Raw genomic sequence first — 113,455 nt, forward strand, 5'->3', positions numbered from 1 at the left:
GTTTTTAATTAAAAGAAAAACCACAGAATGTGTCCACATCACCCCAATACTGATTAGAGTCTAAAGAAAAATAACATTTAGCAGGACCATTTACTAGCACATGCCCAGCAGTAATATCATACTCTGCGATACAACTGTGGTTATACAAAAGACAGTAGCCATGAAACGTGGATTTGGTTGATGGCAACAGTAACCTCTGTTCAGGTCTGCCGCCCTCGTGTGGTTGGACGCGTGTTCATCGCTAACATTTTGTTGGTTCGAGGGATACCTGCTGGATCCTATTTCACACACACAGCTGTGGACCTCCGTAAGAAAACGGGGAGGGGACCGCTCTAAGGCACCGATTCACAGAGCCCTGAGGCCCGGTCACTGGGCGGTGGCGACGCCAGCCTGCGGGCATCACTTCTTGGGAGAGGGTGTCCGCCCCTGCACTCGCATCCACGCTGGGCGCCCGAAGGCATCCCCTCCCCAGGCAGCGGCGGGGCTCCCCCCGCCCCGCTCACCTCCCGGCATCCACCGGCATCCGCCCGCGCGCCCGGAAGAGCTGGAGCTCGGAGGTCCAAACAAAGCCCTCGGGTATTGTTGTCTCGTGCGCTCCGAAGGTCGCCTAGACTACCCGGCCCGGCCCCACCCACAGCGTCTGGCAATCTAGACCAGTCTGGTACCAGGCAGAAAATGGAAGAGCCTCCAGAAGGGGCTCCGGCGGAATCATCGGAAAACCGAAGTACAGCCAAGTCCCCAAATGACAGCCACACAGACAGCCAGGAAGACAACAGGCAGAACCAGGATGAAGTGGAAGCAGATGACCGGACTGATCACAGAGCAGCTGACCAGGCTGCCCAGATAGTGTCCGGCCTGCCTGAACCCAACGTAGTTAATCAAGCTGACCACAAAGCATATGAATCCATGGGAGAAAGAACATCTGATCAGGCTGACCTCAGAGCATCCAACCGTGCTAATGTCGCCGATCGTAGACCATCTGATCAGGTTAACCGAAGCATGTCAGAACAGACGGACAGCAAGGCATCTAGCCAAGCTGGGGGTGTGGAGTCTGAACAGACTGACAGCCAGATGTCTGCTCTGCCTGAACAAGGTACTTCTGAACAGACTGAACGAATGGCTTCTGAGCAGATTGACCACAGAATGTCCAGCCTGGCTGAGAGAAGAGCTTCTGAACAGATTGACCGTAAACCAGCTGCCCCATCTTTACAAAGACCCTCTGAGCAGAGTGATCACAGAATGTCCCGCCCGGCTGACCAAAGAACTTCTCAACAGATTGAAAGTAGATTGTCCGGCCTGGTTGAGCGAAAAACTTCTGAACAGATTGATCATAGATTGTCTGACCAAGTTGACCACAGAACATCTGTAAAGACGCACCGCAAAGTGTATGACCAAGCTACTAAACCAGCTGAACACCAGGCTGCTGACCCTGACAAGGCTGGCAGTGAATCTGACCAGGTTGACGACTTAGTGGAAGAAGAGGATGATTACACAGAAGACAACCTGTTTGACTATGGAGAACGTAGCCGGTCTGATGATAGATTATTCGACCAGCTTGGCTACAGCAAGGAAGACAAAGAGGCTGACTTCAGAGTACAACCCTGCAAATTTGAGCCTGGCCAGACAGATGGCAGCATATCCAAGGCTTCCCTTGAAACTGAAACGGAAAGTGTAGCTGATCTGCAAGCATTCATCCCATTTGATCACAGATTGACCAGTACTTTCCAAACAAAAGACCAAGCCTACTCCCAAAGATTTCCCTCCATCTCATCCAAATTGGACTATATCATCAGTCAAGAAAAAACTCAACCCGTGGAAACCAAGCCTGTAGGTTAAAGGGGCATTTGATACCCCCCTGGGAGGTTGGAGGTTAAGCCAGGGGCCTGGCAGAATGCAGGAAGAGGGCACATGTTGTGGTATGTGTGACCCATAGGATTCAGGAAGGGCAGGAGAAGGGTGGGAAATAAAGAGATGGATTGCCTTCTCTGCTACACTAAGTAAGGCCATTCAGGAAGGATCAATGTACCAGGATTCAGGAGACCTGGGTTTCAAGTCCTGGTTCTGCTGCTAACACTGGGACACTAAGTCATTCCCCATCTGGGCTTCTACCAAAGGAAAGGAATTTGGAGTCAGTTGGAAATCTCTGTGAAGGGAAAAGTATTTGAAGTAGATTGGAGATGTCTAAGGTACCTCCCAGGACTTAAGGTGCATTACATTGCCTGGAGAATCAGCCAGGTCTCTCATAATAATGTCTTTGCTCTTAATTCCTGGTGTTCAGATCCCATCAATACCAGATTCCACTGATAACAGCAACAATAGCAACAAAACTTCCTGGGGCTTTTCAATTCATTAAAGACTCTCTTGGGGGATATTTCCATTTTAGGCTGATATTTCAGAATACCAGGAAAGAAGGAGTTTTCAGGCATACAATCAACCTTCTAAGAAGCGGTTCCCTCCTATAGTATATGAAGATCCTTATCAAGTTTCACTGCAATACATGGAGAAACACCACATTCTGCAAATATTCCAGGTAAACCTCTCAACCTCTTTTTTAATTGTGAGTTTTAAAGTAATTATAATGTAAATGACAATCTTTGACCTGGCTTATAAGAGGTACAAGAAAGGGCGTTTGCTATAAAAGGGATATAATCTTAATGAGGAGTCAGTAAGTGCATTAAGACGTATTAACCAAAAGTAATAAATGATAAACACCAAATGAATAATTCTTACCATGATATGAAGCCCTTCAGAGGAATTAGAGATCTGATAGGTTGGTTGCTAGGGAAAAAATTTGGCCCAGGGTTAAAGTTTGAACCAGACTAGGAAGGAAGGACAAAATAATGGCAATTGAAAAGGAGAGAAAAAGACTTTCCAGGCAGGAGTATAATACTTTCAAAAGATGACCAACCTGTGACCATCTAAGAAACCACATTCTTCAGGAGAAAAATGGCATAGTTAAAAGTTGCTTCTAATTCTTGAAATTATAAATTTTATTGACCTCAGGATATGGGGCTGGAATGTTCTTTAAAGTATGACATTCCTTGGCTGATAGAGACCTGGCTTATAAGAGGTACAAGAAAGGGCGTTTGCTATAAAAGGGATATAATCTTAATGAGGAGTCAGTAAGTGCATTAAGACGTATTAACCAAAAGTAATAAATGATAAACACCAAATGAATAATTCTTACCATGATATGAAGCCCTTCAGAGGAATTAGAGATCTGATAGGTTGGTTGCTAGGGAAAAAATTTGGCCCAGGGTTAAAGTTTGAACCAGACTAGGAAGGAAGGACAAAATAATGGCAATTGAAAAGGAGAGAAAAAGACTTTCCAGGCAGGAGTATAATACTTTCAAAAGATGACCAACCTGTGACCATCTAAGAAACCACATTCTTCAGGAGAAAAATGGCATAGTTAAAAGTTGCTTCTAATTCTTGAAATTATAAATTTTATTGACCTCAGGATATGGGGCTGGAATGTTCTTTAAAGTATGACATTCCTTGGCTGATAGAGAATTATAAAATATTATCACATTTATAAAGTTTTTGCTGTTTTGTGGGTTGTTTTTGTTTCTGTTCTCCTGACATGTGTATTTTTATGTTAATATTATAATGCAGCAAGGTATATATACATATATAATGACGTATATACATGAAGTAACTTTGTGGTTAGAAAGTTGTAAGTAAGAATGGCCCACCCCAAATGAAAGCATTTAAACTGGAAGAATTTAAGTTTAAAGAAGTAGGAAATAGAGGAAAGTGCACAAATTTTAAAATCTGTTAGCCCAGGGCTCCAAGCTAACTTTGTCCCTTCTCATCTTTGTGATTTGGAGGAAATTACGTAACTTCTGTGAATCTCAGTTTCCTCATAAAATAGAGATAAGTGATATTTGCTTTATTAACACTGCTGTATGCCTTTTCTTTCTTTAAAATGTCATTTTGTGGGAGAATGCTAATGGCTGGATTTTCTGGCTTTAACCAAAGAAATACTAATTATTAAACTCAAGGATGAAAGCTGTAGAAAGTAGAATTCTAATCGTTCTGTAAGTAATTTTCTTTATCTGTCAAGAAAAGCAATGCTTATGCATTGAACATTGTTATCAGAAAAATTAGTTATAAATATGTGTTCAGTAGAAACATATATGAAATAATTAATTAGCGTGGGTACATTAAGCAGACCAGAATATTTTATACCAGAAATTTGCCCTATTGTTATTCTCTGCAAGTGAGAATTCTGCTTGCTTTATTATAATTTTTTGAGTTATTCAACAACAGCAAAACGTATGGAAGTGGGTCTCTGAAGTTTTTTATATTCTTTCTCATTTATTATTTCAAATGCTGAACATCATTTTCACCTTTTAGAATCAAATGCCTTAGAAGGAAGTTTCTATGTAAAAATCATACAGTGTTTTAAAATTTTTATTCAAAACTTTTTCTTTGACTATTCTTCAAAGCAAATAATTTATTGATTTCTCAGTCTAGCAAAATCACAATTCTCAAAATCTTTCTCGAAAACTCTTTGATCTTAGAAACTAGAAAAATATACATTGCTATTTATTCCTAAATTTTTAATCCCTCCACATTTTACCTTAATTTGCCCAAACTTATCAGCAGTAAGAAAGTAATTTGTCACTATGTAGAGATATACGAATTTCTTTAAAATGCTATGGTACATGTTAGGTTAATGTAAAAGATTGCTTCAGGTATAACCTGACCATATAGCTTTAGTTCAGAACCATAATGTGATGCCTTTCTCTCTCTCTTTCAGCATATCACTGAAAACCTAGTCTATGAAAAGCCAGAGGACCCCCTGAGTTTTATGCTGTGCCAGGTATGGAATAGGAAAAAAAGAACAAGCTTGTTATTCTGTTCATTATAAAATATAGCACACATACAAGTGTACAAAACATATACAACTCAGTGAATTATCATGAAGTGAGCACACCTGTAACTACCATTCAAGTTAAAAAAAAATTAAAACGTTGCCAGCATCCGAGAAGGCCCCTTTCTTTTCTTCATGGTAATCACTCCCCACAAAGGGACTATTTCTGAATTTTACAATAATGACATTCTCACTTTTCTTTATAATTCTACCATGAAACATGAATCATGAAACACTTTGGTTTAGACTTGTCAGCTATTTTTAAAATTTATTATTATTATTATTTTTTGGTGGTTAAGAGCACAACTTCTAGAGCCAAAAAGCTTTACTTTTTAGACTTTAAAAATGTTTTTTTAATTTTTTATGCAATTTTAAAAGGCTACTTTCCATTTACACTTATTACAAAATATTAGCTCTGCTCCCCATGTTGTACAATACATCCCTGAGCCTGTCTTACACCCAGTAGTTTGCCCACCACCACTGGTAACCACTAGCTTGTTCTCTATATCTGTGTAGGCTTGTCAACCTTTTAAACTTTATATAAAGGGAACCATGTAGTAGGGACTCATTGGTTCATTCTTCTTCTCAAAACTATGTCTGTGAGATTAATCCGTGCTGTTGTGTGTGGCTGTAGTTCATTCGTTTTCATTGCTGTATAGTACTCATTGTAGGAAATGCCACAATTTATCCGTTCTATGATAGATGTGGACCTTCAGGTTGTTTCCAGCTTGGAGCTATTACAAAAATTTTTCCTAGGAACTTTCATGTGCCTGTCTCTTGGTGCACATATACACACATTTCTCTTGGGTACATACCCACAAGAGAGAATGCTGGATTGTAAGGTATGTGTTTGATCAGCTCTAGTAGAGTATTTCAAACAATTTTCCAAAGCAATTGTACCAATTTACACTCCCAATAGCAGTGTATTTTAGAGTTCCAGTTGTCTTACATCCTTATCACTTACACCCAACACTTATATTTTCAGCATTAGCCTTTTTAATGGATGAACAGTAATAAATCATTGCAGGTTCAACTTGTGTTTCCTGAGTACTGAAGCAGTTGCATACCTTTTCTCTTGTTTATTGGCCATTTGGAAATATTTCTCTTCTATTGTATTGTCTTTTTTTAATCATTTGTAACAGTTTTCTATATATTCTGGTTATGAACTCTTTGTTGCAGGTATCTTCTCCTACTCTCTGCCTTCTATTTTATCTCTTAAAGGTATCTTTTGATGAACAGGAATTCTGAATTTTTACATAGTTAAGTTTAATAATCTTCTTATGACTTCTGGTGTACTATTTTAGAAGTCTCTCCTTAGCCCAAGCTCCTCATCAGTCCCTGTGTTATCTTGTAGAAGTTTGTTTATGGGTTTTTTTTTTGTTGGGGGGGAGCATTTGGTTTTATTTTGTTTTTAAATTTTGCTTGTTTTTTGCCTTTTACATTTATATCCAATCAATCTGGAATTGATTTTGTGTAGGATGTGAGGTGGGGTCAAGTTTTATTTTCTTCCAAGTAGACATCCAATTGACCAAGCACCTTATATGAAAAGACAGTACTTTCCTCACTGCTTTTTATTTGATTCCTATAGTATATTTGTTGATCCTTGCTCCACTACAAGAATCTCTTAATTAGAATGCCTCATGATAAGTCTTAGTATCTATCAGAGTAAGTCCTCACATCTTATTCTTCTTTTAAAATATCTTAGATGTTTTTAGGTCTGTGAATTTCCATTTCAGCATTTAGAATTATTTGTCAGGTTACACACACACACACACACACACACACACACACTAGCAAACGCTGATGGGATTTTGGGGGGATTGCATTGGCTCTGTTGATCAATTTGGGGAGAAGTACCAGCTTGAAACAAACTTTATCCTCTCCATCTATCTAGGTCTTTCATTTCTTCCAGTATAGTTATTATTTGCATAAAGGTTTTACATATCTTTTTTTTAAAATTTATTTATTTGATTTTTGTCTGTGTTGGGTTTTCGTTGTTGCACGCGGGCTTTTTCTAGTTGTGGTGAGCGGGGGCTACTCTTTGTTGCAGTGCGCAGGCTTCTCATTGTGGTGGCTTCTCTTGTTGCGGAGCACGGGCTCTGGGCGCATGGGCTTCAGTAGTTGTGGCACGCAGGCTCAGTAGCTGTGGCACACAGGCTTAGTTGCTCCGCGGCATATGGGATCTTCCGGGACCAGGGCTCGAACCTGTGTGGCCTACATTGGCAGGCGGATTCTTAACCACTGCGCCACCAGGGAAGTCCTGGGAAAACCAGGGAAGGTTTTACATATCTTTTGATAGGCATATCCATAGGTATTTTATCATTTTGATGCTATTATAAGTAGAAACTTTTAAAATTTCAGGTTCTAATTTCTGAGATATAGAAATTTAGCTCATTTTTGTTGATCTCATATGCAGCAACCTTATTAAACTCAATTTATTATAATCATGCATTTGTAGATACTTTGGGTATTCCTACATATACAATCATATCATTTACAAATAGTGACAGTTTTATTTGACCTTTCCAATCCTTATCCTTTTCTTTCTTTTTGTCTTATTGCATGCATTATTTATCTTCTCTTTGCCCCTTCAGATCTACCTTCCTCTCTTCTTTACCCTGCAGAGAAGCTAATCTATATGGACTAGATCAATAGGTTCTTATTCCTTCTGACTTCCAGTTGGGTTAAGCCAGTAGGAAACCATGGAGAGAGACTGGAAGGAGGAAAGAGGGTGAAGTTAGATTTATTCCCCTGTCCTTTTCCCCACAGTCTGTCTGTCCTGAGTTGTCTGGAAATCACTGCTTCTCTTAAGGTACCTTACTTTACATAACTCTTTGCTTCTGAATTATAGTAATGTTCCCTCCTCTTGACCTTCAGTCCTAAAGTTAGTTCAGTTTTTACTAGCTTTGGATTATTGCATTATCTCCTGTGACTACCTTATGCCTAATTCTTTTTAAATAGTCCCTTTTTGAATAAACTGTCTTTGAATTTCTCTATTTTTAAAGTGCTGTTCCTGTTGGAACACTGATATAGAACAGTGGTTACGGATCTCCAGTAGAACTAATGTTGAATAGAAATAGCTACAGTATCTGCCTGCTAATGCAGGGGACACCGGTTCGAGCCCTGGTCTGGGAAGATCCCACATGCCGCGGAGCAACTAGGCCCGTGAGCCACAACTACTGAGCCTGCGCGTCTGGAGCCTGTGCTCCACAACAAGAGAGGCCACGATAGTGAGAGGCCCGCGCACCGCAATGAAGAGTGGCCCCTGCTTGCCGCAACTAGAGAAAGCCCTCGCACAGAAACGAAGACCCAACACAGCCAAAATAAATAAATAAAAATAAATTAAAAAAAAAAAAAAAAGAAATAGCTACAGTGGTTCACATTGCTGGCTCTCAGTCTTAAAAAAAAAAAAAAAAAGTTCCCTATTTAACCATTAACTATGGTGTTTATTGTGTTTTATAAATACTACTAATCATATTAGGGCAGTTCCCTTATAGTCTGTTTTCTGAGAGTTTTTATCATTAATTATTAAATTTTATCAAATTATTTTTCTATATCTATTGAGATGATTGTATGATTTTTCTCCCTTCTGCTGTTAATGTGGTGAAATATATTTATTTGCATTTTTAAAACTTTTCAAGCACACATACAGAAAATTACAGAGATCAAAACTGTACAACTTGACTATCACTAATTAAATAGAGCTATGAAACCACCAAAAGATTTAAAGTTACCAGCTCCTCAGAATACCACATGGTACCTGTTTCCAATCACTACCCTTTCTATTCCAGAAAATAACCACTATTCTGACTTTTAGTTTGACTTTTTTTAGATTTTGTATAAATGGAATCAGATCACTGTACTATTTGGGGGCTGGCTTATTTTGAGCAGCAGTATGTTTGTGAGATTCTTTCATCTTGTGCATATTATTCATTCCTTTTCATTTCTATATTCTCTATTATGAGTTAGACATTTGGTTGTTTCCAGTTTTTTGGTTGTTATGAATAATGCTGCAGTGAACATTCACGTACTTGTCTCTTGGTGCACAAGTGCATGCATTTCTATTGGGTTCAGACCTAGAAATGTAATTGCTAAGTCACAGGTTATTGACATAAGTTCAGTGTTAAAAGATTGCTGCCCCAAAGTTTTCCAAAGTACTCAGACCAGTTTACACTCCTACTTAAAGTGGTATTGTTGTAGTTTTCTTCATGTTTCTTGTGTTGTGGTGCTTTGAACTTCTAAGAACTGTGGGCTTACAGTATTCAGCATATTTGGAAATTTGTTAGCCACTATTTCTTCAAACATTTTTTTATCCCAGCCCTCTCCTCTGGGAGCTCCAATTACACATATATTGGGACAGCTGAAGTTGTCTCAACTCCCTGATGCTCTGTTAATGTTTTTTAATTCTTTTTTTCCCCTCTATATCATTTTGGATATTTTCTATTGCTATGTCTTCAAGTTTACTGATCTTTTCTTCTGCAATGTCTACAGTACCATTAATAATAAAGTGCCAGTGTATTTTTCATTACATACATTATAATTTTTGTAGTTTTCACCCCCAGTTTATTTGTGTCTTTTCTATAGTGTCAGTATCTTTACTTAACTTTCTTGAACTTAAGAGAATATAGTTATAATAACTTTTTGCTGCTTGTTTTTATGCCTGGTAATTTTTTAATTGTGATATAATTGACATATAACATTGTAATAGGTGTATGCCTGGTAATTTTTGATTGGTGCAAGATATGAATTTTACCTTAGTAGGTGCTGGATTTTTTTGTATTCATGTATATTCTTGGGCTATATTTCAGGACCCAGCTAATTTACTTGGAAACAATCTGATCTTTTCCAATTTTGCTTTAAGATTTTTTTAGAGTGAAACAGAGCAGTGTTCATCTAGGGCTAAGTATTCCCCACTACTGAAGCAAAATCCTTCTGAGTACTCTACCCAGTGCCCCGTGAATCACAAGGTTTTCCAGTTTGACTGGTGATAATAGGCAGTATTCCTGGCTTGGTTCTTTCCATGGCCTCAGGTAGTTTCCTCACACACATGTACTGATCTATACACAGGGGATTACCTGAAGGGGACCTTCTGCAGATTTCCAGAGTTCTTTCTGTGCAGTTCTCTCCTCTCTGGCACTCTGTCCTGTGAACTATAGCTGCTTTGCTTTCCCCAGGATCTCAGCTCCATCTCCTCACCTCAGAGGTCTGCAGGGTTCCTCTCAGGTTCACTTTCCCTACTCTGAGGCTAGGAAATTTTCTGAAGACAGTAGGGTAGAGCAGTCATAAGGCTCACTTCATTTCTTTCCTGACTTTCACAGAGCACTATCCTTTGTTGCCTGATATCTTGAAAACCATTGCTTCTTATATGTTGTCCATTTTTAGTTGTTTCAAACAAGAGGGAAATCTGGTTTTAGAGGAAACAGAAGTTCCAGACCCTTGTGTTTTAATGTTTTTCATCTGTTTTGAAATTTTTTCAGCTAGCATTTTTTTCAAATATTGCTTCTATCCCTTTTTATCCTCTCTCTTCTCCTTCAAGCGACAGAATATTTGCTGGAGATTCCTTGTATGTTATTTATTTCTCAAAATTTTCTTCAACTATCAAACATTTCAAACATACACAAAAATAGAGAATAGTATATTACTCTCCATGTGCTCATTATTCCTATTTAATAACTATTACCACAAGCCTATCTTATTTGGTATATACCTTACTCCCTTTCCTCCCTCCCAGATTATCTTGAAGTAAATCCTAGTCATAATATAATGTCATTTGTAAATATTTCAGTACATATCTATAAAATGTAAGGACTTTAAAATCTAATCACGGGGCTTCCCTGGTGGTAAAATGGTTAAGAATCCACCTGCCAATGCAGGGGACACGGTTTCGAGCCCTGGTCCGGGAAGATCCCACATGCCATGGAACAACTAAGCCCGTGAGCCACAGCTGCTGAAGCCCGCACACCTAGACTCCATGCTCCACAGCAAGAGAGGCCACTGCAATGAGAAGTCTGCGCACCGCAGCGAGGAGTGGCCCCCGCTCGCCGCAACTAGAGAAAGCCTGCGCGCAGCAACCAACACTCAACACAGCCAAAATTAAATTAATTAATTTTTTAAAATCTAATCACAATACTATTATCACCTAAAATATTTTCAGTGATCCCTTAATATCAAATAACAAGTCACTGTCTGTATTTCACCAATTGTCTACTTTTTGTTGTTCTAACTCCATCAGAACAAGGTCCATAAATTTTGACTGATTGATAAATGTCCTGGATCTAATATGTATATATATATTAGATCCAGGACATTATAAAGGTTATATAAAGAGTCACCCTTCATTTCTCTCTCTATATATATATTTTATACAGTATTTTTTATTGAAGTAACCAGATTATTCATACTGAAGAGTTTCCTAGTCTGGATTTTGCTGATTATTTTCTAATGATGTCACTTATCATGTTCTTCGGAACCCTATATTTTCTGTAAACTGCTGATTATAGTTATATCTAATGTTTTCTTTAAATTCAGGTTCAATTTTTTTTGTCTTATAAAGACTACACCATAATGTTCTTGTCTATCTCCATAAGTCGGTGCATAATGATCCAGCCATTGATGATCTTTTTGCTGTAAGAAGTTATTGATGATCATTGCTTGACCCATTAATTCAATAGAGATTGAAAAATGGTGATGTTCTAATTTTATCATTCTTTTTTCATTTATTGGTCATAATACATCTCATCAACTATTTGGTTGCCCTAAGACACAGATTACGTAGGAAAACAGAGAAAATACTTAACTATTTCTCTTTATTTACCAGTTTTCAGAATAAAAATCTTTCATAGAATTGTCTAAAGGTAACCCATGTTTTTAGTATTATTATCCACTCATAGACTTAAATGTGTTTTGTGTATTTCAATCCCTTGCAGTTATTATTCTTGATGATGCTCAAATGTTACTGTTTGACGCCAATGGGAACATTCTGAGGATGACTCCTAGCACTTTTAACACTCCTCGTAATCTTGGATCTCTTCATTGCTTTGTGCTATAACAAGATGTTCTAGAAAGAAACTTATACTTTTCCTGCCCCAAATCTGAAAGCAGCCATTTCTTCTCATCAAATCTTGATCTGTCAGCCTTTCTTATTTTAGCCATTACACTAATATCTTATTGTAGCTTTAATGTGCCTTTCCCTAGCAGAAATATTGAACAGCTTTTCATGTACTTTTTGGCCATTTATATATCTCCTCTTGTGAACTGTACGTGCAAATCTTCAATCCATTTTAAAATTAGGTTGTTGTTTTCTTATTATTGAACTATAACAGTTTTTATATATTCTGGATATGCCAGTCTGTTATCAGATAAGTGTATGGCAAATATTTTCTCTCATTGTGTAGCTTTCCTTTGATTTTTCTTTACAATGTCTTTCAAAGAGCAAACATTTTTAGTTTTCATAAAATATGATTCATCAATCTTTCCTTTTAGAGTTTTTACTTTTTGAGTGCTATCTAAGAAATCTTTACCTAATCCAAATTTCAAAGATACTGTCCTATGTTTCCTTCTAGGAGATTTATCATCGTCACTTTAAAGCTTAGGTCTATGGTCCATGTGTAGTTATTTTTTGTGTATGGTATTGTATTAGTTTTCTTTTGATGCTGTAACAAATTATTACAAACTTAGTGGCTTCAATCAACACAAATTTCTAATGGTTCTGTAGATCAGAGGTCTGATACAGGTCTACCTATAATAAAATCAAGGTGTTGGCAGGCCAGGCTGTGTTCCTTTCTGGAAGCTCTAAGAGGAGAATCCATTTCCTGCTCATTTGGGTTATTGGCAGAATTCACTTCCTGTGTTTGTAGGACCAAGATCCCATTACCTGTTGGCTATAAGCTGAGGACCTTTCCCAATTTTTAGTGGCCACCACATTCTTTGACGTATGGTCCCCCTTCTGTATCTTCAAAGCCAAGGACAGTAGGTTGAATCCTTCTCATGTGAGTTGTGTTCTCTTAATCAATCTAGCTAGGGATTAATCACTTTTGTTGATCTTTTCAAAGAACCAGCTTTTGACTTTGTTGATTATTATCTTTTTATTTCCATTACTTTTTGTGCTTATCTTTATCATGTCCTTTCCTCTTAGTAATTCTGGTTTACTTTGCTCTTTTTTTCTAGCTTCTAAAGGTCAGACCTTAGATTGTTGATTTTACACCTTTCTTCTTTTCTCATATAGACATTTAAAAATGTTTCCCTCTAGGCACTGCTTTAGTTGCATCTCACAAATTTTGATATGTCATGTTTTTATTATCATTCAATTCAAAATATTTTCTAATTTGTCTTGTGATTTCTTCTTTGACCAGTTATTTACTTAGAATTCTGTTGTTTAATTTCCAAATATTTGAGAGAGTTCTAGATATGTCATTGTTATTGATTTCCAGTTTAGTTTTATTGTGCTCTGTACAATTTCAATATTTTTCAATTTACTGAAACTTTTTTTATGGCCCAGTATATGGTCAGTCTTGGTTAATGTACCATATTGACTTGAAAAGAATATGTATTTTGTTGTTGTTGATGTAGTGTTCTATAAATATCAAGTAGATCAAGGAGATTGATAATGTTATTCAGATCTTCCATGTATTCCCTGATTGTTTTGTTTAGTTTGTTTTTTATTTATAAAATTATTGACTCTTCAGTCAAGCAAGATAAATAAGCTCTAGAGATCTACTGCACTCATTGTACCTATAGTCAACAATAATGTGTTGTACACTTAAAATTTTCTTAAGAGGATAAATCTCATGTTAAATGTTCTTAACAAAGTTAAATTGACTTTTTCCCTCAGCTCTTGAAAAATGTGGTTTCACTACTTTCTGGCCTTCATAATTTATGATGAGAAGTCCACAGTCATCCAAATTGTCATTCCCCTCTATGTAATATGTCATTTTCCTCTGGCTGCCTTCATGATCTTCTCTTTTTCTTTAGTTTCCAGAGGTTTTTATCATCATGCTGATTGGAACTTACTTATTTGGGCATTAGCTGAGCTTTTTGAATCTATAAGCTTATGTCTTTCACCAAATTTTGTAAGTCATCTGCCAGAATTTCTTCAGATATTTTTCCTGCCCCATTCTCTTTCTCTCCTTCTCTTTTTGAGACTCAAATTAACCTTATATTGGATTTTTAAATATTATTTCACAGACCCCTAAAGTTCTCTTCATCTTTTTCAGGTTTTCTCTCCTTTCATCAAATAACTCCTTAACTCTGTTTTCAAGTTCAGTTACTAGTTGCTCTGTCATATATATTCCTGCTACTATAGGCACATCCAGTGAATTTTTTATTTTTTAGTTCTAAAATTTCTACTTGGTTCTTTTCTATATTTTCTATTTATCTTCTGGGATTTCCTATGTTTCCTTTTATTTCCAGTGTATTTTCCTTTACTTCAATGAGCATAGTTACAATAGCTGGTTTTAAATGCTTATCACATAATCTCAGCATTGAATAATCTTGGAGTTGACATCTGTTGATTGTCCTTTCCATGTATCATTAATATTTTGTTAACATCTTTATTGGAGTATAATTGCTTTACAATGGTGTGTTAGTTTCTGCTTTATAACAAAGTGAATCAGCTATACATATACATATATCCCCATATCTCCTCCCTCTTGCATCTCCCTCCCACCCTCCCTATCCCACCCCTCTAGGTGGTCACAAAGCACCGAGCTGATCTCCCTGTGCTATGGGTCTGCTTCCCACTAGCTATCTATTTTACATTTGGTAGTGTATATATATCCATGCCACTCTCTCACTTCATCCCAGCTTACCCTTCCCCCTCCCTGTGTCCTCAAGTCCATTCTCTACGTCTGCGTCTTTATTCCTGTCCTGCCCCTAGGTTCTTCAGAACTTTTTTCTTTTTTTTTTTACATTCCATATATATGTGTTAGCATACGGTATTAGTTTTTCTCTTTCTGACTTACTTCACTCTGTATGACAATCTCTAGGTCCATCCACCTCACTACAAATAACTCAATTTCGTTTCTTTTTATGACTGAGTAATATTCCATTGTATATATGTGCCACATCTTCTTTATCCATTCACCTGTTGACGGACACTTAGGTTACTTCCATGTCCTGGCTGTTGTAAATAGAGCTGCAATGAATATTGTGCTACATGTATCTTTTTGAATTATGGTTTTTTCAGGGTATATGCCCAGTAGTGGGATTGCTGGGTCGTATGGTAGTTCTATTTTTACCTTTTTAAGGAACCTCCATACTGTTCTCCATAGTGGCTGTATCAATTCACATTCCCACCAACAGTGCAAGAGGGTTCCCTTTTCTCCACACCCTCTCCAGCATTTATTGTTTGTAAATTTTTTGATGATGGCCTTTCTGACTGGTGTGAGGTGATACTTCATTGTAGTTTGATTTGCATTTCTCTAATGATCAGTGATGTCGAGCATCCTTTCATGTGTTTGTTGGCAATCTGTATATCTTCTTTGGAGAAATGTCTATTTATGTCTTCTGCCCATTTTTGGAATGGGTTGTTTGTTTTTTTGATATTGGGCTCCATGAGCTGCTTGTATATTTTGGAGATTAATCCTTTGTCTATTGCTTCATTTGCAAATATTTTCTCCCATTCTGAAGGTTGTCTTCTCATCTTCTTCATGGTTTCCTTTGCTGTGCAAAAGCGTTTAAATTTCATTAGGTCCCATTTGTTTATTTTTGTTTTTATTTCCATTTCTCTAGGAGGTGGGTCAAAAAGGATCTTGCTGTGATTTATGTCATAGAGTGTTCTGCCTATGTTTTCCTCTAAGAGTTTGATAGTGTCTGGCCTTACATTTAGGTCTTTAATCCATTTTGAGTTTATTTTTGTGTATGGTGTAAGCGAGTGTTCTAATTTCATTCTTTTACATGTAGCTGTCCAGTTTTCCCAGCACCACTTATTGAAGAGGCTGCCTTTTCTCCATTGTATATTCTTACCTCCTTTATCAAAGATAAGGTGACCATATGTGCATGGGTTTATCTCTGGGCTTTCTATCCTGTTCCATTGATCTATATTTCTGTTTCTGTGCCAGTACCATACTGTCTTGATTACTGTAGCTTTGTAGTATAGTCTGAAGTCTGGGAGCCTGATTCCTCCAGTTCCGTTTTTCTTTCTCAAGATTGTGTTGGCTATTCGGGGTCTTTTGTGTTTCCATACAAACTGTGAAATTTTTTGTTCTAGTTCTGTGAAAAATGCCATTGGTAGTTTTATAGGGATTGCATTGAATATGTAGATTGCTTTGGGTAGTAGAGTCATTTTCATAATATTGATTCTTCCAATCCAAGAACATGGTATATCTCTCCATCTGTTTGTTTCATCTTTAATTTCTTTCATCAGTGTCTTATAGTTTTCTGCATACAGGTCCTTTGTCTCCTTAGGTAGGTTTATTCCTAGGTATTTTATTTTTTTGTTGCAATGGTAAATGGGAGTGTTTCCTTAATTTCTCGTTCAGATTTTTCATCATTAGTGTATAGGAATGCAAGAGATTTCTGTGCATTAATTCTGTATCCTGCTACTTTACCAAATTCATTAATTAGCTCTAGTAGTTTTCTGGTAGCATCTTTAGGATTCTCTACGTATAGTATCATGTCATCTGCAAACAGTGACAGCTTTACTTCTTCTTTTCCTATATGGATTCCTTTTATTTCTTTTTCTTCTCTGATTGCTGTGGCTAAAACTTCCAAAACTATGTAGAATAATAGTGGTAAGAGTGGACAATCTTGTCTTGTTCCTGATCTTAGAGGAAATGGTTTCAGTTTTTCACCATTGAGAAGGTTTGCTGTAGGTTTGTCATATACGGCCTTTATTATGTTGAGGTAAGTTCCCTCTATGCCTACTCTCTGGAGGGTTTTTATCATATATCAGTGTTGAATTTTGTCGAAAGCTTTTTCTGCATCTATTGAGATGATCATATGGTTTTTCTCCTTCAGCTTGTTAATATGGTTTATCACATTGATTGATTTGCGTATATTGAAGAATCCTTGAATTCCTGGGATAAACCCCACTTGATCATGGTGTATGATCCTTTTAATGTGCTGTTGGATTCTGTTTGCTAGTATTTTGTTGAGGATTTTTGCATCTATGTTCATCAGTGATATTGGCCTATAGTTTTCTTTCTTTGTGACATCTTTGTCTGGTTTTGGTATCAGGGTGATGGTGGCCTCATAGAATGAGTTTGGGAGTGGTCCTCCCTCTGCTATATTTTGGAAGAGTTTGAGAAGGATAGGTGTTAGCTCTTCTCTAAATGTTTGATAGAATTGGCCATCGAAACCATCTGGTCCTGGGCTTTTGTTTGTTGGAAGATTTTTAATCACAGTCTCAATTTCAATGCTTGTGATTGGTCTGTTTATATTTTCTATTTCTTCCTGGTTCAGTCTGGGAAGGTTGTGCTTTTCTAAGAATTCATCCATTTCTTCCAGGTTGTCCATTTTGTTGGCATAGAGTTGCTTGTAGTAATCTCTCATAATCCTTTGTATTTCTGCAGTGTCAGTTGTTACTTCTTTTTCATTTCTAATCCTGTTGATTTGAGTGTTCTCCCTTTTTTTTCTTGATGAGTCTGGCTAACGGTTTATCAATTTTGTTTATCTTCTCAAAGAACAAGCTTTTAGTTTTATTGATCTTTGCTATTGTTTCCTTCATTTCTTTTTCATTTATTTATGATCTGATCTTTATGATTTCTTTCCTTCTGCTAACTTTGGGGGGGTTTTGTTCTTCTTTCTCTAATGGCTTTAGGTGTAAGGTTAGGTTGTTTATTTGAGATTTTTCTTGTTTCTTGAGGTAGGCTTGTATTGCTGCTATAAACTTCCCTTTTAGAACTGCTTTTGCTGCACCCCATAGGTTTTGGATCATCGTGTTTTCGTTGTAATTTATCTCTAGGTATTTTTTGATTTCCTCTTTGATTTTTTCAGTGATCTCTTGGTTATTTAGTAGTGTATTGTTTAGCCTCCTCTCCTGCGGCGGCAGAGGCCGGCATGATGTTGCACCAGCCTGAGGCGTGCCGTGTGTTCTCCTGAGGAAGTTGTCCCTGGATCATGGGACCCTGGCAGTGGCGGGCTGCACAGGCTCCTGGGAGGGGAGGTGCGGGTAGTGACCTGTGCTTGCACGTAGGCTTCTTGGTGGCTGCAGCAGCAGCGTTAGCATCTCATGCCCGTCTCTGGTGTCGGTGCTCATAGCCGCGGCTTGTGCCCGTCTCTGGAGCTTGTTTAGGCAGTGCTCTGAATTCCTTCTCCTCACGCACCTGAAACAATGGTCTCTTGCCTCTTAGGCAGTTCCAGACTTTTTCCTGGACTCCCTCCCAGCTAGCTGTGGTGCACTAGCCCCTTTCAGGCTGTATTCACGCGGCCAACCCCAGTCCTCTCTCTGGGGTCTGACCTCCGAAGCCCGAGCCTCAGCTCCCAGCCCCGACCCACCCCAACAGGTGAGCAGACAAGCCTCTCGGGCTGGTGAGTGCTGGTCGGCACCGATCCTCTGTGCAGGAATCTCTCTGCTTTGCCCTCTGCACCCCTGTTGCTGTGCTCTCCTCCGTGGCTCTGAAGCTTCCCCCCCACCACCCCCCTGTCTCTGCCAGTGAAGGGGCTTCCTAGTGTGTGGAAACTTTTCCTCCTTCACAGCTCCCTCCTCGAGGTGCAGGTCCTGTCCCTATTCTTTTGTCTCTGTTTTTTCTTTTTTCTTTTGCCCTACTCAGGTACCTAGGGAGTTTCTTGCCTTTTGGGAAGTCTGAGGTTTTCTGCCAGCATCCAGTAGTTGTTCTGTAGGAGTTGTTCCACATTTAGATGTATTTCTGATGTATTTGTTGGGAGGAAGGTGATCTCCACATCTTACTCCTCCGCCATCTTGAAGGTCCTCCTATCTTTAATATTTTAACATAGTAAGAATATTTAGCATGAGAGCTACCCTCTTAACAAGTTGTTGAGTGCACAACACATTATTATTAACTATAGGTACAATGAGTACAGTATATCTCTAGAGCTTATTCATCTTGCTTAACTGAAACTTTATGCCCATTATAACACCCCATTTTCCCCTCCCCCCTCCCCCCTGGCAACCAGCACTCCACTCTTTGATTCTATGAATTTACATATTAGATACCTCATAGAAGTAGAATGATGCAGTTTTTATCTGTGACTAGCTTATTTCACTTAGCATAATGTTCTCATTCATCCATGTTCTCACATGTTACAGAATTTCCTTCTTTTTAAGGTTGAATAATATTCCATTGTATGTGTATATCACATTGTCTTTATCCATTATCTGTTGATTGACATTTAGATTGTTTCCACATCTTGGCTGTTATGAATAGTGCTGCAATGGATATTAGAGTGCTAATATCTCTTCAAGATCCTGATTTTTATTCTTTTGGATAAATAGAGCAATTCCAGCAGGGGAATTGATGGATCATATGTACTTCTATTTTTAATTTTTTGAGGAACCTCCTTACTGTTTTCCATAGTGGTTAGACTACTTTGCATTCCTACCAACAATGTGCACAGGTTCCAATTTCTCCACGTCCTCACTTACATTTGTTGTCTTTTGTTGTTTTGGTGGTAGCCATCCCAACAGGTGTCAAGTGATATCTCATTGTGGTTTTGATTTGCATTTCCCTGATGATTAGCGACACTGAGTGTTTTTTCATACACCTGTTGACCATCTGTATGTCTTTTTTGGAAAAATGTCTATTACAAGTCTAGCCCATTTTAAAATTATTAGATTTATTATTTAAAATTTTAGATTATTAGATTATTAGTGTTTTTTCTTTTTACTACTGAGTTGTAGAAGTTCTTTATATATTGTAGAGATTAACTTCCTATCAAATTTATGTTTTGCAAATATTTTCTCCCATTCTGTAGGAGGGCCTATTTACTCTGTTGATTGTTTCTTTTGCTGTGCAGAAGCTGTTTTGTTTGATGTAGTCCCACTTGCTTATTTTTGTTTTTGTTGCCTGTGCATTTGGTGTTATATCTGTGAAATTATTGCCAAGACCAATGTCATGATTTTTTTCCCCTATGTTATTTTCTAGGAATTTTACAGTTTCAGGTCTTACACTTAAATCTTTAACCCATTTTGTTGATTTTTGTGTATGGCATAATATGAGTCCAGTTTCATTGTTTTGCAAGTAAATATCCAGTTCTCCTAGCACCATTTGTTGAGGAGACTGTCATTTCCCCCTTCTTGGCACCATTGTCAAAGATCACTTCCTATATGTATGGATTTATTTCTGGGCTCTGTGTTCTTTCCCTTGGTCTATTTGTCTTTATGCCAGTACCATACTGTTTTGATTACTGTAGCTTTGTAATACATTTTGAAATAAGGAAGTGTAATGCCTCCATCTTTGTTCTTCTTTTTCAAGCTTAATCTGGCTATTCATGGTCTTTTGTGGTTCCATATGAAGTTTAGAATATTTTTCTATTTCTGTAAAAAAAAAATGCCATTGGGATTTTGATAGGGATTGCATTGATTTTTGAGGGTAGTATGAACATTTTAACAATACTAATTCTTCAAATCCATGAACACAGGATGTCTTTACATTTGTTTGTTTCTTGTTTAATTTATTTCATTAATATTTTATAGCTTTCAGTATACAAGACTTTCACCTCCTTAGTTAAGTTTATTCCTAAGTATGTTATTCTTTTTGATGCTATGGTAAATGGGATTGTTTTCCTAATTTCCTTTTCAGATAGTGTGCTGTTAGTTTATAGAGGAGCAACTGATTTTTATACGTTGTTTTTGTATTCTACAACTGTATCTAATTCATTTATTAGTTCTACCAGTTTTTTTAGTGGAGTATTTAGAGCTTTTTATAAGACCATGTCATCTGCAAACAGGAACAATTTTACTTTTTCCTTTCTAATTTTGAACAACCATTGGGTCAAAGAAGAAATCAGAAAGGAAATTAGAAAATACCTCACATGCTGGGACTTACCTGGTGGCACAGTGGTTAAGAATCCGCCTGCCAATGCAGGGGAGACATGTTTGAGCCCTGGTCCAGGAAGATCCCACATGCTGCGGAGCAACTGAGACCGTGAGCCACAACTACTGAGCCCACCTGCCACAACTACTGAAGCCCACGCATCTAGAACCCTGCTCCGCAACAAGAGAAGCCACCGCAATGAGAAGCCTGTGCACTGCAGTGAGGAATAGCTCCCACTCACCACAACTAGAGAAAGCCTGCACACAGCAACAAAGACCCAATGCAGCCAAAAATAAATAAATAAAAATAAATAAATAAATTTATTTTTAAAAAGAAAGAAAGAAAGAAAATACCTCAAACGAAAAGACAACCAACTGCATGGGAGAAGATATTTGCAAATGATATGACCAATAAGGAGTTAATATCCAACATATATAAACAGCTCATACAACTCAACATCAAAAAAAGAAACAACCCAATTGAAAAATGGGCAGAAGAACTGAATAGACATTTTTCCAAAGAGGGAATGAAGATGGCCAACAGGCACATGAAAACATCACTAACCATCAGAGAAATGCAAATCAAAACTACAATGAGATATCACCTCACACCTGTCAGAATGGCTATCATCAAAAAGAAGACAAATAAATGTTGGCAAGGATGTGGAGAAAAGGGAATGCTTGTACACTGTTGGTGGGAATGTAAATTGGTGCAGCCAGTGGAAAACAGTATGGAGGTATCTCAAAAAACTAAAAATAGAACTACCATATGACCCAGCAATTCCACTCCTGGATATACATCCAAAAAAAACCAAAAACACTAATTTGAAAAGATACATGCACCCAATGTTCACAGTAGCATTATTTACAATTGCCAAGATATGGAAGCAAACTAAGTGTCCATCAACAGGTGAATGAATCTAGAAGATGTGGTATATATACAATGGAATACTACTCAGCCATAAAAAAAGAATGAAATCTTGCCCTTTGCAGCAATCTAGATGGACTTGGAGGGTATAATGCTAAGTGAAATAATTCAGACAGAGAAAGACTCTATGATATCACTTATATGTGGAATCTAAAAAATACAACAAACTAGTGAATAAAACAAAAAAGAAGCAGACTCATAGATATAGAGAATAAACTTGTGGTTACCAGTGGGGAGTGAGAAGTGGGGAGGGACAATACATGGGTGGGGGAGAAAGAGTTATTTTGGGATGATATGAAATCATGTGTGTGAAACTTTTGAAAATTGTAAAGCACTATAGAATTTAAAGAATCTTTCATTCAATTAAAAAAATAAAAAAGGAAATTAGAAAATACCTCAAGACAAATGAAAATGAGAACACAACATACCAAAATTTATTGAATGTAGCAAAAAGAGTTCTAAGAAGGAATTTCATAGCAATAAACACATTAAAAAAGAAATCTCTCAAATAACCTAATTTTACACCTCAAGGAGGTAGGAAAGGAAGAAAGAACTAAGCCCAAGGTCAGAAGAAGGAAGGAAATAACAAAGATTAGAGCAGAAATAAATGAAATAGAAAATAGGAAAACAATAGAAAAATGAAACCAAGAGGTTTTTTTTAAAAAAAGATAAACAAAATTGACAAACACTTAGCTAGACAAAAAAGGGAGGCAACTCAAATAAAATCAGAAGTGAAAGAAGAGACATTATAACTGATGCCACAGAAATAAAAAAGATTATGAGAATATTATGAACAATTCATTATATGCCAACAAACTGGATAACCTAGAAGAAATGGATAAATTACTAGAAACATACAACCGACCGAGACTAAGTCATAACATATATATGGAATCTAAAAAAAAAAAAAAAAATGGTTCTGAAGAACCTAGGGGCAGGACAGGAATAAAGACGCAGACGTAGAGAATGGACTTGAGGACACAGGGAGGGGAAGGGTAAGCTGGGATGAAGTGAGAGAGTGGCATGGACATATATACACTACCAAATGTAAAAAAGATAGCTAGTGGGAAGCAGCCGCATAGCACAGGGAGATCAGCTCAGTGCTTTGTGACCACCTAGAGGAGTGGGAAAGGGAGGGTGGGAGGGAGACGCAAGAGGGAGGAGATATGGGGATGTATGTATATGTATAGCTGATTCACTTTGTTATAAAGCAGAAACTAACACACCATTGTAGAGCAATTATACCAATAAAGATGTTAAAAAAAAAAAAAAGACTAAGTCATAAAGAAATAAAAAAGCTGAATAGACCTTTAACTAGCATGGAGGTTGAGTAACCAAAAACCTCCCAACAAAGAAAAAGCCCAGGACCAGATGGCTTCATGGTGAACTCTTATCAAACATTTAAAGAAGAATTTATATCAATTCTTCTCAAAATCTTCCCAAAAAAATTGAAGAGGAGGGAACACTTCAAATTCATTTTGTGAGGCCAGCACTACCTGATACCAGAGACAAAGACACAAGAAAAGAAAATTACAGGCCAAGATTCCTGTTGAATATAGATGCAAAAATCCTCAACAAAAATACTAGCAAACCAAATCCAACAGCACATTAAAAAGATCATACCACATGAGCAGGTTGGATTTATCCCTGGGATGCAAGGATCGTTCAACATATGAAAATCGGTTCATGTGATACACCACATTAACAGAATAAAGGATAAAAATTACATGATTGTCTCAAGAGATCTATAAAAAGCATTTGACAAAATTCAGCACCCTTTCATGATAAAAACTCAACAAACTAGGGAGAGAAGGAGGTTACCTCAACACAATAAAGGCCATATATGAAAAGCCCACAGCCAACATCACACTCAGTGGTAAAAACCTGAAAGCTTTATCTCTAAGGTCAGGAATAAGACAAAATGCCCACTCTTGCCACTTTTATTCAACATAGTACTGGAAGTCCTAGCCAGAGCAATTAGGCATAAATAAACAAACAGACAAATAAAATTTTTTAAATAAAAAATAAGAGGCTTCCAAATCAGAAAGGAAGAAGTTAAGGTTATCTTTTCTATTTAAAATGATTAGCATTCTCTTGGTTTTCTATAACTAGGATAATTTCAACTGTATCCTTAACATTGTGAATATTATGCTGTGTAGACTTGAGTTCTGTCATACTCCTCTGACAAGTGATGGTGTCGTTTTTGTTTTAGCTGGCAGCTAACATGGTTAGATTTGAATTGTAAGCTCTCTCTCTTGCCTTCTGTGGTCATAGCTCAGGTCAATTCCTTAAGCCTACTGCTACTTTGAATCTGTCCTATGAATGCATGATTCAGAAGTCAACCTCAGGCTTGTGCAGAGTTCATGCACAGAATTAAGGAATCTCCTTCCCTCTTCTAGGATTTCCCCTCACTCTTCAGCATCTAGCCATATTTGACTAGTCTACTTTCTGTAATTTTTCCATCCAGAAAGACAGTGGGCTTTCTGTCACAGTTTGAGGCATTCTTGTGCAGCCATAGCTATGTCTGTGAGTCATGACTGTCATTGGGTCAAAATTACAAAAAATGAGAAATTCGCTCCATTTGGTCACTTGCTCTAAGTTTAGACTCCTCTCCAAAATCTGCCTGTCTTTGCTTAGTCTCCAGAACCTTCAGGTAGCTGTGAGGTTTTTTGTTTTGTTTCGGTTTGTGGGGTTTTTCTTTTGTGGGGGAGGGGGTTGTATTTTATCCATGAATACATAGCTGTTATTTGCAGAATTCATTTTTTTTTTTATTGCTTACTCTTGCATATAGGAAGCAGATCTTCCTTTTTAATATATAATATATGCATACGGGTTTTATCACATAAATTTAAGTGTGTGATGTTTTTAGCTTATTTAATTCAAAATTGTCTCTAATTTTCATTATGATTTCTTCTTCAACTTATGGATTTTTTGACATTAGATTATATAAATTATCAAATATTAGATATCTAGTTGCCCTTTGGTTAATGATTTCTAAGTCAATTGCATTTTACTCAGAGAGCAAGATTTCAAATCTTTGAAATGTGTTGACTTGCTTTATGATGCAGCATATGGCTAATTGCCATGAATGAATTAATTGGGGTTGAAAAAATATTTATTCTGCAATTATTGGGAAGTGTCTAAATATATTCACTAGATCAGGTTTGCTAAACATGTTGTTCAAGTCGTCCAATATTATTGTGAATTTGCCTATCTCCTATAGTTCTGTCAATTTACGCTGTGTATATGTAATTGAGGCTATGTTATTAGGTGCGTATGAATTTAGAGTTCTTATATTTTTCTGGTAAATTGAATTTTTATCATTAAGAGGTATAACATGAACTCTACTCTTTTCAATATTGTTATAGCTATACCAGATTTATTTTAGTCAGTATTTAAATGGTATATATTTATTATTTTTAACTTTACTCTGTCCTTGTCTTTTAGATATCTTTCTTATATATAGCATGTATTATAACTTTTATAATTATTCAAATCTGATAAGCTTTTAATTGGAGCATTTAGTCCCTTTATATTTGATGTTATTAAAGATATATTTGGGTTTAAATCTATTGTCCTACCATATGCTATTTGTCCTGCCTGCTTTGTTTCTTTTCCTCTACTTTTTATCTTCTTTTATTGTTACATTTTTCTCTCTATTTAGAAGTTACACTCTCTTAATCTTTTTTTTTTCTTTTTTGGTTTCACATTGGGGTGATTTTTAAAAATTAATATACTTTATTTTTTAGAATGGTTTTAGGCTTACAGAAAATTTGAGCAGAAAGTACAGTGAGTTCCCATTTACTCCCGCTCCTTCCCCCATTTCCCCTATTATTAGCATCTTGCATTAGTGTGGTAGATTTGTTACAGTTGATCAGCCGGTTTGATATATTATTGTTAACTAAAGTCCATGGTTTACATAAAGTCTCTTTGTGTTGTACATTCTGAAGGTTTTGACAAATGTATATGATATGTATCTATAATTAAAGTATCATATAGAATAAGGTCACTGCCCTAATAACCTTCTTAATATTTTTAATGGTGTCCCTAGATATTACAACACATATTCGTGACTTATCAAAGTCTAACTTATTTGTACCAAGTCAGTACAAGGACTTCTGTATTTTATTTTATTTTATTTTTATTTTCATTTTTTTTACATGACAATCTGTTGAGCATCTTTAACAGTCAGGAAACCTGCAAATTAAATTTACAGTAAGATAATATGTAAAACCACAAGATAGCCAAAATTTAAAAGTACTTCAGTATTTTAAACGTCTATATATTTTAACCCTACAAGATAAGGTAACTCCAAGTAGACCGAAATTGCAAGTGGAAAAAATTCTTTTTCATTCTCCTCAGGTACAGGAAATGATACAAAACAGAAAGAAACGTGAAACCTACGAAGAATGAATCTCTCCTCAACATTGTTTACAACCATCAGTGTCAACCCTATGTTCTGTTTCCCACTCTGTAAATCATTTTTGAATGGTCACTAGTAGTGACTCTGCCTAAATGTGTTCTTATTTTTTAAGGAAAAATCTACTGAGTAGCTTCGTAAAATTCACGTAACAGTTACAGATACCTCTGGCTCATCATACAAAAACATAGGCACATATACTTATCCATGCATTGATATTTCAGTACTTATTCCTCCAAAGCACTGAACAGAAACATGTTCACAAATCCCAGAGAGGATCATGAAAAGAATATTAGCAATTTATACGCAGTTCCCAAAAGCATACACACCCATCATGTCTCAAAACTGTTTATAAAATTTTCAATTGGAAAATGTGCGGAAAATAATTCGTAACAGCACTTTTTTCTCTCTTAATGGAAGGTAACTGTTGTAAGATCTCTTTTCTTGTTTCTTAATACCTCCAACAAATTTTTACTATTTTCCTCTTTGACCCTGCCTGTTATATTCTGACATTAATGGAAGTGATTTAATCTATTCCGAGGGATAGTCCTCTTCTGACTTTTAACCTAAAGCAAAACTCAAACATGTTATACTACTCTGTATACACCTGTGGGAGAGGCAGAATGTCACTTCCTTATTACCTTTAGCCTCTGAAGAGTGTCTGCATCGTGTGGAATGTGTAGCCAGTTGAACTGGTATTTAAAAGCAAAAAGCCTCAACGTGGTCTGCCTGGTATGAGAGTATCTGCCCAGCCATCATAACTGAGATGATCATCTGATACTACTTTTGTGAGCTGAACCTTTCATTTAATTTCTATTTGAACATTATAGCAGACTTGATTCTTCATACTGTTTCCCTGGCGATTTGGTGTACTGCAATGAATTAAGCTTCTGTTTGAACAATCATGCACAAATCCCCTTTTTTATACCTGAATTTCATGTCTAATAATTATAGTTTTAAAATCTCTACTTACAACTTCAAAGCTTCTTTAGTTTTTCCTTCAATTGTCCACAAAATGTGCCAGTGCCCAGACTCAATAAGTGTTCTCCAGGCGGATAAGCAGCCTTTCTGTTGATTGTGGGCTGGCAAAACTAGGTAAAAGCTGATAAACTTACAGTGAACCTGTGAGAAAACTTTGAGTGACAGGGCTAAGGTTGTAATTAATCAGTTGATAGAACAAAATAACCCAAATATTGAAGGGTCAACAATATCATTAGTGAACAAAAACTTGGATGTTATCAATAACATCTGAAATTAAATACTGAATTTAGTTCACTGGTTTTCAGCCCTAACACTTTACTATGTTTCTTAAAGCAGAACACCTCAAACTAGTCCATCTCCGCCACTTCAGCCTTCTCATTGGCATTCTGCGATGCATTTCAGAGCTGTCATTTTGACCTTTCACAGTGAGGCAGTGGACCAGAGGGGATGGGCTTGGTATGGTCCAGTGATCCTGTCTGAACATGTTTGACTGAAAGGAGAAGGGAGAAAATAGAGATCAGGCCTCGCTCTCAGTGACTCAGGCTCTCTACTAAAAGATCTGTATAGTGCAGAAGATCAGTCAGCGAAAAGTATCTTCAGTTCTTAGTCCCTAAGTGGTAGGAAGTAGTCCCAGACCAGGAGTAAAGGTGAGACTCTAGGTGGAGCTGGCTGTCAACTAGAAGAGGAAGAGAAGTCCCAACCTATTCAGAGTAAAACTGACAGAGCACATGGATGGACACATGGAATATAAAGGTAATGGGAATAAAAGTTTCAATGTCAGAACAAGCAGAGATCAGAAGATATGATCTCCCTTGAAGGAATCCCCCAAGGATGCTTCTAAAAAAAGGAGTTATTCCTATAGATATGAGGTGTGAGTGTCTCACCTGTTATTAAATGAGATGACATGTAAAAGCACCTGCAAAAGTGCCTGGCACTGTAAGCTCTTATTATTTTAGTAGTAGTATTATCAACAGTATTGATATTAGATTTTACCTGAGCAATCCTGGTGACGCTCCCTCACTGCGTTCCCCAGCCACCCCAATCTCCTCACAGTAATAGAGAATGAAGCTACTAGAACAGTTTTCCTGGGCATATCCCTTCCTCTCTTCTGTTTAAAGAATAAACATGACATCATTTGTCATTAGGGAAATGTAAACCAAAACGACAATGAGATGCTACTTCACATCCACTAGGATGGCTATAATCAAAAAGACAGACACTAACAAGTGTTGACAAGGCTGTGGAGAAATTACAATACTTATACTGGTAGTGGAAATGTAAAATAGTGCAGCTGTTTTGGAAAACAGTTTGGCAATTCTTCAAAAAATTAAACATTATCATATCACTCAACAATTCCACAGCTAGGTATATACCTAAGACAACTGAAAATATATGGCCATATAAAAACTTGTAGGGGCTTCCCTGGTGGTGCAGTGGTTGAGAATCTGCCTGCCAATGCAGGGTACACGGGTTCGAGCCCTGGTCTGGGACGATCCCACATGCCGCGGAGCAACTAGGCCCGTGAGCCACAACTACTGAGCCTGCGCGTCTGGAGCTTGTGCTCTGCAACAGGAGAGGCCGCGACAGTGAGAGGCCCGCGCACCGCGATGAAGAGTGGCCCCTGCTCGCCGCAACTAGAGAAAGCCCTCGCACAGAAACGAAGACCCAACACAGCCAAAAATAAATAAATAAATAAACTTTTTTTAAAAATTAAGGACTGTTAAAAAAAACAAAAAAAACTTGTACAAGAGTGTTCATAGCAGTGTTCGTAATAACCCCAAAGTGGAAACAAATGCCCATTAAGTGATGAATGGATTTTTTAAGTGTGATGTTTGACAGATGAATGGATAAACAAAATGTGGTTTATATATAGAATTGAATATTACTCAGCCTTAGAAAGGAATGAAATTCTGACACATGCTACACCATGGATGAACCTTGAGGACATTATGCTAAGTGAAATAAGCTAGTCACAAAAGGACAAATACTGTGTGATTCTACTTATATGAGGTGTATAAAGTAGTCAAATTCAGGGACTTCCCTGGTGGTCCAGTAGTTAAGACTTTGCCTTCCAGTGCAGGGGGTGTAGGTTCCATCCCTGGTTGGGGAGCTAAGATCCCACATGCTTCACGGCTAAAGTAGTCAAATGTATAGAGACAAAGTAGAATGGTGGTTATCGGACTGGGGGAAGGGGAAAATGGGGAGCTGTTTAATAGGTATAGAATTTCATTTCTGCAGAATGGAAAAGGTCTGGAGATCTGTTGAACAGCAATGCGAATATACTTTACTGAACCATACACTTACAAATGGTTAAGATGGTAAATGGCATGTGTTTTCTACCACAATTTTTAAAAGTTAAAAATGAAAAAAGTTATGTATCCATACAGTGGAATATTGTTTGGTTACTAATAAAAAGGAATGAAGTACTGATATATGACTATGACTTGGGTGACCTTAAAAGCACTCTGTGAAGTGAAAGAAGCCAGTCACCAAAGACCACATAGTATATGATCCCATTTATGTGAAATATCCAGAAGAGGCAAACCCATAGAGATAGAGAGTAAATTAGTGGTTGCCAGGGGTAGGGGAGGGGGAGTAGTGGGGAGTGAATGCAATGAGAATGAGGTTTCTTTCGTGGGTGATGAAAATGTTCTAGAATTAGATAGTGGTAATGGTTGCACAACTCTGACTGTCCTAAAAGGCACTGAATTGTACATTTCAAAAGGGTGAAGTTTATGGTATATGAATTATATATCAATAAAGCTGTTTTAAAAAAATTAATGTGGAGATAAATATTTTTAAGTCCACTTTATGACAGAGGAGAATGAAGGAGAATAGCTATGAAACTCAGAAACAATAGAAACAGGAATACCCCAGCCTTCCAGAATTATCCCTCTACTTCCCCCATTCTTTACAAATCCCCTTGTTTTACTCTTCAGTCTCTTGCATACACTTTATTTTCTTTTTAATTGGCCTCCTGTTATTTCATGTTTGTGTGTATATGTATGTGAGTGTGTTTCCAGCTCATTGAGATATAATTGACATATAACATTGTGTGAGGTTAAGCTGTACAATGTAATGATTTGATATATATATATATATTGGGAGATGCTTTCCATGATAAAGCCTCCTATTATTTCTTGACCTATTTATTCTCAGTTTTACTCACCCCCTCTCCTCCACTTACCTTCTTTTGCTCTTAGGTCATCAGCCTTTATGTCAACACTATTCAAACCACCTATTTTTTTTTTCTATTTTTTTTTTTTTTGGCTGCATCGTGTGGCATGCAGAATCTTAGTTCCCCCACCAGGGATCGAACCCATGCCCCCTGCATTGGGATCACAGAAACTTAACCACTGGACCACCAGGGAAGTCCCATGCAAACCACCTATTCTTGTGAATAAGAAGTTGTGAGTGTATAATTATAATTATGTCTGCTGATGTTTTTGTGCTCACATTTGTCCAGATATATTTTTGTATAATAGGGGTGTGGACAGGTATGGTTCCAGATGGCTGTGTACCTATGCTTGAATCTTTATGCCAATTATTTGACTGGAAACATTATAAGGCTAAAACTCAGATAAAGAGAATAGTGTTGTTATGAGTGGTAAACAATATTAGTGTGCCAATGCCTTATTAGGCTCTCAAAAGGCTATTTCTTTTCCTGAAGTGTTGGCAGAATTTGCAACAAGTTGACACCAGATAGACCGTGGTAGTGTGGCTTATTCTACCACTAGGATTCCAATGGGTAGAGTTAAGTTGTCTGCCTAATTCTGTGTTTTAATTTTTTTAAAAAAGCCAAAGCAGTCCTCCTCAAACTCCGTTAAAATTACAGTAAATATTTACAAAAAGAAGTAAATCCATTTTAATACTCAAAGCAAAAGGGAGGGAAACCAGAGATTTTTATGATTTCTGTAAACGGAAAGCAGATGGGGCAACAATAATGGATAAATTAGGGCGGACAACCCACTTCAGAACCCACAGAAGCGGCTAAGTGCAGGATGTTTTCCAGGCAGACCTCAGACAGCTCCACAGTCAGCGTGGGCAGGTACGGGGGAGAGGAGTGAGCTGCGAGTAACAAAGGACTCCTCCTTTCTTGTGACCTTTAGACTCTATTTTAGTCACCCACCACTGGAGCCACACCTTGTCATCGCCAAAACTGTCCCACAATGAAATCACGCATATAGTCAAATTACACTTCCAGAAATGACACTGAACCTGGAGAATTTTATAGAGAAGATTTGTGTCACATTTTTAGAATGAGAGAAAAGTGGGGATAATTGTCCAACCTCAAAATCGACCAACCACAGATTGATCAAATAAATTGTGGCATATCCATGCAATGAAATTCTATGCATCCAATTAACATTGCTGTAATTATTGTTTAATTATTTGGATGAGTATAGTTGGATCTACCCCGTATCATATAACAACATACACTTACATACACAACAATATACATATTTACATATAAAGACTTAAACAGAGAAAGAGACAGACTGAAAGAGAGAAAAGAATAGGAAAATATGAAATCTTGAGTTGGAAAGCTCTTTTTAAACGTAATGCCAAAGGCAGAAATTATTAAGGACAATATATAGCTGACATGAAATATTTTTAAATGTATGAGAAAAAGTTAGCAAAAAGGCAAACAATTAATTGAGAGTAATAGATGCAATGAATATGTCAGGTCAATATCCTAAATATGTAACAAATTCCCAGAAATCAGTTTTTAAAACTGTAAATACCCCCAGTCAAAGAAGAGGGCCAAGAATATGAGTGGGAAACTTACTGAAGATAACATATAAATAGCCAAAGAAATATAAATTAAAACAAAAATTAGATACCAATTAAATATTTTTTATAAACAAAAAAAAAAAACTTTCATAGATGATACCTAACCTGGCTTAAAGTGCAGAGAAATGGGCACTTTCTTATACTCCTGTGGGGAGTATTATATTTTACAACCTCTCTGGAATGCAGTTTGATCCCATGAATCCAAAAACTTTAAAATGAATATACCCTTTAGCCAGAAATTCTAATTCTAGGAAAGAAAATAATGAAATGTGTTTAAAATTTTCCATAGCATTATTTATAATATTGAAAAATTGAAAATCTGAATTTTCAACCTGAGAGATTCAGTAAGTACATAATAGCATATTCATATGGTGAGATACAATACATCCACTAAAATTATGTTGTAGAATAAACTCATAGGGAAATGTCATATTGTAAGTAAAAATAACTGGTTTAGAAGACTGTAAATAAGTATGATCCCAATTATTTTGGGAGAAAATGTAAAGAAGAAAGGTTGAACGTGCCATGAAGGTAAGTGCCATGTTTTATTCCAGCTAGTACTGTACCTGACACGTAATAGTACCTCAAATAGTTTGTAAACGGATGATTCCACACCAAAATGTTCATTGTGTTTATCACTGAGTAAGGAAGTATAGTGATTTTTATTTTCTACAATGAACATTCATTCATTTTGTTATCACAATAGAATAATGAATTTTGTTTTTAAAGCAGAGAATAATTTAGGGCATACTTAAAGAAATGCAGATACAAAAAAAAACAAAAAAAGAAATGCAGATACCTCCATATAATTGGCACTTTGGTCCTGTGCTTGTGGCTCTACTCAAACACTATTTAATAAAATGATTTTTTTTTCCCCAGGACTGAGCAGATCTAACTCACCCTAAACCTCCTGGATCAGAAATTCATTCATTCATTTGAAACTTACTCTAGTTTTGGAGAAGCAACAAGGGCAGAGGAAAAAAGACAACAAATAAATTAACAAGATAATAATCGACTGTGATTATTTTTTGAAGGAAATAAAACATGATTATATGAGAAAAAGTCACTGGCATAGAGGAGGCAGGGTACTTTAGGTAGGGAGATAAGGAAAGGCTTCTCAGAGGAAGTGAGAGCTGAGCTGCACTTCAAGGTTGATGGGAACCACTAGGAGAAATGGATTTCCGCTAATGGGAATAGCAAGTGCAAAAACCCTGTGGTTGGAACATACATAGGGTGAAAGTAGTACCTAATGAAGCTGGAGAAGAGTACATGGGCAACTTGTAAGCCATGGTAAGGAGTTTGGATCTTATGCTGAGGGCAGAGAGAACTACTGGACTTTTTAAACAAAGGAATGACAAAATCTGATTTATTGTCTTAGAAGTTCTCAGAACAGTTCTGATTAAGAGGGTAGCTTTAAATTGCATTACAGAATCTTCTGCCCCCAAAATCTAATAAAATAAACAAAAACTTTTAAAAATCAAAAGTATGTATACTTAGTAAATACCAAATTCAGAGGCCAAAACCTATTCACTGTTCTTCAAAAGGTGGTGGCCAGGGAAAGAAAAAGAAGTTTCTGGGGGGAAAGCAGAGAAACACAGCTGTATTTGTAAGAAGACAAAGGTCTGCAATTCTTACTCTTACCCTTACATCCAGACAGCATTGCTTCATCTTTTTTGGACTCCTAACCAGGAAGTAATGGGAATGAGTGAGGGGGCCAACTGACTCCTGACGGAGGTGCCATTTCAGAGCTAGACTCCCATATGAGACTTGGACCCAAGCCCTGGAGTCTTCTAACATAATTGGTCAGGCCAAGAAGGAGACAGCTATGGGGACTGAGAAGGAACAACCAGAGAAATGGAAGCACAAAGAGAATATGGTATGATGGAAGCCAGAAGAGAAAAGCAGTATGAGAAAGATGGCGTCATCAGCTGTATCATCTGCTGCAGAGCGACTGAGTAAAATGAAGACAAAGGAGAGTCCACTGTTGTTTATAAAACAGAAGCAGACTCACAGACATAGAAAACAAACTTATGGTTACCAAAGAGGAAAGGGGGCTTAGGGATAAATTGGAAATTTGGGATTAGCGGATACACACTGCTGTATATAAACAAACAACAAGGGCCTACTGCGTAGCACAGGGAACAATACTCAGTACCTTGTAGTAACCTATAATGGAAAAGAATCTGAAAAAGTATATGCATATAACTGCATCACTTTGCTGTACACCTGAAACACTGTAAATAAACTGTATTTCAATAAAAATAAATAATAAATAAAAATTTTTATATTTAAAAAAAAAAAAAAGACGAGTCCTCTGAATTTGGCAAAATAGAGGTTGTTTGTAACTTGCCAAGCAGTTTCAATGGTGTGGTAAGAACGGAGGCAAGGTTGAATTTGGTTGAAGATTAACAGTGTCCAATAGATCAAAACAAACCAATTGATTAGGAGAAGTATACGCATTCCACATACTGAGACCAGAGATAAAGTTTTCCCTTGGGACCTCTCAGACCCAACATGTAAAACTGTACACAACATCCTCAATACCTCTGCAATAAACACAACAAGTTTCATAGACTTGCCTCCTAGTATCAGACATCAGAGATAATATAGAGGTTTTTCTTCATTGGGTGAAAAACTGGCCTAACTGGTTATTTTATTGGAATATGATTATTCCATATAATAATTCCTTATAATAACCATAAATGGTTATTGAAATGGGCTAAAGTCCCTTCCAGTTGCAAGAGTCTATTAATACTGGTATGTCCTTTTCCAGGGAAAGGGTTAGACTTGCTTTTCGAAGTCATTTTTTGGTGACCATCATCTAAAAAATATGAACAAAGTGAAGCATTCATCGTCTATAGGAGCCGAAGAGAAAACGAGAACGTCAATTAACTTGAACAAAAGGGTTGCTGAGTTAGAGAGAGGACCCATTAGAGGTCAGAAAGCCTGAATTTAAATATTTCAGTAAAATTTGCAAAGAGAGTCAAGACCTGCTGGAGAAAAAGCCATTTTTAGCAGCACTAGAGAATTGTGCAGACCTGGGCCTTGCAGGCTCACTGTTCTAAGGTTTGGCTCAGTTGTTTTTTAATGTAGACGCTGAGCTTTAATAACATTTAAAAAGTTACACTGATTGTCTAACTACACTCAAACAGTATATCCTAGTAGTTAAGAGTACAGGCTGTGAGGACAGACCAACCAGAGTCTTTCCCTCTAAACAGCTCTGTAACCATGGGCAAGTTATTCTCCCCTAACCTCCAGCTCCCTCATCTATAAAGCGGAGCTTAGTAATAGTATATACTTCACAGTGAAGAGGAAATATGACAATGCCTGGGACTTTTAGTAAGTACTGAAAACATGGCAGACAACATCATGGTTTGGAGAAGTCTTTCTTTCCCCTGAAATTGGTGATTAGAGCAAAAGGATTTATATAACCCACATTCTTATTTCAAAGAACTTCCAGATAGGGGGCCAGTCTCTTTCCCACCCAGTTTACACTACAGCTCCCCCCCTCCCCCATTAAAAAGTGGATTTTAAGTGAGGGCTCTGTTTAAGGAGTGCAGTGTTTGTGAATAGAAACATTCCAGTGGTTCTTTGTTCCAAAGATGGGAGAGAAGCCCCATGAGGGTTGGAAAATTTGAGGGTGTGTATAGGACCAACATCCGGCAGTCCAGTTAGAAATCACATTAGTCACCAGACTTGTTAAATTGCCTTGGAACTACCACAGAGAAGGAAAAGCAATGCAGGGTGATGGGGCAGTGGTGTGGCCAGGCAGAGACTGGGCACACATACCTCCCTTTAATTCCAGGTTCCTGAGGTGCACTGAAGATGGATCCAGTTTGAGAACTGGGGTCCTGGAGTATAGGTGAGACTGGCAACTGGCTGCAAACCAGTGAAGGGGGCAGAGCATCCTCTGGGCTTAGGGGAGCTGTTTAGGGTTGGGCGAGCATCGTCATCAGCTAGGCCTGTACAGCTCCCCCTGTCTACACTGAGGCTGCTGGCAGTGAGCCAGATGGTGGATGGTGGTAAGGACCAAGAGGAAGGGACCACAGCCTCTCCCAGTCCGGTCACTTAAGACAGCATCACTTCACTCTCAGAGGAGTGTATACGGGGAATCTGAAGGGGGATTACCTGGGAGATACCCCCCCATCTCCTCCCCATCCTCCCAAACCACTGGAGTCTCAAGTCTAAATTGGAATGATAGGAAGAAAATATCTAAGTCTTTCTAACTGAACTGAGATTTTTAGTAATGAGAATTCACTGATGAGCTTTGGAATGGGGTTGAATATAGTTAAGGGAGCCACCGAGCCAGAGGGAAGGAGAGATTAGCAGAACACAGTTAGAAAGCACTTAACAGTATTGGAAAAATAAACCAGTCATACTTACACATTCAGGACCTGAAATGCCTCATCTAATCACTTACAGATATTGTCTGAAAATTAATCTTCTTTTTCCTAGCTAGTCTCTGGTTTCTTGTTATGGGTTTTGTGTTCACATCATCTATTTTAATAGAACATAAAATGCCTAAGATATGAATGGAAACATACGTCCTTGTCTGCATCCTTGCTACCTTACCATAAAGATTTCCAAAAGAACACGTTTTTAATAACTTACCTATTTCTCTGTAACATAGATCATTTGTAAACATATGAACTACAAAAAAAAGTCATACACATCACATCATCCAGATATAACCCTGTTGATATTTAATTTCTTTCTAACTTTTTAATTCATATATACATATATACACTTTTAAAAAAAATGAAAGCGTGACAAATTGTACACACTATTTTGTAACCTGCTTTTTTCACTTGTAGCACTTAGAACAGTGTCTGGCACATCATAAGTTCTAGATAAATAGTGATATAAATAAATACTGAATATAATAACTGAACATATTTCCACGTCATGAAGTATTTTTCTTTTTTTTAATATTTTTATTGGAGTATAATTGCTTTACAATGTTGTGTTAGTTTCTGTTGTACAACAAAGTGAATCAGCTATATGTATACATATATCCCCATATCCCCTCCCTCTTGCGTCTCCCTCCCACCCTCCCTATCCCACCCCTCTAGGTGGTCACAAAGCACCGAGCTGATCTCCCCATGGGATGCAGCTGCTCATGAAGTATTTTTCTGTGGCTTCATTTTTTTCATCACAATTGCATAGGATTCCACTGTGTGAATTTTGCTATCTCTAACCAGGCCCTGCAGAGCTGAGGAGGAATAAGCCATGTGATGGACACAGAGATGCCCCGTGCAGGCCCCCTCAAGGGGGAACATGCTGCCCAGCTGCTGGGGGTACTGGCATCTCCAGCCTCCACTACCAGCCCCCTTCAGGGATTGCTTTAGCTACAAGCACCTTCCCAGGGCAACCCACATCTAAGGACTGATTATAGAGGGCCCCAAGGCAGAGCGACTGTTATAGGGCATCTTCCTCTAGAGTTTCCTGGGGCTGTCCCCACTGCATGGCAGCTCAACTTCCCTCTCTGCCCCGTCCTATTTCTTCCCTCTTCCTTCCATGGGTGTTTACTCGCTAATAAATATACGGCACACTGTACTCTGTCTCAGAGTCGGTTCCTGAAAAACCTAACCTCTTACAGGGATGGTCCTGACCCATGAGAACTCCCGAAGTCTATTGATTAAGGCACTCAGTAAATCCTGACATTACTGCCAGGACCCATGGCTCATGCCAGGCTAAATACACTGTGATGCACGTATCCGTGATGTGTTATGCAGCCATTGAAAGAAATGTTTGTTTTGTTTAGACGTTGTTAGTGCTGTTATGACACATGGCGGCTCCAGAGGAAAGAAGGAAAGAAAAAGGAAGGGAAGAGAGGGAGGGGAGAAATTAATTGAATAACATCAGATGATTACTTGAGCCCTCTCTCTATCTCGCAATCTCTTTGTTTCCAGATCTCTTGCCCCTTATTAGTCTTTGGACCAACTCAGTGGCAGCATTTACTTGGGCAAGTACTATCCCTGTAAATGTAGAGTCTGCAATATATAGAAACTGAAATTAGACATGACCCTGGACACATAAATGTGTACCAGCATGACTGTGAAGAACTGGGACAGTGGATAGGCCTTTTAATGCACAAGAGCAGAATTAAGCATTAAATCACACTAATAGAAACAAATCAAATCAAAATCAAAACAAAAGCCCTGAGTGTGTGTTCGAGGAAGCCCAGACCTACGAGGAACCCAGAAGGTGTTTCCATCTGTCAGGGTCACACATTCCAAAGTAGCAGAAATCTACTGGCTGAGTTTCCTGTTACTTCCGGCCTCAGAGAGGCAGGCTGAGGCAACATCGGGCTCCGCCCACGTGAGATGCCTCCTCCCAATCACAGACCACCCTTCCCTGGTCCCAGAGGTTCAAAGGATTGGTACAGGGTAGAAAAGCACCTCAGGCCAGAGCAGTGTGTGGAGTGGGCCGGCCCAGTGCCAGGAGGAGGAGGAAGAGGAGGAGAGGGCAGGTGAGTAGACCCATTCCACTGGGCAGAGAAGAGAACTGCACTCTTAGGGGTTGGCTTGCTTTCCTGGGAGGCGAGCGAGCTGTCTGAAAGGGAGAGGGGAAGAAGTTCATTTCCTGATGTACAGAGTCTGTCATTTTTTGTAATTTAGGATATTGTGACTGTTCTGTTCTCTTTAAACTGTACAAACTGCTTTCTTAACCCCTTTTATATTGTCCAGTTCTCAGAACTGAGATAAAGTTCTTCCAGGGGGTGTTATTCACACATCCTGATTTCCACCTCACATTTCCACCTCTTCACAGAAAGACCAAGAAAAATCCAAGAACCCTGGGAAAATCTCTATCTCCTGATTAAATCTCAGATAGACAGACACCTTTGAGGACCTCCAGTTTCCACGTAGAGTTAAAAAAGCAAAAGGAAAATTAGCCTAGCAGAGAGAAAGTTTCCTAATCTTCTTGTCAGAAATCATTTGGTCCTGTCTACTCGTAATGGGATTTGTGAGGCAATTTACTCATGTTTCTTCTCAGCAAACAGTTCTGCTTAATAAATGTTGAAATAGGTCAACAAATTAGCTTTTATCTACACAATGTTATTTTTACATAACTTACTTTTACTCTTCACCAGTTGGTGTTTCCACCAGGATTTGCAGGTTGTATTTTTTCGTTCTAACAACATTTCTACACGTAATACAGGTTAAGTTTCAAATAATAATAGTATCATTTCATGTTTATGTTTATGAGCTTAAAACCCCACTTATAACTAGCTTTAAAGATATTTATGACATTTTGAATTTTTATGAATTTTAATGTCTTTTTTTAAATTAAAGATAATGTTTATTGATCACTTTTGCCTGAATAGAATCGCCAAGCATAAGAAGAAAGAACTCACTTAGATTTTATACATATATATTTTTCAGTTATATATATAACTTGGGTCGTATAGTTTTCAAACCTTGTAAAAAAATGTTTGGCTTGTTTTTTATTAATCTTTCTCAATGAGGAGAAAATTTTCTTATTTTTCTTTCTACTACAACAGACTTTTTTTGCTTTCTGCAACAATGGGCTTAAAAATCAACTCACCTATATATTTTTTAACTATCTGGAAAGAATCATAGACTTGTAAGTACACAGGGGATCTTAGACATCATCTAGTCAAGAAAAACAAATGAACACTCAGAATTTCTTTTGACCTCTCCTGCTTACATTCTTACGAAGAGCAAACACTGATCAGTCCTAGAATATGCTTCCCCTTGATGCTGAAATCTGAGCCTCATGGCCATGAAGGCTACCCACACCCCTGATGCGTCACTGTTCCCTAACTGGGGCAGAGACCAAATTCATGAGGAGTTGCCTTAATCTCACCTCCCCCAAGGAATCTCCATGGTACTCCTGCCCTGGGGCTGGGCATCCCACTGGCATTGCCCACACCTGAGGTCCTCACTTGGCTGAGAATGCCTGAGCCATTGCTTACATCTTAGTCCATGACTTCAGGTGGGTGAGTGACTCAGCCCAGCACAGCAAGTGTCAGGGACCTAAAGCAGTGCCGTCTCATAGAACTCTACAAAGACGGAAATGTTCTACATTTGGCTATTGAGCACTTGAAATGTGGCTAGTGCAACTGAAGGATTGAATTTTTTATTTTATTTAATTGAATTAATTTGAATTTAAATAGCTACAAGCCTCTACTAGTCACCACATTGGTCAGAGCAGGTTTAGAGCTATAAAGCAAGAAAAACTAATAGATGCTGTGGGCCATGGGGGTCGTGGCCGTGGGAAAAAGCTCCTCCTTTCATCATTCCCACGGCCTCATCATACCCTAAGTGTAAGCAGACCAGCAATTGCCCTGATCTAATCTCCACAGCCATCTTTATCCCCATCTCTGAGTCATACAAGTGTCTAATCTTGTTCTGGGTTTCAGAATCTGGGCTAAGGCAATAGCCTATTATCTGTTTCATCCTCTCCTATTTCTCCTTTTTTTTTTTTTTCTTTTGTCAATCCAAATTTCACTAATAGGAGCTAAAGTGTGAGGTGTGGTTTGTGTGTTCTCTGGTCCAACAAACTTGGGTGAGGAAAAGAGGTAATGAACTTGAAAAAATGATCTCATGCTTGATGGCTGAGTCTCACTTCTTTTTCTCCTACCTTGAAAATTGGTTTGTTTAGTGAGCAATGGTGTTTAGACCTATTCAATGTGTCTGGAAACATCAACGCTGTAGGGATGAATAATTTTTAGAAGAAAACAAACTGAATGAAGACACAAGAAAAATACACAAAGAAAACTCCAGCCTTTCAAAAATCTGTACTCCTCAGAGCAAAGGAACTCCCTGGATGTTGTGCAATTTGAATAAATCATCATGGGGCCAGGCCACTGGGCAGTCTTCCACAGGGTGGGGCTCACAGGGGCTATTCCTGTGTGTGGAAAACATTTTGAGGTGAGCTGTGCACTTTCAGGCAGGGGCAATGTCGTCTCTGAAGGGGGACAGCTGCTACTCCATCCTCTGCCCGCTACCAATCCCATTTTTTAAAATTCACCCCATCCCATCCACTTCCTTACTAGCCCTCCCAAATAACAACAACAACAACAAAAAGAAAAAACTCAAATATATATGAGGGAAGCACTGCTTTGGAATAACACAGGAAAGTTTCAGTAAACCCCATATTTGAAAAGTTCATCCATACTGGGGCCTAAAAAGGAAGGGGGGAAGGGCAGATACACCATATTATCAGGAGTCAGTCTCTACTCACAGCCCCAAGCCCCCAAGTCATGGGTTAGGAAGTTCATCTGTTCGTCTCTTCTCTCTCCTCAGGCCTCTTTCCCTCTCAGGGTGTCTTCCCTCTCCCTTTGGAAATACAAGAACAGTTTCTCCTAAAATCATTCACAATGAGGCATGGACATCGATGGCTCATGAGGCTTACGGTGCCTCTTTTATATGTATTTGCATTTTAACCAGGAGCAAAGGAGTGATTCTTGAGTTGTGGGAATTTGGAAATTAGAGTAAAGAGTGAGGAACACTTTGAATGGAGGTTGAGGGTAGAAGGTTCTCACCTTGGGGCTTCCCTGGTGGCGCAATGGTTGAGAATCTGCCTGCTAATGCAGGGGACACGGGTTCGAGCCCTGGTCTGGGAAGATCCCACATGCCACGGAGCAGCTGGGCCCGTGAGCCACAACTACTGAGCCTGCGCGTCTGGAGCCTGTGCCCCGCGACAGGAGGGGCCGCGATAGTGAAAGGCCCGCACACCGCGATGAAGAGCGGTCCCCGCACCGCGATGAAGAGTGGCCTCCACTTGCCTCAACTAGAGAAAGCCCTCGCATGAACCGAAGACCCAACACAGCCAAAAATAAAATAAAATAAATAAATAAAGTAGCTATAAAAAAAAAAGAAAAAAAAAAAAAAAGAAGGTTCTCACCTTGTCAGCTTTGTTTATGTGACTCCCCTTCTGGCTAAACTTGTAAGGAAAAAGGGCAGGGCATTGGGGGTATCTCTTAATTTTAAAGAAACATAAAGGGAGATGGTATCTCCCTTCCTTAAAAAGAAGAAAGATCAGCAACAAATTCAACACAAAGGCCTGGTTTAAGAGTCAGGAGATCAGGACTGAAATCTTGACCCTGAAAATGACACATCGATGATCTTGAACAAGTCACTTTCCCTCCCAGAGCTTTGGTTTCCTTGTCTGCACCATGACGGAGCTGACTATGAAGCCTCTCGGTTTGCAGCCAGAGCTGATATTCAATCATGCTATGAAAGGGCACATGGTCAATAATGGCCCTGGGATAAATGACATCTTAATTTCTCCCTAATCACATACCTTCTCAGTAAGACAAAAACTACTAGGAGTGTAGTCACTGACTTTTAAGTGTGTCACTCATCAAGTAATTTGAAGTTCATAATTTTTGTTTCTTTACTGCAATTATTTGTCAAATGACTTTTTTAAATGTACAGCAATCTATTCCTTTGTGGGTTCAGAATTAACTTATTAACAAACTTGGGTAAAGAAAAGAAGTAACAAAAAAAGAAAGAAAAAGAAAAACGGTAATGAGGTGCCAGGTTAGATTGCCGTGGCAGAGGCCAGTAGGGAAGAAAAGCCACACACGCGCACACACACACACACACACACACACACACACACACACACACACACATCCACCAAACAGGACCCAGTGTGGGCTCCCTTGGAGAGCTGTTTGCTTGGGGCAAGAGAGGTAGGTAGAGAAGGAAGGATAATTCTGGGCAAAGGTAGTTGGGGAAAGAAAACGTTTTTTAGCTGAGCTTCAGAAGGTGGTAAAGAGTTCAAGAAGAAGAAATGAGAGACCACTCAGAGGAGCAGAGGAAGGTAAGTAGCTGGCCATTTGGAGCCTGGTTGGTACTGATTGAATATAAGCCGAGGAGTTTGTGCTTTATCTCCTTAGTTGTCCAGCCTCCCCTCCATGGGCCAGAAAGAGAACAAAATGATTGGGTCTGGACAAATACTGTAGATACAGGGAAAGGGACGTCATTAGTCTGTCTCTAAGAGCTGAAAAGCCAAAAAGTTCTCCAATTTAAGCGCAACAGAGTAGGAGAGGAGAAATTTGGATTTGGAGAGATTGGTTAGCAGGAGAGAATGGGTGGACAAATAAAGCCATCCAGCACCAGGAAGCAAAAAGGAGCCTATGGCTGAGCTTGTGGTGGAGCAGGGGCTCTGGAGGGCTCTCCTGTGAACTGAAGCTGTAGGGAGCACCTGGGTCTTCGTTGCAGTGCGCATGCTTCTCATTGTGGTGGCTTCTCTTGTTGCAGAGCACAGGTTCTAGGCGCACGGGCTTCAGTAGTTGTAGCATGCAGGCTCAGTAGTTGTGGCTCGCAGGCTCTAGAGCGCAGCCTCAGTAGTTGAGGTGCACGGGCTTAGTTGCTCCGCGGCATGTGGGATCTTCCCGGACCAGGGATCTGAACCCGTGTCCCCTGCATTGGCAGGCAGAGTCTTAACCACTGTGCCACCAGGGAAGTCCCAAGAAGTTATTAACTTCTTAAGGCACAACTACTCCAGGCCCCAGAGACCACCACAGTTTATATTCTGTATGTAGAAAAGAGCCCATTTGTCCCTCTCTTTTGGTCTCTCTCCATGCCTGTCCTCTCTGGAAAGGTCAACAAATTCATAATATCTTTTTTTTTTTTAATAGCCATCAGTGGGGAACTTTGTCAGAATTTATCTTTTTTCAACCTAAATAAGTTTATTCGTGTGTCCTTGTGCACAGGCATTTAATAGCCTTCAAAGAACCCCAAGTGATTAGCCAGGTCTGATCCTTTCCTTTCATAGAAATCACGTTGCCTTTCCTTTAAGTGTATCAGGAACACAACCCCTCCTAGAGATTCCTCCAGCTGGTTTACTATGGAATTAACTCACTTGCCCCAGTTTTCCAGGAGCCTTTCCAAAAGTTTTCCATTGAGAGACTATGTAATATCAACCTACACAATTTGACCAGGGTTTTCCAACTTCACCCTTGAGCGCCTTCTGACCTCTTGGGTAACTGCCTTCTGAGCTTAGTGATCTGCCTACATTTTTCTGTCTTTTATTTCTAGAAATAGTAGTTTCCAATCACTCTGGGGCTAGCCCTGTAGTTAGGAAGTTTAGAGCTGAAGAGGGGAAGCTCTGGGAGTCTCAGGCTCCTGGCTCTTTTTTCAGCCAGATTTTGATCTGAGTTTATATGTGAGAGTTTCATATTGAAATCATATTTCCATATTTCCTTTGAAAATGTAGCTCTGGTTTTTTTTTCTTTTAATTGAAGTATACTTGATGTACATTATATAAGTTACATGTGTACAATATAGTGATTCACAATTTTTAAAGGTTATACTCCATTTATAGTTATTATAAAATATTGGCTATATTCCCCATATTGTACAATATCTCCTTGTAGCTTATTTTATACCTAATAGTTTGCACCTCCTAGTCCCCAACCCCTATCGTGCCCCTTCTCCTTCCCCTCCCCACTGGTAACCATTAGTGTGTTCTCTGTATGTCTGTGAGTTTGCTTCTTTTTTGTTATATTCACTAGTCTGTTTTATTTTTTTAGATTCCATATATAAGTGATATCATACAGTATTTTATTTATTTATTTATTTATTTATTTATTTATTTATTTATTTATTTATTTTTGGCTGCATTGGGTCTCCGTTGCTGTGCACGGGCTTTCTCTAGTTGCGGCGAGCGGGCACTACTCTTCGCTACGGTGTGCGGGCTTCTCATTGCAGTGGCTTCTCTTGTTGCAGAGTACGGGCTCTAGGCGCGGCTTCAGTAGTTGTGGCACGTGGGCTCAGTAGTTGTGGCTCATGGGCTTACTTGCTCCGCGGCATGTGGGATCTTCCTGGACCAGGGCTTGAACCCGTGTCCCCTGCATTGGCAGCGGATTCTTAACCACTGCACCACCAGGGAAGTCCCATCATACAGTATTTGTCTTTCTCTGTCTGACTTATTTCACTTAGCATAATACCCTCCAAGTCCATTCATGTCATTGCAAATGGCAAAAGTCTATCCTTTTTTTATGGCTGAGTAGTGTTCTATTGTATATATATACCACGTCTTTATCCGTTCACCTGTTGATGGACACTTAGGCTGCTTCCATATCTCGGCGATTGTAAATAATGCTGCTGTGAACATTGAGGTGCATTTACCTTTTTGAATTAGTGGGGCTTTTTTTTCAGTTATATACCCAGGAGTGAAATTGCTGTGTCATATGGTAGTTCTATTTTCAGTTTTTTGAGAAACCTTTCCACAGTGGCTGCACCAATTTACATTCCCAATGTGGCTCTGTTTTAAAACAAAATTAAAGAGCTAGTTTTAGGTGCCGTCATCATTCACTATTTGTTCTGGTCTGTCTGCTTCAAGAAACTGAGGCAAAGGTAAAGAAAATGAATATTGGTTGGGTAACTAATATTGTGTTAGAGCTTCACACATGTTCTCATGTAATTTTCATTGTAACCCTCTTAGTTAAGTATTACAATACCCATTTAGAGATAAAGCTCTACAAGATTAAGTAATTACCAAAGGCCACAAAACTTCTAAGTGGTGGAGCTAAGATTCAAACCTAGATTTGTCCAAAGTCCATTCTCTTTCTACTTCACCATACTCTAACCTGTTCTGCAATAAAGGTCTAGGCAAATAATTCGCTCATATATTCTTCTCATTCAAATACACATTTTTAAAATTTACTTCATCTGCCTTTTTACTGAGTAAAATAATTTATTGAGTGCCTACCACATGTAAAGCGCTGTGCCACTTTGGACTGAAAAAGACAAATAAAACAGGGCCCAAGGGCTGCCTTCTGCCTTGGAGACTCTTGCAGTAAAGTGCAGGAAGCCCTTCATAGGTTGATACCAGGAGGAAAGAACGCACAAGGGGGGCAGAGCAGAGTCCTCCCTGAGCGATTTCTGTGTCGGGGGAAAGCAGCCCCAGTACAGAGGGGAACCTCAAGGGTCATCTCTGCATCACCTCATAGTCTGGACCAGAGGCTCCAGAGCTGGCCAAAGCCTAGGGATGAGGCCCAGTGGCGGTGTTGACTGTTCAGGAATGCTGGTGCAATGTGCAGAGGGTCCCTGCCATAGGGACCTGCTGTTTGGTACCTGACTCTGGCCATACCCCAAGCACAACTGGGAAGCTTTTTTCCCTCTCCCAAAGAGTTTCCCCGCCTCTCCCCCGGCCAATGAATCCTTCCATGGAAAATAAAAAGGGGCACAGATGGGAGATGGGTAAGGCTTTTAGCACCCTCCAACAGAGCAGCCCTTGAGTAGGGAGCAGGAGGGAGGTGAAAGAGGCTGCTTCACCTCAACCTAGACGCCTTTGGCTGTGGTATCAGTAACCATTAAAACCTCCCTCCTAGGCCCCAGGGGTCACTGGTACATAAAGCAAAGCCACAGCCCAATAGCCTGCCCTTCCTAAATATTCCTCTAGTTATTATTCATAATTTCTCATGCTTGTAAATGATCTTGGTGTTTACCAATCACTTCGACATCTTTTATCTCAGTGATAACAACAAGCCCATCAACAAGTTGTGTTTCACCCATTTTATAAACAAGGAAATAGACACTGAGTGGCATTGCCCAAGGTTACCCCGTAAGGACTGGGCAAGACTGGGTTTGAACCTTGGCTTTCTAACACCAAGTCCGGTGTGCTCACTGTTAGACCCCAGCCAGTAGACCACCTTGCGAGCTGCCAGAAGCCTACACTTGGCTGTCTAACTGCCACCCCTCTTGACATCTGTGGCTGTTTGGGGGATGCAATAAATATTTTAGGTCTTCTAGACAACAACCTAGTCAACTACAAGTGGCCAAGGAGAGGCTATGAAATGATGGCTCTCACATTGACCTGCACGTTTGCACCTCTTCTAAGAATTTTGTTCCCAAGGGGTGGGTGAGAAAGCTGCAGGCCTGGGATACATCTAGACAGATTTTCTGGAACAACGTGTGGGTGCAGCTCTGGGTTTGGGGCAAATGTGCAAGTATGAGTGCAGTGTTGAGGGGCTAAGGAGGCAAGAACTTAGAGAAGTGAGTGAAGAGAGGCCCAGTGATTCTGACCTTGGCAAAGGCAGGATCACCTGAGCAGGGAAAAGTGGTACCTACTCTCTCTGCTCCAGAGCTGGCGAGGAAACAAGCCAGGTGTTTCTTTTTCTACTGAAAGTATTAGCCATATGGCAGGTCTTTACAAACTGCAGTGTTAACTAAATGATCTGGGTTTGAGTCTCCGCTTTTGCATTTTCTAGCAACGTGCCTTGGGCAAAGCAATTAATCTCTTTAAGCTTCATTTTCTGCATCTGCAAAATGGCAAGAACACAGATTCTCCCCTAGATCCTCCAGTAGGAGGGCAGCTCTGCTGACACCTGGATTTTAGCCCCATGGGACTCATTTCATGCTTCTGACCCCCAGAACTGTAAGATAATTCCCTGTGTGTTGTCTGACGTCACTAAGTTTTTGGTAATCTGTTACAACAGCAGTAAGAAACCAGTACAGATTTTGGTAAGAATACCCATCTCTCAGGTCTGTTGAGAGGATGAACACAGAGTGCCAGCATGTGCTGAGGACATGAAATGACAGCTTTCACCATCACTTTATTTTGTGCCATAATCTAAGTTATTACGCACGGCTGAAGGAGGAGGAGAAGGAGCGCGTAGTGGAAAAGGAGAAACATCTAGTGAGCAGCCGCTTCAGCATTCCGTGCCCGTCCACAGTCCTGCCTTCCTAAATCAGATGCCCCTCGCTGGCACCTCCTACCTCATGCTTGTCTAGATTTCTTCACTTTACTCTCCTTTTTCCTCAAACCAAGTTCCCACCTGTCTCCTTCCTTCTTTTTTCCCACTCTGGTCTGCATTTCCCCACCCGAATTCTGACTTGCAATTCTCCCACAGAGTATTCTTATGTCTCTTCCCCTTTTTTAAAACTCTGTGTAGCAGAGTCATCTTTGGGAAAGTATGCATCCTTACGGGATATATTTGGGTCACTGGGGCCAGCTCTCTTGTTCAGGGTCCTGTCAGCTCCTTCTGGACCAATAAAGCCCTCTTTCTTTGGTGACCTACCTGCCTTCTTCCTTTTTCTCCATAGCCCTACTTTCCTCCTTTATTCTACGGTGTACAGTCATTTTTGCCGTGCATTCATGTTGCTACAATCACACTTTAAATTCCCTGAAAGAACAAACTGTCTTCTTTCTGTTCTTTAAGCCCAGCTAATGACCATAAATAGGCTGCTATCTGCAAATGGGTCCTAATTGGTACTGGGTGATAATGGGGCTGCTTTTGGCCTCTTTTGCCCTTTACTCTCTCTATGTACTTGTGTTGTCTGAACTTCTACCTTTCATGGTCTATTTATCTGTGTCTCTAGTTTAGACAGTAACCCAACTGGTCAGGAGCGATATCTGTGCATTCCAGTGAGGAACTTTATAATGTGGCTGATCCAGCTACGTAAGGCTCCCCTCTGGGGGAGGTTGTGCATTAACTCCTTCGGGGCGCTCGGGCTCCACTCCGTCTAGTGTGCAACTATCTCGGGAAAGAATGAATGACATTTCTAAGCCTGAAGTGACATTTCCAAACGGAAAGAAATGAATGGCATTTCTAAGCAGAAGCTACGCAGAGGGATCTTGTAACAATGGCCCCATTTCTTCTATTCACTTGGCAAACACTGATGGAGTACACCATGTGCCCAGTTCCGGGACAGAAAACACTCATAAATTTCAACTCCAGTTCCCACCACTGCCCAGGGGAACAGGTAAGGGAAAATATTTAGAGATGTTTAAGATTACTTGGAAGGTTGTGAATACTTACTTTAGAGTGTAACAATGAAGTTACAATTTAGCAAGGTCTGAGTCGAATAGAAGGCTTCCCTCCCACGCAAACCGGGGCTTCCGCCAAACTGGCAAGTTTGTTATCTCCTGGGCTCCTCGTTCTTCTAAGCCTCTACTCCCTGACCTTTCCTTTCCTTTTACCTGGAATGTCACCCCCATCTTCCTCCCACTCCCACCCACCTCTTCTTGACCCATCGAAACCATATATACTCTGCGCGCCTTACCTCTTCCCTCCTCAGAACTCCCACGATACTTAGGGTCTTATTAGACGCATTCTAATGATTTGGGAACACAGCTTCCCTACTAAAGCCTGAAATTCTAGAATACAACAATCTCTCTTACATATCTTTGTATCCCTCAAAATGCAAGTTGTGTCATATAACACATTTTGATTTAGAGCCTGAGTGCATGAAGTGGATAGTTAATTAATTGGCAAAACATTGAGAGATGTGGATGGCTTATCTCAAGGTAATTCAAGTGCAAAGGCCAAAATAATTCACCCAAACACTTACCCTGTATTCCTTCCAGAGAATCCTCAGGGAGGGAGAGACCCACTTTTTAAAGTGCCAGACACAGCGCTAAGCCTTGCACATAATTTCTGGGAGCCAGCATGGGCTGGGGAGAAGCACTTGGGCTCTGGAGTCATGCACACCAAAGCCTCCAGCCCAGCTCTTCCACTTACTGGTTGTATGACCCCAGGGAACTTAATTTACCAATTTAAGCTTTAGTTGCCTCATCTGCAAACTCACCCTTTCTCTTCTTCTACCTAATTAGGTTATGAGAATGACATGTGTGTATGTAAATTACCTAGTAGAGTGGCACAGAGAAGGAACTAATGTTAGCCCCTCTTTCTCTCCTCGCCCCCCCCCCCTTATGTGACAGGGTGTTTTTAATTTGCCAACTCTATTTGAAGATAACAATACATTCTGAAAATGATGGTTTTTAACCGCTGCCCAGAGTCCGTACGGGAACCAGTTGCCCCCTCTGCCCATAGGTTTATCCTTTGGGCTTCAGTTTGCCATGACCAAGGGCAGGAAGAGCCATACCAGGGACCTTCAGTGTGCTTCATCACCACCTCCGGTCTGCCCTCGGTGACTACGGGGCCTCAGTTCATCACTCAGAAGGATGCAGTCTGTATGTTCCATACCCTAAAGAACTCCTGAAAGCTGGTGATCAGACTCGGGCTGGCTTTACTTTTTTTTTTTTCTCTCCTTTATAAAATTACTGTGATCACTGAACTGAATAAGCAAACTTCTTCCACGGCTAGACGATCACACGACTTGGTCTGGGTGCTCTGGGACACGAGAAGGCAGTGCACAGTGGCGTGACTCAGTTCTGCTATGGAACTTGCAGCCGCAGTCTGTATCCCCTGCTCCTAACGAGCTGTGATGTTCTCAGCTGTGTCCTCAGCTTGTGGGAAACCGTGAAGATGGCCAGAGAGGACTCCACCGTTCGTTGCTTCCAGGGCCTGCTGATTTTTGGAAATGTGATTATTGGTGTAAGTAATGAGTATGTTCCAGGAAATTCTGCTCTTCCTGTAATTATGATTTTAGATCAATCGAAAGTGAGAGTTTAAAAGGGAAATAATGACATAATGACTGGTTCCCTACATCTTTTCTTTTAAGAAGTGTGTTAGTAAAACATGCTAACTAGAAGTTAACTATATAAATAATCCTATATAACTATGTAATATATCAAAAGACCATGTGGGGGGAAAAAAAAGAGAGATTTCCCTCCCAACTTTAAAACACAAGAATCTAAAAGCAGCCATGCTAACCATAGTCAGCTTCCAAGCACTCTCAACACACGCGCTTTGGTGTGTCTTTCCTATCCCTCCTTGGTTTGATTTCCACAGCCTCCACTGTTAAGGTTGTTGGGGACAGATGTTTGCATCTTCCTGTGCTGGTCACACAGGGGGCCAGTACTGGGATGTAAGAGTAACTCAGAGGCCAGGCTGCGTGGGCACAGTGTGGTGAGAGCACTTAGGAGTCAGGATCGCTGGCTCTGGGCCCAGCCCTATGACTCTGCGTGACTCCGGACAGGTCATTCATTGCCTTTCAGGGCCAAGATCCTTCATCTATGAAATCCAGGGGGCAGGAAAGATAACCACCAAGGTTCCTTCCAGTTCTAATGTTCCATGGTTCTCTGGCACAGAGAACATGACCAGGACCAGTTTAAATATTACAATCCAGGAATCTGGGCAGTGGGAACGGGAGTGAGAGATTATCTTCGTACAAGAAGTCATTGTTTGAGTGGTTCACGCCCCAGGGGTTTTATAGATGGTCTGAAATAGTCTGGGTCTCCTCCCAAAGAGTGAGAAGATAGAGCGAAATGTGGAAGGAGGCATGAAACCAACACGTAGGATGGAAGGAGCCGTTTGATTTCCTGGCAATGAGGAGTTTAAGTCAGTTGCTTAAAGCCTATGCAGGGGACAGAGTTAGTCTCTCTTACCACCACGCCCCTACTCCTCTATCCCTTTCTCAGTGCTGCTCTCATGGCCTCCAGCCTGACAGAACCCCCTCTGCCCCCAGATGTGCGGCGTCGCCCTGACTGCAGAGTGCATCTTCTTTGTATCCGACCAACACAGCCTCTACCCGCTGCTTGAAGCCACTGACAATGATGACATCTATGGGGCAGCCTGGATTGGCATGTTTGTCGGCATCTGCCTCTTCTGCCTGTCTGTCCTGGGCATTGTAGGCATCATGAAGTCCAACAGGAAACTTCTTCTGGCGGTAAGACCTTAAAACTCTCTACATTGCTCTCCTGGACCAATTTTGATGGATTGTTTCTTCTTCCCTGAGCACAGCGCTTTGGTTTATCAGTGGGGTAGGTGGGAGCACAGAGTGCCAGGTGAGGAGGGAGTAGAGGGGAAGACCCTCCCTGCAGTGAAGATCATCCAAGTGGGGTCAAAGATGCTCTCCTCTATTGGAAGTCCAGAAGAGTCCAGCGCAGAGAAGCTGAAGGGGAGACACCTGGGGGTCACCTGTTGAGTATTTTCCAGATCTTTGCTTCTCTGACTGGTGTCTGCATGGGCCCAACAGATACAGCCAGGAGCTACACAGGCCAAAGGAGAGACAGTGAGAACTCGATAATTAGACTTTTTCCTCTTGAGAGTAAGTAGTTTAAAATATTGTTTTAATAGTAATCAAGTGTTGATATGTTAGGATATAAATCACAAAATATGCACGATTTTTTAAGAGAAAGCACGAGCTTTTGTAGATATTTTTGAGCTCAAGGCTGAGGATGTTGTGGGATGGCCTACACCTCCCATTTCATGCACTCACTCTGCTTTTTAGGGACCCTAGAAACCCTTGATGGGCAACATGTAGAGAACGGCTGCAGCTCCCACCTGCACTCACTCTGCTTTTTAGGGACCCTAGAAACCCTTGATGGGCAACATGTAGAGAACGGCTGCAGCTCCCACCTGCCTGTGGAGACTCTAACTCTGTGTCCCCATAGGGAGGCTTCTGCCCCAAACCTCAGACAGCAGGTTGTGCCCTGCCTTTGCAGATGGGAGCAAATTTGCAGCCAGCCGGGCTAAGAACCCTCGGTGTTGGGTCTAAACTTCTACTCCCTTCCCCCGTGCTCAGGACAGCAGTTCCTCGCCCTGTGATGGGGCCCCATCCCCACTCCCTACCTGAAATAACTCTCCTAGCCAAAGGCTGCAGGACCTGAGTTCCACCTTCACGGAACGAGTCCAGCAAGCTAAGGTGCTTGTTGGTTGGCTTTTCCTGTGAACTAACATCATCTTGGTACCTAGGGAATGCAGAATGTTTACATTCTCTGGGTCTTTAGTGTGAGTTAGTTCCAGGGCAAAAGAACCCACTTTTTTCAGGGTGGGGTTAAGGAATGCAGGGAAAGGTAAAGAAAGGGCAGCTGTCCTTAGAGGCGAGCTTCAGCTGCATCCCAGCCTCACTCTGGGCCAGTCACGTGTGTCTCGCACAGCCGGGAACATCCCTCACCATGCCTGGCAAAGAGACTGAGCAGCTCGCCCTCCACGCGGCTGGAGGAGAGAACACCTACACCCTGTGCCTCCTTTCTGGAGCATCTCTAAGGGGCTTCTGAGCCTCTTTAAAGGGAGCCAGCAAAGCTCTCGACAAAGAGCAAGGCAGCCGCTAATACAGCGGGGGGCAATGTTATGAGGCCTGTGAAGGGGCTCCTGCTGTTAACTGAGAGTTAACAGTAGCCAAAGCCTTTTTCTGGGCGGAATGGTATGGGCAGCAGAGGGTGCCGCTCTGAGAACCGCCCCTGCCCAGGCAGGGAGAACCATTTGCCCTGCGCTCCTCCGCTAACACCGCCGCAGCGCCCCTTCCGCAGAAGAACCCAAGCACCGTAAGCGTCTGTGCAAGGCTGAGGACAGCAGAGACAGGACTCTTGCAAATAGTCCCCATCCCAGCTTCGGAGAACATTTGTCCTTCAGATATTTGCCAGCCGTAAACTGGCAAGTGTGTTGTGGAGCCATCACGTGTGCACGCGCAACCTACCACACACACACACACACACAGCAACAAAACACACTATGCACTGTTTCACTCAACTGACCTGATGCAACTGGAGTGGGAGTGAGTGAGAGGAGACGCCGGCGAAGAGCTGCGTACCTGGAGGCTGCCTGCTCCTCTCTGGTAAGGCTGGGCGCTGCCAAGAGGGAAGACGGATATTAAACGCAGCCCTATTCATCTTTGACCTCGGTAATCCTCAATTCTCAGTAAACCAGAAAGAAAATGTCTCCCAATGAGAGGGGAGTTACGAGGCTCTACATAGTGTGTGATACACTGATTTTCTTGCCAGCCATTGGACGAACACACACACACATACACACACACACCAGTTCATTCTCTTGTCTGTTTTTCCCAGTTAAAATGGAAATGCAGGGTACTGAACTGAGAAAGCTTTGTGTTCAAAAGTCGTTTGTTCTCTGGGGAAAGGAGAAGAGTTGATCTGATTAGCACCTAGCACCAAGTCTGGCTCTAAGCAGCTGATCAATGAGGGTTTGTTGAATAATTATGTAAATGATCAGATAATTATATTTAGGTGAATGTGCTGCAGAAAACATAACAGTTATTTGTAAAAACAAAACAAAACAAAACAAAAAACTCCCTTTGGAGGTAGATGTAATTCTTGTATTCCATTTGTTTCCCTTCCAGTATTTCATTCTGATGTTTATTGTATATGGCTTTGAAGTGGCATCTTGTATCACAGCAGCAACACAACGAGACTTTGTGAGTACAACCTCAAAAGACAGAGCAGAAATGACCATATGAATCATCATTACCATCATAACACTATAATAACTGACACATATTAAGCCCTTACCCTGTACCAGGCATTGTAATATGCACATTAATAATAAATATATATTTTTTCTCCTCATAGTAACCCTATGAAATAGGTATTCATTTTATAAATAAAAATAAAATAAGACTTAAAAAATAAAGTAACTTGTCCAAGGCTACGCAGCTGGTAAGTGAAAGTGGAATCCTGAATCCAGGCCGTGTGATTCCCAGGGCCCAAGCTTGCACCGCCATGCTCTTCACTACTCTGCCGCAGCCACTGGCCTTCCACTGGGATGAGCAGTAATCCACCACATCTGAGCCATCCTCCCATTCAGCATCTGCTTTCTCTCCTTTTTTCCATTCCCTGGCCTAGGCCACCACACAATGCCTGTCTACCCTTATCTCATTGGAATTTCTTTGGAGATGGGGGTCTTCTCCCTACAAGGGGGACTGCAGCCACCCAGAGCAGCCTTACTCCCACCCCCAGCCCTACTCAGTGACTCTGAGCTCAGTTTTACTCCAAGAGACAATGTTCAGGGCCCCCAGCAACATGCCGAGCAAATCACTTCGCCTCCTTGAGGATTACTGGGCTAACTCTTCCTCTTGTGTTGCCTCCTCCCATAATAGTTCACACCCAACCTCTTCCTGAAGCAGATGCTGGAGAGGTACCGAAACAACAGTCCTCCAAACAATGATGACCAGTGGAAAAACAATGGAGTCACCAAGACCTGGGACAGGCTTATGCTCCAGGTAATGCCTGCAGTCCTGGGGAGATGCCATTTGGTACCTAAACCAGTATCCAAGGGCATATGGATGGTTAGGAATGAAGTTAAAGTGTGGGGACCACTGCCTCCAAGGGGGCTTCCTTCACAAATAGACTTGACATAGGCAAGTTCCTCTATTCCTCTCATTTACTGGCAGGGACTAGGGGGTGTACACATGACTCAGTGGGACCCCTAGATCTATATTTTATTTTAAGCTATGATGTTGATTAGCTTCCATTTATAGGAGCAATGACATTGGTAAGAAATTTAGATTAATCACACACTCTGCCTCTTAGAACTCAAGCATCACTTACATTAAAAAAAATGTTGCCTCCACCCCACGATGAACTCAAGTGGCAATTATTGTCTGTTTTGCTTGTTTAGTACCTTTTCACACCTGTGGGCTAGTCCTGTTAGGGACCAGAGGCTATGACTTGATTTGATCACCTGTTTTTCTCTAACTGGCAATCGTAACCTTATATCCGCATTTACCTCAAATACCATCAAAAGTTCAAGTCTTTCAGAATACCCACTATCACCCCTACACTGCCGTATGTGAATTCTTATCCCTGCATAAGCCCTCGTGTGACCCAACTCTCCCACCTCCCCGACCCCCTCCCCACCCAACCACCTGTTTCCCAGTCCCTCATCAGCAAACCCGCTTATAGCCTCCACCCCTTCTTTGAACTCTCTACCCTCTGTCTTCTAAAATTTCCTTCATTTAGTCTAATATTCCTGTTCTATATTTTTTTAGCCCATTAGGACCTCCAATCTATTGGCCACTTTTTCACTTCCTATCACTCTTCTAAGTCAAGTATTTTTTTTCCCACTATGTTAGCAAAGAACTAAGCTTTTCAAATGAAAATGTGAATGCTCACACATTTGAAAATCCACTTACCAACTTTTTAAAGCCCAGTCTGAAATAAGTCTGGTTCAAACTTAACCATTTCCCCCCAAAATGCTCAGGTCAAATTACAGAATGATTATTTTCTTTGGTGAGATATTTTCCATAATCCAGTGGCAAAACAGGACGTGCTTTTAAGATAGTTGCTTTATCACCAAGTTTGCTGAATATATTTATCCTAAAAGTTGAGAGATGCCATAGTTTTTATTTCTTCCCTTGAAACATTTTAGCAGAATTTATAAAATGGAAGGAAAGTGATGTGAATTGTGTTTTATCCTCTATCCTCAATTCTATCCAGAGTAATATGAGCTATGTGTTAAGTGATCTTCCTTTCCTATGTAGAGGCATAACCATGTGCCACTGGGTTTTGGTTATTTTTTCCAGTTTATTTTCCCCCATTATAAAAATAATACATAATTGCTCCAGAAAATGTTAAAAATACAGAAAAGTAAAACAAGAAGAATTACTCATAATTTCTTCACCACAAAAATTTTAATTTTCTGATTCTCGATTTGCTCATATGTAACATGAGAATAATTATAACTCTCACATTATTGTATCAAGATATTAGTACTAATAATGATTAACATTTTTTAAGTGTTTACTATGGGCCAGGCATTGTGCTAAACGTGTTAAATGTATTAACTAATTTATTCCTCACACAGCTCTGTGAGGTAGGTACTATATTTGTCCCAATTCAGTGAAGGAAAATGAGGCTTAGAAAGTTTAACTCGTCAAAGGCTACAGAGCTCACTAATGGCTAGTAAGGTAATAAATGTAAAAGTATTTTGCAAACTCTACAATGTAATACCTTAAAAACACCTTCAGCTCTCATTAGGGGATTTTTAGTAAACGTAAGATACGGTATAATTTCCATATCTTCTTTCTCCATAAAGTCTCAGATGCCACCTTGGTGGCTCTAGCAAGGATTATGGAAGAGAATTTTGTTTCTCTCACGTGCTGACAGGACAATTGCTGTGGTGTAAATGGACCGTCAGACTGGCAGAAGTACACCTCTGCCTTCCGGACTGAGAATAATGATGCCGACTCCCCCTGGCCTCGTCAGTGCTGTGTTATGAACAACCTTAAAGAACCTCTCAACCTGGATGCCTGCAAACTAGGGGTACCTGGATACTATCACAATCAGGTGAGTCCTTGCTTCTCCCAAGACCTGCCAGGAGGTTTTTCTGCTCTTTATGAAGAAAATACAGGTTAACTGTAGGTAATGGTCTCTCACTAAGGAATTCTGCATCCTTTTTCCTAAACCTCATGTTAACTATTTCCTTCTCTGTTAGTAAGATGTAAGTGCTAATCTAGGGTTGATCTGGGAAAATTTACATTTTAATAAATGAACAGAACGCGAGAATTGCAATAGCAGAATCCAATTTTGTTTAAGTGAACACTATTTGTATAATGTATAGAATTAGTATTTGGAAAAATATTTATATCAAACAAAGATTTGCTCTATTTTTGCAAAATGTAAATTGAAAGGGATGATATACAAAAAGGAATGTTTTGCCGGTTCCAAAGCAATGGCAACTGCTGAGGGTAGATGCAGTAATGATACACCCACCTGCCTCATTCAGTGGTAATGTAGGATAGTCTTAATAAAATATTAGATTGGTGGTCTGGGTAGAAACCAATTCACATACAAGTGGTTTTTGAAAAAGTGTTTCCAGCCTGATGAGAATGATATGATGATCATGAAAACAAACATCAACTGAGTACTTATCAAGTGCCAGACACTGCTCCAAGTACCATACAGATATTAATTCATTTAAGGCTCAGTGGGTAGTGCCACTTTGATCCTAATTTTACAGAAGAGGAACTGAGATACAGAGATGCTAATAATTGCCTTGCCCAAGGTCACGCAGCTGGTAAGTGGAAGAGTCAGGATTCAAATGCTAGCAGCCTGGCTCCTGAGCCCAGACTCTAAGCCAAGAAGGAACTTGGTAATAATCCCAAAAAGCGCTGAAGAGAATCCTCACACACCTGAAGTCAGCCTCTGAAATGCTTACACTGCTGTGCATTACCACTTTGAGGAAAGCTAGTTGTGTGCCAGTACATTAAATAATTGAGAAATGCCAGACTCTTTGGTCTGGCAGGAAATAACACAAAATGCATTTTCAGAATGAACGACACGGCACTGCTGGTCACTGCTGGTCATCGTGCCACCCCTGGAAGGGTGCCTAGACTAGGACTGGTTGTATTAATCTGGAAAAGGACATGGGAGTGATGTAGATTATTTTGCAGAGTTGTTCAGAGCAACCCTCATTTAGCCTTTTAGCAACATTTTAATTAGTTATATTCAGACTGCTAAAAAAATTAAATTTATTGCCTATAATCACAATATGCAATATAACGATCACTCGGAGGAATAATAAACTGCTTTTAACACTTCAACCTTGGAACCAGTCCATGCAGACGTATCTTGATTGGATTGTGATTCCATACAAACTGTATCATATCTTTGAAAGAGACCAAAAAGGATGTTTGCCATCAGATGATTGGTTTATTTCACAGCCACACTATTTTCCCTCACACAGAGAACATTCTAGTAATGAGGGACACTTTTGTCACACCCTCCCTAACAGTCCTTGGCCTCACCGCCTCCTCTACCCACTAGCTATACCACAACTACAAAGTCATGTCACTGAGCAGTACTCCCACACCAAATTCCTGCATCTTGAAATTTCTCTCTGTCCCTGACTCCCGGTGCTCCTACTTTCTCAGTCTCACTCATTCGTCACCCCTGACATAATCTCTTATCTACTCATCCTTCCTGCTTCTCCCTACCCTGGTCTCCCAGATTCCCACACGCCACCATTCTCTCCGAGTTACAGGTCCTGCTAATTCTCCTATAACAATCCTTTTCCACAAAGCAAAGTATGCCACCCCAGTACCTCATATACTTTACTTCTATTATTGCAGCTGATACCTTGAAATATAATTATTTGTTTGCAAGCCTATTTTTTCTATGAGTCTCCTTGAGGACCATGCATCCTTCAGTTCTGTATCTTCAGTACTTAGCATAATGCCTGGCACAAAGCAGGCATCAATAAACGTTTGGTGGGTGGGCAAATGAAGAGGTGAATGACTCTTTTTCTCATCCACATTGTAGCTTTGCGAGATCTGCAATGCACAAAGAAAGGCTAACAAAATTAGGGAAGTTGTCACAAGGGTAGTAATAATAGAAACCCACCAAATGTCACATAGCATGTCAGACGCAAATATATATGTTCTTACATCATGGTTCATCTGCCCCCAAAATGCTGTGTGCAAATTCTGATCACTATACCTCAAGAGCATTATGATGGAACTAAGGAAGATCAAGGTAAGCACCACTACAATGAGAAAAAAGCATCATGAAAGGCACTAAATGAGAAGAGGTGAAAAACTGGAGCTTTTGTCTGTGAGCTTCATGAGGGCAACACCCATTTCTGCCTTGTCACAGCTGAATGCCCAGCCCAGTGCCTGGCACCTGGCATAAGTGGGTTTTTATACATATTATTGGACAAATGACCACTTCCCAGGATTGTCAGGGGGATCAAATGAGTGATGGATATAGGAGTGTTTGTGAACCATCAAGTGTGTCACAAATAATATCGTTGTATTATTACTTCTTATCACATTCCATTCATCCTAATCAGGTGCCTGCTTTGTGCCAGGCCCTTGTTCTAAGTTCTAGAGATTCAACAATGAACAAGATAAAATCCCTGCCCTCATAGAGCTTGCACTGTAGTATGGGAGACAGACCACAAACAAGTTACCAAACCAATACACAATAAATTCCAGGTAGTGATAAGTGCCATGAGCAGAAATAAAGCGGGATATAGAAAATGATGGGGGGAAAGGTATTTTTCTCTATGGTTGTCAGGAAAGCCTTTATTAAGATGATATTTGCACAGAGTTCTGAATTAAGTGAGGAAAGGAGACCCTCATTTAAAAAAGATTGAAGAAGAGAGTTCTGAAAAAAGGAAGCAGCAAGTGCAAAGGCCCTGAGGTGGAGGCCTTAGCTTTTTGGAGGAACATCCAGGCAATCCGTATGGCAAGGCTGGAACAAGTGAAGGAAGCGTAGGAGGCAAGCATGAATCTAGATTTTGTAGGGCCTGAAGCTTACCAGATTTGTTGGGGGGGGGGGGCGGTTCTCCTCAGGAAAAACAGTTTAAACTACACATGCAAAACTAGGTACAGGACTTTGAAATGGTCTTGCAGGTAAGCAGCCCTGAGCCCAAGCTCATTAGCTTTGCAGTGAAACAACCTCCTCTGGTGGCGGCTGGGGTCACAGAGAGAGGCAGGGCCATATCATACAGCACCTCGTAGCCATGGTGAAGACTTAGAATTTCATATTAAGGGTGGTGGGAAACTTTCAGAGGGTTTTGAGCAGGAAGGTGAAGTGATCTGACATGTTCTACAAGGATCCCTCTGGCACTGTACGAAGACTAGTAGGGCACCGTGGGTGGACTCGGGCCTCAGGGGAACCAGCCAGGAGGCGATTGTAGGAATCCTGAAGTGAGGCCGTGGTGGACCAAGGCGGTAACAGGAAGTAATAAGTGTTTGGATTGGAGATATATTTTAAACCCAAAAGGGTTTGCTTAAGAGAAAAACAGTTAAGGATAATTCCAAGATTTTTCATTTGAGCATCTAGGTGAGTGGGGGAGTCAGGTAGATGGAGAGGTGTAAATGGGGGAGAGATCAAGGCATATGTAGCAAAGGTAGGACATGCAAGTGGATGAACCAGGGACTGGGGCAGGGTTAGAAAGGACAGAACTTCAAGTGGCTACCTGGAGACCCTGGGCGGGGCCTAAACTTCAAGGTCAGCCTTTCTAAGACATTTCTCTCTGGATCTCAGTGTTCATAAAACCAGCCTGGTCATGGCATCTCCTAGGCATTCCTGTGATTCCAAGGGCTTTAGTGGACGTCGCTCAGATGGCAGGTCTAGCCCTATACGTGTGTATCGCTCCAGTATTTTGCATAGAGACTAGAACAGAATGTGCTACGTATAAAACTTACCAGATTATGGCATGCATGGATGAATGACTCGATGAATAAAGAATGATTCACTCTCTCGCACGCACCCCGTGGCTCTTCTAGAATCCTATAAAGATATGTTGAAATATGATGTCAAATGAGAATTTAGAAAGCATGGTATAGGAGTTCCTTTAATGATTAAAAAATAAAGCCTCTAATTTTCACTAACTGGAAGCACTTTTATTGAAAAACAAATCAAAAAGTGACCCTGCCCTCAAACAAATCACCAATAAAATCTTTGGGGAGAGGAAAAAAACTCAAATTTTGTTAAGAATACTTGACATTGCCACATATTCAATATGAGGAAAATGTTATGCTAAAATAGCAGCACCTCGGTTAGTTAGATTGAATGAAAAAACACAAATAAATATGATACAGAATAGTTCTTCATCAGGATTATTCCTATTTCTTCAGTACAGCACAGTTAATACCTGGTTGTCCACAGGAATGTAGAAATAGCCTGGTTATGTTAAACTGGATTTTGGGGTGGCATTGATTCAAATCAGCTTCCCACCCATCTCTTACATCTTTTTTCTGGTCCCTTTCATGTGGATATGGAATCGCCCACTCCTCCAGGGCTGCTATGAACTGATCTCTGGACCAATGAACCGACACGCCTGGGGGGTTGCGTGGTTTGGATTTGCCATTCTCTGTTGGACTGTGAGTATTTCCCATCACATGTTTCATTTCTGGGAGGACAGTGATAAGGAGAGACCTTGAGATTGCCCCTGGTTAACCCAAGCACACTAGGCTGACTCGAAACAAAAGCTCAGACCTGAAGGCTAGTCAGGAAGCTGCTGGCACCAGGGCAAGGACAGTGGATTCCCTCGGGAGGTAGGGCGTGAACTTCCCCTACCAACCAGATCCTTCTCTGGCTGACTGGGATGCACTTGTGTGCTCCTCCATCTCTCCAGATCTCATAAATTCATTTCAAGTAGATATCAAAGACTGTCATCTCTCTAGATGCCTCCTCTAACCTGCCTCCCTCCTTCCAAAGAGCTGCCTTCACCAGTCTCACCTCATCCTTCTGACCACTTTATGTGATGCACATGCAGCAAGAGGGTAGAATGGTAGGTCTCAGCCCTGAATGCACATTTAAACCTCATGGGGCAGCTTGGGGGACAAAAGCATACCTGAACCCCAACCTCTGAGATTCAGATTTCAGTTGATCTAGGTGCAGGACCCAGGTCATTTTTTTTTTTTTTTTTAATTTTCCAGATGATTCTAACTTGTTGTCAGGATTAAGAGCCACTGCATTCAGGAAGCAGTCCCAAACTTTTGGTTTCAGAACTCTTTTACACTCTCTCAAATATTACTGAGGACTCCAGAAAGCTTTTGTCTATGGAGGGCTGTATCTATTGATATTTACCCTGTTGGAAATTAACACAGAATTTTTAAAAATACGTGTTAATTCATATAAAATAACAATAACAAACTAATTACGTTACTATTAACAATATATTTCTGTGGGAAAAAAGTGACTATTTTCCCAAACAAAAATATATGAGAAAAGTGGCAGTTTTTTTTACATTTTTGAAAATCTCTGCAATGTCTGGCTTTAATAGAAGACAGCTGGCTTCTCATATTTCCTCTTCATATAATCTGTTATAATATGTTGCTTAGGTTGAAGGATTTGAAAGAAGTCCATCCTACACACTGATATGTAGTTGAAAAAACAGAAGTGTTTTGGTAGCCTTATCTAAAAATAATTGTGAATATTCTCCTTTGGTACTACACAAAACTTGCTAAGTAGTAGTTTCTTAAAGGTTAGTTGCAATATGAAATCTGAAACTTCATCAAAGAACTTTTAGAACTCTTACATTAAAATACATTACATTGGTTTGTCTTGCAGTTTGCATAAATTTTTTACCCATTCGTGATTCTAGAACATCATGCATTGGTCATTTGGGAAAATATTGGTTCACTGTGTGACAGGATGGACTCAGAGTCACCTCTGCCCCCGTGATGATGCTTAAGGCAAGATCATTCTTAAAAATCCAGTGTCACCTAAGCCTGAACGAACCTCATATCATTTTTCCGCAAGTACCAGATGTTTCTAAAACAATTCCTTATTTATTTTTCTTTTCCTTTGTATTCTAGTTTTGGGTTCTCCTGGGTACCATGTTCTACTGGAGCAGAATTGAATATTAAGAATAAGTGTAACCACCATACCACTCTCCACAGCGACTCTGGATTTGGTGCTGGAACTCCTAATATTCCACCTCTGTGCTCCCCGGGAAATTATGCATTCTTCCTCAAATTGCCAAGTCAGTTGGTGTGGAGTTTCTGTAGGCTCTTTAGGCTCTCAGACTCCTCAAATTCTCACCACTAGTGATTGCACCCTGATCTAGGATTCTGCAACATTGTTATAGACCGTAGGAAAGGGAGAGTTCAGTATAGTAGATAATAACTATTCCCATCTCTGTTTATTTTTAATTTGGGGGCACAAAGACATTCACAGGAGCCTGTCTTATCACAGCAAGCCAAGTCTGTATTTGGACAGCGAATCTGCCTGCATTTCTCTCTGCTTTCTAAAAGAAACCTTCAAAGGCTTTCATTCATCTCAGTATTGTCCAGGTGAGAGAACTAAGGAAAAGATTGCTGAAATATATCTTTTGCCTTTGTTCTACGGTGGCTCCCATCTACAGAGACTCAAGTGATTCTCTTAATGCCACCTGGGGATCCTTTTATTCTCCAGGACAATGCCTGATCTTGAGCTAACAATGGTTGAAGTTTCCTCTCAGACATTGCAGGGTGATAGGTGTTAGTAACCTCAATTCTCCCGCTAATTAAAAGTATGTGGACTCTGGGGGACAAAGGAGGGACCTGTTATATATTTACCAATCTCATCCGAAAGCCCCTTTCAAATAAGGGAGAAGCAAGCCCGCTGTTAGATAGGTGATTTATGGTGATTTTTTTTTACTGTCAAAATATTTCTCTTCTGATCCATGTTTCCTTTTGCAATCTGAAGGAAGTTCTTATAACAACATTTGTCTAGCCTTATAAATAAAGAGGGCTTTTAAATATGTTCACTTTCTTTTCTTTTTACCAGTGTCATAATTGGTCATATATGAGGCTAGCAAAATGGGTGTTCCAACAGAAGAGCTTAGTAGGCTCACGGGAATTAAAATTTAGGAGATGGAAAATGCAGTAAGGCGTGGCTTCCCTCTGGATACCGGGTAACCCTGCTGTACAGCTGAATGATTGGAACTTCCAAGTTTACTTTTTGCTCCTGCTACTCTTTGCCCTGAAGTGGGGATGGAGTTGCTGCTCCTCAAATCCTTTCCCCCTGCATCTCTGACTCCAACTGCTCAACTGTGTCCCCTATGAAGGAAATGTACCTGTCACTTCAGGGTCCCACTCACAGCCGACTCAGTCACATGGAGTAGCCCACTCCCAGGCCTCGACCCAGGTTCCTGTGCCTCAGTCTGAGCCCCGGGGCAGGGAGGGACAAGGAAGGGGAGGGCGCTTTAGCCTGGTAAAGCAGTAAAGCTGGGCGGTAAAGCTGGGGGCAGCAGCCGGATCCCTGATTCCCAGGACAGGGAGCCAAAGGCTCCTGCTCTGACACACCACCAGCTTGCCCCTCCCCTGCCTCGCTTGCCTCTCCAGGACAGGGCTTGGGGTGTCGAGATAAATGACACCTGCACTTGGCTGAGAAGGTTCTCTCTGTGGTCTTTTTCAAGAGAGGAGGAGAAGGAAAGAGCTTACTCTGGGCAAAGCTTTAAGCACCTCTCTCCCTTCTCTCTGTCCATCCTCTCTCATGTGTTCTGGTGCCTTTTTCTTCTGCTGCCAACTGGATTTTCCAGTGCCCTCATGCCTGAGCAAATCCTGTCCCAGACCCACTCCTGCCTTCCCCCTCCAAGGCTTCGGAGCTTCAAAATTCTCTCTCCCTACAAGATTCCATTCTCCTTGTGACTTGATCTCAGCTAGGTTAAGGGAAAGCCTTTTTGCAAGCTAATTCATACTAAAGGGTGAGGGACAGCTAGTCCCCACTCTCTTAATCTTCTCTGCAGATTTTTCCTTAATAACTGAAATTGATCTCAGTTGGCGGAATCCAGTGCAACAGTAGGAGCAGGAACAAGCTATTGTGGAGGAAGATGGCCCACCTGCTGCTCGTTAAATCTTAGCACCTGCCTTCTCTACCACGAACTATTGGTCATTACCGTCCGCCCCCTCTCCAGCTAGCTTCCTACAAAATAAGACCCTGAACCCAGGTACTCACTATGTCCAGCCCCCAGCAGTTGGGGAGGACACACCTTTCAGCTGCGACAGACCCGGGCCTGAGGACTTCGCTACAGAGAGTCCAGCCGTTCAGGACTCCTGCACTTCCTGCTACGAGGGTCTTCAGTTTAATCTCAGGGCAGCTCCTGCTCTGCCCAGTTTCTGCTTCCATCCTCTCCACCTTCCCTGGAAGCCCAGCCTTGTCCCTCTTCCATCTGGCTTCTGGGACAGAAGTGGGGCTCACAGCGAGACCCAAGCCACACTGTTTCGGGTGAGGCCCTCACCAGCCCCACCAGGCCAGCGGGTGAGACACACCCAGAAAAAACCATCTCGAGAAATCTCCCAATTCTGCAACAAGGCCTGCTTATCAGGTGGGCAAAGAACAATTACCACCTAACACGGAAAACTGGGTCAGGCTGACTCTGGGGTAGGTTTTACCTGATTGCAATACCAGACGGGTCACCACGCTCCTTGGCTGGCTTTTTCCTCCCCAGATTGTTACTCAGGTTCCTGGCAGGCTGTTCACCCTGAGCGTTAGGAAGCCCTCTGCTCATGTTTTTTGGCCCTATAACTTTTTCCCCACATAAGCTGTAATAAACAGGGACTGCTCCCATTCGAAGCAGCAGACCAGGTAGTTTCTGACTACCCATGAAGGAAAGAAGGAATAGTAACAGTCACGCGAGTTTGAAAATCGCATCTCCTCTAAAACCCCACCCCCATCCATGTGACTGACAAGCCGGGCTGTAGTTGAGGAACTGGAAACTAAGCTGCTTTCTCATTTCTATAGAATGAACAACCTCCTTCGTCCTGTGTCATTTCCCTTTCCCGTTTCACCTCACGCAGATCCTTATCATCTCCAACATGTGAGACTGAATCAAAGAAGAAACCCAGAGGAGACTAGTTGTAAGCTATTGAGTTTGCTTTCACATGTGACATTTTTATCACAAGGCTTGAATGGCCACATCCAATGAGGGAATCCGAAAACATCTTGGGAAAAGGCGCATTGCTGAGAAATGTATAGTTCCCAGACCCTTCTCTAACCCACCCTCCCCCTCACCCCCAATCAACTCCCAAAACACACACACACACACACACACACACACACACACACACACCTCCTTTGAAAAAGACAAATAGCCAAATCCTGGAGTTAAATGGTGCCATCATGCCCTACTTTCTAGTGGCCTCCACCCTGAGTTCCTCTTGAAAAAAGAGCAGCCCCTGACATCCAGAAGCTAGCCTGGCACTCACAACTAAGCCATGCTATTCTCCTGCCAGACGTAAACAATTCACAGAATACCAGCCTCAGATAAGGTCACATAAAATGAGGCAAAGCGAGGCCACTTCATAATTCTGTCCAAGCACAAAAACAAGGTCACCGTGCCACCCTCAAAATACCAAACACACCCTTTTTTTTGCTAAAATAAGTGACTGCTACATGCTCACAATTACAGCTCTATTCTTCCTCTAGTCCCTCCCTGTGGGTAAATCAGAACTGTCTTTGCTTTCTGACAACGTCCAATACAGAACACAACCTGCTGGCTTAGAACCTCCCCAAATGACCCACCCCAAACCCAAACGCTCTCATAGACTTTGTCTGACTTCCTTTCCCTGAGACACCTCGAGCTTCCCCATGGTGTGTTCTCAAGAGCTTTTGCAATGAGTCAGAATCTGACTCACGTATCTGCCAGCGTGTCCCCGGGTATCTTTGGTTGAAGGGGATAGACAATATCCAAACAACTCTCCCCACCCTTATTGCCTCTCTTTGTGTATTTGTTGTTTTATTCGATACCATCAAGTTGTTAAGCACATGAGCTTTGGAGTCAAAAACCTGGCTCCAAATCCCAGCTCTGCATGACTTTGGCAAGTCAGCCTCTTGGAACCTGCTTCAGGGAGACAGATCTCACTGGGAGGATTCCGTAAGATATGTAAAGAATGCATTAAAACAGCTAACAGCCTGTAAGAAATACCAACAGGAAGTTATACCATAAATCTGGTCTGAAGATCTCTGCTTGGCCTGTATTCCCTGGGAACATGCCAACTAATATCATGTTACTTCAATTTACTGCAACAAGCTTAATGACCAAATATACTGGTCCAAATTCACTGGCCCTCAAACAATAGTTGTGAGTAATAGCAAAACTCTTATTCAATAGTGGAAGAACGTACTAGGGTATCAAGATAAGGCATTTTAATGGATATATCTCAAGTTCTGTACATTATTTCCAGAATCCTAGCTACAAATGAGATCTCTGCCCTTATTGCCTTCACAAAGAAATCTCATAATCTCCTGACAATGTGATATTCTGGGGGGAAAAAACAAGACACTGGAGCCAAGAGACTTGGGTTCAAATCTTATCTCTTCCTGTTACTAACTTCGGGAAGTTACTTAACTTGAATCTGTTTTTTCTTTGCAGTACTACATACACACCTATAGGAATATTGGAAAGTTAAAATTTAAAAACCAAGGAAAATTGAAATACAGAGCAAGCATTCAATTAGTGTGCGTCACCCTTCACCAACCTCTCCACCAAGGCCCCAGATCTCACACACACAAACACACACACACACACACATCACACACCCTCCTCTGTGAATATCTTTGAGAGACTGGTCTGGCCCTCTCAGCAAGTATAAGATGGTCTTCAGTGGACTTAAAACTAATGAAGGTGGCAATAGCTTAAACATTTAAAGTACTAAGGAATAGACTTAAAAAACTTTTTTGGAAAGTGATGGGCAAAAAAGAACTTATGAAATGTTCCTGAATATGCTCCATTTTGTGGGATATACTAATGGCTTTTGAGAGAGACTATATATGTATAGGACTTGGGGAAAGTGGAGGTTTTTAGTCCAGCAGAAAATGTCTTTCCTCTCTCCCAAGAGTCCATTCACAGAGCAGTTGGGGCCCCAGGAAACCCCCAGGGGCTTGAGTGGAAGTGAGGGGGCAAAGGGCAGAAAAACCAGGGAGGGAGTCTGGAAAAATGTTTAGAGACTAGATGAGAATGGAATGCCCTTTTTTTTTTTTTAATTAATTAAGGTGAGCAGGGGCTACTCTTTGGTGCGGTGTGCAGGCGTCTCACTGCGGTGGCTTCTCTTGTTGCAGAGCACGGGCTCTAGGCATACGGGCTTCAGTACTTGTGGCATGCAGGCTCTAGACTGCAGGCTCAGTAGCTGTGGCGCACGGGCTTAGTTGCTCCACGGCATGTGGGATCTTCCCAGACCAGGGATCAAACCCGTGTCGCCTACATTGGCAGGCGGATTCTTAACCACTGCACCACCAGGGAAGTTCCTAGAATGGAATGCACTTTCAAGTCCAGAAGGTACCAAACTTCTCTAGGAGCTAGGACAGGGATGTAGAGTCAGGAAACCTTCCTTAAAGAATGTGAGAAGCCCAGGGAATTCCCTGGTGGTCCAGTGGTTAGGACTCGGCGTTCTCACTGCTGGAGCCAGGGTTCAATCCCTGGCTGGGGAACTGAGATCCCACAAGCCGCACAGTACGGCCAAAAAAAAAAAAAGAATGAGAAAAGCCCAGATGGAGACAATATGGTGTAATGGAACCTCCACTTCCTCTTCTACCCTACTTAACTCTAATCAATAAAGTGTGTATAAAAATGTCATAAACCATAAAGCACTATAAAAAGGAGTGGTACTATAAGTGAGAAAAAGCAATAAAAACTTTTAAAGTAGTACACTCCTTATGTTAAGTATTTGTGGTGTTCAAACAGACCTGCATCCATGTAATCCTCAGCAAGTGTTGTAGGCTTATCTACAAAACTCAGAAAGCTTGGCCTCTTTGTGGCAAATAACAGCAAGAGACACACAGGGCGGGAAATTGGGAAAGCTCGGTTCCTCTGAGGCCAAACGGCCCAGCAGAGCAAGCAGGCAGCCATATGCCTCCTGCCGGTCATGGGCTTCGATTCCCGTTGCAGGTACAGTGGCAGAGAGGGAAAATAAAGGTCTTAAAAAACTATCTTCCACCTCAAGAAGTTTCATAGTGAGTCATTTAAATGACTTGTACTTTATCTTGGTTGAAAGAATTACCTGAAGAATATCAATAGGTATAGGACAGTGGTTTCGAACCTTTAAAAAAAATGCAGATGCCTTGTTAATAGCTGAAAATACATAGGGAGTTCCCACATGGTATTAATTGTATTTTGTTTCCATTGAATGAGAAATTGTTCTCAGTATGGATCCTGAAATTCCTTGCACACACTATTCTCTTCCTTTACCCTCCCCAGCCATGACCAGGGACCCACAGCCTCCAAATTGGAGGCCCCTGGCATAGGCTGTTGGCAATTACAATAGCTCAGTCTGCATTAGATTATAATTAAGAAAATTGGGATCGTTAACCGATACAAACTACTGTACATAAAATAGATAAATAACAAAGATGTACGGTATAGCATAGGGAATTATACCCAATATCTTGTAATAACCTATAATGAACATAATCTGCAAAAAAACCCTGACTCACTATGCTGTACACCTGAAATTAACACAATATTGTAAATCAATTATACCTCAATTAAAAAATCGGGATGGAAAGCTAGAGGAAGATTCTGCAGAGGAGACAAGAGGGTGGGGGAAAAATAAGAAAACCATTATTATTTCTTTTCTAAATAAAGAAAAAACACAGCATTTACTTGTCCCTACTGGGTTAAAGGTAAACCAGGCCAGCCCTAGGTAAACCTGTCACGTCCACAAAATGCATTTTCCTTTCTTCTCCTTCCCCACTTGGGTGGTGACTGCTGTCTTTTTGGAAGCCCCAAATCCTCCTATTCCCTCCCTCTCGCTGTTTGGGAAGGATATTATTTACACTAACTGGCTGGCACGCACTCATGTTGAATTTTAAAAATTAAGTGTCATGTAATAATGATGGATTGAGAAACCCTGGGGCACAGTTGCATAATACATGCTCAAAAACATCCACATCTACATTATTTGTATCCATTCCCTTAGGCGAACAAAATATTCTTATTTCTGTTCTGAGCCAGTATCCATCTCCGATTACCTTCCTTAGATTATCCTCCCACATTTCCCGCCCCTCTCCCAGGAAGCTCAGCAGTACCAAATCAGTGCCATGGCCCCGCCTTCCTTCCAAATCAAAGGCCTCAGGAGCCCTGGCTCCACCCCTTCCTATCCTCTCACCAACCAGGTGTGCCCCTGAGGCAGCCCTGCTGCGCCCATTACTGATCACAAGCACAGGAGGATGAAGAGAACAAAAACACAACACGGCCCAGGAGCCGAGACTCAGAGGCACCTGCCAGAGGCCTGGAGCTGCCTCACGAGGAGGCTGTGCACGGAAGAACAGGATGGAACAACAGAAGGATGAAGGCGGGAGAGAGGGGGAAGGCTTAGTCTCATCTGTTTTGTTTTTAAGCCGTAGGATTACTGACATGAATACATCTGGAAGCTAGAACTGAGCAGGACCCTACGGGGCCTTCCTGGAAGAGACCCACCCCCATGTCCTCCCCCATGTCTTGTCTGTAGAGAAACTTTAGCCTCCTAGGCCTTCCCTGAGTTCCAAAGAGTAAATTTAATCGGAGAAGTGAGAAAATGCAGAAAGAAAGGAAAACAGTCAAACAAGACAAAATAATAATAGTTTAGCCATTAGACAAAGTCAAGGACTTTTAGTTCCTTCTCAAGGGCTATAGATAATATTCGGAGCCATATCCTTTGAGCTGTTTGGCAGATACTGAAACCCCCATCAGGTGGAAGAAGTTAACTGTATGCTGCCCACAAGCACATAGACCCCAGACCAGTTGGAACCAGAAGGTTGTTGACGTTGACTCCTGATTACATCACCACCAGCCAATCAGAAGACTGTCCGTGAGCTGATCACACATCCCACAACCCCTCCTTCACCCTGTCTTTAAAAACCTTTCCCTGAAAGCCTTCAGGGAGTTTGGGCTTTTAAGCACTAGCTGCCTGGACTCCTTGCTTGGCGCCTGCAGTAAACGCTGCGCTTTCCTTCACCACAACCCAGTGTCAGTAGATTTGGCTTCACTGCATGTGGGCAAACGGACCCAAGTTTGGTTTGGTAACAAAACAACAGTAAAAAACAAGATTGAACGCCCAAAGCATTTTCATATTTTACTACAGAGGTACTTCTGATGTATTATTAGTTAATATGTAATTTGTAAACTGCTACTTCATATCCTATACGTACAAAATCATTTTACAAAAATGTTCTGAAAACTGGTAGATAAAATGTTACTGGAAGGCGTACCTGGGCAGGTGACACCTGCCGCAGGGCAGTAGCCATAGCAACAGCACAGCCACCGCAGCTGCTCTCCACCTGATGCGGTCCTTCTGCCACCTCTTTGGTCCCAAGTTCATGGCATCTTCATTCTTCACCTTTCTCCCCTCTTCTTCGGCCTTCTTCTCACCTGGGAGCTGCCTCTTCCCAGATGACCATGCAGGATAAATGAGTAACAGAAATATATCTTCAACCCTTTCCTGCTTGGACAAGAACAATCCTGGTTCTCTGGGACATTCAGCAATCTTATCTCCTGTGGCATTTTTTATCCCAGAAAATATGTGTCACTTCAAACTTAAATAAACCTTCTTCAATCAGAGTTCTCAAATAGCCTTCATGGTATCTTCTGAGTGGTCCTTTTATACTTAGTCCTTCAAGCATCTACATTACAATATTTAACCCTCATGATCAAAACAATTGTTTTAACATTCCATATCACCAGGAGTTCTGCTAAGAAAATACGAAAGAGGGAGAATCAGCTCAACAATTGGCTGCAACAAGTTCTTAATGTGTGCTACTAGGGGAAGTCTCTAGGCCAAAATTATCGCAATCAAATATTCAGTTCCTCCAAATGTCAGCAGAAGAGCCAGGGTCACGGGCCAGACCAGAAATCCACTGTGATGTTGACATATAAAGGATTGTAATCCACAGAGAGTAATTTATAATCACAACTGCTCAACCCATCTGTTCTCCAGACACGTGACACCTGATGTAAGAGCTTCATCCTAAAGATAAAGAACAAATGTGAAAGATAAGAATTTAACGTCTATTTCCACTGCTTTTTACCTTGTCACAAAGTTTGGCAAACACATCTTTGTAAATTATTGCACTTGTTGGGCTTCCTGCTGCAAAAGAAGTTTATTTTCCCCATCTAAGGTAACAGACACTAACGATAGCCATGTGTTCACATGGCAAACCCCATGGAAGACCCTGAGGACCAATGATCAGAAGAGTCCTTCACGCAGTGAGCCCCCGGTCTACAGGACAGAAGGATGTACAATGATACATCTCATCCACTGCTGACAGGTCCTTGGATAAGCTTCAGGGGACCTATGAATCCTCCAATGTTGCTGGGAGAACTTTGTGTCTGCAGGCAGGGTGGGTACTCATAAGAGACTCATAGGAACTTCAAATAAAGTTAAACTGTATGCAGAGGAGGCTGAATGAAGTGACACCTAACTTCATGAGGGACTATGAGGGGTCATAGAGAAGGTAAATTTGAACAAGGTTTGAAAGAGAAGAAATTCACAGCAGAGAAGATGAGGGAAGGGACACCCAGGAAAAGAGACCACCCTCTGCAAGACACAGAGACATGTCAAAGAGCAGGATGTGTTTGAAGAAGAGGAAGTAATTGTGTGGCTGGAGCCCGAGGATGCAGGGAGAGGGGTGGTGTTGAACTGAATTGGTCTCTAGGAGCTGAGCAGTGAAAAGTATGCATTTCGGTTACAGTAACAATGTGGATGGAGACTAGAAGCATAAAGTTGAGCTAAATAAAGTCAGAGAAAAATAATACAGCATGATTTCATTTATATAAAATTGAAAAACATGCAAAACTAAACAATCTTTTGTATATGGATACAAACGCATGGGAAAATAAGAAAACCAGAAACAGCAAAAATAATTTTAATTATCATCAAAATTCAGGAAAGTATTTCCTCTTGGGGTGGGGGGAAGATATGGGATAAGGAAGGGCCACACAGGTAAAGGGCATAAATTGGCTAGAGGACACGACCAGTGGTCATGGTATCAAGAATCTTCAGATTCTTCATACAGTTGGTAAGTATTCTTTTGTATCTATTCATTAATTATTATTATTTTAATTTAGAGAGAAAAATGCACACCTATGGGCAAAGGCTCAAAAGACACATGGAAAACAGAAATAGCTGCTTTGTTAAAGTGGTAGATTCTAACAAAAGGGCTAAAAGTCTTTTAATATTGTTTTAAAATGTAGACTCTAGCAAAAAGGCTAAAGGCCTTTAATAGAGTTTCAAACATTAGGGAAAAAAAAAAACCCACCAGAACAAAGAAATGTCGATTTTTCAGACATAGCCCCCAAGAATTGGTTTATCTTCCAGGATTTCTCGGTGAAAGGGTTAATTCCTGGGGCAGGAGCACAGGATGAGCTCATCACACCAGAGCAAAGGGAAAAAAGCTTGCAAAAGGACTGCAGTTACGTCAAAGGATTCAGGAGCCCGCTGGAAAAAGATAACATTTGCCAAAGACAATCTGAGCATCGAAAAGAATATTAACTACATCCAGAAAGATGTAGGAAGCATCAACTCATCATTTTGAAATAAAAAATCAATGCTGATTCTTTCCCTTTATCCTGCCTTTTCTATACGAACTGTACCCCAGGGTACTCAGACAGCTGAAGAAGGCACATCATTCTTTGTAGAAAAATCTATCTAATAAATGCAGAAGGATTGACAGAACATCATAATTTTGCAATCCCTAACTGAATAATAAATTTAGGCAATGATCACCGATGGCTGCTAAAATAATTAGGTGAAGACTGATGGGGACCCTCACAATGACTGTATGAGGCCGACAACACGTGAACCCACAGATCAATCCTGACATCACCAAAACATGACCAGACATCATGCCCCCTTGTTGGGATACAAAAGGAGATACATGGCACTATAGAGGAAGTGTTCTTGCCCCCAAATAGTACCGGAATCTGTTTAAGCCTCCAGACCGAAGACCTAGCTTATAAGGAAATGCAGAGGCACAAATTAAGTTATAGCACAGGGATGTGACCGGCAAAACCCACAATGTAGGAAATTCCATCAGACAAATGACCTGGTTTGTTCAACAAATAAATTACAATGGGGAAAAAAAAGGAGGGAAGGGGGAACCTACAGATTAAAAGTGATTTCAGAGAAATCATTCAAATGCAATGTGTGGACCTTGTCTACAATCCTGATCTGAATAAACCAACTGTTTAAAAAAATTTATTAAAGCATTTATGAGATAATCAGGGAAATCTGAACACTGTCTGGACATTTGATGACACTAAGGATGTATTGATAATTTTATTTTAGGTATGATAATGGTATTGCAGTTTTGTTTTTTTTAATTAGGAAGTTGAATATTTTATTAGTAAACTGTTTCTTATTTTCCTGTAAGGCTGTTGCTTCACTGTATAAAAATAGCACCAGTAAACACAGTATGTTGCAAAATTAAGAGAGTAATGTTCTTCATTGGACACTATACAACTAACAAACTTTTCTCCACTGCCATTTATTTCCAGTGGGAAGTTCATTGAGTATTTTGACACAAATCCAGGGATGGCTGTAAGCAAGTTACAATATTATATAAGGTTAAGATAACAATGTTATCCTTGAATTACATAATTTTCATAACTAGTTTTACCACAAATAATTTCAGGAATTCTGAATATTATAACTGGAGACTAGCCTAAAAATCATCGGGTGTTGTGAAAAAGATGCATAGTGTTTATCTGAAGTCATTAGGAAGTTACCGGGTATTTTCTTCAGGCAACATCGTTGCAACTAGTTTCTTTTGCTAAAAGTTGCTTTTTAAAAATCTATCCACCACTAATTTAAGACAACTATGCTAGATTAAGTTGTGTCAAACTAGTTTATTTAGGGGTTACATTTTCACTCAATAGATTTTATGTATTTCTCATATGCTTCTTCACTCATTAGTTCATCTAGTTCTGAAGGGTTACTGACTGTCATCTTGATCAGCCAACCATCTTCATAACAAGATTTGTTGACAAGTCCTGGATTTCTGCTAGAGCTTCATTAGTTTTAGTTACTTCTCCTGATAGAGGAGAATAGAGTTCACTAGCAGCTTTCCCACTTTCCAAAGCACCAAATTCCTCGTTTGTTCAATTTTGTCCCAACTTCAGGCAGACTACAGTAAACAACATCTCCCAAAGCTTCCTGTGCAAAATTGCTGATCCCCACTGTTCCAACACCGTTTTCTGTTGTTACCCATTCACGTTTGTCTGTGAATTTAGGACCCGACGGCAGAGCGGGTCTGGTGCGCAGCGCCCGTACGGCGCCTGCCCGCAGTCCCCAGGGCCGCGGCGGGCAGGGCGCGCTGGGCACAGAGATGGCCCACACGCTCCGCACGGCCCGCAGCGCCGTGTTCGCAGGGGTGCAGAGGGTCTCCACGCAGCACCTCTGCAGTTCTTTTTTTAAGACTTCTTTTAAGGATACTATTGAAATATTTACACAGGAAATGCTGCGATATCTCATTTGCTTCTAAAGAATCCAGTGGGGGAGGAGAAGAAAGTGGGAGAAGAAGAGAAGCCATGAGTTGATAACTGATGAAACTGGGAATGTGGTACGTGTACATGTGAATTCAATGGACTGTTCCCTCTGCTTTTGGGTCTGTCCGAAAATTACCTCAATAAAAAGCTTTGGAGGAGGAGGGGCAAGATGGTGGAAGAGTAAGACGCGGAGATCACCTTCCTTCCCACAGATACAGTAGAACTACATCTACACGTGGAACTGCTCCTACAGAACACCCACTGAACGCTGGCAGAAAACGTCAGACCTCCCAAAAGGCAAGAAAATCCCCACGTACTTGGGTAGGGTAAAAGAAAAAAGAAATAACAGAGACAAAAGAATAGGGACGGGACCTGCACCAGTGGGAGGGAGACGTGAAGGAGTAAAGGTTTCCAGGCACTAGGAAGCCCCTTTGCGGGCAGAGACTGCGGGTGGCAGAGGGGGGAGCTTCGGAGCCACAGAGGAGAGCGCAGCCACAGGGGTGCGGAGGGCAAAGCGGAGAGACTCCCGCACAGAGGCTCGGCGCCGAGCAGCACTCACCAGCCCAAGAGACTTGTCTGCTCAGCCGCCGGGGCGGGCGGGGCTGGGAGCTGAGGCTCGGGCTTCGGTGCTAGCCGGGAGGGAGTCCGGGAAAAGGTCTGCGGCTGCCGAAGAGGCAAGAGACTTTTTCTTGCCTCTTTGTTTTGCGGCGCGCAAGGAGAGGGGATTCAGAGCGCCGCCTAAACGAACTCCAGAGACGGGCACGAGCCGCGGCTATCAGCGCAGATCCCACAGCAACAGGGGCACAGAGGGAAAAACGGAGAGATTCCCGCACGGAGGCTCGGCGCTGAGCAGCACTCACCAGCCCGAGAGGCTTGTCTGCTCACCCGCCGGGGCGGGCGGGGGCTGGGAGCTGAGGCGCGGGCTTCGGTCGGATCGCAGGGAGAGGACTGGGGCTGGCGGCGTGAACACAGCCTGAAGGGGTTGGCGCGCTGCGGCTAGCCGGGAAGGAGCCGGAGAGGAGGTCTGCAGCCGCCGAAGAGGCAAGAGACTTTTTCTTGCCTCTTTGATTCGCGGCGCGCAAGGAGAGGGGATTCAGAGCGCCACCTAGACGAACTCCAGAGGCAGGCGCGAGCCACGGCTATCAGCGCGGACCCCAGAGGCGGGCGCGAGCCGTGGCTAACAGCGCAGACCCCAGAGACTGGTAGGAGACGCTAAGGTTGCTGCTGCCACCACCAAGAAGCCTGTGTGCGAGCACAGGTCACTCTCCACACCGCCCCTCCCGGGAGCCGGTGCAGCTCGCCACTGCCAGGCTCCCGTTATCCGGGGACAACTTCCCCGGGAGAACGCACGGCGGGCCTCAGGCTGCTGCAACGTCACGCCGGCCTCTGACGCCGCAGGCTCGCCCCGCCTCCTCCGTACCCCTCCCTCCCCGCGGGCTGAGTGAGCCAGAGCCCCCGAAGCAGCTGCTCCTTTAACCCCGTTCTGTCTGGGCGGGGAACGGACGCCCTCAGGCGACGACGCACATGCAGAGGCGGGTCCAAATCCAAAGCTGAACCCTGGGAGCTGTAGAACAAAGAAGAGAAAGGGAAATCTCTCCTAGCAGCCTCAGAAGCAGCGGATTAAAGCTCCACAAACAACTTGATGTGCCTGCATCTATTGAATACCTGAATAGACAACGAATCATCCCAAATTCAAGAGGTGGACTTTAGGAGCAGGATATATTAATTTTTCCCCTTTTCCTTTTTTTCGGTGTGGATGAAAGGCTCTTGGTGCTCCAGCCAGGCATCAGGGCTGTGCCTCTGAGGTGGGAGAGCCAACTTCAGGACACTGGTCCACAAGAGACCTACCAGCTCCACGTAATACCAAACGGCGAAAATCTCTCAGAGGTCTCCATCTCAACATCAAGACCCAGCTTCACTCAACGACCAGCAAGCTACAGTGCTGGACACCCTATGCCAAACAACTAGCAAGACAGGAACACAGCCCCATCCATTAGCAGGGAGGCTGCCTAAAATCATAAGGCCACAGACACCCCAAAACACACCACCAGACGTGGACGTGCCCACCAGAAAGACAAGATCCAACCTCATCCAACAGAACACAGGCAATAGTCCCCTCCACCAGGAAGCCTACACAACCCACTGAACCAACCTTAGCCACTGGGGACAGATACCAAAAACAACGAGAACTACGAACCTGCAGCCTGTGAAAAGGAGACCCCAAACACAGTAAGATAAGCAAAATGAGACGACAGAAAAACACACAGCAGATGAAGGAGCACGGTCAAAACACACCCGACCTAACAAATGAAGAGGAAATAGGTAGTCTACCTGAAAAAGAATTCAGAATAATGATAGTAAGGATGATCCAAAATCTTGGAAATAGAATAGACAAAATGCAAGAAACATTTAACAAGGACGTAGAAGAACTAAAGAGGAACCAAGCAACGATGAAAAACACAATAAATGAAATTAAAAATACTCTAGATGGGATCAATAGCAGAATAACTGAGGCAGAAGAAAGGATAAGTGACCTGGAAGATAAAATGGTGGAAATAACTACTGCAGAGCAGGATAAAGAAAAAAGAATGAAAAGAACTGAGGACAGTCTCAGAGACCTCTGGGACAACATTAAACGCACCAACATTCGAATTATAGGGGTCCCAGAAGAAGAAGAGAAAAAGAAAGGGACTGAGAAAATATTTGAAGAGATTATAGTTGAAAACTTCCCTAATATGGGAAAGGAAATAGTTAATCAAGTTCAGGGAGCACAGAGAGTCCCATACAGGATAAACCCAAGGAGAAACACACCAAGACACATATTAATCAAAATGTCAAAAATTAAATATAAAGAAAACATATTAAAAGCAGCAAGGGAAAAACAACAAATAACACACAAAGGAATCCCCATAAAGTTAACATCTGATCTTTCAGCAGAAACTCTGCAAGCCAGAAGGGAGTGGCAGGATATACTTAAAGTGATGAAGGAGAAAAACCTACAACCAAGATTACTCTACCCAGCAAGGATCTCATTCAGATGTGATGGAGAAATTAAAACCTTTACAGACAAGCAAAAGCTGAGAGAGTTCAGCACCACCAAACCAGCTTTACAACAAATGCTAAAGGAACTTCTCTAGGCAAGAAACACAAGAGAAGGAAAACACCTACAATAACAAACCCAAAACATTTAAGAAAATGGGAATAGGAACATACATATCGATAGTTACCTTGAATGTAAATGGATTAAATGCTCCCACCAAAAGACACAGACTGGCTGAATGGATACAAAAACAAGACCCATATATATGCTGTCTACAAGAGACCCACTTCAGACCTAGGGACACATACAGACTGAAAGTGAGGGGATGGAAAAAGATATTCCATGCAAATGGAAATCAAAAGAAAGCTGGAGTAGCAATTCTCATATCAGACAAAATAGACTTTAAAATAAAGAATATTACAAGAGACAAAGAAGGACACTATATAATGATCAAGGGATCGATCCAAGAGGAAGGTATAACAATTGTAAACATTTATGCACCCAACATAGGAGCACCTCAATACATAAGGCAAATACTAACAGCCATAAAAGGGGAAATCGACAGCAACACAATCATAGTAGGGGACTTTAACACCCCACTTTCACCAATGGACAGACCATCCAAAATGAAAATAAATAAGGAAACACAAGCTTTAAATGATACATTAAACAAGATGGACTTAATTGATATTTATAGGACATTCCACCCAAAAACAACAGAATACACATTTTTCTCAAGTGCTCATGGAACATTCTCCAGGATAGATCATATCTTGGGTCACAAATCAAGCCTTGGTAAATTTAAGAAAATTGAAATCGTATCAAGTATCTTTTCCGACCACAATGCTATGAGACTAGATATCAATTACAGGAAAAGATGTGTAAAAAATACAAACACATGGAGGCTACATAATACACTACTTAATAACGAATTGATCACTGAAGAAATCAAAGGGGAAATCAAAAAATACCTAGAAACAAATGACAATGGAGATACGACGACCCAAAACCTATGGGACGCAGCAAAAGCAGTGCTAAGAGGGAAGTTTATAGCAATACAAGCCTACCTCAAGAAACAGGAAACATCTCGAATAAACAACCTAACCTTGCACCTAAAGCAATTAGAGAAAGAAGAACAAAAAAACCCCAAAGCTAGCAGAAGGAAAGAAATCATAAAGATCAGGTCAGAAATAAATGAAAAAGAAATGAAGGAAACAATAGCAAAAATCAATAAAACTAAAAGCTGGTTCTTTGAGAAGATAAACAAAATTGATAAACCATTAGCCAGACTCATCAAGAAAAAAAGGGAGAAGACTCAAATCAATAGAATTAGAAATGAAAAAGGAGAAGTAACCACTGACACTGCAGAAATACAAAAGATCATGAGAGATTACTACAAGCAACTCTATGCCAATAAAATGGACAACCTGGAAGAAATGGACAGATTCTTAGAAATGCACAAACTGCCGAGACTGAACCAGGAAGAAATAGAAAATATGAACAGACCAATCACAAGCACTGAAATTGAAACTGTGATTAAAAACCTTCCAACAAACAAAAGCCCAGGACCAGATGGCTTCACAGGTGAATTCTATCAAACATTTAGAGAAGAGCTAACACCTATCCTTCTCAAACTCTTCCAAAATATTGCAGAGGGAGGAACACTCCCAAACTCATTCTACGAGGCCACCATCACCCTGATACCAAAACCAGACAAAGATGTCACAAAGAAAGAAAACTACAGGCCAATATCACTGATGAACATAGATGCAAAAATCCTCAACAAAATACTAGCAAACAGAATCCAACAGCACATTAAAAGGATCATACACCATGATCAAGTGGGGTTTATCCCAGGAATGCAAGGATTCTTCAATATACGCAAATCAATCAATGTGATACACCATATTAACAAACTGAAGGAGAAAAACTATATGATCATCTCAATAGATGCAGAGAAAGCTTTCGACAAAATTCAACACCCATTTATGATAAAAGCCCTGCAGAAAGTAGGCATAGAGGGAACTTTCCTCAACATAATAAAGGCCATATATGACAAACCCACAGCCAACATTGTCCTCAATGGTGAAAAACTGAAACCATTTCCACTAAGATCAGGAACAAGACAAGGTTGCCCACTCTCACCACTATTATTCAACATAGTTTTGGAAGCGTTAGCCACAGCAATCAGAGAAGACAAAGAAATAAAAGGAATCCAAATCGGAAAAGAAGAAGTAAAGCTGTCACTGTTTGCAGATGACATGATACTATACATAGAGAATCCTAAAGATGCTACCAGAAAACTCCTAGAGCTAATCAATGAATTTGGTAAAGTAGCAGGATACAAAATTAATGCACAGAAATCTCTTGCATTTCTATACACTAATGACGAAAAATCTGAAAGTGAAATTAAGAAAACACTCCCGTTTACCACTGCAACAAAAAGAATAAAATATCTAGGAATAAACCTACCTAAGGAGACAAAAGACCTGTATGCAGAAAATTATAAGACACTGATGAAAGAAATTAAAGATGATACAAATAGATGGAAAGATATACCATGTTCCTGGATTGGAAGAATCAACATTGTGAAAATGACTCTACTACCCAAAGCAATCTACAGATTCAATGCAATCCCTATCAAACTACCACTGGCATTTTTCACAGAACTAGAACAAAAAATTTCACAATTTGTATGGAAACACAAAAGACCCTGAATAGCCAAAGCTATCTTGAGAACGAAAAATGGAGCTGGGGGAATCAGGCTCCCTGACTTCAGACTATATTACAAAGCTACAGTAATCAAGACAGTCTGGTACTGGCACAAAAACAGAAATATAGATCAATGGAACAGGATAGAAAGCCCGGAGATAAACCCATGCACATATGGTCACCTTATCTTTGATAAAGGAGGCAAGCATATACAGTGGAGAAAAGACAGCCTCTTCAATAAGTGGTGCTGGGAAAATTGGACAGATACATGTAAAAGTATGAAATTAGAACACTCCCTGACACCATGCACAAAAATAAACGCAAAATGGATTAAAGACCTAAGTGTAAGACCAGACACTATCAAACTCTTAGAGGAAAACATAGGCAGAACACTCTATGACATACATCACAGCAAGATTCTTTTTGACCCAGCTCCCAGAGAAATGGAAATAAGAACACAAATAAACAAATGGGACCTAATGAAACTTAAAAGCTTTTGCACAGCAAAGGAAACCATAAACAAGACCAAAAGACAACCCTCAGAATGGGAGAAAATATTTGCAAATGAAGCAACTGACAAAGGATTAATCTCCAAGATTTACAAGCAGCTCATGCAGCTCAATATCGAAAAAACGAACAACCCAATCCAAAAATGGGCAGAAGACCTAAATAGACATTTCTCCAAAGAAGATATACAGATTGCCGACAGACACATGAAAGAATGCTCAACATCATTAATCATTAGAGAAATGCAAATCAAAACTACAATGAGATATCATCTCACACCGGTCAGAATGGCCATCATCAAAAAATCTAGAAACAATAAGTGCTAGAGAGGGTGTGGAGGAAAGGGAACACTCTTGCACTGTTGGTGGGAATGTAAATTGATACAGCCACTATGGAGAACAGTATGGAGGTTCCTTAAAAAACTACAAATAGAACTACCATACGATCCAGCAATCCCACTACTGGGCATATACCCTGAGAAAACCATAGTTCAAAAAGAGTCATGTACCAAAATGTTCATTGCAGCTCTATTTACAATAGCCAGGACATGGAAGCAACCTAAATGTCCATCGACAGATGAATGGATAAAGAAGATGTGGCACATATATACAATGGAATATTACTCAGCCATAAAAAGAAATGAAATGGAGGTATTTGTAATGAGGTGGATGGAGTTAGAGTCTGTCATACAGAGTGAAGTAAGTCAGAAAGAGAAAAACAAATACAGTATGCTAACACATATATACAGAATCTAAGGGGAAAAAAAAAAAAAAGGCCATGAAGAACCTAGTGGCCAGACGGGAATAAAGACACAGACCTACTAGAGAATGGACTTGAGGATATGGGGAGGGGGTGGGGTGAGATGTGACAGAGTGAGAGAGTGTCATGGACATATATACACTACCAAATGTAAAATAGATAGCTAGTGGGAAGCAGCCGCATAGCACAGGGAGATCAGCTCGGTGCTTTGTGACCACCTAGAGGGGTGGGATGGGGAGGGTGGGAGGGAGGGAGATGCAAGAGGGAAGAGATATGGGAACATATGTATATGTATAACTGATTAACTTTGTTATAAAGCAGAAGCTAACAGACCATTGTAAGGCAATTATACTTCAATGAAGATGTTTAAAAAAAAAGCTTTGAACAAAATAAACTGGCTTATCTGATCAAATCTGGCATAGGACTGCTGACAGAAGAGACTACGCAGGTAGCCTGCCAGGCACGTGGATCCAGGACTTACCGTTCTACATTCACCTCATTGCCTTGGTCTCTCTTGTGGAAGATCATAGTATATTTACCCACTTCAGGCAGTGGCCGGGTTATTTTCATTCTATGAAGCTCAACCCTGGAAAAATAGCAGAGGTGTTTAAAAAAAAATTCTATCCCAATTATCTACCACTAGGCACTTAAAAAAGAATCATTTGCAAAAATTTACATATATGTGCACATACACATATCTTGATTATTTAGGTATTAAAAAAAAAAAAGAATTTTCTTATGTTGGGCCTCAGGCAGTAAGTCCATAGAAGAATCACCCTTAACATTTACTACTGAGGTACAAAGAAGATGTGTCAATTTATACTTTGTCATTTTCCAGAAACAACTGAGAAAATACATCTTTAAAAAATCAAGTCTCTTAGGATCCCTAATTTACTTAGTGTTTCCTTCTTTTAGCAGGGAAAGTCATGACTGTTAAATGTCACAAACCTAGGTTCAAATCTAGACTCTGTTATTTACAACCTTGGTAAGTCAATTCATTATTCCAGGCCTGGGTTTCCTGAACCGTAAAATGGCAATGGTGTTAGAGTTGATCTGACAGGCTCAAATGAGACTGCCCACATGGAACATTCTTTGCAAACTGTAATGTACTATATAAGCAGAAAGAGGGTGGTGCCTGTTGCACAGGTGAGTAAATAAGTATTTAGTAAAGAAATTTCAACAAATGTTTATGCTCAAATCAGTTGGTTTATCCATAGCGTTAGTCAAGAACCACTCTGGAGGCCATGATGTTCTTATCAAATGAAAGCAAAACTTGGGGCTCCCCTTTACCTTGAAACCGAGGAGCAACAGGAAAAAAGAGAGTGAAGATACATCATCAGTGTAAAATTCTACTAACCGTCCCATCTGGGCAGTGAAATGGATTTGGGGAACATGATGGATACGGTTGACTCCGAGCCCTTGCTATTCCTGCCCTGAAATCTAGCAGGTACCCTCTGTCCACTTCATAAGCCACGGCCACACAGGCTGCTGATGGGCTGGGCCATGAAGTGCCGCTGCCCATCACTACGGCCATTTCTATGCAGCCTTTGGTCAGGGAGATCCGTTCCCTCCTGCCAGAAACATTCCAGAGACTCTCAGCCTAGACCTGGGAACGAGACCAGCATGGAGCCCGGCTTCTTCATGCTGAAGCAATGGAAAAGCAATGGAAAACATCTGGCAGCCACACATCTATTAATTCAGGACGCCAGCTGAGAAATTTTCTTTCTAAGAGGCAACAACGGGAGGAAAGGGGGTCTCCTAATAGAAAGACCCTGTTGTTACAAGTATGAAGATACTGGCCCCAGGCTATTGAATAATTACTTATTTCTGGGAGTTAGGGATACCCATAACTATCTGGCCATGAAACCCAAGTTCAGGGAAGGGGGCTGAGAGGGGAGACCAGGCATATCCCCTTTGAATCCCCCAGAGCAGAAAAGAGCCCAAGAGAACCTGAGGGTCATGCCAGCAGCTCCGAGTCAGGCCAGGGAGTCAGGCCAGTAGCTGCTCCCACGGAGCGCGGGGCTGGCTCGTGTATAAGGAGAGAATATCTTGGCCTGCTTCGGGGCGTGCAACTCCTCACAGGCTGCTGGCACTCCCTGCTCTGCACACTGGGAACTACCAGGGTCGCCTGGGGTCTGAGAGAAAGCAGAGGCTTAGAACAGGCCTCTGGCCACTTTCCTCAGGTGGCAGTTTTGCAGACACTCTGGTCTGGGACTTGCCATTCACGGGTGAGACTCTATCTCAGTAGGTAATACCTGCTGACAAGTCCACGGAGACCTCCATCAACACTCCCGGACCCCGGACACCCATCAGCCAGGACTAGACCACCCTCCATCATTTCTGAACTGCCAGTGGCCAAGAGCGATTTGGGCCGCCTTGCTCACCCCCAACCCCCTGCCACCCTTCAAGCCCAAGTCGGAGCCTCATGACCTGCTGGCCTGGCACCCACAGGAACCATACACAACCACTGCTAGCAGAGCCCCGTGGAGGGGACCTGTCTCTGTTGTTCACCTGAGTCTGAGGTCATCGTCTTCGCCTCCCCATCCCCAGTAGTTGTTAGAGAATCCATTCACCTTGAAAAACTGCTCTCGGCTTAGGGCAGTAACACCCCCAAAATACCCACTGTAACGTAACCTGGAGCGAAAGAGAGGAGAGAAATGGTAAGAATGTTAGTGCAAAGTCCTTTTGCTCTCCACAGGTGCTTCAGAAGTCTTGGACTGCAGGGCGGGCATTCTAGGAACACTGTGAAGACCGTGAACTTTCACCCATCCACTCCTGCTTGACAGCCAGCTCCCACGTTCTTGGCCTTCCTTGTCTGGCCTTCTGTCCTCTGTCTACACAAGCTCTCACGTCTGCTCACTAAGCAAGGTGCCACCCACCTTTTATTGTTGGTGTTTGTGTGCAGAGGTCTACAGAGGTACCTGTAAATGTGCACTATAACATCAGATCTGGATGATAGATTTCATCTCATGTGCCAACCCAATGAACAGTTGTGGCTGCCAAGGGCTCTGGGTTAAGAGCATTCTGAGGCTGCATCCAGGTTCGGCGTGAACGAGTGGCTTTTTACTTTTACTTTTTTTTAGGGAGTGGGGTGGAGAGCAGGAGAGAGCTCCTGTACACACTCTGTATGCAGACCTCCACTTATATGCATACAAATCTCCGTCTCAGAGTCTGTTTCCTGGAGAACCCAACATACCTTAATAACCCTGAGGTTTCCAGCTTGGGCAACTAGGTAGATGACAGTGCCTCTCACAAAAACAGGGTATACAAACTGATAATTAGGTTTTGAGAAGAAGACAAATTATGGTTTGGATAAACTGAATATGATGTACCCTTGGGGCTTTTGCCAGTGGGAAAAAGGATACAAGGTCCAAGTTCAATACAGAGGAGTGGCTACAGCTTTGGAAATAAGCTGTCAAGAGGTGGTACCTGAAGGCACAAGGGTAGGGAAAGCTGCCCGAAGACAATGTAGTACGTGAAAAGAGGAGAGTAAAAAGGGTGGAGCTGTGGGGATACCAACAAGGAAAAGGGGAAAGAAATGCGGTCAAGAGGTCCTGGTCAGAGAGCGCTTCCCACTCATTTAGGACTCATGGATTATTGGTAGACAAATTAACAAATCTGAGAAATAAAGATGTCCCCTTGAATAGAACACTGTAACAATTCAGAAATGCAAATAAAGGCAGCTTAATAACTTGGATGTTACTGAATAAGAGGATGTGAATACATATGGAGGATTTCTAACTTTAACTAATGTCAGTTCAAAGTATTCCAGGACCAATAAAATATGTCTGCTTTTCTAGATAAGAAGAAAAACCAAAAGGAAAGATCAATAATCACGGAGACACTTGCCATCTAATAGGTGGAGTCCCAAAAGTTAATTTGTAGCTCAGCTGTTTGTTTCTATGTTCTGAGTACAGATGCGGAGGACCCTGCTTAACCCACAATGGAAACAGATTTACTTCTATACCCCCAACCTAAAATTCTGGAAAATAACAACCTAAAACAAACAAAAAGAACGAAGTGCTCAGAAGGCAGCTACTACTGACCAAGACATTGACTGCAGTGACTTGTTGCCATAGTTACTGGACTCTGTTTGGCTGGGAAGGGGTTCCTAAACTACCTGAAAAGTAGCAGCTTCATCAGAACACTGGGTGGAACCACTGCCCAGGCATAACCTGCCACGCACCGAAAAGGGGTCACCAGGAGGGAACCGGCACTGATGACTTGGTAGTGACCTATTAAGTAACAACTGTCCACTGTGCGCAAAGCAGCTGGCTAAACGCTAGAATAAGTGGGCCCTGCCCTCACACACAGTTGACAGTCCAACAAGAGAGGTGAACGTTATCAGGGTTCTGAGGAAGGAGACGCCACACGTCAGGGCAGGTGGGCCTGGGAGGATTCAGACAGGTAGAAAACCGGGGGAACTCCTGGTGATCAGAACTCCATGACGGAAGGCAGAGAGGGAGAAAAGTGCAGGCTGTGTGAGGAGCACCGAGAGACCAGTTTAGCTGCAGTGGGAGGTGCAGGAGGAGACCAGTTGGAAAGAAAGGTTAAAGAAGTATCAGTTTCTCAGCTGCCTCTTAGGTGCCGAATACCTGCATGTTTATTGATCTTTCCTTCTGGTTTTTCTTCTTATCTAGAAAAGCATAAATAGTTGATTGGCCCTGAAATAGTTTTACTTATTTTTAAAGAACTGTAAGGCCCAAGGGTGGGGAAAATGGAGTCATTAAATAACAGTAAAGTCCTTGTAGAAAGCAGGCAGGTACCAAAGGAATTCTTGGCAATAAAATTTCCCACAGGCCAGTACAGATCTTTATCACTGACCCATAATCACTGGGATAAACAAGATTTATTTCTGTCTTCATCAGAGTCTGAGATAGTTGAGACAAGTTACTTTAACTTCGTCCCTCTGCATGTGTGTAAAGTGAAAACACTTCTTGCGCTTCCCTTCATACTCATGGGGCAGTTGTGACAATGAATAGTGTGCTGATTTAAGCTCTGTGGTGCAGGGACACACAGTTACCAGCAGAGGGCAGACACTTAGCCACCTGCAACTGCACCTGCCAGCAACTAGAGGGATTTTGCCCAAAGGAGGAAAGGCAGTAAGTAAGGAGGAGGAAGACAACTCCTACGTTACCTATGCAAACCTCCTCCAAACCACAGAAGATGAGGCAGTTTACATGATACATACAATAAAGTAGAAAAACATAAATGACAAACCAGGACGAGAGGAAAACTTCTATCAGATAGAAGATTAGAATAGGGAATATACTAGAACTCTGATCTGCAAATAAGATTCTTTTCAGCTTCTAAAAGAAGGTCATGGATTTGACTCTGAGCTTCTTGAATCCAGATCAAAAGAGGAGACACATTCAGTCACCTGGTTTACATTAGGAAAACTGTCAGTTACTCAAGGAAGACAAAGGCTTCCTGAGTTCTAGTTATAAAAGAAACGTCTGGCCAATTACAATAGCAAGTTAAAACAGCAAGATTCGTACAGGGGCTGTTTTCAGAGTGAGTGGCATCTGATAAAACCCACGATCATCACACCAAAGTTTTACTCAAGATCAGTTCCCAGCAGGAATGCCTAAGAACTCATTTTCTTATGGTCCAGCTTAATGCAAAGATAAAATCTAGAATCCCAACAAAAGGCCTGTCCTTGATACAATCCTGTGTATCCATACTCCAAAAACAAACAAATGAGAAAACAATCCTGTGTGATTGTCATTGCTCACCACAGATGTCTAGAAAGACTGGGCAATGGGAAGTTATCACCCATGTCAAGGGTCTGAAGTACAGGTATTCTGCGTCGTAGAGAGTGACATCTTAATACCAATGAGTGAGCAGATGGCTAGCATGCTTCTGAAAATACCAAGGTACCCGGTCATGATATGCTGCTTTCTTCAGTGCAGAGGTGGCTCACGGACTAGAAAGCAAAACCTCCAGATAATGATCAAGTTCCCCAAAAGAAAAAGTCCTGGGATTCTCTTCCAGACCCTTCTCCTGCCCTCTGGCCCCACTGCCCCTGGAGCATGGAGGCAGGAGTGGGCATCTGCCTCTCACCTTCTCCCCTCCTGCCTTGCTCCATCCCACACACTAAAGGCCAGCTGAACTGACCTTTCTCCTGTCACTCCTGGCTGTAACCATGTGTCAGCAGCACTCTACTTCCTTCCACAGGAACTCCACAAACTCCTTACCAGACTGAACAACGCCTGCCTAATCTGGCCCCTGCCTACCCTCATCTCTAGCGTCTCCTCCCTCCACCGTCCCAGACATTCATTCTCCAGCACTAAGGAACTACCCGCCTTTCCTCAAAACCTGTGCCACGTTCTCTCTTGCTTCCACATGTTGGAACTCTGCTGGGAAGCTCCCACTGATTCCACAAGATGAAGATGCCACATTTCCTGGACAACAGCTTTAAAGCCTTCCCTAGGTGTTTCTTAAAGAGACTGTGCTCTCACCCATTGTGGCTTATTCTAGGTATTTGTTTATATCCCGCACTTGACACAGGGACTAGGTTTAAAGTCTGTACCTGACGCAAAGATCGCCTGCAGTCAGCGTTACTCTTGGAAATCTCTTAAACAGTCCAAAGTGAGAAACCTACACAATAAGAGCAACATGGAAACCAAGAGCAAGGGAGGCATCAAGAGATTCATGGTTTGCAAAAACTTCTTTAGCACTATTCTGTACCCAGTTTTGTACTGGGATCTCTGCTTACGGCAGCACTAACCAACAAAACCTTGTCATCTTCAACTTCTCCCTCTCTCTCAGCTCTTACTTCCTCCCAGCAACCAAGGCCTGCTGAGCCAACCTCCCAAAAGACTCCTAACTGATGTTACAGCTCTCCCCTCCATCCTCACCCTCGCTCTCCAATCCAGGCTCTCTTCCATGGATGGATCCAACCTGGGATCTTTGAAAGCCTTGGTAGTCGAGGTGTAATTCACAGATCAAACCTTGCTGCCAAAATATCACCTGGGAGCTGGTTAGATACACAGAATCTCACAACAGAATCTGCATTTTAACAGAATCCCCAGATGATTCATATGCACATTTGAATTCCAGACTCACTGGCTGAAAATGCAAATCTGATCCTGTCATCCCAGTTGACATGCTATTATAGGGACCAACAAATTATAGCCCGCAGGCCTCATCCGGCTTACCACCTGTTTTTGTATGGTTTGTGAAGTAAGGATGGTTTTTACTTTTCTAAATGACTGAGAAAAAATAAAAAGAATATTTCACACACACACAAAAAGAGATTCAGGGTTTGCATCTCATGCTCACTTCCCAGAGTAGACACTGGTGGAATCTCCCATTTTATTTTATAGTGTTACAGTTCTCTCTCTCCCTCGGCCTCACCCCCACCCCGTACTCTCCCCCTCATTAGCACGTGCTCCCAGTTGAATTTGCAGAAGTCAAGTGCAAAGCTGACACAGCCCCACTGCAGCTGCCTGTCTCCCGGAGCAGTACACAGCAGGGAGTGCCGTGAGGAGGGGCACTCGGCCTCATTCAGAGCGGTCTCAGGGCCCCTAGTGCAGTAAGCACCCCACGTGTGAGCACACACGAAGGGCAGGGCTTGGTGGAGGCTGACAGGTAAGTGTGCACACATGTAAGTGAACATATAGTTTCCCCTTGTGGAGAACTTTCTTGGTCACTATTTCCCCTCAGTTGTTCTCAAATAGGAACTGGTACAAAATAAGGTTGAAAAGCAGCTATGCCTCTGTGTGTGTGTGTGGTAGAGGGTGGGATGGGGCGGCGGGCTATGAAAGCAGAAATGACGGTGCCTGGCTCTTCCCACAGTGACCTTGAGAGAAAGGAACCTGTCCTGGGTGTCCTGACTCCTGAGCAGACCACTTGATGGAGACGCCCCTTCCCAGTCTCCCTGCGGACTCGGTCTGGAAAGAGACATCACAATCTCACAAAAGAGGCCTAAAAGCTGACCTGGAGGCACACTCTTGTTGCCTCTTAGAGGCAGAAGGCACGGAGAGATAGATAAGTTACTTGAGTTCTACTCAGCGTGGGAGCCCTTGCAAAAGTTCCACCAGGCGGGCCCTGCAGGCGAGGCTGGCCGCCATTTGCAAAGCCTGGACTATTTTCCCTCCCCTCCTCTCTCCCATTTTATCCTTGTGATCCTCTGCCAAGGCTGTTGGAGGATTTTTTCCTAATAAGAAAAAAAATCGAATTTCTCTAATTCCTGTTTTGAACTTTGAGTGATATATCATGGACCATTTTTCCTATTTCTCATTTTCTGCAGACACCCTGGACACAGTGTCTGCACAGCCTTGATGATAACAGGCCAGGCTTCTGACCTAAGGCAGCTGTGAGCAGAGCCGCCTTACCTGTACCCAGTGCTGTTCCTGCCAACCACCAGATGCCTGGGCTGATCCTCACACTTGTAAAGGTTCAAATCGTTCTCGGGCACCAGGTCCACATCATGGAATATGAAGCAGTCCCAAATTTCATCCTTGAGAGCTTCTAGATAGCCCACATTCAGGAGTTTGGCGCGATTAAACTTTTTACTTCCAGCCTATAGATATGGAAATTAAAACTTGAAAAGCTCCTGAGACAAGATTTCACACTGTTCCCCTGTTCAGTTCACATGCAGAAGCTGGTATTATTCTTGCTAATGCACAAGAGTATACATATGACATGAAAATCTGACACAGTAGATGCAATAACAATAACAGGCCCTTTGTGTTTTTCTTTACGCTTCATACATACTTGTATTCCATAACTAAAAACACCTTGAAATGAAGAGTTGTTGTTTAATAGGTTTGGAGTTTCAGTTTTGCAAGATGAAAGATTAGTTGAGATTATTTGCACAATGTGAACAAACTTAACTCTACTGAACTCTACAATAAAAATGGTTAAAATGGTAAATTTTATGTTATGGGTATTTTACAACAATTTTTAAAAAAAACATAGTTTTAAAATACTAATAAAGATAACTCTAAAAAACTTTTAAACATACCTTTATTTATTCCATGTAAAACCACAAAACCTTTCTTACATACCAGTCATGCCAAGTAGAATCACCGCTTCACTATTCAGCTCTTAGCTAATCCCAATCTTACCCCATGTAACAAATTTACACTAAGCTCCCCCAAAAATATAGCTTGCCAGAAAGGATCAAGAAATCCTGACCTATAAACAGAGAAGGTTACTGCTCATATACCTAAGCTACTTAAAAGTCTCGTGGAATCACTGTAAGAGAACCTGGATTTAAAACTTCATGGCAGACACTAATCCTCATAGTGGCCTTACAGAGGAGATTCCTTACTGGGTAAGGAAAGAACACAAATAAACCAGTAATATAATCAAAGCTATAGTATGGAACAATTTTTTACAGTAGTAATTTTTTCATGGCTATTTGGATCAAATTCCTTAAGAATAAATTCCAGTTCAATAAACAGTTTATCATAACAAAAGTATAGGCAGTTCTCAGAACTCACCACAGTACTTTCCTGAAAAGAATAACATAAAACAGACATATTTTTCTATTCATAAAAATATATGCTGGGGGTTGCTGTCCTGAGTAAGAACTCTGAATGACTAACAATGTTAAAAACAAAAATAATGATAAACCAATATAACAGTTAAACTTTGTTTCAAATCCTCACAAAATGGGGATAGATGTAATATATATATACACGTTAATTTTTAAGAGCCCCAGTTTATTATAAAGTATACATTGTAGAACAGCGTCCTCTGATCTGTCAAAAGTTTTCCTAAAACAAATATTACCAGTTATAACCAATATTAGGCATAAAGTTAATGATTTTCCTTGCATTCGGAGCATTTGTAAGGATTTGAGGGGGAATTATTTGGACGGCCCAGGACAATTTTGAAAAGATAGCCATGTAGAGTTGTTGATGTCTTATTTTTCTTTCAATAAATGTTAATACCAGATAGAGGCACCTTAAATCACCCACTCCACTTAGAGCCAAACTCTTCAAAGCAGGCTACACTAATACTTACCGTGTTCCTACTAAATCATGCTTTTGGAAGCCAAAAAAGTGAATCATAAAAGTGAAAACTAGGGGCTTCCCTGGTGGCACAGTGGTTAAGAATCTGCCTGCCAATGCAGGGGACACGGGTTCGATCCCTGGTCCGGGAAGATCCCACATGCCGCGGAGCAACTAAGCCCATGAGCCACAACTCCTGAGCCTGTGCTCTAGAGCCCGTGAGCCACAACTACTGAGCCCGCGTGCTGCAACTACTTAAGCCCGCACGCCTAGAGCCTGTGCTCCGCAATGAGAAGCCACCGCAATGAGAAGCCCGCGCACCACAATGAAAGAGTAGCCCGCGCTCGCCGCAACTAGAGAAAGCCCACGCGCAGCAAAGAAGACCCGACAGAGCCAAAAATAAATAAATAAATAAAATAAACTTATTTTTTAAAAAAAAGTGAAAACTAAACATAATGTTCTACATAATAGATAGTGGCAAAGTTAAAGGCAGAAAGGTGGAGAGAGTCATAGAATTCCATGGCGATTAACACACAGTAGTCAACTCCTCTGTCTAGATCCCCATTGAATAGCCAGGCTCAATAATAAAGCACAGTTCCAACATCTCACTGTGTAGTGTATAGCAAATGCAGAAGGCAACATAAGGTCAGTCCCAGGGGAATATCTTTGGGCTGTCATTGTCTGACATGGAAGGGCTCACGAAAGAAAACAGGCTTCCTCCAGAGGATCACTTAAGAGCCAGTAAAATTTCCCAGCACTTATCCCATTATTCCACACTCTGGGAAGAGAAGTGCCTTTACTACTTTCAAGGATGAATGAGATAAGAGACCTCACCTTTGATGATAGTATGATGCCCTTTTACCCAAGACAGACGAAGCACCTCTCACCTTTGATGATAGTTTGATGCCCTTTTACCCAAGACAGACGAAGCGCCTCACAGAGAGGAGGGTGTGGCGGGCAGAGGCCTGGTCTGCCCACACACTCACCTGGTGGATGACATAGATGCCATACTCCAGCTGCTGCCTCTGCAAGAAGGGGTGAAGGTGTTTCAGCAGGTACAGCAGGTGCTTCTCTCTGTGCCGGTGAGGGATGAGGATGGCGACCCGCTGCAAAGCCCTGCATTCCTCAGGGTGATACCGGCCTCTGTGCACCTCGGGGTTTTCTGCCTGTACTTCTTCCAGAGTGAGATCTGGTTTGAAAACGAGCTTGTTCTGGCCTTCTACAATAAAAACAGGACACAGGAACTAACAGGAGCAAAGCTCATCAAAGGCTGATGGGCCTACAGGAGCTAGTACACGTCACACACTCCGTGCTAGTTGCCTGGCACACAGTGAGCACTATCGTAAAGCCTCATTTGGTCACGAACTATAACCACAGAATCTATGACTCAGGTTATTGGCTGCAATAACAAGCAAATGACATACAAGAGCATTCTCTTGTGCTGGGTAACCAGTCCTGGCTCTATGATTCATCCGTAAGTAGAAAATACACTCTGTTCTGAGGATCCTGGTGAAGAGCAAAGGTCAGGGGTAGACTGAACAACTTCAAATTTGCTCTAACCTCTTTTCCTTCTCAAAATTCCAAAGGGGGGGCGGAAAAAAACCGGAAGCCTCACCCACGGAATGAATGAATCAATCGATCCAACTTTATTTGTTGTCATTAAAAAAAAAAAAATTGCAAAGGAGGGTGAAGTCTCTTAAAGATCAAGAGCATTCCATGGAATCAAGCTCACGGACAAGGCGCTTTTCCCTAAGGTCCTTCCCTAAGCTCATGAGAGCTATTCTAACTCCCTGAAGGTAAAGCAGCGAAAGGAAATAGAAACTAGCCTCCCTCCCTAACTCAGCAGCAACAGGTATGGGCAACACCGCAAGAATCCTCCCATTGTTCCAGGAGGCAAAGTCCCCAATGGGGCATTTGCTCAGTGAGTCTGGACACAGCCTGACTGGATGAAACGCAAGACCATCCATGGTAACCAATCTCATGCAAGGCTTTAAAGATAAGGCGGAAGCCACTGACCCTCCCCTCAGACCCGAATGAACAGGGAATACTGACTGGTAGGAGAGGAGGCAGAGCTCTGGTTAGGGAACACGCTTTTTACAACTCGGGACTTCCCTGGCATCCAGTGGTTAGGACTCCGCGCTTCCACTGCAGCGGGCACGGGTTCCATCCCTGGTCGGGGAACGAAGACCCCACATGCCACGCAGCGTGGCCAACAAAAAACAAAAACAAGAAAAACTCCACATATACTGTCCAAGATACTTGCAAACTCAGCTATCTTCTTCTGAGTAAAGCAGTCACCCACCTTTCCCATGTATGTCACTGTGCCTTGCTCCATGTGACCATCTCCTACCCTGGCCATGGCTGTTTAGACCAGGCTCTACTGTCCACAACATGGCTGAAAGACTCTGCCCAACAGCACCAAGAGCAAATAACTGACCTACAAGTGCCTTTCCACAAGGGTCTACACACAAGACATAGAGTCAGCAGGCAGTAATCCCTAAAAACAAACAAGAAAAGGAGTTACAAGGAAAGGCAAGCTACCAGAGCTGCTGGGAAACGTCGGGATGGCTGTTGAGATGTCTTCCTGTGTAGCCTGTTCATAAGCCCCATCATCTGAATTAACCTGACCGTGTCTCTGCTCCTGGCCCCGGAAAGAGCCCCATGCGACAGGTCTGACGTAAACCAGTCCCCTTGCTCACTCCCTCATTGTAGTAGCTTATTATGTGCCTAATCTTCGGGTGCCTGCTTCCACTCACTCTAGCAGTCTCCCTTACCGCCCCCGTGATTATTTTCTCAAGTTTTATTCCTTCTTGGGTCACTAATGGCCCATCTTAATTTGTCGCTACTTATGTCGCCCTCTGGATCCATACTCAGTACTGTGTCACTGCCCATCAGTTTTCATGAATGCATTTGTTGCTTAAGTATGTTGAGAGAATTCTGAACAAGGGGGATGATACAGTCAGAACTGCATTTCAATAACTCATCTTGCTATCTCAACTTGTGTAATCTGTGAGCAGAACAATCTCCCTTGAACAATCCGGAATAATGTTTTGGCTTTTCCACGACTGAGTAAAGAGAAGCAGCATGCCAGTATGAGCACAGTACAAGTCTGTGATGCAATCAGGAAAAAGGACCTGCAGGTTTTGTGCCGCTAAGAGCAAGAAGCCTCTGAAGAGCCCTAGACTGCCCCACAGATAGCCAATTAAGTGTATGCAGAGAGCCACCTCTGCAGGACCAGGGAGGAGCTCTGGACTTCATAGAGCTGGAAAGGATCACCGTGCCTTCATCCTGCCTGCACACTGTCTCCTGGGGAAGAAGGACAAACATGTAAACAATACACTGACCAGTACAACAACAGAAACAAAGGTGGGCACCCAGGGAGCCTAAGATTCACTCTGGGGCAGTCCCAGAAACCTTTCTGGGAGAGAAGTGATCTAAACTAGATTTCTGATGACTAGACAGGAATCCGCCAGACACACATGGGCTGAGGAAAGGCATTCTGGAAAAACACTCCAAGGATTATCTGGAGAACTATAAGCACTTCGATGTTGTGGAGAATTAGAGGTCTGGTAGAACCTTCGTGGGTTACATAGAATATCACTGTGGAGTTTTTCCTAATTAATGTGCTCCCTAAGACCAACTTCTTAGTCATTTAAATTGAAAGGCCAGATGTCAAAGGAGAATCAAAACATACAACATATTTAAGAAATAAACACAGAAATAAACTAAGACAACATTGAAAACATACTATCCTGTCCCTCGGCTCCATACGGTGGGCCAAGGGGACGTTAACAGATAGGACGTGAGTGGAAGCTTGGATGTGCTGTCATTTCCCTGCAGATGCCAGGAGAGCATGCCCAGGTTAGCCCGCTGGTCCCAGGAGGATGAGAAACACGTGGAGCAGAGCCACCGGCCTGGGTCAACCGACCCCCAGCCCATCACACATGCCTACTGACATGCCTGCTGAGACTTCTGCAGCTGCAGGATCAAATTGGGTATGTTCACATAATAAATACTATCTGTCAGCAGTACAAACACAGCTCACAAACATAATGCTGAGCAACAGAAGCCAGACACAATAGAGTACACAGTGTATGTTTCCAATTATGTACAGTTCAAAAAAATCTAATGGATGGAATATAAGCTTGGAGTAAGGGTCGTGACTGAAAGAAGCATCTCTGGGGTTCTGGGAAGATTCCATTTCTTAATTTACATACTGGTTCCACTGGTGTGTTCATTTTGTGAAACTTAAGTGAGCTGCACACTTCTGATTTTTGTACTTTTCTGTACATTTGTTATATTCAAATAAAAAGTGTATGTACTACTTGTTAAAAAGAAAAAATAAATACTTACTGAGGTGTGGAGACACAGAAGAGCAGTTGTTCAGGTTTGCTTTTTTCACAGAGGCTTCCTCTGTCACAGTTCCTTTCTCCCCCAAAACTAAACCCTTGTTCAAACTAGCCATGAGATCCTTTGCTTTAGGAATCTCTTGAATAGCACCCACAAAGTAGTTACTGGTGGCCCACCCAACCACCGTCAGGCATAAAGTAAAAAGCAACAGTAATCGGAATTTGTAGGAAAGGTGGAAAGTCACGTTGAAGCTCATGTCTTTTATTATGTGAGCAATAGGTATCTCTCGGCCTCACTGCAGGCAGGAAGCTTTAAGTTCAGCTTTTCCAATCTGATTGCAAACCTGATGACAACTGACAGTGCAATGCCTGCTTCTGCTTGGTAGTTCCGCTCCAGCAATCCCTAAAATGCAATCACAAAGACATGCTGTTTCAGACGGAAATCCTATCCTGAAATTATTCACATCAGCACAAACTGAAAACCTATCCCCAACCGATCTTGATTAACAGTAGTGGGAGTTCTCCAATGAGAGTTTAGAGACCAGAAAACCAGAGATTTTGGAGGTAGAAGGATCCAACCATCTATACACCACAGGAGTTCTCTCTGGGTTATCACCCTAGCTGTCACTCACCCCAGAAGAAAAGCCATTTCCAGATGCTGCACCGGTGGAGACAGAAAAGAAGAGAAGGTCAATGCCTCCTCAGTTCTGAGCTGGCACAGCCCAAAATTCAGTCCTAATGGTTCTCTTTCTTAGTTGCCCCTTCCTGGCACAGCTTTAAGAGAAGGTGAACTCTTGTTCTAGGGCATATTTTGACCCAAAGAGAAAATAAGGGAAAAGACAAAAGCTCTTCTCCCTCTGTGAGAGCTGGAAAAACATGTTCCTTGAAACAGAGGATGAAAAATCAAGGATTTTTCAGTTATCAGTGTTATCGTCACAATGAGACATTGGCACAGGGCACATCCCAAGAGGTTGGGGAGACGGCAAGGAACACAAAAGGATGCCAACACAGGAGGCCAAATATCTGTAAGAATAAGAGAACTACAGCACAGTGTTTAAGATCTGGGGTTTGGATTTAGACAGAAACTATGAAACCTCGAGCCCATCACTTCACTGAGCCTTGGTCTCCTTACCTGTAAAATGGGGATAAAAATTGTACCTTCCTAGAGAAGTTATTGAGGGACTGGATGACCTAATATATTAATACATAAAGTGTTAGCCCACCTCCTGATACACAGTAAGCACCCACTAAGTGGTGACCATCACTGTTGTGATTGTTACATTATTTTACTTTACATTAAATGACTCTACACTAGGGATGACCTACAGGCAGACACACTGGTGGCTGCCAGAATCACCACTCTACTGTACTGTATTTCTGTCAGTTGATGGGTTGTTATTTTGATTTCATACTTCAATTGCATGTAGTGGGATAGTATGGATTCACCTGTGAGAGGTGGCTATGCTCTTAGTTACTGAAAAAATCCAGTTTCTGAGGCCACATAGCTGAGGGCCCTCCCTGGACCATGGTAAATGCACTAAGATGATGAAGGCTACTTGGCAAGGCCCCACATCCTCTCTGCATTACCAAAACCACGTCTCTCCTCAAATTCTAAACGTGCTGTCAGAAGAGCGTGGGAAATGCTAAAGCCAGGACACAGAATCTCCACAGCAAACACATCCTCAATTAAATGGACAGAATGGAGACCAAAATATATTCTGTGCCAAAATAACACAAAAACATGTATGATTAAATCTTAAGTAACAAAAAGAAAAACAGAGAATAAACTCTTGCATATGATTACCACTAAAATTATAGAGTTAAGAAAACTCTAGAAAGAAATATGACCAAAAGCTAGCAATAATTCTGTTAGGAGTATGGGATTAGCCAGGGGTACTTTTTACCCTTTTCTTTCATTTTTGTAAAAGTATGACACACTTTTGTCCTTTTGTAATGAAAACAAAGTTGATTTTTTACATGAGATGTGAGGGACTTCCTTGGTGGTCCAGTGGATAAGGCTCCGTGCTCCCAATGCAGGGGGCCCGGGTTCCATCCCTGGTCAGGGAACTAGATCCTGTATGCTGCAACTAAGGATCCCACAGGCCGCAACGAAGATTCCGCGTGCCGCAACAAAGAGCCCACACTGCATGCCACAACTAAGACCTGGCACAGCCAAATAAGTAAATAAATATTTTATAAATAAATAAATAAATAAATGAGATGTGGGGATGTGGTAATTTACTGTGAAAAACAAAAACAAAAACAAAACACCCGGACTTCCCTGGTGGCGCAGCGGTTAAGAATCCGCCTGCCAATGCAGGGGACACAGGTTTGAGCCCTGGTCCGGGAAGATCCCACATGCCGCGGAGCAACTACGCCCGTGAGCCACAACTACTGAGCCCACGCACCTAGAGCCCGTGCTCCGCATAAAGAGAAGCCACCGTAATGAGAAGCCCGTGCACTGCAACAAAGAGCAGCCCCCCGCTCGCTGCAACTAGAGAAAGCCCGCGTGCGGCAACGAAGACCCAACACAGCCAAAAATTAATTAATCAATTAATTAATTTAAAAAAACACCCTTAGCAACTCTCAAGATAGCCTCTCACTTACTAAAGGGTAGTATTCCAAAATTTTAGCTCTACATGAGTTTGAGGGAAACCTAGAACGCATTTCTCTCTAGACACCATGTTATAAACGTAGGTTAGGTTCCTGGATCAAACCACAGGAGAGAAGATTTGGCCCAGGAAGCAATTAAACAGTATGGCCTGTGTTTAGGGTCTTGTTTAGGGTCTTTAGGCCTTGTTTAGGGTCTTGCTGAAGGCAGTAATACTAATTAGAAGATTAATCGTTAATAAGAAGAGTGATTCATTTGTGCATTTACTCTGTGCCATGCACTGGGGCTAAACCACTTGTATTAACTTACTTCTCATTTCAACTTTGTGAGGTAAGAATTATTAGTCTCCTCATTTTATAGAGGAGAAAATGAAGGTTGAGAGATTACGGAACTTGCCTGAGTTCACACAACTACTAAGTGGTAGAGCTGGGGTCTGAGCCCACGTGCTCAGCTCCAAAGCCTGGGCTTCTGCCACATCCTTCACATGGACGTTTCAGTCTCTTTCCTCCCCTTGGTACCTGGGTGTGCCCGGCACAAACCCTTGAAACATGCAGCCTTCTACCTGTCTCTTCCTGTCCCTTTCCTTGGGACTGTCTCTGAAATAGTTTCCTGGAGGTCTGTTCTCTTCCCTCCAGGTAACAGTAAGTCTGCAGTTTTCTGGAGCCAGACTACCTCTTGCAGACTTAATGGCAGGAGGCTTAAATGCTAGGATTGGCAATAGTTTTTGATAAAATCTCAGTCTTGGAAAAGTTAGACAGGGAACACTGTTTTTCTAAGAGCTGCTTATAGAGGGATAATGTTTCAAGAGAGATCTGCCCGGCCTGCTTATCAGCTAAGTGATGGAAGGCAAACACTCTCCCCACGTTTCCATTTCCCCAGCTATAAAACGATTTTTAAAAATTAACTTAATTTACAACATGGCTACAAGAATTTAATGAGATGACACAGCAAACACACCTAGTACATTCCCAAGGACATAATAAATATCTGTTGACTCTGATTACCAATATGATTCATGCTCAAATTTTACCAGAATGCTAACCAAGATGTTATCTCTGGAATTACATATTGAAATACATATTGAATAATTTTATTTTCTATTTCTCTGTAATTTCCTGTTTTTCTTTCAATGAGTATATACCACTCTTATAATTAAAAAATAGTAATAATGATTTTTTAAAGAGGGCTCTTTTTAGGGCAGGTCACTCCTGGTTGGTGTTTGGGAAAATATCATCAGATTGGACTTCTTCGTAAAAACATTTAAATAAATGAGAGACCCTGAACTCTCCCTAAAAAGAATTTTCTCTTTCAGTCAAGGCTGTCTGAAGGTGACAGGGGAATCACGGTTATAGAGAACCAATTCAGGTAACATGAAAGAAGTTATCTTAGGGCAAGACTCACCACCCTTTTCCTTTCCAGGTCTGCCCTAGGGTTAGTTCAAAATGACGATGTTCTCATCATTTTGTGTTTCCTCCTCTCAATTCAACCAGTCTTTTCTGAGCACCTGCTATTTTCAGGCATAGTGCTAGGCACCAAGGGAATTAAGGTACAGTCCTTGCACTCAGAGTTTATTTCAGTCCTTCCTTAGATTTTAATGTCTGCAATTTGTTTTCAAATACGCCAGCTCCAACCCTGAAAATGGGGGAAAGAGTTGAAATAAAATTGGCAAAATATTGAAAAGTACTGAGCAAGGTGATAGGTATCTGAGAGTTCATTTTCTTTTTCACTCTACTTTTTTGTATGCTTGAAATTTTCCATAAACAAAAATCTAGCATGGAAGACAAGTTATAACAAAGGGTATATCAGCATGAATGCCAAGTATCATTCTCATTCTCAGAGAATCTCTATATGCACACATTTTTACACCACCATGGGAGGTCAGGGGAGGACACCAGGTGTCACTCCATAAATATTCACTAAGCACCTAGTACCAGGGAGAAAGGATGTGGTCTTCATTCAGCAGCCGAGAGCACTAAAATCAGCATTTCAATGTCTCTAAATCCATCTGGTAATCCTGCAGACACTGGATGTCTCATAGTGGGCAAGATGTGGGCCCAGGCACATGGTCCTATTCCCTTGGGCCTCTCTGGGGTAGCACCAATAAAAAGGCTGATATTTTGCTACTCCTTTTACTCCTGCAGAGCTCCTGAGAGCTGACTATTTGCAAACACGTTGTCCTACCTTCCGTGGACCTCTGGTATTCATTCTCCCAATTATAGTTCCTTTACCTGGCTTCTGAGTGATCACTGCCCAGACCCTAAAGAAGTAATGGTTCTGTGAAAATTAATAAACGGAAACCTCACTGAAGTGGAACTGGGAGGCCAGAAGGGGAGATACAGATCACATCAACACAGACCCCAATAGGAAGAGACCTACCTTGCATCTTTGGTAGGAAGTGACCCCACTTTACTACCACCAGCAGGAGGAAGAAGCTCTTCTCTTTTCCTGGCAACACCTCAGCCAATGACAGACTGTCACAACTCAGTCAATGAAAAGCCACTATATTTCGATCTCCTAGTTTCCTCCAATGGACTTTTTGTTTATAACAGAGCCTCCCAATTTCCCCTTCTCCTCTATAAAAAAGTTTCTTTTCCTTTGCTTTACTGGACTTGCATGTGGTTTGCCATAGTTGCATACCCCAAATTGCAATTCTTTGCTGCTCCAGAATAAACCCATTTTGCTTGTAAAATAACTGGCTGTTTTATTGTTTTAGGTTAACAGTTCCCTAGGCAGGGGGCAAGGGTGAGATAGAAATGGTGACAGCCATTTACGTGTACAGGTCATTTAAACTCAGACTGAGTTCCTAATGACCAAAACTGGAAGCATTTGAGCAAGAAAATAATGAAGGCATTGTATTTTAACGCACAGGATAAAATGAATAGCCATGAGTCCATACTGATATAAATGATCAAATAAATAAATGGGAAAGGGCAGCTCTTTCTTACAATAAACTTCCAATCAATAAGGAGGCAGGAAATGGGGGGAAAAAAATCACCATTAGACAAACACCACTGTAAATAATTGTTGCAGACAAGATCCACCAATGGGTGCTAAAATTAGTAGGTAAAAATTTGAGTTTAAACAGTTTGCATAGTCTCAAAGTACCTCCCCTCAAATAATTATTAGCTACAAAGGGAAACTTTGTTAACTTTATAGTGAAGAAACCTAGCAGATACCACCTTAACCAAGTGATGAAGGTTAATATCACCAGTGATGAGACCTATCAACCTCATGAATCAGTGGTGCATTGCACTCTACAAAATAACTAATCAGTACTTTTCTACAGAATAACTTCATTCTACAAAATAACTAACTGGGACTCTTCAAAAGGGTCAAAATAATGAAAAACAAGGCAAAACTGAGGAACTATCTCAGATTGGAGGAGACTAAGGAGAAATAACTAAATGCAAGGTAAGATCCTTGATAGCCAGTGGAAACAGAAAAAAATTCATTAGCAGGAAAGCTGATGAAATTCAAATAAAGTCTATAGTTTAGTTAATAGTATTGATAACTGAACAATGGTTATGTAAGGGGCTAATATTAGGGGAAGTTGAGTGAATTCCCTGTATAATATTTGCAACTTTTCTCTAAGTCTAAAATTAATTAAAATTAAAAGTTAAAAAAAAAAAGTCGAAGACTGTGTATAATCCAAGTCAACATACAGCAGTAAAATTAACTTAATTCTCAAAGAGAATCACTGTTTTTTGTATTCCTAGTGCCTCAAACTGACCTGACACATAGTAGGTGCTAAATTTGGTAAATAATGAATGACTTTCTAGGATATACTAATTGAAACACACAAGGACACACAATAATCCCAGGTTACTAAAATAAATGTGACATGGTATAAAAGAAGAAAAAATAAAGACTAATAAAGAAGGGGAAAAATTAACTGGTATAAAATTCCATTTGGGGAAGATTTTTAAAATTGAAAAAGGCTCATATACACTACCAAATGTAAAATAGATAGCTAGTGGGAAGCAGCCACATAGCACAGGGAGATCAGCTCAGTGCTTTGTGACCACCTAGAGGGGTGGGATAGGGAGGGTAGGAGGGAGACGCAAGAGGGAGGGGATATGGGGATATATGTATATGTATAGCTGATTCACTTTGTTATACAGCAGAAACTAACACACCATTGTAAAGCAATTATACTCCAATAAAGATGTTAAAAAAGAAAAAGCCTCACCCCCATGCTAGCTCCCTTCGGTCTACTAATACCAACGCTCTCCTAAGGACAGAGGGCCCCATCTCTAATAAATGGCCCTTTCTCTTAGTCATGCCCACCACCTTTTGCTTCTCTGTCATTGAGTTTCCAAAAGCAGTACTCCTCTCTTCTGACTCTGGGAGGAGTTGCTGTCTAGCCTGCCACTTCCTCCCTGAACCCACAGAGCATACCAGAGCAGTGTTCCTGCCTCTGGGCAAGAGCTGCCTGCTGGTCCTGCATCACCTGTTTTACAACAAGGGCTGGCATGAAACAGTCAGGAAACATGAAATCAATTTAACAAGCAAGGGACTGAAATTGTTTTATTTAGTCTTTGTTATGTAGCATGAAAGAATTCCTAAGAATTTCCAATGGGGGATTTTAATGGAGGCTCGTTGTTTACTTATGTGCCATTCTCAGCTATCCCAGAGAATCCTGTAGTGGGGTCACTTGAAGTTCCCTTTCTGCAGTTATTAGAGGCACATCAATGAGAAGGCTTGAGAAGGTCTGAAGGTCTGAGGTAATGAAGAAAACAAGGGCTTTGAAGTCACAAAGAGCTGAGTACAAATCTGGTTACCAGATGCATGAATGGCTTTGGGCAAGTGACCTAAATTTGATTCCGTTTTGCCATTTATTTTAAAAACATTTTTCAAAGTGTGGTTCCAAGAGTGCCTATATCAAAGACAGAGGGAAATTTGTTAAAATTGTAGATTCCTGGGCCCTACTCCAGTACTAATGCGTCAGAACAGCTGGGCCTGGGACTCAGGAAAATGAATTTTTAACAAGCTCCCCAGTTGAGTCTTATACGCATTAAAGTTTGAGAACCACTGAAATAAGAGATCGGACCTGTAATGCAACAGATCCCTCAGAAACGTTCATTTTCCTTTGGGTGAGGAAAAGCAGTAAGAAGATACGTGAAAAGGAGATTTTTAAAATGCATTTGAATAGCTTTCAACTCCATCATTTAGAAACTTATTCTAAGAAATAATCAGAGAGGTAGACCACGATATTCGAACCAACATTACTAAAATAACCAAAAATTCAAAAGAATCAGTATGTTAACAATAGGGAGCTGATTTAATTAATTACAATACCTACATATAATGGAACACATGCTTTCCTTAAAATGGTGCTTAAACAACAACTACATGGGAAAGTACTCATGATAGCTAAGTGAAAAAAAAAAAAAAAAACAAAAAACCAGAATATAAAAATGTGCACTGGGGCTTCCCTGGTGGCGCAGTGGTTGAGAATCTGCCTGCCAATGCAGGGGACACGGGTTCGTGCCCTGGTCTGGGAAGATCCCACATACCGCGGAGCAGCTGAGCCCGTGAGCCACAATTACTGAGCCTGTGCGTCTGGAGCCTGTGCTCCGCAACAAGAGAGGCCGCAATAGTGAGAGGCCTGCGCACCGCGATGAAGAGTGGCCCCCACTTGCCACAACTAGAGAAAGCCCTCGCACAGAAACGAAGACCCAACACAGACATAAAAAAAATTAATTAATTAATTTTAAAAAAATGTGCATGGAATACAATACAAATTATGCTCTGTATGTGTGGTGTGCATGCATTTTATATATAAAATTCCAGAAAGAATCACTGGTAGTTGTCTCTTAATTATAGATTAGAGAAATTTTATTTCTTCTCAATCTTCTATTTTTTCTAAAATAGGGTTTTTTTATGATCAGAAACAATGTTGTTTTTTCTGATAAAATGACTATAGTTTTCCTTTTAAGTGTTTTAAAATTTAGAGACGACACAATAGACAGGGATTATAATTTACCTAAGTTTAGTAGCAATTCATTCACATAACCTTTAAGGAAATCTGTTCTAAATAGGTCTCAACAAGCCCAAATCTTAAAGAAATACCTCATAGGCTGTCAATAATTTTCCATGCCAGAGAATTCTGGTTTCTGTTTGTGATTCCTATTCCTAGGCTCCACCCTGAGAGATTTTTATTTCCAAGGCCTGACGTGAGGCCAGGTAATCAATATTTTCAACAGGAACCTAGGTACGTTTGAGAAACCATTGTTCATTGGTGGCTTTTCAAAAAGAGAAGAACACCACCACTGACTTGCTTTGAATGTCTCCACTTTGAATTAAAGATCTTCAAAGAAATGGTTAGTTCTCAAGTCTTGCATGCATCTCTGGAAAAAACACACATTATTATTAGCTCATTTTAAAGTAAACACTAAATACTTATCCTATCAAGTGGCCCATAAAATATACTAAGAGAGTTAGTTTTATTGCCCCCTCCAAGACTGTGTAGTCAAACAGTTCAGTACTTCTCTTTAACATTTTTAATCAGATTAAAATTGCACACTGAAGGGAAGCAAAATATGCCACACCAAAATATGCCACTTTGGCATACTGATTACTTTGAATTAAAGTTACTTAAGAAACAGCCAGTGCAAGGACACTTTCACCGTCTTTTCTCCCCTTGAAAGCAGGAAATAAATCTCCCATGTGAAAGGTACCTTTTCTATACGAGGAGGGAACCAGGATCAGGCATCCTTATTATCAGAGATAAAAATTCAAGGTGGAGGGACTTCCCTGGTGGCGCAGTGATTAAGAATCCGCCTGCCAAGGCAGGGACATGGGTTGGATCCCTGGTCCGGGAAGATCCCACATGCCGTGGAGCAACTAAGCCCGTGCACCACAACTACTGAGCCCGTGTGCCACAACTACTGAAGCCCACATGCTTAGAGCCGGTGCTCCGCAACACGAGAAGCCATCGCAATGAGAAGCCCTGAGAAGCCCACGCACCGCAACAAAGAGTAGCCTCCGCGGGCCACAACTAGAGAAAGCCTGCGTGCAGCAACGAAGACCCAACGCGGCCAAAATATAAATTAAAAAAAAAAGAATTCAAGGTGGAAAGCACTGTATCAACTAGAGAAAGCACGCGCACAACAAGCAAGTTGTCTTGCCAATTCTTCACATATGTATTGTTTCTTTGTGTAAAAGATATAAAAGCTGCCTACTTTGGTTACTTCCTTGAGCCTCATATTTTTATGGGATCCCAATGGTATGAAATTTAATGTTTCTCTCCTGTTAATGTTTTATGTCAATTCAATTTAATTATTAGACCAGCCAAAGAACCTAGAAGGGGCGAGAAGAAAAATTTTTCTCCCCTACAACACAAACAGGCACATGAAAACTTTGCAATTTCATGGAGTTTAAAGGCCAACCCTGCTCTAGAAGATAAAATTCCAAAAAGATAAACTATGGTCCTATTAAGCATTATCTCCTCCCCCAGAGACACATTAAAGCACTCTGGCCCACCAGCCCAGCCCAGGTGCCTAGGATAGCCCTGGGCCCCTCTTTTTAAGCCCACTTTCTCAGCCTGGACCCTGAATCTTATTTATCTCTAACCAAGACTCCTTGACTTTCTTGCATCCTCAATGTTATTTTCCTTTCTTAACAGAAATTTAGAAATTAAAAACAAACAAACAAACAAACAACACCCTCAACCCTCAAATTTCTGTCTTCTTCCTGCTCCCTTTCATCAGCAAACGGCTGGAGAGGTCTCCCTGTGCTCCGGCCGCCTCCGCGTCCTCGTCCCTCACCCACTCCTGAACACTCTGCAACCCCGGCACACGCCCACCCTGTTGGTAACTGCTCTCCTGAGCCTACCAACCCAAAGGCCTTTTCTCAGTCCCAATACTCATGGACGTTTCTGTTTTCTTCAAACCTAGAGTTAGCCCTTATCTAATGGAAGACCGACCACCAACAGATATGGATTGACAGGCACTGGATGGACGCAGAGCCAGACTAAGGGCAGGTATCTGAGGCACTTTAAAATCCTGTCGACCCTCACCACTCGTCGGCCCCTGAAAGTCCCAGGCTGGGATCAGCAATGGGTTTCCCAGTAGAAACGCTGGGGAAAGAGGGCTCCAAGGAGGAAGGGGCTTCTTCACGCTGATTCTCCCGGCAGGGAGAGAGGTGCTGGTGGAGACTCCAGAACCGCGACGCGGGGCCTCGGGGGCCGACCCCTGAATTCCCACCTGGCAGCATCTCGCCTGGGAGCGCCGCGGTGCCGCCCGCACCTGAGCCGGTGCCTCCCGCCGGGCTCGGCCTCCGCAGGCCCCTGCCCGGCCCCGCCGCCTGGGCGGAGGCAGAACGGCCCTCCGAAGGCCCGGCCCGCGCCCGGCTTCGGCGCGGGGGACCGACCCGGCCCGCCGCCTGGGGATGCCCACACGGCGCCCGCCGCCCTCCGCGCGGAACTGCGCTTCCCGGGCGCCGGCGGAGCGGAGGCCCCACTAACTCACCCCTCACGCGGCCTCGACGAGCACCTCCCGGAGACAGGGAAGGCGGTCAGAAGCGGCCGCGGGGACCGCCCCCGCCGCCCAGGAGGCGGCTCCGGCGCGCCGGCTCCGCCCCCCGCCCGCCCTGGGAGTCGCTTCGGCCGGGCCCGGGGGCGAGTCTGCGCGGTCCTCCACTAGACCGGCCCGACGGATTCCCCGCTCTCCGCTCCGCCACCGCCCCCCACCCCGGCCACCCTCCCCGGGCGATGGAAGAAGCACCTGGAGGGAAAAGGACAGCTTGTCCTTTGGGTGATCTTAATAAAGCCTTGTGCCAATACTGCGCTAGGGTCTGGGCGCTTCCCAAATTCCATCCTCGTAAATGCTCACAGAGCTTTAGGAAGGAGATAGGAACTTTCCCATTTTACGGAGTAGGAAACGGAGGCTTTAGAAGTTAATAAATTTACCTTACATTACCCTGACAGGTTTCAACTTTGTCAGCTGCACAATGTACCAAATTAACTGACTTTCCCATTTCACAGGACTACTGAGAATATTAACTGAACCAGTTGTGAGACATCCAAATTTCTTCAAAGATATTATTACAAAAAGCCAAGCAGAATCATATTTATACTAAAGATTAGAGTGAAAAATCAGAGTGGGTTCTGCTTAGGCAGGCAGGATAGAAGACTAGATTCTCCAAGAAACCCTTCCACTCAATGGGGAAGTAAGAGCCTCCAAGAACCACCCCTACCCCAAAAGGAACAAACCATGGTAAGAACCAGTGCTGGGATCCTTAGACTCTAAGCAGGAGACCTGAGGCTGAGGGCATACGGAAAGTCTCCGCAGACACTGATTTGGGACCGACATGAGAAGAGCCAAACCTGTGCCTTCCTCGTCAAGCCAAGGCTGCGGAAGAGCACTAAGGAGTTCCCAAGTCTCTTGTGCTCTGAGCAATGGAAACACACTTTAGAGGATGTATCCTCAATACACACTCCATAGGACTCAAACAAATTCAATTTTAAAAAACAATTTAAACAATTTTTTAAAAAATCACCAAGCACCGGAGGCCCACACGTAAGGACAGCCAGCAGAACTAATACCCAAGACATTTAGACCCCCCCAAGGACATCAGATACTGGAATTGTCTGACACAGGATACAGGAAAGCTCTTTTTGAAATTTTTAAAGAAAAAACAATATCCTAGAGATTACTTACCAGTTACAAAGAGGATATACTACGCATTGGAGAAATCTGGCAGATAACACCTTAACCAAGTACTCAAAGTTAATTTCACCAATAGTTCAAACTGACATCACACATTAGGCGATGCTCTGAGGACATAACATCACCATTATTGTATTCCTGCCAAAAATGCATAACTAGAATTTAATCATGAGGAAACAGTCAGACAAGCCCAAATTAAAGGATATTCTACAAAACAATTGACCTGTACACTTCAAAAATGTCAATGTCATGAAAGACAAGGAAAGATGAGGAATGTTTCAGATTAAATGAGACTGAGGAGATTTGACATCAAAACTCCTGGACTGGGACTTCCCTGGTGGTCCAGTGGTAAAGAATCCGCCTTCCAATTTGAGGGGACGCCGGTTCGATCCCTGGTCAGGGAACTAAGATCCCATGTGCCGTGGGGCAACTAAGCCTGCGTGCCACAACTACTGAGCTTGTGCGCCTCAACTAGAGAGAAGCCCGCGAGCCACAAACTACAGAGCCTACACGCCCTGGAGCCCACGCCACAACTAGAGAAGAGAAAACCTGCATGCCACAACTAGAAACAAGCCCGCGCACCACTACGAAGAGCCCACACCGCAACTAAGACCCGACGCAGCCAAAAATAAATAACATAAATAAATAAACAATAAATAAATCTTTAAAAAAAACAAACTCCTGTATTGGAAAAAAATTTTATTACAAGATATATTATTGAGACAATTGGAAATGAGTATGCACAACATGGTAGATTTAAAAAGAGGAGAGTGGAAGTGAAGCTATGCCAGTTCTGAGCCCAGCCTTTTAAAGGCAGTTTCTGCTTCCACTTTCACTCTCTCCCATGTGACAAAGCAGTCATAGACCAGCCCAGATTTAAAGGGAGGGGCAATATAGCCCCATTTCTCAGTGAGAGGACTGTCAAAGAATTTGAGGCTATTTTTAATCTACCATGCTGTACATACTCATTTCCAATTGTCTCAATAATATACCTCAAAACAACTTTTTTCCAATCTAAGACCACATATAAAGAAATCTCCTGGGGCTTCCCTGGTGGCGCAGTGGTTGAGAATCTGCCTGCCAATGCAGGGGACACGGGTTCGAGCCCTGGTCTGGGAAGATCCCACATGCCGCGGAGCAGCTAGGCCCGTGAGCCACAACTACTGAGCCTGCGCGTCTGGAGCCTGTGCTCCGCAACAAGAGAGGCCGCGACAGTGAGAGGCCCGCGCACCGCAATGAGGAGTGGCCCCTGCTCGCCGCAACTAGAGAAAGCCCACGCACAGAAACGAAGACCCAACACAGCCAAAAATAAATAGGTAAATAAATAAATAACTCTATCTTAAAAAAAAAGAAATCTCCTTAGTCTCTGTTATGGGCTGAATTGAATCTCCTCCAAGTTCAGATGTTGAAGCTCTAACTCTCAGTACCTCAGAACATGACTATATTTGGAAATTGGGCCTTCAAAGAGGTCATTAAGTTAAAATAGGGTTTTTATGGTAGGCCATAATCCAACATGACCAGTGTCTTTATAAAGAAGAGGAGATTAGGACAGAGACAACACAGACTGGGGATGACCATGCGAGAACACAGGGAGAAGGTGGCAATCCGCAAGCCAAAGAGAGAATCTTCAGAAGAAACCAACCTGTCAACACCTTCATCTTGGACTTCCAGCCTCCAGAATTGTGAGAAAATACATTTCAGTTGTTTAATCCACCCAGTCTGTGGTATTTGTTATGGCAGCTCAAGCTAACTAAAACAGTCTCCATTAATCTGAAATCGTTTCTCATCTATCCTTTTCTTTCATGACATTGACATTTTTGAAGTTTACAGACCAGTTGTTTTGTAGAATATTCCTTAATTTGGGCTTATCTGATTGTTTCCTCATGATTGGATTCAAATTGTGCATTTTTGGCAGAAATATGATAAAGATGATATTATGTCCTCAAACATCGCCTTATGTGTGATACCTATTTTTATTATTGATGATCTCTGGAATCACTTTTTATTGGAACCTTGAGCCACCATGTAAGTAGCCCAACTACCCTGATGCTACCATGCTATGAGGAAGCCCACACTGGCCATGTGAAGAAGCCAACAACCACTCAGATTCACCTCCAGCTGAGGCATAGACATCATAAAGCAGAGATAAGCCCTCCCCACTGTGCCATATCTGAATTCCTGACCCACAGACTCATGAGATATAATAGTACTACATTGTTGTTTTCAGCCTCTAAATTTTGGGGTCATTTGTTAGATAGCAATAGATAATCAAAGCTGACCATATATTATATGATAATATTCTGTCAATGTTAAATTCCTTGCATGTGATCCTTGTATTGTGGTTACATAGGAGAGTGACTTTATTCTTTTTTAAATTTATTTTATTGAAGTATAGTTGATTTACAATGTGTTAATTTCTGCTGTACAGCAAAGTGATTGTTATACATATATATATACATTCTTTTTCATATTCTTTCCATTATGGTTTATCACAGGGTATTGAATATAGTTCCCTGTGCTACACAGTAGGACCTGTTGTTTATCCATCCTATATATAATAGCTTGCATTTGCTAATTCTGAACTCCCAATCCATCACTCCCCTACCCCCCTCCCCCTTGGCAACGACAAATCTGTTCTCTATGTCTGTGAGTCTCTTTCTGTTTCATAGATAAGTTCATTTGTGTCATGTTTTTGATTCCACATATAAGTGATATCATATGGTATTTGTCCTTCTTTGAGATAAACAAAATGGATTAAGCTCTAGCTGGACTAGTCAGGAAAAAGAAAAAAGACTCAAATTCTCAATATCAGGAATTAGGGAGGTGACATCACCACACATACTATAGGTATTAAAAGGATAAAAATAGATTTTTATGAATAACTTTATGCCAATAAATTTCACAACTTAGATAAAATGGACAAATCCCTTGAAAGACATAAATGACCACAGCTCCCACAGGAAGAAATAGATGAACTAAACACCTCTTTATCTATTAAAGAAATTGAAACTGTACTTAAAAGCCTTCCCACATAGACATCTCAAGGCCCAGATAGCTAGTAAATTATAGAATTATAGAATTCACTAGCTAGAAGAAATAATATTAATTCTACACAAGATTAGAAATAATACACAAATTCTACACAAATTAGTATTTGTACTAATACCAATTTTACACAAAGAAGAAATAATACTAATTCTACACAAGATTGTCCAAAAATTTGAAGAGCAGGGAATACTTCTCAACTCATTTCATGAGGCCAACATTACCCTCATATCAAACCCAGACAAAAATATTACAACAAATGAAACAACAGATGAATATCTCAAACATACATAGAAGCAAAAATTCTAAACAAAATTTTAGCATATTGAATCCAACAGTATGAAAAGGATAATGCAACATGACCAAGAGGGGCGAGTTTATCCCAAGAATGCAGGGTTGCTTTGTGTTAAAAAATCAAACAGTAATTCACCATATTAGCAAACCAAAGGAGAAAAACCACATAATAATCTCAATAGATGCAAAAACTGCACTTGACAAAATCCCATAGCCATTACTGACAAAAAATTCTTAGCAAACTAGGAATATGAAGGAACATCCTCAACCTGATAAAAGACATTTACAAAAATCTACAGCTAGCAACATGTTCAATGATGGAAGACAATGCTTTCTCACTAAAATCAGGAACAAGACAGGGATATCTTCTGTCACTACTTATATTCAACGTTGTATGTAGATACAAAAACCCTAAACATAATTTTTTTTTTTAATTATTCTCTACTTATTTATTTATTTATTTGGCTGTGTTGGGTCTTCGTTTCTGTGCGAGGGCTTCCTCTAGCTGCGGCAAGCGGGGGCCACTCTTCATCGCGGTGCACGGGCCTCTCACTATCGTGGCCTCTCTTGTTGCGGAGCACGGGCTCCAGATGTGTAGGCTCAGTAGTTGTGGCTCACGGGCCTAGTTGCTCCGCGGCATGTGGGATCTTCCCAGACCAGGGCTCGAACCCGTGTCCCCTGCATTAGCAGGCAGATTCTCAACCACTGCGCCACCAGGGAAGCCCCCCTAAACATAATTTTAACAGTCAAATTCAACAACATATAGAAAGGATACTACATCATAACCGAATGGGATTCACAAATCAATCAACGTAATTCATTCAATCAATGTAATTCAAATATCACTGTAATTCATCATATGAGCAAACTAAAAAGAAAAATCAGATGAAATAGTATTTCTAAAAAAGTAATAAAATGAATCCAGATTGGAAAGAAGAAAAGAACTGTCTTTTTTCGTAGATGCCATGATTGTTTCTATAAAAATTCCAATGGAACATACAAAAATGCTACAAAAACTAATGAGTTTAGTGAGTTTGCAAGAAAAAGATGAATATTCAAAAATGAATTTCTGTATATTAGCAATGAACAGTTGGAACTTGAAATATTAAA

General features: G+C 41.5%; 3 protein-coding genes and 1 pseudogene across 10 annotated transcripts; 2 read left to right on the forward strand and 2 right to left on the reverse strand.

Moving 5' to 3' along the window:
- The first annotated feature begins 504 nt into the window (after nt 1-504).
- TEX55 (testis expressed 55) lies at nt 505-35,113 on the forward strand. Its single transcript, XM_082394732.1, has 4 exons — nt 505-1,827; nt 2,384-2,530; nt 4,766-4,828; nt 26,101-35,113. The coding sequence occupies exons 1-4, from the start codon at nt 676-678 to the stop codon at nt 26,149-26,151; spliced, it is 1,413 nt and encodes a 470-aa protein (XP_082250858.1). The 5' UTR covers nt 505-675; the 3' UTR covers nt 26,152-35,113.
- Nucleotides 35,114-36,442: 1,329 nt separating this feature from the next.
- Nucleotides 36,443-67,919, forward strand: UPK1B (uroplakin 1B). Of its 3 annotated transcripts, XM_082394783.1 has the most exons (8): nt 36,443-38,405; nt 50,096-50,195; nt 51,229-51,429; nt 53,842-53,916; nt 54,598-54,720; nt 56,606-56,785; nt 61,246-61,329; nt 62,770-67,919. In XM_082394783.1, the coding sequence occupies exons 1-8, from the start codon at nt 38,260-38,262 to the stop codon at nt 62,818-62,820; spliced, it is 960 nt and encodes a 319-aa protein (XP_082250909.1). In that variant the 5' UTR covers nt 36,443-38,259; the 3' UTR covers nt 62,821-67,919. The 3 variants fall into 3 exon arrangements, with proteins under 3 accessions (XP_082250909.1, XP_082250908.1, XP_082250910.1); XM_082394782.1 differs by having other exon boundaries at nt 61,246-67,919; XM_082394784.1 differs by lacking the exon at nt 36,443-38,405 and adding an exon at nt 38,418-41,436 and having other exon boundaries at nt 41,799-50,195; nt 61,246-67,919.
- Nucleotides 56,905-107,960, reverse strand: B4GALT4 (beta-1,4-galactosyltransferase 4). Of its 5 annotated transcripts, XR_014245362.1 has the most exons (10): nt 107,807-107,960; nt 96,729-97,127; nt 93,362-93,594; nt 90,750-90,937; nt 84,922-85,044; nt 82,892-82,996; nt 71,120-71,874; nt 69,411-69,449; nt 60,652-60,736; nt 56,905-58,770 (listed from the first exon to the last, which is right to left on the reverse strand). XR_014245362.1 is itself a non-coding variant. In XM_082394758.1 (7 exons), exons 2-7 carry the CDS (start codon nt 96,979-96,981, stop codon nt 71,742-71,744), a joined length of 1,035 nt encoding a protein of 344 aa, XP_082250884.1. In that variant the 5' UTR covers nt 96,982-97,127; nt 107,807-107,960; the 3' UTR covers nt 70,958-71,741. The 5 variants fall into 5 exon arrangements, 3 of the variants coding, with proteins under 3 accessions (XP_082250884.1, XP_082250885.1, XP_082250886.1); XR_014245363.1 differs by lacking the exon at nt 69,411-69,449 and having other exon boundaries at nt 56,906-58,770; XM_082394758.1 differs by lacking the exons at nt 56,905-58,770; nt 60,652-60,736; nt 69,411-69,449 and having other exon boundaries at nt 70,958-71,874.
- Nucleotides 71,929-75,539, reverse strand: LOC309630036 (glycine cleavage system H protein, mitochondrial pseudogene; annotated as a pseudogene). Its single transcript has one exon. The product of its transcript is annotated as a glycine cleavage system H protein, mitochondrial pseudogene (transcript).
- Nucleotides 107,961-113,455: the final 5,495 nt, after the last annotated feature.

This window comes from Balaenoptera borealis (assembly GCF_965194805.1).
Source record: "Balaenoptera borealis genome assembly, chromosome: 5".
NCBI lineage: Eukaryota > Metazoa > Chordata > Mammalia > Artiodactyla > Balaenopteridae > Balaenoptera > Balaenoptera borealis.

Bases quoted from the DNA above. Each gene is read 5' to 3' on its own strand.
- TEX55 (XM_082394732.1), top strand. From the start codon at position 676: ATGGAAGAGCCTCCAGAAGGGGCTCCGGCGGAATCATCGGAAAACCGA. The intron at 1,828-2,383 runs GTAGGTTAAAGG...TTTCCATTTTAG, and splicing joins AACCCGTGGAAACCAAGCCT to GCTGATATTTCAGAATACCA. The intron at 4,829-26,100 runs GTATGGAATAGG...CATTCTCCTCAG, and splicing joins TGAGTTTTATGCTGTGCCAG to GTACAGGAAATGATACAAAA.
- UPK1B (XM_082394782.1), top strand. From the start codon at position 38,260: ATGCCTCCTCCCAATCACAGACCACCCTTCCCTGGTCCCAGAGGTTCA. The intron at 38,406-50,095 runs GTGAGTAGACCC...TGATGTTCTCAG, and splicing joins GGAAGAGGAGGAGAGGGCAG to CTGTGTCCTCAGCTTGTGGG. The intron at 54,721-56,605 runs GTAATGCCTGCA...ACGTGCTGACAG, and splicing joins GGGACAGGCTTATGCTCCAG to GACAATTGCTGTGGTGTAAA.
- B4GALT4 (XM_082394758.1), bottom strand. From the start codon at position 96,981: ATGAGCTTCAACGTGACTTTCCACCTTTCCTACAAATTCCGATTACTG. The intron at 90,938-93,361 runs GTGAGTGTGTGG...CCATATCTATAG, and splicing joins GCATCTATGTCATCCACCAG to GCTGGAAGTAAAAAGTTTAA. The intron at 82,997-84,921 runs GTGAACAACAGA...CTATTTTTCCAG, and splicing joins GACGATGACCTCAGACTCAG to GGTTGAGCTTCATAGAATGA.